This window comes from Hermetia illucens, chromosome 2 (assembly GCF_905115235.1).
Source record: "Hermetia illucens chromosome 2, iHerIll2.2.curated.20191125, whole genome shotgun sequence".
Classification (NCBI taxonomy): Eukaryota; Metazoa; Arthropoda; class Insecta; order Diptera; family Stratiomyidae; genus Hermetia; species Hermetia illucens.
In genome coordinates this window covers 109,044,910-109,162,560 of record NC_051850.1, presented here as the reverse complement: position 1 = coordinate 109,162,560, position 117,651 = coordinate 109,044,910, and the positions used below count along the sequence as shown (strand labels likewise).

At 38.5% G+C, this 117,651-nt stretch overlaps 1 protein-coding gene and 1 long non-coding RNA gene across 13 annotated transcripts; one reads left to right on the top strand and one right to left on the bottom strand.

Moving 5' to 3' along the window:
- The first annotated feature begins 10,580 nt into the window (after positions 1 to 10,580).
- LOC119647846 (proton-coupled amino acid transporter-like protein pathetic) lies at positions 10,581 to 116,711 on the top strand. Of its 8 annotated transcripts, none has more exons than XM_038049103.1 (10): positions 10,581 to 10,836; positions 53,858 to 53,910; positions 87,119 to 87,236; positions 101,380 to 101,466; positions 101,531 to 101,681; positions 114,537 to 114,743; positions 114,805 to 115,259; positions 115,321 to 115,464; positions 115,526 to 115,637; positions 115,731 to 116,711. In XM_038049103.1, exons 3-10 carry the CDS (start codon positions 87,163 to 87,165, stop codon positions 115,932 to 115,934), a joined length of 1,434 nt encoding a protein of 477 aa, XP_037905031.1. In that variant the 5' UTR covers positions 10,581 to 10,836; positions 53,858 to 53,910; positions 87,119 to 87,162; the 3' UTR covers positions 115,935 to 116,711. The 8 variants fall into 8 exon arrangements, with proteins under 8 accessions (XP_037905031.1, XP_037905033.1, XP_037905034.1 ...); XM_038049105.1 differs by lacking the exon at positions 10,581 to 10,836 and adding an exon at positions 38,412 to 38,562; XM_038049106.1 differs by lacking the exons at positions 10,581 to 10,836; positions 53,858 to 53,910 and adding an exon at positions 57,694 to 57,807.
- Positions 98,254 to 101,136, bottom strand: LOC119647847. 5 transcript variants are annotated; one of them, XR_005248948.1, is made up of 6 exons: positions 100,859 to 101,128; positions 99,882 to 99,935; positions 99,510 to 99,770; positions 98,686 to 98,965; positions 98,566 to 98,627; positions 98,254 to 98,487 (listed from the first exon to the last, which is right to left on the bottom strand). It is a non-coding gene; the product is annotated as an uncharacterized LOC119647847 (long non-coding RNA). The 5 variants fall into 5 exon arrangements; XR_005248950.1 differs by having other exon boundaries at positions 98,686 to 99,208; positions 99,882 to 101,136; XR_005248947.1 differs by having other exon boundaries at positions 99,510 to 99,829; positions 99,882 to 101,129.
- Positions 116,712 to 117,651: the final 940 nt, after the last annotated feature.

Here is a 117,651-nt window from a genome sequence, read left to right as displayed (position 1 = left end):
GCTTCACCCTATAACTGACAGCAACATTGTTATGTTCCGTGCTTCCAAGTGTTTTAACCAGACATTAAGTATTCTTCCCGGTGCCCCTACCAACCTTGCAAGAGTGCCGGACACAGTCCTAAAACATATGTGTTTCATTACTCTCCTCACAGAATCTACACGAAGTGTGCTTGGATATCCCTAGATTTCCCAAGCGGTAGTTTAGAACGCAATGGCCAGTAAGTATTGCTGTTATGATTCGGAGGCTCTTCTTGGTGAGGTTTAAACAATATTTTGAACACTTGGATTCATATTCCTCCATGAGCACCCTAGATTGTTCCTTCTGTTGTTCTTTTCGTTTTTCAATGTAGTATACGTTAACCCATTTCGGAGCCTGGGAATACCTGGTCTATGCAAAGGATCCATTTCCGAGAATTCCATACACGCTCTTTGGAATTCGTTCTGCGCCTCAGCGGAAACCTCAGTTGGACGATGGAGAAGAGTACTTTGGCGAGTACTGAGACTGTTGTCTGCAGTGCGGCGTGGTTATTGATGCCGTTGCCTCTGCCCCCGTCGACTCTCGGTCACCAGTTTCCGCGATGACCTCAAGTCGAACACGCTCTCTGATGATGGCCGGGATTGTATCGCTGCTAGTTATAAAGCAGCGCTGGTCTGCGACTCGCTGCACAGTCACGTGCGCGAATTGCGGGAAACGCTCGACGAACCTCTGGTGCAACAAGGGGCGGTAAGGTGTTGTATCCGCCCCCGCCGTTAATTCGTAACAGAAGCGGATGATGAAGAGGTTCATTTCCTCAGTCCACTTCATCCGCTGCCTGCGTGAACCTGCACAGATTGTGGCGAAACAGCTGCAGTAGCCGGAACAATGCTCCTGGTCGTCGTTGCGCCGAGACCTCGAACCGCTCCACGACTAGCGGTTTCGACGCCATTCTATCCATTACGGCAGCCAGAACCAGTCGCCAAGTCAGACGACTCCCGCCGGTTATCCGTACCGAACTTTTCTCAGCTGGATTTGTATTTTATACCTAACTGCCAGGTGTTGGGATAGCTTCCTCAGGGAGTAATCTGCATGACTGCAAAGTTCCTGCACTTTCCTCGCCTACCCCCTGAGACACTGCGGTCGCATACAGCCATTCAGACTGAAGCTATCCATCCCTCCTCCTTTCACAACCGGACTTGGGACCGGCTAGGGTAGAACTGTTGTTATTATATGAGTTCATACCGTTTTCTTGAAGCACAGTTTTGCACCAGCATAATGTTTGGGGTGTATTTTATGATATATTCATAGATAAGCATATATGATACAGATATGAATGTGGAATTGTCTAGCAATACGGTAAAAAGTAATAAATCGAAAAAATAATATCTTTTATGAAGACCGATGAAAAAAGTAACCTATGCTGCAAAATATTGTTATGGTTGAGAATCCCAATTGTCTTTAAATTTAAGGACTATAATCACGTCTGTGTAATAATAGTCTTCTAAACGTTACAAGAGAAAATAAAAGCTTACATACATATATAAAGTATATTTGAGTGCAGAGAAGTCAAACCATTCAATCAAAACCATTGAAATGCAATAAGGTTTTGTTTTCCGATTATTTAATAAGTGTGGGGGCATGAACCAGCTAAATGTATGTAGTTATTTAAAAATATAACCCAAAATCTGCCGCAGGTAGCAGAGTAATCCATTATAGCTTTCACCCAGAAAATTTCCCGCTTGGGAAGATAGACCATCACTATGTGTGCTTCTGATATATCATTCCCAGCCCATGTTGAAAGTTCCGTCCCCTACCATCCTGAATACGTAGTTTCCGCTTCCTCATTACAGGATGCACATGTATCAGAATTTTTATTCTGAAGATATGCCAAGCTAGTGAACTATGACTGGTCAGAATAACAATATTTCTCCAAGTCTTGCCCCAAGGGAAAAAACCCCTTTTCGTTTTTATTTGAGAGGTAGACTCCGCCTCCAGAACCCAGTTCTGTTTTTGAGCCATCGGTGTACAAGGCGTGAGTATGTCCTGACACGTATTCTTCTGGTTCATCCCAGTTTTCTCTTCGTTTCAAGATAACTTCATATTTTCTACCAAACAGCATTGCCAAAACTGGATTCAGTTCTCCCAATTACTCTTTCAATACTCTGTGCCCCCATGTCCATTGTTTCCCCATAGATCTAATCGAATTAGTCTATGAACTGCTCTCATTACAGTCCTTTGAATAAACAAATTCAAGCGATGCAAATTGAGTAATGCATTAAGAGTTGCGGTAGTACCCAGACACACAGCATAAGCGTACATCGGCCTAATAATAGCAACATATGCCCACATTACTACCTGAGGCCTAAGTCCCCAGGTCGAGGCAAAGGCCCGCCTACACAGCCCATAAGCTGTGATAGCTCGTTTCATTTTTATCTCTACATGTTTGTTCTAAAGAAGATGTCTAGAACAACTTCCAAATATTTTACTTCTTCCGAGAGTTGAAGGGTTGTATCCCTCATCTCCGCAAGGTAAAGACCATTCATTTTCCTCCTTTTTGTAAATAATACCATTGTGATTTTATTTGGATTTACTGAAAGTTCATGCCTGATGCATCAACTGTCAATTAAATCAACGGCGCGTTGTGTACTTCTACACACCGTTCAGAGAGCTTGAGCGTGTATTGGCAAATTTTGCAGTTCGCATAATAGTGAGTCGATCAACATACTCCAAAGAAGTGGCGATAACACATCCTTCAGGGCAGCCTTTCGTCGCTTCCGTTGTTAGGTAGCGACCAACACCCACTTCAGCACACAGCAATCTTTGTGTTAGCATATCGTAGATCCACTTAATTACAGTTTCATCAACACCATGCTCTCGGGTGCCATCACAAAGCTTCAAGAAGGACGCACAGTCCAGCGCCCCTTCAATGTCTACGAAAACCCCCATCGCGTATTTGCCATTCAGAGTTACATCCTCTATCTTTCAAACCAAAGAGTGAAAGATTCACAGGACTTTCCACGCCTTCTCTCGAATGTTATGCTCAACGAATTTCCCTAGACATTTCAGCGAAAATGATGTTAAAATGATTCGCCTGTAGTCCTCTTCTGCCTAGAGGACGGCACATAGACCGGAGCAAGATATCCTCGAAAAATATTTCTTAGAAGTCGCTCTAAATGCTCTATAACATCGCTTTGAAGTGATCAAATGATAGTATAGCAGCTCTCGCTTTTTTATTGGTAACAACCGCTCTCGCAGTGTCCCAATTCCCCTTGCAACACTTTCGTGTTGAAAGGTTTGCAGAAACTGCTAATTCTTTTCTTCCCACTTCTGAGACCTGTTCTCCTGGGTGGTGTACTTCCAAGAAAGTCTGCACAGATTCAACTTTGAAATTTGCGGAAGTACCATACGGTTTTCTAAGAGAGTTCAATCTGGCCGACTCATCTCTCTGTACAGCCTGGAAGTCTCCCTTTCACCTTCCAGTTCCTTACAGTAGGCTCTAAAAGAGTCCCGTTTCAAACGTTTTACGAGCCTCTCCGGTAGTTTAACCAGTATTCTGTCTGGTTGATTTACTGAGCCTTTGCAGTTCTCGGTTCCAATAAGACTAGCCTCTTCAAAGCACTCTAAAAGTGCGCGATTAGGAGTTTCCAATTGATCTTCTATCGCCAAAGGAGTCTTTAGTCTCCAAGGGAACTCCACTTTGTCGCCAAGAAAATAATTGAACTTTGTCTAATCCGTTTTCCTAGGATTCCGTCTTTGTATTACAGACGGTTCGCCTGCAATACTCAGACTAAATTCTAAGTAACGGTGATCTAGGAGTGAGACTTCATCTAGCACTTGCCAGTTTCTAATCAACTCTAACAACTTTGAAGCGCAGATTGTCAGATCAGTTACTTTATTTCTTTTTGACCCCACGAACGGAGGAGCACACTCTACGTTCGCGGTCACTAGACCAACTGAAGTGGTAAAATCAAACAGCATATCTCCTCTAGGATTGTATTTACTACTTTCCCAACAAATATGCTGAGCATTCGCATCACGAGCTATTCAGAGTCCAAGGTCACTTGATTCTACATACACTACCAGATCACTTAGTCTTTACGCCGGCGAGGACACAAAATCATAGGGTAAGTGAGCAGAGGTAACTATGACGTTTCCTTCTTCTGGTATTAAAAGTTGACCACAACAAGGTCCTGGGAAGAAAATTATCTCAGCATGGTTGACTCTAACAATTTTGACATCAGGACGTGGGCCATCGGTCTCGAGGATCTTTTATCGGAGAAGATCCTAGTCCCATTGACTGATCCAATACCATAGACTTTACTAAAAGGAATCCACAGCTCATGAACCAGCAGCAAGAGGCTTTGGCGTGCTACAGGTTAATTTGACTAACTCTTATTTTGTAGTGCAGTCTAATATGAACACCGCCGTTAACTGAAAAGTCTGATGCGTTCAGTGTGGATCTCACTGGGGTTACCGGCTTGTCCTCACCTTCCGTCGAAAGTTCGGCTTTCGTGCGTCCGATTTCTCTGGATATCACTTGGTGGTGTAGCTACGATCATGTCCTCATGTCCAAGAAGCTTTGCCTTCTTTCGCAGCGACTTCCGTTATTTTCGGCTGGGAACTCTCCCAGCTTCATGGTGTCCGGGCAATATAAATCTGTTTCCACATACGGGAATTAGACCAGTTACGTCCACACCACCAGCTTCCCTTTCTTCCGCTTTTTCTGGTAGAGTAGTCAAAACCTCTTTGACATGCGAGCCTGTACTCCCTTCTCCTTTGCGGCAGAAGTTTCCCTCTGTCGAGCCTTCCTCTGTCGTTTCTTGGAAGAGGTGGGCAACAGTGTCACCGACATTCCGCCGTAGTCAGGTATCCAGTTCCTCTGATTAAGGGAGCTGCTGTACTATCCTTTTTGGCTGACCGCGCCGTAGACACCGGGTGAAGGTTTTCAATTCACATTTTTCAATGGGACGAGGTCCTCATTATGTCTTGCTCCTCACGATTGAGCATTTGCTTCGAAATTACTTTCGGCAGTATGGCCAATCGAATGCTCCTTACCACATTAACATAACGGCGGATCTCCTGCCCCCCCCCTCCCCGGGATTTCCTATCCCCTCCTCCCTTCGGAATGGGTTGGTAGAGAGCAACCCCTTCTTGTCCTAAGCCTTCTTAAGGGGGTCATCCCGTGTGTCGGGTTGGAGAAATAGATTTTTTTTTGCATGAATTGTATCTATATATAGTGGAGAATATGTGGGCAAAGGGATTTTCCGATATTCCGAGTCCTTCAGAAATTACAGGGTTAAACAGGTAAGGAGTTTGCAGCCGCGGCTAGAGTACTCGATGAGAAAGAGCATCGAATTTTGTTTTACCTGTTAGTTTTTTACCTAAACCATATCAATTTGAACACAGGTATAAATATAAAAAGATAAAAAACCAATCAATTGTCTAAATTTATGTGCTGTTTGGAATAAAAAGGATAATCCAGTCTAGAGTGAGCACTGAAAGGCGTTCAAGCTATACTCAGTTATATTTTGTTGTAAGTATTGTGCTGTTTGTGTGTTCAGTGATTTGTTTAAATGGATCGTACGAAGGGAGATCGCTTTAACGTTCAACGTCATGCTCGCACTAAAAAACGAGTATTTCATGGGAATCGGTAGTTATCAGAGAAGAAAAAGGACTTCGCATCAACATCAGCAAAGAAACTTTTAGCGAGCATGAACATGGATGTTCCAATTGCGACAAGTTTTGTATATCGTATAATATATTGGATTTTGCTGGAGTTTTCTCCGGTATTTCTGGAAATTTCTGCAAATAATAAAATATACGTAGTAGTAAAAAAGAAATACGTAGGACATGTCGAGAAAAGAATAGGAACGCGGCTTAGAAATGCAAAGAAGAATCACAAAGGCATTGGTCGAAAAGGGGCTGGCAAACTTACTGATAAGGACCTCACTACAATTTTTGGGCTAGTTATTCGTTGACACCCAAATTCGATAGAAGGAATGAAGCAAGAAATTTGGGTAACTTTCTTCCATAAATGTTCTACAGACGAAAATCCTCAGCATCAAAATTGTCCAGCAGGCGAGGACAGTTGGTGCAAACGGCGCAAAGCGGAAGCTAAAGGAGAGCTGGATAGTTTTCACCACGAGAAGGCACTTTTGACTGAAGAAGTTCAAACAGTCATCAAACCAATCTATGAAGATTTGTCACGAAATGGTCTCTTGAACAGATGTTTAGGAGCAGAGACCCAGAATAACAATGAGTCGTTAAATGCATTGATCTAAACTTTCGCTCCTAAACACCTTCAATCTGGGGCCAAGGTCGTAGAAATAGCCACTTTTCTGGCTGTAATTATTTTCAATGAACAATTCAATGGCATTCTCAAAATCCTAGTGACAATGGGATGTCAAGTTGGTCACATATGGCAGGTTTATGCCGACCGCCGTAATGAAGCGCGAATTTGGCGGTCCGAACGACGATCGACTGACCTCGCTAAAAGAGCCACAATTGACACCAGAGAGCAACAAGTGCCTTACAATACTTTTTTGAAGATACGGAGGGTGCTCTCTATGGACCAGGTGTAGCAGATTAATGGTGAGCTAAAATTTTACTATTGATAATCACATTTAAATTTTCAAATGCGTTTTTCTCGAAACTGCATCTTGAAAATCGGCTGCCACCATAGCTCAAAATCTATCCAACCAAATTCTTTGAAATTTTCACTGCTTCTTTAATACATATTTCCACGGTCCGCAAACTAGGATAATTGCAATCGGAGGGGTAGTTTTTTTTTTATTCATAAAAAAAGCCGTAAAAAAACACCAAAATCCAAAAAATTAAGTTTAAAAGCCTACCAAAAATTTACCTTTTAATATTTTCTAATTATCCTAGTTTGCGGACTGTGGAATATTGTCCACATTAAAATGCCGTTTAGTTTTTTTCCCTCAGATGAACTCAGCGCCCTCCAGCGTGGCAGCAGAAAAACACCTTTTTTTGGAGATGGGTGCATAAATTACCACCTATTCCGAAAATTAGCTACGAAATCAAGCACATATACTAGAGATATCAATAAACATATGGTGAAAAAATCATGCTTCTATCTTTATCCAGTCGCCTTCACACGGGATGACCCCCTTAAGGACCTCTTCTGGTCCCAGGCCTTCCTGCAGATAGCGCAGATACCATTCACCATCTGCGACACTGTGGACCGTTTGCTTCCTGACCTCTGATAAGCTGACCTCAGACGACCTCGCTCGTCCCTGCTTTTGGAGCGGGGACCTTTGATAGTTTACCTAGTACAGGATGTGGCTATCACCACGCACTAACGGTCTTGGTAGACGAGCAGTTACCTTCTTGGAGAGCCACATATTAGCCCAAAAAAGAGATTTGAATTGCGCATCAGGCTATTCTGCAATCAACTGCAGGATCCCCCTCCCCGGTCGGTATGCTGGTCATTAACCGTCTCGTGTGGCCAATCGGAACTCCAAAATAAGAACCCAGAGCTCGAAATGCCCAACGGTTTTGTGAGCGCGGCGCTAAAAAGCATAGACTGAGATAAATTTGCTAAATAAATCGACAACAACCGACACTCAAGCAACAGAACCTTATTCAAATCAATTAAATGTTTGCTTGTCTGTCTGCTCGTCTGCCACACGAGCTTTAATGTGCTCAAGGTGTGGGACAGCTAATCAATGCCTGACGACTAGCAACGAGGCATTATCTGTCCTATACGTAAAAACGGGGTTATCACGCAGTGCAGCTATTATAGAATTATCATGTTGGTGAGTACCATCTATAAGATATTCTCCGCTATTTTGCTAGGCAGGACAGCCCCATACGACCAGAACATCATTGGCCCATACCAAAGAGGTTTCACTCCAGGCAAATCAGCAACAGATCAGATTTTCTCTCTGTGACAAGCGATGGAAAAACTGTTAGAATATGGCCGTCAGTTGCACCATCTTTTCATCGACTTTAAAGTCGCCTATGACTGCATAGCTAGGGTAAAACTGTACACGGCCATGAGAGAATTCCGTATGCCAATGAAATTGATAAGACTGACTAAGTTGACCCTGACCAATGTGCGAGGCAGATACAAGCAGCAGGATCACCATTGAGACCATTCAATATCAACAACGGTCTAAAACATCATATCATGCGTCCTCTTTAACCTGGCCCTGAAGAAAGTGATCCGTGATGGTAAGGTAAATGCGGGGGGGGGGGGGCGATCTTCTTTAAGTCCACCAAACTACTGGCCTATGCTGACGATATCGATATCATGGGAAGAACGACCCGAGACGTACAAACTGCCTTCATCCAGATCGAGCAGGTGACAATGAAAGCGAGACAAAGTAAATGGTGGGAACATCAGTACCAAAAACCAACCAACCAACTTTGAGACCGGTGATAATTTCTCCTGTCTAGGGTCGAAAATAACAACCGATAACAGCTACGACGGTGAAACGATGTAATCTACGCAAGGTTTGAGACCTTTCATTTGATACCCCACATGGCCACATTTTATGAGAAAAAAAATGTTGCACCCTCCTTTCACATGTATGGGGAGCCCCCCCTTAAACTTAACACAAAATGGCGTCAGTTGCTGCATGTAAAGGGAACGGCAGATCACATACTCCTACCAATTTTCGTGACAATCGGTTCAGCCGTTTCCGAATAAATCGGCTGTGACAGACAGACAGACGGACAGACAGACATCGAATCGATTCTAATAAGGTTTTGTTTCACACAAAACCTTAAAAACTGTTCCGCTCGAAATGTTTCACCATAGGGCCAAAGCTCTTATTGTACAAGACAATGATCTTATCAGTCCTCATGTATTCCTCGGAGATTTAGGTTCTCAAGAAAAAAAATTTTGGGAACACTTGGCCGCGTTCGAGAGAAGAATCCTTCGAAAAATTTTTCGCTCCCTATATGAAGATGGACGATTCCATAGTCAACATAACGACGAAATCTATAGCAATACCATGACCATCAGGTTGTGGATAAAGTCCGGCTCAATAGGTTACGGTGGACGGGTCACTTAATCCGTATGGATGAGGATGATCCCACCCGAAAAGTCTATAAGGGTAATATCTATGGTAGAAAAAGAAGGCGAGGCAGACCCTGTCTAAGATGGAACGATGGTGTAGGTCAGGACGCCAGACAGCTTTTAGGGATATCAAATTGGTGGACTTCGGCGCAAAATCGGGATGTCTGGAGTTCCTTATTAAGGCAGGCCTAGACCGGATACCGGTTGTTATGCCGTTGATGATGACGATGATGTGGTCTGTGAACCGCTACACGTGCGTGTCATCATTTTAGCATATATGCGAAAGGGAACACATTTTTTTGCACAGAATACGGTAATACGGTGGAATATTAAATCAAAGGGCTCAATTAGTATTATACATTCAGAAAATTTCTGATGTTGCCGGAAATATAGGGGAGTGAAAACTCAAAATGTGTGCCCAGAAAAGTGAAACAACTCTAGTTGTCAAAACCTAACCAACCGAGAAATCTGAAAAAGATCACAGTCCATCTATACAAAACCTAGGCCTCAAAATACATCCCATTATTACTCTGCTCAACTCAAGTAAAAAATAGCACCATCGTTTAAAAATTTACCTGAAAACCTCCGTTAGCTTCATTCTAGAAGTACAAAATTTGGCATCAGCAGCATGAGATAATATTTATTCTGGAGAGTTTGAGAGCAATCCAATTATTATTAACTAAGTTATAGAAAGTCAAAGTTTTGTATTGTAAATTGCATTCTATGTGTATAACCTCATCATCATATAAAGTGAGCTTATATGAGCGACGGAGTTGGAGCTTGGAGACATGTCGAGGAATATTTTGAATTTTTAGCTGTGTACGAGTGGAAAGACGTACATAGAAAATTTTCTCTCATAAGATGAACACGAAAACTTTATATCCGAAGTGTCCAGTTCCTGGTATTCCGGCTCGTTCCCATTAGCTAATGGTTCATTTTATACCTAACTGCTAAGTGAAGTGATAGTTTCCTTAGTGAGTAATGCGGGACCCTACGGATTGTTGCACTTTTGCCTTCTATCGCCTGAGACGTTGCGCTGGCCTACAGCCATTCAGACTGAAACTATCCATCTATCCACCTTTCGTAACCGGGCCTGAGAATTTATTATAATTTATTTATAATATTTCCTATCATTATAAATATTTGAATGAACTGGACTTTCACTACTATATGGCCGTCACTATTTTCTGCTCATGCTTGATGCAACTTAGCGGATCTTTCGGTTATAACGGATTTTCGTTAAAGCTGCCTTTCGCTCTCTAGCTAAGAGACTGAAAGCTTTCGTTGAACTCTCCAAAAGAGTATTTCAACAATGTTAACTTTTTGAAGTTCTCTTTAACTTGAATGCTTCTTCTTCTGATTCTTTGAAATGCTGTTCTAGAGTACAACATGCGCTTTTGATATATATGTATGAATATCTACATATAGACGGGCAACTTTCATATAATGCGTTTTCTCTGACATCACAAATTTTGGGTCTGAGCGCCATCTGAAGCTAAATGTGAGTAGTCTGGCGGCGGCACCGCTGTTAATGGTGCTTGGTTACATATGGACATACATAATATTTAGTTTTTGTTGGGGTTTGCTAAAGACACGACTAACTTATTGCTTTATTTTACGGTGAATAGACTTTACTAGGCGAGGTTATGTTTGGCTTTTTCTGACTGGGGCCACTAGTTCTTGGTATTCAAATCGAGCGCATGGAATACGTAATCTAATTAAATTATTCTGCGGTTTAGTTTCGATTAATTTCTGAGCGAAAATTACGGAAAGTGTGAAAGTCTTCAGTGAGTGGAACCGAGTGCTGCATAAGGTAGGGAACTCTTACATCAGTTGAGTTGTTCTAAGAAACATATTCCTTACTCAGTAATGAGCCAGACACGTGGGTTGGGCGCATCGATACCTTTCGCTTTTTCTGTAAGTTGCAACACTTCTTGGATTCCTCGGAGTTATTGAGATATGTATTTGTGGCTTTTTGGCAATGCTGTCGTCAGGAATGCAAATCTGAAGAAAATGTTTACTATTGTGGCAATCGATCGCTATCGGGTGCATTGGCCCTGACCCGTTTAGAAGTGGAATATGAATGTGCTCCGTGGAACTACGCGCGGAATTGAGCGATTCCCCGATAATTTATTCACATGCAAGGTGTTCGGTAATGAATGAATGGACGTAATAGGAGAAACGTGGCTGTAAATGTAATCAACTCCGTGACTCAAATGGATAAAAGGAATTACGAACTGACTGTACTTTCTGATAACAATATTTACATTCGGTCCGGGGTTAACTGGTAATTTGTAAAGAATACGAGTACTGTACGCTAACTTCTCCTTTACTTAACGTAACCTTACGTCGAGGTATAATAAAGGAAATTTATATTAATAAGGGTCGAAGCACATTAAGAGGTTTTCATAATTGACTTTACTGTTGAATAAATCGTAAGCTTAGCTATCTCAGAATAATATGCGAAAGTTTCAAAGTGAAATTCGCGTTCCTTTCGATTTTATGGGCATAGAACCGAGCGATTATCAGTTACAGTCTCAAGCTCCACCGCTGAGGAGGTAGTAGTTTTATGTCCTTACGAAATCTTGAAGTGCTATGTAAATAGTATATCTACAAAAAAACTTTGCATCGGTCCCATTTAGAAGTGGATTTGTATTTTTGGTAATTTTGTTTTGTTTGTAATTTAGAGTGAGAACAAAAATTTTGATATCCGTTAAGGAGCTTTTCAAACAATTCTGTTTTTAACAAACGTTTTTTTTCTCAAAATGATTTTGACACATTTGCGGGAACTCAAAAAGTAGCAAACCGACCATTATGAAATTTGGAGGTACAAAATTATGAAAGATATAAACCATGAACATTTGAGATGATATCATATTTTTGAAGGTGCTTTTTCGCATAATTAGTGAAAAAAAAAAACAAAAAATTATCCAAATTCAAACATTTTTTTAAGATTTGCAAAATGCAGCTGCATATTCTTAAAAAATAATTTTACAATGTAAAGTTAAAATCTTTTTGGTATCGGATATAAATTGGAGCGGCTATGCATCCCGCAATTGGAGAACTCTAGTTACGACCCTCAGCGGAACAATGTCGAGTACCTTTTTTATTTTTGCCTTAAATTTTTTACAAAATTGAAAGTTATTCGAAATATGACCAATTTAATGTCCAAATTTGAATCAATTCTAAAAATTTTTTCTAACATAAAAAAATCTCAAAAAAGTACGTAAAGGTAAGCCTTCTAATGCGGATTCCCCCTTAAGCTTCCCAGCTTAAAGCGAACTATGAAACAGGGTTCAGGTCTCAGTCGAGTGTAGTATACTCATATGTAACGCATTCATTCAAAAACCAATGTCTGCACTATTTGGTATTTCTGTTCAGGAATTTCTGACCATGTTCTGGTCCTTTTTAAAGGTTTTGTTTGTAGAACAAAACCTTATTAAAATCGGTTTACTGTCTGTCTGTCTGTCCGTCTGTCTGTCTGTCTGTCCGTCACACGCATTTTTCTCGGAGACGGTTATAGCGATTGGCACCAAATTTGGTAGAAAGGTGGGAACTGTGAACGCTCACGCATATAGTGAGTTAGTTACATCCTCTTACGACGAATTTAAGGGGGGGCCCCCATACATGCAAAAGGGGGGTATAAATTTTTTTTTCATCAAATATAGTCATGTGGGGTATCAAATTAAAGGTCTCGGTTAGTACTTTTTGAAGCCGGTATTAGTTTTGACTTTTGCTGAAAAGGTAGGGAGTGCGGGGGGTTGAAAGTGGTAATTTTTTTAACGAGCCCATTCTCAGGAACTATTCAACCGAAAATTCTGGAAAAAATCAGAGGGCTGCCACTATATGGTGCCTAGGCTCCGTAATACCCTCCATATCGATACCTGTTCAAATAAAGTTAATAATAGTATATTACTATAATTTTTAGTAATTGACAGGAAAACCCCCCTTGAATTCACCCTAGAATCACAATGTAGGCAACAGTATAGATCATGATCCTGCCAAATTTGGTGAAAATCGCACTATTACTAACAAAGTTATACTAGGTCAAATCTGCGCTCCTCTGCAAATTCAAGACTAGGAATGTCAATATCACTTGAAAGTGGGTATTTTCACATAATATATGCATATTTTACGTGCTACATGCTAATGGGACAAATGCACACCCAAATCTCTTTATAAAAGAAATACACAAAACCTTTCATACCTGAAGCGTCTAGCTTCCGGTTTCCCGACTTGTTTTTGTTTGCTTTTGAGATAATAAACGAAAACAATTGACAATTCATTAAGAAACGCAGAGTATTTATTTCATTACCATACGCATTCACTGCAGATAAGCAGAACAAAGTGTTTGTATATATAATAGAATGCAGAACTTGGGACTACGTTGATAATGGAAAGCATTCTGTCAGTGTTAATATTGATAGCAGCAAATGATTTAAAGGGCCCCCGCAGAACTCCTCTGCAAAATATGTTCATAAGATAAAAAATACAACATTTCGATTTAAATAGTTTAAAAAATAAGAATTTTACTATCAGCAATTCAAACAGCAATCAAATATCGAAAGTAGGATAGTAGAGTAGGAAGGTGGGCACTATTATTACATTTCTGGAAAGGCACGTCGGGGATTGAAAGCTAATACCTTCAAATATGTGATACTATGTGTTTTTCTTATATATGTACATAGCTTTGTGGATATTTATCGTAAGTAATTTGAAATATCTAAAAGTCGTAGTCGTGAGTATGTTTTTATTATTTTATAGGAAGGATTTGAAATTTGCATGTTTCTAGGATGCAAATTCCTATCTGTTTTAGTCATCCTATGCGGCAAGCAGTTGTGACGATTTTCGAACCATTACAAATGATAACGTCCTTGTACTAGGAGACATATTTGTGACTAACATAAACCTACGGAAAGTGTAGTGTTTTTAAAAGAATTTATCTGGTTTTAGATGAATCTATTCCAATCAAGTTTAAAACTCGAACACTGAAAGTTTTCTTCGCAAAGTATTCATTACTTGACTTCGGCAAGGTTAGGGCTGAACACAAAGCGCTTTTCGTTTAAATTTAACCCACGGCATATTTCTAGAAGGGACTACCTCTTGTAGCTACTTTCAATATCGCTACTCTCAGGACAAAGGCGAGACAGTGTCTGGTGAGTTGCCAGTATCCTGGTTTTGTATCAAGGCGTTCTTTATAAAGTACTTAGCAAAACATTTCCAGTTGTTATTCATACTTCCTCTTTCCATATATAAGAAGCACCCTAAAACTTAACATAAAAGCGTTTACTGTATGCATTTAATCCTGTATTTTATTTTTGCATGCTAAGTGGGTGGATCCATAATCCAGATCAGGCCGCAGCTCTTCCACAAGGTTGCCGACTAAAACTACCTTCTTCTGCAATTGAAGTCTCTACCCCGAAGCAGCTTTCGTATTACTTTGTGATATTTTATCGAAACATCCTCAATAATATGATGTTTCGGTGTTCCTCGGTTTGGGTTAATTTTTCCAATAATGCTGCTAATATTTTATGTTGCTTTTTTGGCATCCAAAATCTTTGTAACGACTAATGCGATTGGCTGATGACGAAATTGGACGTGAAGGTCCGCCCGTAAATACTGTAGCTCAACGGAAGTATCATCACGCGTTTGCTGCCCTCTGTGCTAGCCAGGCTCGGGAATGTGGAAGGAGGGGTGTGATTTTGAATATTTCAGTTCCCCTCACGCCATTAACGAAATTTTCGCGTGTGCTTGACTCGATACGGGAACGGGCCAAAGCCTGAAATACCGAAAAAGGGATGTGATGTTCAAATGGACGCGAATGCAGCGATTGAAAGGGCAGATCTACAACGAATCGCATCCTCAATCGACGTTTCTTCAGCCTCACATCTTCAGAAGGCGTGGGGTTTGCTATCCTCAGGCCTCAGAATTGGAGGAAGCCCTTTATTATTGTAAGTTCTCTCTTTCTCCAAAGCAGTTGAAAGCAAAGAAGGTTGGACACTAATGCATTTTGTATATATCATTACAAACGGCGCCCAACGTGGGCTCATTATTTATTAGATTCAGAGCAAGACGTTTCGGTGTGTTGGAATAGAGACAACAATTTGTTCCCCCCTAGCCTCCAAGTGGGTCACGCGCCTTTTCCTTGAAACTAAGTGCTTATAAACCTCATTATCGCTTCTCACCTTGTAGAGTTTCCTATCCTCTGCTTGGTAGCATACTTAAAGAGTGTGTCATTTCTTTTGTTCGTCTTGGGCATTATCGTCTCATTGGTGATGCTTTCCAGGAGGGCCTCGATCTACTGGTTTTAACGCCTATACGCTAAAAGGTATTGGAGATAAGGTGAAATGGTGGTGGCATGCGACGTTAGATGGAATAAGGTATACCATTACGTTCTCAAGGTTTCATTTTCACTTTGTTCTCGGGTTCTAAACGAGAAAAACCCAATTCTTGCGATACTTGTTTCATTTAATTTGGTTATGTTGCAGTCTACCACGGGAAGCAACTCGGCTGATGTTTGTCGATTTGATAATGCACGATGTACAGAAGTTTCCTACCACATGAGTGTAGAAAACTGTTGTAATTGGGATAGTTTCCTAATTTAGTCTACTACTATTTTTGCGTGAGTAGAGCAATAACAATGACGGTTCTAATTACCAGAAATGCCATTTCAGATATTTTGCCATGTGCTAGGGCTACTCTGAGTACGAATGTACTTTACTTCTGAAGTGATTCAACCAATATTTCACTGCTATAGAGTAGCACTGAGTTTCTATTTCTTGTTCTGTATAGGTCCTCTGACATTTGCTTCGGTTATTGCATATTTAATATGAGCCCAGATATTTAAGCTCCTCCTTTGTTACGCATGAGTTGTCTAATATTTACATTTCAATTTCTGACGGTACGCATCGCTTCGGAAGAAGGGGCGAATTACAAATCGTAGAGCTCCAGCTATGATTGAGTTCTTAGCATAGTTTAGCTTTGGCGTTGACCGTATTGTGCGCCGATATTATGGCTGCCATCACTTCTTTCAAATATAAGCTCACGATTTTTAACTTGACATCTTTAGCAAATATCTCGGGACTTCAAAAGTTTAAGATGAATCGCCTCCATAATGGCAGTTCATTTGAGGCTATTGAATGCGTTACAGAGGCCCATCGTTGCAACTAAGATCACATGTCTCGAGAAGTGGTTTCCACTAGCCAATATTGAGCTGCTTTCCAGAATGCTTGACCGAATTTTGAATGATTCCCGGTAGTTGCGGCTTGCGCATTTCTTCAAGCAGCTTGCAAACTATGTCCAGCATGCAGATAGCTGGGTGGAATCCCCTTTCTTTTTAATTTCTTTTTAATTCTTCTATTGAAGAATAGAGGCGCACGAAACATTACCTTAGTAGGTACTCGAACATCTTATGACTTTTTGAAAAAAGTGACATTACAGAGTAATATCAGAAACATCACCATCAAATATGAATACTCGGCAGCCGATATTACCAAATATTACTTATCACTAGAGTGGTTAGTCCTGTGTTTAACACATTCATAGCGTAAAAATACGGCAGCGCCAAACAGGTATCAATGAATGAATATACTCAGCAACTGTCGCCGCCACTAGTATTACGAAGAGTGATGATGTTGTGTAATGTAATATGATATCATTATTAATTAGAGAAGTAGTATGACCATCGCTTTTGCAATGCGATAATGTTAAGTAATGAGCATAACAGTAATGAGATGACGTTAGGTAAACCGATGATGTTAGTTGATGTTGTAATGTTTGGTAGTGTTTTGATAATCCGTAAAGATTCTGTTAATTTCTCATTTTTATTTTCAATAAAGCCGCCTTCAAGTTCTTCTTCGCTTGTTTGAACTCCTCCGAGTCAGTAATCGCCCAACTAGACGATTTCTGATGTCCCCCAATATAGAATTAGTTTTCTACAACTTGTTTAGCCTTAGACATTCCCGCTTTGCAGTATTGTATATGTCATTGTTGCCTTGAAATTTGCATGAAATGAATTCTGACACTTTTTTGAGTCTGCATGATGTACTAATGATCACTGATAGTAAAACCTTCTGAAAGCTGCTATTCTTCCTTAGGTTCACTAACGTGATATTCGGTTTTTATGTATTCATTCATTCTGTCTGGTTGCCATATCTAAAATACGTCTTTCTCTTGAATTTTCCGTTTCCATGCTTCATTCGACGGCCAAATCTCTTATCAGCAATTAAGTTCCCCTTCCTGCTTCGTCTTCGATGAGATGAAGTTCTCGTGAAAACTTCAATATTCTCAATGGTTTCAGACAACAGGTGATCAGCGTAAAATCAGCTTCTTGCACTGCTTTCTTTAGTTGTTGCAGGATTTCAAGGCTTAATTTTTTCTTCTACTCTAAAGTTTTGAAATAACCTGTCATTGGTTGCCTGATGAAACTGGCCTGTACAGCTTCGGCAGAATTTTGCTTTTCAGATTTTTTAAGACGTCGGCGTAACTATGTCCTCGTTCGTTGGATAAGCGCTGCTTCTGTTGTAATAGACCGCTTTCTCTCCTTAGGGGGTGGGGCTTTCCCCTTGCTTTTTCCGCTCTTATTTCTTTGGCTACCTTCCATGGCAGTAGACGCAGTAGTCTTTTAGGTCGCACAGGGTATGATCTTCCTGTTGAATACTGAAGCTGTTTTGGCGTACTTTGTATTGTTCTGTCTCTATTTTATCACATGATTTTCGTCAGTGGTAAACGATGTCAAAAAGCGCTTCAAACTTTGAAATAGTACATTTCATAGCTACATATGTACACTATACTGATGCGTTTCTATTTCATTGTTGCAGCCTTCATTTTCCGTAGGATTTGCATGTATTTGATTAGAGCATCCTCCTCTTCAAAAGCCAATTTCATCATTCACCCTTGTCGTGGGCAGTGCCTTACTTTGGGCGTTTCCGTCTTCCGCATCGAACGTGTTAAATATTTAAAATTAAGAAATTTGCATAATGTGACTTTCGTTTTTGCATCTGCTTAAGAATCGAGCCCCTGTGCTCAAACTGGAAGACATATGTAAATACAATCAAAATAGTTTCCGCCTGGAGGAACTGGTTTAACTTCGGAAGCGTAAGATTTCAGGTTATGGCGAAATTTTTTACATTTCAATTATTATAGATAGGAACAGTTTGGACTTTGCTTTTGAGAACAAGTTTCTTTGCCCGAATTTTTAATTCGTGATGATATAAAAATGCTCTTAAAACCATCATTATAGAAAGGTAGACCAATTTGAATTTGATTAAAAAGAGATAAAGGTCTATTTAAACGGGTTAAGAATCATCAATTATACATTTTCAAGGTCACATGGGAAATAAAAGGCCCATTTGTATACATATGTTATAGCTGTATGCAAAAAAACGCAGTGAAATTACACTTTTTTGGACTTATCACTGGTTAATCGAATATTATCTAAATTTCGTCATTCTCCATGTCAAGCATGCGATAAATGATGACTGATTGATTCCACCTGATGAACTTTGCATCCAAGTTTACACAAAACAAAGCATTGAACACATTCTAAGATATGTACATGAAAAGTATCTAAATATTGCGCCCAAAATTAAGTTATTTTGGTGTTAACTCTTTGTCTGACTAAGCATTTACAGTTGAACAATTTTATATCCCAAATATTTATACCCACATTGAAATTTCCTCAATTTGAAATTATCTACGGATTAGACTATTTGAATGCGGGAATTTAGAAATGAAATAGAGGAAAGTTTACCTTGTAGTTGGGAATATACGTTTTATTGGCGTTGAAGTTTATGCCTCGTGAGATTTGCAATTTAATGTTTGTGTTGAAAAGATGCCTTTGTAAATCGGTAATTTTTGGTACACTGCATCTCATATTGGTAGAAGCATCTGACTTTTAACGTTTATGGTGATTATTCTATCGAAAACAGGTCTGTACCGGTTGCTTCCTTATCAGTAAGTTCTGTTATTAATTGTGAGCGAGTTTTTAAGGGAGTCGTCCCGTGTGAAGGCCGTATTTTTGCCTTTCTTTGAAAAATTATTTTGGAGGACTGGATAAAGATGATTTTTTCACCATATGTTTATTGATGTCTCTAGTATATGTGGTCAATTTTTCAGCTTGATATGGTGTTTTTCAACTGTCACGCTGGAGGGCGCTGTGTTCATCACGTGATTTTTTCACCATATGTTTATTGATGTCTCTAGTATATGTGGTCAATTTTTCAGCTTGATATGGTGTTTTTCAACTGTCACGCTGGAGGGCGCTGTGTTCATCTGAGGAAAAAAACTAAATGGCATTTTAATGTGGACAATATTCCACGGTCCGCAAACCAGGATAATTAGAAAATATTAGAAGGTAAATTTTTGGTGGGCTTTTAAACTTAATTTTTTGGATTTTGGTGTTTTTTACGGCTTTTTTTTTGAATAAAAAAAAAACTACCTTTCCGATTGCAATTATCCTAGTTTGCGGACCGTAGAAATATGTATAAAAGAAGTCGTAAAAATTTCAAAGAATTTGGTTGGATAGATTTTGAGTTATGGTGGCAGCCGATTTTCAAGTTGCAGTTTCCAGAAAAACGCATTTGAAAATTTAAATGTGATTATCAATAGTAAAATTTTAACCTACCATTAATCTGCTATACCTGATCCATAGAGAGCATCCTCCGCTTCTTCAAAAAAGTCCTGCAAGGCCGATTGTTGCTCTCTGGTTTCAATTTTGGCTCCCTTAGCGAGGTCAGTCGATGGTCGTTCGGACCGCCAAATTCGCGCTTCATTACGGCGGTCGGCATAAACCTGACATATGTGACCAACTTGGCATCCCATTGTCACTAGGATTTTGAGAATGCCATTGAATCCTTCATTGAAAATAATTACAGCCAGAAAACTGGCTATTTATACGACCTTGACCCCAGAATGAAGGTGTTTACGAGCGAAAGTCCAGATCAATGCATTTAACGACTCATTGTTATTCTGGGTCTCTGCTCCTAAACCTCTGTTCAAGAGACCATCTCGTGACAAATCTTCATAGATTGGTTTGATGACTGTTTGAACTTCTTCAGTCAAAGGTTCCTTCTCGTGGTGGAAACTATCCAGTTCTTCTTTAGCTTCTGCTTTGCGCCATTTGCACCAACTGTCCTCGCCTGCTGGATAATTTTGATGCTGAGGATTTTCGTCTGTAGAACATTTATGGAAGAAAGTTACCCAAATTTCTTGCTTCATTCCTTCTATCGAATTTGCGTGTCGACGAATAACTAGCCCAAAAAATGTAGTGAGGTCGTTAATAACCTTATCAGTAAGTTTTCCAGCCCTTTTTCCACCAATGCCTTTGTTGGTCTTCTTTGCATTTCTAAGCCGCGTTCCCATTCTTTTCTCGACATGTCCTACGCATTCCTTTTTTACTACTACGTATATTTTATTATTTGCAGAAATTTGCAGAAATACCCGAGAAAACTCCAGCAAAATCCAATATACAATATACAAATCTTGTCGCATTGGAACATACATGATCATGCTTGCTAAAAGTTTCTTTGCTGATGTTGATGGGAAGTCCTTTTTCTTCTCTGATAAGTATCGATTCCCATGAAATACTCGTTTTTTAGTGCGAGCATAACGTTGAACATTAAAGCGATCTCCCTTCGTACGATCCATTTAAACAAATCACTGAACACACAAACAGCACAATACTTACAACAAAATATAACTGAGTATAGCTTGAAAGCTTATCAGTACTCACTCTAGATTGGATTATCCTTTTTAATCCAAACAGCAAATAAATTTAGACAATTGATTGGTATTCCATATTTTTATATTTATACCTGTGTTCGAATTTATAAGGCTCAGGTAAAAAACTAACAGGTAAAAAAAGATTCGATGCTCTTTCTCATCGAGTACTCTAGCCGCGGCTGCAAACTCCTTACCTTTTTAACACTGTCATTTCTGAACGACTCGGAATATCGGAAAATCCCTTTGCGCACATATTCTCCACTATATATAGATGCAATTCATGCAAAAAAAAATCGATTTCTCCAACCCGACACACGGGATGGCCCCCTTAAATTCCTTAAAACATCATCATTATCATCAACGGCGCAACAACCGGTATCCGGTCTAGGCCTGCCTTAATAAGGAAATCCAGACATCCCGGTTTTGCGCCGAGGTCCACAAATTCGATATCCCTAAAAGCTGTCTGGCGTCCTGGCTTACGCTATCGCTTCATCTTAGGCAGGGTCTGCCTCGTCTTCTTTTTCTACCATAGATATTGCCCTTATAGACTTTCCGGGCGGGATCATTCTTAAGTGACCCGCCCACCGTAACCTATTGAGCCGGATTTTGATCCACAACCGGACGGTCATGGTATCGCTCATAGATTTTGTCATTGTGTAGGCTACGGAATCATCCATCCTCATGTAGGGGGCTAAAAATTCTTCGGAGGTTTCTTCTCTCGGACGCGGTTAAGAGGTCGCAATTCTTCTTGCTAAGAACCCAAGTCTCCGAGGAATACATGAGGACTGGCAAGATCATTGTCTTGTACAGTCAGAGCTTTGACCCTATGGTGAGACGTTTCGAGCGGAACAGTCTTTGTAAGTTGAAATAGGCTCTGTTGGCTGACAACAACCGTGGGGGGATTTCATCATCATAGCTGTTATCGGTTGTGATTTTCGACTCTAGATAGGAGAAATTGTCAACGGTTTCAAAGTTGTATTCTCCTATCCTTATTCTTCCTGTTGGACCGGTGCGGTTTGATGTTGTTGGTTGGTTCGTCTTCGGTGCTGACGTTGCCACCATATATTTTGTCTGGCCTTCATTGATGTGCAGCCCAAGATCTCGCGCCGATTACCGCCTGCTCGATTTGGATGAAGGCAGTTTGTACGTCTCGGGCGGTTCTTCCCATGATGTCGATATCGTCAGCATAGGCCAGTAATTGAGTGCATCACGAATCACTTTCTCGAGGGTCAGGTTAAAGAGGACACATGATAGGACAAAATCCTGTTAAATCTATCCTATTAGACTTTCCTGGGGATCTTATTCACTGAAACCACTTCCTTTTTTCACATTTCCCTCAAGACTGCTAAACAGAGTTATCTTGCGGGGCTGAATCATCTTCAACTCCGGCTCGTTGTGATTCTCTCCTTTTTGGTATTCTTTTCAATCCTTCCAGTCTTATGTATATATAGCGCTTAATTTTTCCTAAACCGAACAACGTCTACGTCTACGCGCCATCGTTGCTAGTTTAACGAAATCTTTTCTGGGTCAGCCTTATCTCCCTGCGGATAGCTCGTCACATCTATTTTATTTGGTTTCAGACCTCTTTAGTCTTCCGCATTATTTCAGCATACATGAGGATCGACGATTCCGTAGCCTACACAATGACGAAATCTATGAGCGATACCATGACCGTCCGGTTGTGGATAAAATCCGACTCAATAGGTTACGGTGGGCGGGTCACTTAATCCCTATGGATGAGAATCATCCCACCCGGAAAGTCTATAAGGGCAATATCTATGGTAGAAAAAGAAGACGAGGCAGACCCTGCCTAAGATTGAGTGATGGCGTAGGTCAGGACGCCAGACAGCTTTTATGGATATCGAATTGGTGGACCTCGGCGCAAAACCGAGATGTCTGGAGTTCCTTATTAAGGCAGGCCTAGACCGGATATCGGTTGTTGCGCCGTTGATGATGATGATTATTTCAGCAATATTTCCTGATGTTAAGCGTCTTTTTACAACAGCGTTCTATCTTGTTGTTGGTGAAGTAACTATCGGGCAATGGAATCTAATATACTATGGTAGTGTGAAGAAGCATCGTAATCAGATAGATGCAGGGGTGCACAATAATTTCCATGTCTAATCACAAATTGGGTCACTTCTTGGTTCACTTGCTATACCAATATCATCCGCGACTATTCACAGAACGCAAGTTGTCGGGGATACTCTCGGTCCTTGTGTGAGTAATAGTACTACCGCCTTCCTAAAGGAAATTCGATGATAATGCGTACAACGTAACTTGGAGCTTGTAGTTTGTCCAAGTCATGAACGATATTTTTCCATTTTCCGCAGTTGAACGCATTCTTTACATGAAGGGTTATCATTGTCAGGTCGGATGATCTTGTATCACGTTTTCTTCTAGGCTGAGGGCACCTTCTACCCTTAAGACATCCTTCTTCCAACGAGTTAGATTGGGAGTTAGGCTTTTGTGTTTGGGGGGCATAGCATGCTCGCATACAATTTTTGAACGAACTATGAAAACTGCGCGTCTCAATAACAAATTATATCCGTTCTCTTGCATCGGTTTTTCGCTACGTATTTTTTTCAGAAAGAGAAAGGTCATACTACTCAAATATTTAGCGACATTTCCCCCACAGCAAGGCACCAAACCGCTGGCGAAACCAGGAAATCACGGCGTTGAGCTGGTCTTATATAACCATAGGGCAACAGGGAAGCCATAACAACCTTAGCTAGAAGAAGGATACCGGGACTCCAAAATATCCTTCGGTATCAAGTGGATGCAGACTTACTCCCCAATCTCTAAACAAAAATGATCTCCTGCAGACAACAAAAATGAGCTCCTGTAGAGTCCTCGCAAAGTCATTTCCCATTCTTTTATCAAGAAAAGCATGATATGCATATCTATAGTACATGCAAAAAGAAAACTTTGACTTTAATTCCAAAATTACGAATCTTTGAACTTGAATTTGCAACCGAACGTCATCCCATTTTGAGTCATCATGAAATAACAGAATTAGTTTGAAATGGATTTAATCGTGAACCAAAAAACGAAGCCGGAAGCTTATCAACAAAATTGTTTACACTTGAAGTGTAGATAATTTTCGATCTTATTAACTTTCCGGTACTACAATTTGATTAATCCATTCGAATTCCAAGCGTTTTTACAAATTGGTTCAATAAACTCATAGAAACTGGTTCTTCTGATTCTTTAATGTTGACTTAACTGAGAAAATCATATTAGGTAGTTCTCAGATGCGATCTTTGTTGTTGCATAAATCGTTAATTTAGCAATTCCAGAATAAACTGCAAAGCGATTATCGGGTACATGCTAAAGTTTGAATGCCCAGGATCTAGTCACTTTATGTCTTTCCGTAAGCTTGCAGCACTAAGTAAATAATGTATTTATAATTACTTGGTGTCAGCTCCTCTTACGAGTGCAATTGTATTTGTTGTAACTGTATTTTGTTCGTAAGTAAGACGAAGAATGTTTTCATATCCGAAATCTCAAAATGACGTTTCTCACATTTGCGGAATTTCTAACTCAAAAAGTAATAAACCGATTATTATGAAATTTTGGGATTTGATTCTTTACAAAATTGCGAAGAATATGGGTGGGAGTGGGTATTATTTTTTAAGGCAGTTTTTTTTTGCATAATTAGTGAAAAAAATGGTGCAAATTGAAATTTTTCGCTTCTGCAAAATTTTTATTTTCTATTATTTACACCTCGTTGAGGTTAATATTTTTAAAAATAAGTTAATAATTTAAAATTAAAACCCTTTCGCCAAAAAAAAAAAAAAATACTAACGGTTTCATCCAGGGCAGAGGCAACTGTTCAGATGCTGCCTCACCCTTACCCTGTGAGCAGCGTGGTCGAAAGCGAAAATACGACAAGGTTGCGAATTATGTTCAAGTTGAGCCGTCAATAGTTCGAGCCTAAGCTAGGCTAAAGTTGGGTTTTGGGGTATAGGGGATCCTAAGTCCACATCCAGATGATGTTGGACCGGATCAAATGGAGAGCAACTTACTCCCACTTTTTGTTTTTACATCAAAGCTGGAGTTGCTACACGTTCCGCAGTTGGAGAACTCTAGTTATGACCCTCAACTGACTAATGCAGCGTAACTTTGTTATTTTTGGCCTAAATTATTTCAAAAAGTTTTGGGAAGTCGTTCGAACTATGGCTAATATAATGTCAAAATTTGATTGAATTCGAATTAATTCTTCCTACTAAAAAAATTTTAAAAAGTACATGAAAATCGGCTCTCACCAAATTTGGTGGAAAGGTTTTTACATCATTTTACGTCGAATTTAAGGGGGATGTAAATTTCTTTTTCACCAAATGTAGTCATGTAGGATATCAAATGAAAGGTCTCGGTTAGTACTTTTCGAAGCCGGTCTTAGTTTTGGCATTTGTTGGAAAAGTGGGGAGTGCAGAGGGTCGAAAATGATGATTCCTTTCACGGACTCATTCTGAGAAACTACCGAATCGACAAAAAATCAGGTTGTCACTATATGGTACCTAGGCTCCGAAATACGCTCCTGTTCAAATAACGTTAACAATAGCATATTACTATAATTTTTATAACTGACTATAAACCCCCCTTAAGTTCATCCCAAAAGCATGAAGCAATATATGACATATAGCAATATAGGCAATAATATAGAACATTATCTTACCAAGTTTGGTGGAAATCACACTATTATTAACAAAGTTATAGTAGGTCAACATTGCCGCATCTGTGCAAATACTACCATATGAATGTCAATATAACGCGAAAGTGCATATTCTCATATAATACATGCCTTTATTATGTGCTAGGTACTAATGGGATAAATGTCCACTCAAAAGTTTTTATAAAAGAAATATACAAAACTTTTCATACTTGAAGCGTCTAGCTTCCAGTTTCCTGACTTAATCTTAAACTAGCCTAAACGTTTTAACGTTATTGGTAAGTTAAGGCTCATCCTTGATTATCCTGCCGAACTTACCCTAGTTAATCTATTTGTCGTTAGAAAATATGGATATCTCTTTTCGCATCGCTGCACGGAATACTTTCAAAAGCCTCTAAATTTCGGTCCAAAATATGCTTCTATATAAGTCAATTTAATAACTGATTGGGACGTGTTCAAATATTGATGAGGTGAAACCAGACCCTTTCGGTCTGAAATCAAATAAAACATTTGGTGATGGCATAATCTCCAGAAGCCTTCTGAAGTTAGAGGAAGTAGGCCCAATATATCTTTATAGTCAAATCTTGCAAATCACACGTAAACGAGGTAAACGACCTGGAATTAATTTGGGTCAAGTTAAAGAATTGGAGGAATTGCAGTCGGAAGCAATGAAGCCGAAACGGGCTCATTTTCTGGTGTGTCTGGTCGGACGGTTTCTTACGTGCGTCGTTTGCATGCTTTTATGAATCTAGAGATACATATAGATAGTGGGCGTTTAACTTCTCCGTGGAAGAAGGCTTTTTCGAGTAGTTAAAAGACTAGTGTCTTTTACAAACCCAACCAAGGTGGCCGTATACATATCTTAAGGGATTGTAAAAATATTGCAAATGTTCTTTTCCTCCTTTAGCCTTTGTTCTGTTCAGTAGCAGCGTTGGCTTGTTCAGATTCAATTAGCCATTTTTCCGGTTACAGACTTGGTTCGGTAGGAGTCGAGAGGTTCCGAACCTTCATCTACCGTATCAAGCCATTTTTGTTTCGGTCGACCTTTTTGTCGTTTTGATGGTCAGATTGATCTTAGCTAGTGAGTACTCGTCAGCCCGCATTACATGACCTTGCCGCCGAAGACATCCTTATTGCAATTTTTTTATAATGTCTTTAGTTCAGATGTGATCCAATGCGACATCTTTGTCCCCATTATCGCAAGATATACTTCAATGACTTCGGTAGTCGGTTAGCATTCAGAATTAGAGAAGGTGACAAAGCGGACTACTCTAGGGTATATTTTAGATTTGAGACATTCGCTGATGCAAGGAGATCGATTCTAGAAAATCACTTCATCCAAGTTCCGCTGAGGTGTAATGCAATTGTATAGTGTAGTTCACCATTGGCAGATCACTTTGGTATGAAATATTCAAGTCGTTTAGTTCTCAGCGGATCGTTGCCATTGATGCTGTCTGTTTCATTCGGTCGTTAAAAACTTTGCTTTACTTAGATTCGGTCGTAGACCCAGCTGAGTGAGACAATCATTCCACTTTTGGACATATGGCTCGAGATCAGCTTTGTTTAGAGACAATAGAGAAACATTATCTGCATAGAGCAGTTTGTAGGGCATTGGTCGTGGGTGTTCCGTGTGACATTAGTCGTGGGTGTTCCGTGTGACAGTGTCGCTGATAAAAACAAAGAGGAATAGCCAGAGGGTGTTTCCTTGAGGAACATCAACAAAAACACAAAGCGGTTTTAATATATCTGCTACACTTAAGCTTTACTTTTCAATTCACGCTAGAGCAATTTATCCTAGTACTCGAGTACTTCTGGCACTAGATGTTACCACAGTTAATACCAAATGAGTTTGTATGGAACACGGTCAAATGCCATCTCTAGGTCCAGTAATGTACTCAAAAGTGATCCTTTTCACGAAATTCCTCCATTAGTATTGTGTATTGCGCCAGCAGTTTCGCTGTTCTTGACAAATTCGCTTTGGTACACGACAGACCCTAAGGGTTCTGTATTCCACTTTGTGGATCGTATTTTAAGTTTGATTTCACAAATGTTTGCCTTTATCGAGAGTTGTGTTAATTGAATTGGTTACCCCAAAACCAAATATCCAGTCCCCGATGTCCGCCGATTCCACATTCCTAATAGCTGTCTGGCGTTCTGATCTAAGCCACATCTCCATCTCAGAGAAGGAAGAGGTGGATTTTATTCACGACCAGCCAGTTGTAGTATCGCTTATGAATTTCCATCCTCTTGTTGGGGGACAAGAATTCTTTGAGTGATTTTTCTCTACTAAGAATCCAAGTCTCTGAGGCATGCATGGGGACTGGCAAGATCATTGTCTTATTTAGGAAGAGCTTTGATCCTGTGCTGAGATTTTTCAAACGGAATAGTTTTTGTCAACTGAAGTAGGCCCTGCAATTATCCGCAGATTTCGTTCGCCATAGCTGTTTTCCTTTGTGATTTTCGACATTAAGTAGGAGGAATTATTAACGGCTTTGAAGTTGAATTCTCTCTATACTGTTTTCAATTGGCCATGGCTATCTGATGTTGTCGATCTGGATGAATGTGCATTTTGGGTTGTTCTTCCCATTATGTTAGTATCATTAGCATAGATCAGTAGTTAAGTGGACTTGAAGAGGGCGCGCCTCTCACATTTACATCATTATCACGAATCACTTTTTCCAAGGTCGGTTAAAAAGGTTTGATAATGGGGTATCCCTTGGTTTGCCCTTCTCCGCTAATTTGGTTGAAAATGGTCCAATCTGGAGAAAACCATATTTGTTTGTTGATGTATTTCCGTGGTGCCTTGCAGAAGTTATCCCTCTCCCCGTTGGTTCTCTTTCTTTGTCGGTGCCGACGTTGTAAAGACAATGCAGTTCGAGGTTTCCTTTGTGACTTCGTAACACAAAGGACTGGTTATTGCCAAATATAATAGATAGAATCAGTAAAACGGGTAAACTTTGATAAAGTTTTATTTTCTGTAAAATCAGAAAATGTACGAGGATAGACTAATTCATTCTGCGCATTTAGGAATAGTTGTATATGTTGTATTGTATTAAAATATCTATATGCATGTATGAGCACATATTCATTTCTATATAATATCATCATGTACATATTTGCAAATTATATTTAATTTCACCTGCTTGAAATGTATGTAAACGTAAGCACTGCTTAGTGATTCGTACAATGTTCTTAAATGCAATAAATGCAGGCAACGTCTGATCATTTTCAAAATGAAAACTATGTACTATTTGGCACGAGTAATTGTAGCAAGAGATTCCCCATGCAACGTGATTCTGATACGTAATACATTGCATTAGCTCTGATTGATAAATTATAAATAGATTCGCTAAAATAAGCAGGAGCAAGCCGAGAAATCAAGAGCATTGCTCTGCTTTCTTAAGATTTTGTAGATTGCCTTTGTATGAAAAATTTATTTCAATAATGGTAAAGAATTGAGATGGTTCAATTTTCTCAACCTTTTTCCATTTGATACTGCACTTGATGGGAATATTCATATTCTACTTATATTTCAATAAGATTAATTTCTTTTGGGATTCCTTTTTACACCTGGGTGTATTACAGTCATACATAGTAAACCAGCTAAATGTCGTTCAAGTCGCACCAAAGTCCACATGGAGTGTACCCTCCATCGCCCATGTGGATTTTTGTTGTCTTAGTTTTTTTTTCAGAAGTTAAAATTATGACTTTATTTTATTGTGTAGCATCTCCAAACGTACAAGCGGGCAGAATAAAACACTTATTTGGTGGTTCAACAAAACCCAAATAAATTGGCTAATCGATTTGGAATTCCTTAATCATAACATATGTATCTATTCAGTAGAGTTCTTGCGATTTGCACTTTCTCAGATAAAGTATTTACGGTTTTGTATGGATTCAGAAAATTATTGTCACTGCTGAATTAGTTAACATTTTCATTGCCTGTTGTTCACTTCAGTTCTCTCTTCCATGATTAATCAAATTATTATCCGGAAATGATATGACTCGAATTTTCAATGACTCAAAAGGATTTTGATAACATTACAAGAACAGACGAAGCGCAAATATTTTTTCACGCCTATATTTATAAAAAACATTATTATAAAGAATGACTAGGTCAATTATGAGTTTCGCAGTCACTGCCCCTGCATGTACATATTATTTGTAGTATGTTATCGTCTTCAATATTACGTAAAATCAAAAGAACTGATAAGAACAGTTTGTGACAACTTAGCTGAAACAGTTTTTGCTTACAACTTGATAGCATGACCTGATACACGTATGACATGGATGTATAGAGATACAATATTTTATTATAAAAAATATTTCACAAATACGCACGCAATATCATGAACTAATCAATTCAACCGGTGTTACATGATCGGTATTTCTCTTCGTTCCTTTCTGGGTTATAGGCCATCTACACACCCTCTGTCTTTCAACGTTTGGTGTAAAACAGAATGTTATTAAATGTAAGATCTGTTTCTCGGTCCGTAAGTTAGAGTGGAATTTTTACCCACTAAAGTCACCCTAAACTTAGCCTTCCCTACCACGCGGGACTATCTTCATCTTCTTCCTTTGCTTCGACCTTTGACAGGTTCAAAACTGTTGTCGCTTCGTCTTGATCGGTTGCGCCATTTTGTTCAGTAATGAGCTTGATCTAGATGGAGTCGAGAAGCTCTCAAATCAGCATCTAGCTCACAGAACAATGGAAGGCGACAGGATGATACTGCGGAAAATTTCGGACTTGAGACTTTTGAGCATCGACCACAAAGAACGCCACTTCATCCAAGTTGCATTGAAGTGTAAAGCAATTCCATAATATATGATAGTTCAACATTGACCGATATATTTAACTCGTCCAGTTCTTGGCAGGTCGCTGCCACTGACAGTGATAGTGCCTATTTCTTGGGGATTTGTCGTCAAAAATTAATTTTTATTCAGATTGAACTGTATTGCATGAGCTAATCATTTCACTTTTGGACAAGTTTCTTAAGATCAACTTTGTTGTGAGACGCTGGAAAACATCATCTGCATAGAGCAGTGTAGAATGCTGACATCCCGTGTGGCAGTGTCCATAACAACTCTCGACACTCCTCGTTGAGAGGGCGCTTCCTCGATGAAGTCGTTTTGATATGCCTGCCGCCATAAGATGTCACATCGTGGAGCTGAGTGAGCTCACTTTAGTTAGATTTCCTTTTTTCGTATGTGGTACTCGTAGTTGGTATCGTCCCACCTTTCCATTCACTTTTTTCTGATATCCGATTGCTTTCGCTCGAAAATCTCGGACAGTGGAAAAATAAGTTATCCTGCGGAGTTGTTGGTTTGGACAATCAGTTGTCTCATTTAGACTTGTAGAAAAAGTGGCGGTATCCTTCTTGCTCGGTGAGTTGAGTACAATTGATCCATGCTTTCTCATCAACCACTTTTTATAAAGTCTTTGTGTTCATCGACTTCACGCTATGTATATTACCTCACTTTCTAATAAATCAACAGGCATCATTCCTCCCTGAATGTGAAACACACCCTTAGTGGTGTTTTTCTGTGCACCGCACTTAGTTTGCTTGCGTTACATACGATATGTAGTGCCCTTCTCCAAACCGAAGGTGTATAAATAAAGTAGGAGCTTACCACCTGGCTTCAAACAGCCTATAAGTATAGCGGTCTAACGTTCGATGTCATTCGATATACATGCGTTTAATGTCATTCCATATATATGCGTTTAATAGTCGGCTTGGAGACAAAGATATAATTCTTGGTTTTGTTTTTAGTTGATCTATTTCATGCCTCCTTACGGTCAGGAATGCTGCAGTAAACGACGGAGTATATGACATTCTTTCCGTAGCTCGACAGTTTTCATCGACTACTATAGTTTTTCACGGTATCCTTTCAGTATCGTAGCCGCCGGCTATTATTGTCAGGTTCATACCAGAATTTATGACAGTCGAGGCTCTATCAGTTCTGAGTACTTCGACGAATCTTCCTAACATCACCGACATTCCACGCGCAGAGAGGCAACGGGATTGTGCACGCCGGGAGATAGTGTCCACTACCTCGAACAGCGTTGCCGCCGGTCTAGTGCTTCTTCACCTTTTCTTTTCTTCTTGTCCTTCTGCTATGTGTGCTCTGCACAAACTGGTTGAAGTCATCCAGGGACGCCTTCCTCCAACTGCTTTTCCCCAGTTCGCTTTACAAAGGACTAACTGTGCTCCTTTAGGTGTGTGGTGCTTTCAGCAGGGACTACAACTGCTTCCATTTTGGTGCCTTGTTCGCCTGTAGAAGAAAATGCGGTCCAGCAGCTCTTCCAATTCCGTTGGCTCCGTTTTTTTCTGAAGAAATGTTGCAGACTACTTACGATTTATAACTGTAGGGCATTTTTGGATAAACTTTTTCTGCTTAGTTCTAGCAATGACAGTCAATTTCTCTGTCACTAGCCCTAAATCTAAAGAAATCTGTTCAGTTTCAACGATATTCTCTGGGCTTCCCTCCAGAATAGCAGGACTGCGGAGTACCGGAGTTGTAGCCCCGGTAGTTCATAAGTTTTCTCTTATATTTGGCCATGCCCATCCTGGAGTCTTGCGGGTGCTTCTGCCATTGATGCCTTCTTCGGTGGGCACTTCTGGGAGTAACGCGTTTTTGTACTGCGCCAAAACGTAACAAGGTTTTTCTATTTTCCTACTATCTCCTCGTATGTCGAAGTATTTCGTGGTTCGAAAGTTCAGAGCTTTCATTTAAGAGGAGCGGTCATTTCTCTCCGTTCTGCTATATAAAGAAACCTTTAGTGCTGAATAACCTTAACTTGATGTTGGTGTTGAGGTGTTTGTGTTTACAGATTTTAGACGAAGGTGAGTCGACCGCTCTTAATGCGTGGCATCGACTTCGGTTTGTCGATTCGACTACAATTTATGGGATATCGGCAACCATATAAGTATTAGCTCGTTGGTCTGTGTTCCTCTATTTCTTCGAATCGCACCGTAAGCAAGGGATCGGGCCAAAATACTCAGGATCGGATGTTGGAAAAGCTCTCACCCCAACTGTTTGAAGAATGAAGCACGCATAACTGGTTCTGGAACTCATTGCCCGATCAGCGGTCATTTGGGTTGCCGTGGTCTTTCAATACCTGTTTAATATACATTACCGAATCAGTGTTCCGAAGGGATTGCCATCGATGTCGGCAGATAAGTGATGACGGCTCCGGGGATTCCCTGGTCATTCGCTCTTTATTCTTCATCGAAGAACTATCTCGAAGCTCAATGCTACTACCTAGCACGTGAGTAGATTTTCGACAAGGGGGCTATAACTTCTTTCCCGGGCTCATCGTGGTTCTTATGAATGACCCGTTAAGGATCGCAGATGAACCCTAAGGGGTAACCATATTCGATTTAGATGTGAAGTGCACGCTTTTAGGCCTAAGTCGAAATTGGACGGTTGCTCCACTAATCATCAGATGAATACGATTTGTCTAAATTAAGAACACTTAGGGGCCAAGATTGCATCCTTTCTCATAGTACCTCCCTTAAACTAGAAACTAAGGGATTTGATATAACTATGAAATATACAGATAAATTTATGCTTTTTTAAGCTGCTTCACAGTGCATTTTAAGTTACTCTTAACTTAACTTAAGTTAACTTAACTTATAACTTCTAATTAATCTCTGTTATTTATTGCTATGTCTTCTTAATTGTGTAGTTCAGCAGCCAGACACGAGACACGTAATTCCTTTTAGTACTACATATTAGGATACTTGAAGATCTTTAGGGTGTCCGTACAACTTTTGTTGTTCTTGTTCTTCAGCATTACCGAATATCAAGCCAAAGCTGAACAACCATTGTTTTGTCTAATAGTGTCATATTGATGATCAATCCATGTGTCTTGATTAATCTTCCTACTTCCTCAATATTCATAAGCAGAATGTTCTATTGAAGCTTCCACATTCCGCTGGCTTGTAGAAGTACTTCGTCATTTTCGCCCCTCAGATAAGTGTTAATAGTGGCCTGAATACCATATATTGTTCTCACCCCATATTTCTGATGCACTTTTCCTATTTTATGGGCAATACCTTTGATATATGATGCCTTACATGAGCTCGATTAAGAAGCGGTGATATTAACTGCGTAAACTGTTCTGCAATGGACCGGATGGTGCCAATGTGGTTCCCACAGAAGAATCCAGAGCGGAAACTAATTTGCTTTCTTCAGACCAACCATGCATTCCAGGATACTTTTAGTTAATATCTTTGCGAAGGCACGAAGCCCGAAATTACCCCTCCAGTTGCCGCTCCCAAAATTGGTGCCTTTCTTCGGAGTATTACTGATTATCCTTCTCTTCCCAATGAAGATTTACAGGATTGAATTCTGTCCGTATACGCATTTAATGGTGGTTTTCTATATAATCTAGAAAAGTGGATCTTCACCGGAGGTTATATGATACCGAATCAAGTTCTCCTTCAACATCTTCAGCTGCTCATCATCGTGGATGAGAAGGCAGCCTTTGCAAGCTCTGTCAAGTGATTTGTTGCTTCCCTCAGGAACGCAATTGCCGAATTGTTACGGCGTACGATCGGCTCCACTTCTCGTTGTTCTCACGGCAATGGAGCTGGGGCGCATCACCCTTACTACACTGGAAGCGGAAATCGAAGCTCTCAGCTCTTAACGTTTGTCATTCGCCACTACATTTCTCGGATATAGCCGAAGGCTTTCCCACAGCTATCCGGCAGCCAGGTGGGTGACAAGGAAGAAATCTGATTCTGACCGTTTGGAGCGATCAGTTGAGTACTTTGATTGAAATCAGTAACCAAGATATCGGCGAATTGAAGGTCCCGTCAACGAGGACGGAGGAAAGCTGTCACTACCAAGTATAGAAGAAACTGTCCGTGCAATCCATCGGTTTAAAAACCATAAGTCGAATTAGTTAAATATGGAGGCAATCTAATCTATTTTATCAAGCGGTTAATCAACTGATGCTCTGCTGTGGGATAGCGAATCAATGCGTGGCGACTGGCAACGAGGCATTATCTGTCCCATACATAAAAAGGAGTATATCATGGAGTGCTGCAATTATAGAGGTATCCCGTTGCTGAGTACCATTTATAAGATATTCTCGGCTATCTCGCTAGGTCGAATAGCTCTATGTATATGCTCAGAACATCATCAGCCCAGACCAAAGGGACTTCACTTCAAGCAAATCAGCAACAGATCAGATTTACCTCTGCAGCAAGCGGTGGAAAAACTGTTTGAGTATGGCCATCAGTTGCGCAATCTTTTCATCGAATTGAGGGCCGCCTATGATAGCATGCCCAGGGTGAAAGTCTACACAGTCACGAGAAAATTCAGTATTCTGCTAACAGAGCCTATTTCAGCTTACAAGAACTGTTCTACTCGAAACGCCTCACGATAGGGTTACAGCTCTTACTGTACAAGATCAAGGCCTTACCAGTCCTCATGTATTCCTCGAAAACTTGGACTTTTAGCAAGAAAAATTGTGAATTATTGGCGGCATTTGAAAGAAGAATTCTTCGAATAATGAATGGTTTCGTAGCCTCTTTAACGACGAAATTTATGAGAGATACCACGACCTCCTGGTTGTGGATAAAATCCGGCTCAATAGGCTGCGATAGGCGGGTTATTTAATTCGTATTAATGAGGATGATCCAGCCCAGAGAGTCTATAAGAGCAATATCTATGGTAGAAAACGAAGGCAAGGCAGACCCTGCCTGAGATGGAGCGATGACGTAGATCAGGGTTTCAATAATAAATCCATGGTTATTCAGCCTTTGGTGGCGATCACTGCTCTGGGGCAATTGAACGTGTTATCCCCTGAAGGGAGAACCATTTCGCCGAATTGGTAATATGGGCACGTATGTAGGTGTGCACTTTAAAGGCTGTTAGACGAAGCGAAAATGTTCTGGCCCGATATGTACCTTTGAAAAAAAAATTAATTGTTGTTAGTTCAACGGCTCAGGTAGGCTATCTAAAACGGATTATGATTGATTTCTAGAATGTGTGCACGCTCCTCGGTAACGGTATTGAGGGTCCTCAGAATGCTTGTTTCTCCAGCTTGCGCAAGAAATTCAACGATATAAGCTGGACATTCTGGGCATAAGTGAAGTCAGATGATGGGACCGCTCTTGCCACTCTAATGAAACTGTGTTTTCGTACTCTGGAAAGCCAAGCGGTTTTGGAGGGATTTTAATAGCTTCTGAAAGGCCCACTTCCTTGACCTGGGATCCGGTTTCTAACAGACTTCTGATTGCAAGATTCCGTTCCAGGCTAAGGAGTATCACAATTGTTGTATATACCAACGCAGCCTTCCGATATAGTGGAGAAAGATGCTTTCTACGAGCAATTATAGTACATATAGTAGAGAGGCTTACTGGATGATCTGAATGCAATGTGAGCTCTGACAACACTTTGCTCGGACATGTGATGGGGAAACACCGTCTTGGTGGTAGATGTGTGGATTTCTGCAACTTCCACCGCCTCATCATTGCTGGCAAATTGGTACAAATGGATCATCTGAGAAGTTCAGCGTAGTGTGCGCCGTAACAAGAGAACATTTGCTGAAAGCGGAAGATGCCGGAAATCACGATGCTTTCAGAAGTGTATGACGCATGACGGAAGAATTTGCATGTGATCGTAAATTTCTCGACGGTTCCGTAGAGGACGTCAACGGTCGACTTATCGAATAACGATGGCGAGCAACTGAAGAGGCGGAAAGAACACTTCACCACGGTTCTTAACGTTAAGGTTCCTCCTCATGAGGATGAAATGGCTAGTCATCAATGAATTAAATGGAGTGAAGCCGCTGGGCTTGTCAGTCTCCCCGCAGACTTGTTACTGCAAATTTGCTGTTTCCACGGAAATCTTGGGAATCGGAGACCTTTCCCAGAGAGTGGAAGAAGAGAATGATTGTTTTGAGTGTAGCGATTAGAGAAGTATCTGCGTGCTCCCTCCTGTTGCAAAAATAGTGTCTAAAATAATCTTGGAACGCATATGTTGAAAACTTGATCGACAAAGAGCAGGTTGGTTTCTGCTTCAGATCTTCCTGCGTTGGTCACATCGGCAACCTACGGATCATTTTGGTACAGCGTGCGGAGTTCAGATTTTCGCTTGATCGATTTCGAAAAAGCTTTCGATAGTGTAAACAGGGAGTGTATCTGTAGTGCTCTATGCAGGAGGCGCATTCTGAAGAAACTAATAGCTATTATCAGAGCGACATGTGTTGGCGCAAAATTTCACGTGCTACACCCAAGTATAATCTTGGAGGATTTTGAGTTCCAAAGCGGGGTCTGCCAGGGTTACATCTTGTTACCGATACTATTCCTTCTTCTTATCGCTAACTTTCTTCAAGCTGCCTTGTCCGCAGGACATAGAGATGTTTCATGAACTATTACGTCCTCCATCAAACACCGCGACTACGCTAATGACATTTGTTTGCTCTTTCACAGGGTCATAGACTTTTTCCAAATGGCTCTGGGTTTGGAAAGAGAGACAAGTAGAGTTGGACTTAAGATAAACACCAACAAAACCACAGTTCTCAGTCTGTCGAGTCATCGCACTCTTCCTATCTGCATTAATGAGCAGAGCATCGAAAGCGTTGATTAATTTGTACGGAGCGAGGTTTCTGTTTTTTTCAAGGTTTTTGTTGAACTGGATGTTGCCCGACACATTAGCAGCGCTAGTTCCGCACTGTCGAAAATCTGGAAATTCAGCTATCTCTATCTCAACATCAAGATCAAGTTGAGGCTGTTCTGTGCTAGTGTTCTTTCTGTGTTGGCATATGGAAGTAGTACATGGAAGGTGAACTCCACTCAAAGGCATTAAGCCTTCGTCAAAATCTGTCTGGGTCGTATCATCGAAATATGCTGGCTTGACACTATCTCAAACAAAAAACTTGTACGGCGCACATGCCTGGCACTCGTACGGTCTGTGGTCGGAAGAGAGACCTGGCGATGGGTAGGTTATACATTAAGGACAATTATATTGCTGGCTACGCCATGCAGTGGACTCTACCCTCCGAAAATGGCCGATAGGCGGGTCCTCCTAAGGGCACTTGGTGCAGCACGATAAAAAAGCAGTGCAGGCGTCCCAGAAAATCGTGGAGAGAGTTGAAGCGTATTTCAGGTAACCAGAAGCTGCCTTAGGATAATTTCATAAATTTTCCTTGGTTTATATCATAACTAGAAATATATATTAGTATGCAAATATTTTCCTCAATTTCCGATTCAAAAATGCAATGAAAATTAGTAGCATAAACAAAAAATGCAGATCCTTTGTAGATTTTGTGATAATCATCAGTTGACGACAAGATCGCAATATTAACCAGTGTGAAGAGAATGAATTTAACCTAGATTGGCACAGCTGGATTATCCACAAGTAGTTCTCGCCTGGTAAAGTGGTATTTCGAAGCAGGGTTATGTCATCCTAAACGTATTTTGATACTTACGAACTTCTCTGCTCTAAGGTTTCAAAATCCTTGAAACCATAATGCTCGCTTTTGCTATACAACCATAAACATTTGCAAAATTGATCAATAATTTCCTCATTTCCATGAAAAGACCCCCTGACTGTCATTAATATTCCAGCGAATGAACCTTAATCCATTCCTGGGAAAAAATAACCTCCCCAAAGTCCATCTATTGAAATCAAAGCTGATATAACACCAAACGGATTATGCAAGGCATCCATGTAACGCAATTCCGTACTTGGAGTTATCAAGTCTCTCCGTAATTACTGATAATCCATGAGCTCAAGTGCAATCACAATATTTTCATGGAAATGAATCAAACGGAAATGCAAAACGTAATCAAATTAATCAGATACGTAAATGATGTTGGCTGTAAATATGAATATTGGTAAATATCTCTTGCGTAATCTTCGACATATCCCATTAATGCCTCGTCTAAGTGAACGGATTAACTGATTAATTATATCTGACACATTAAGTGAAAAGGAGAGACAGTCGTGGTGCTGATCCTTTTTAATCCCGTAGGCGAAAGCTTGTTTAGTTTGCAGAAACAGTGGCCTTTTGCAAAGTGTTACAATTATTTTATCTTATCACCGTTTGTTGACCGAAAAGTGTATCTAATTTTGTATTATATATTGGATTCCCATGACTTGAGCCTACGTTGGAATTTTTGCAGTGCGGTGGGTGTATTCATTAAATGTGTTGACTTAAGCTTGTTAATAGTTACGTGCGTTGAACGTGGGAAGATTTTAGTTTTTTTCTGTGACGATTACTACTTACCCCATTAAGACTTAGAAGTGTCTGGCTTAATTGAAGATGAAATTGGCTATTAAAAAGTTTCAAATTTTTTAACTAAGAATGATCAATTCTTCAGCAATTTAAGGAAACTAAATAATTCTCGACCCTTGTAATTGTAAAATAGGTTCGTAGATGCTACTGTTTTTCAAATGAGGGAGACATTTTATTATAGTATTCACGTGTTCACACGTATACAGATAACCCAAAAAAATCAAATATTGGTTTGATATCTTTGCAATGTCATACCATCCGCATTTTTCTAGTTAAGAAACAGTAAATGATAACAAGCCGCAAATCGATCAATCCCAAGGCGATTTTTCTATTTAAAAACATAAGCTCTGATTACTGGAGCTATTTTTACTGCGGGTATTATTGATACCTTTTTATCAGTTTGCGATTGCAAAACGACGTCATTGCATGTTCCACCCAAATAGGTAAATACTTCCACATTGCCAGGTTTCCGGAACGTACGCAATTCACAGATGTTCCAAGCTGTCATAATTTGCCAATAAAATAGGTGTAAACACGTAGCATGTATATAGAGGCATACATTTAACCACGCATGTTCCATGTTTACCATTGCTTCGAATACTGGTTAATATCCAGCTCAGCGTAATTTGTCGTTGAATGATGATGATGCAGTAGGTTTCCAGCTGATATCACCATAAACAACACCCTGGAGCTTGCCACCGTCGTGCATTGCAGTTCCTACCACCTGTTTACCGATATTATTATGAATACAATAGGTCCCCACAAAATGCTGAAGCTCCTTTGATATGCACATCTGTAAATGCGGTAAACCATATTTGCACATTGATGTTATTCAATACTGCACAGAGAACTTATTCGGAAAAGCTCTATTATGTATCCTTTAATTCTAGTGTTTTATTCAAAAGACTAGTGTTTGAGACATCTGATGTTGACAAAGACTGGCGTCAATGGTAGTGTTAATACATTTTAACCTTGACATTGGATAAGGTGATGTTATTTGTGTTTTATTACATTTGCATTTTTTGTTGGTTCTGCTGATTTTCATTGCATTTCTGAATAGAAAATTGTGGAAAATAACTGCATTCTAATATATTTGGAGGCTAGCAGGCAATTATATAAATTCAGCAAAAGTTTTGAAATTATCTCAAGTCAGTCGAATTTATCTGCATATTATATAGTGATTGTAGTGTCAGCGGAAGTTGCAGCGATCCCAGAAGAACTATTGTGCCCCTTTAATGGTTATAGTGTACCTATTACCTATAGTATGTTGATCAAACCTATAATCGGCAGAAATTTTAAGATATTCGCTTGGCACCTAGTATGAAATATTTTCCAGGTGCCTTAAATTACTTTGCACACTACCCCAGAACAAGTATAGAAGTTTCGGCACTCCCCTCAGAATCTCTAGATGCTATTCGCAGATATTCCTAGTGTTCCCATGTGCGAATTTAGTTGCAATGGCTAGAGTGTCCCCACATCCTAAGCTTCTTCTTTGTTAGGTTTGAATAATCCTGTGAGCGATTGGGTTCATATCTCTAGCACCTTGAACTACTCCATTGCCGATAAGTTGAGTCCCTCAATCGATTGTCTTCGTTCCTCAGCATCATAGCCATAAAGCCCTCCGCGAATCTACAAAATGGTTGTCGCCCAAATAGCGACGTTCCTCCTCCTTTCCTAGCCACATCATCTGCTTCGTCATTACCTTTTAACTCAATATGGTATGGGACGCAGGATATCCAAACCTTATTAGGTGGAAGCCAAGCATATTCAATCTATGGAATTGTTTGCATGTCAGTTAAGATTTCACCTGTTTGAACCTAAGTGTTTTGATAGCCCCCGAACTGTATGGTTCTTTTAGAGGTTAAAGTTCTGCCTGAAATATATTAGTGTGCTTGCCTATTGGCTCAGAATACTTTTTTCTTGGCCGTCCTTCAACGGTGAGGGCCTCGTCAATGTACCAGGTAATCAGTTGCTGGTTTAAGCCATAGCTCACATTCTCATGCTATTCCATAGTATTAGCAATTCGGAGTACTGCCTATTGACAATATCAATCTACCTTTGATTTAGACAGCACCCCGCCTCGTTGAGGCCCGCGGACACTCCGATGATTGAAAAGAAGAATACCAAGTTTGGTTCTGTCTGCTCACATTACCGTCCCTGGCCTTAATATTGCAGTATATATCCAGAGTAGTATTTTCGGGCTACATTACCATTTTTCCCTCCCTATGGGCTTATAAATTATCAAAGCTTTTGCAGCGTTCTGAGCCCTGTTCTGAACATGTCTCTTCCAGTGTAGGTATTGGTTTAGTGTAATTCCTTTGTTTCTCGTTCAACTTTTATACTATTCAGTCTAACGGCTCTTAGGTGATCAAGTTTGCACTTTCTTGTGAATAGTACTATAGTGGCCTTGCCTTGGTTAATGCGCAACGTGGCTGTCCTGCAGTGGCTCAATCCAATTTGGATTCTATCACAAAGTGTGTTCTCAGATTATCCCTTACTGATTAATGCAACATAATATTTTTTTTTTTTTTTTTTTTTTTTTTTTTTAGTAGGGTAGGTGAATGCGTTTACGCACAGAGTGTTGGACTCCCGCAACAGCGCGCTGGCGGACTACCAACTAAACACCTCCCTGTCATCAGAGAACTAGCCTGGAACCGTTTGACACATTACTTCGGGCTGCAACATAATATTAACATTCAATAAAATGAACATCAGTTTTCTTGATGCAGTGTGGGGAAAGTGCTATCCACCCAGAGTGACTTAAATGGTTTAAAGTTTTTCACTGTCTGTCTTACTTTCGTTTCCGGGTATACTTATTTTGCTACTTTCGTTATTTTCCCTATATGGACCCATTAGTCGTCCATCCTGGGAGTGGTTTGTGCTGCAAAGTATAGCTAGCAATGGAATTGTCGCCCTGTCTCAATGTGTAATCTATCTACTGCCATTTCGACTTTCTGTTCTGTTCTTTGTTAAAAGATTTACGCGCTTGAATGTCAATGACAGTCAGTACTGTCTTTCGAAGGAAAGAACATTGCTCAGATATGTAAATTGTTTGGCGTCTTCGACGTTCCGTCAGGAAAAAGTCGGGAAACGTCTTATGTAAGAATATTTGGTTTCATTTATACAAAGCTTTAAGAATATATTCAAAGCACTCCTTCGCTACTCCTTGTAAAAGGTCACTAAGACGGATATGAATGTGTCGGCTAGTAACCTCCTGTCTCGGATAGCAACTCACCTCACGGTATCGCGTGTATCTCTCTTAGCGAATAACTACCGGATCATCTTCAGAACGAAATCGTATTTCGAGCCAATGTAGGAATGTTTAGAAGTCCTTATTAAATTATTTCTACACTGTTTATATGCACTAAATTCTTCGTATTAGAAGCGATGACGGTTTTACGGTTTCTCACCAGGGCAGAGGCAAATCGTCAGACGCTGCCTCACCTCTGCCCTTCGCAGATGTTAAATGCTCGTTTATATAATTCGCAGAACACGACATGACTACGAATTAACACTAACGAAAGCTAGGTTCATAGCAGGGCCATGCCCTCCTTTCTGGTGGATGTTCAAAATAATTTCCAGCTACGTGGTAGCTTCAAACAACTCCTCTTGCATTCGCAAATACGCTTCCCATGCGCCAGTCCATGCGTTCCAGTCATTTTACCCAAAGAAGACTATCCAGCTGTTGGTCTTCCCCACTGCATATGGTCCCTAAACTAAATGGCGAATGGCGCCCATGTGGGGATTACAGAAGGCTAAATGCACAGACTGTTCCTGACCGATATCCAATTCAACTCATCGACGACTTTGCGCATCACCTAGCGAATTGCCGCATCTTTTCGACCTCGGACTTACCCAAGGCTTATCATCAAATCCCTGTAGCTGTAGAAGACATTCCAAAGACGGTAATATGCACACCCTTTGGACTCTTCGAGTTCACCCGGATGACTCTCGAATTGTGCAATGCGGCGCAAACCTTTCAAAGTTTCATCCACTCGGTCCTGCGAAACCTCGGCTTCTGTTTCGTATATTTGGATGATGTTTTGGTCGCTTCTGGCTCAGAGTCTGAGCACTTAGCCCACCTCGAGAATACCGCCCGACTTAGACAAGGTGCAAGCGATTACAAGCTTCCCGCGTCCGAAAACTGTAAAGGATTTGCGGAGGTTCTTCGCCATGCTAAACTTCTATCGTCGTTTCCTGCCAAGGCCGTCCAACACCAGTCCGTTTTGAACGCGTACTTGTCTGGCTCCAAAACTAAGGAGACACGGGAGATAGTATGGTCTTCTACTTCCGCTAATGTAAGATTTCGAGATGTGTAGCAATTATAAACGTACATGAACGGATATGCCTTCTGTTTTTCCTAAAATACAGCCAGTGTCGAGGTAGCTCTTATACATATTACTGTATGGATTAGCTGGGCACTCCTGTTATTGAGGCCTTATTTTACATTGTACGTATGTACTTGGGATTCTTATCAGAGTTCTTGACATCTAAAAAAAAATGTAGTCTGAGATGTTAGAAAACCCAAAGTGAATCTTTGGTACTTGTAAAGGTTTTGTCTGGATACTACCATATACCTTGCTAAGGCTACCAATAGACTTTTGTAAGTATTGTAGTTTGAACTACTCGCCTAAGATAGTACAATTTTTTGCCCCTCTTTCTCTTCTAAGTCCTTGCACTGGAATAAGATCTCATGCGTGTATGGAGATAATGTTTTGCATTGCAAATGTGGCAGATAATCTAAAATCGGGCAGGTTATTTCTAATGCGGCTTACGTTTTTATAAAAGTTAAGTTCGCTGGGCCAATTGTGTTGACCCACGTGAACTTTGCAGTTTACACTTGTTAAAGGAATCAATCTATAAGCAGCAAAAAGAAAGTTGTATTTTTTAAAGATTGAAGTGGTGTTTTTTCTTTTTCATATCCCAATTGCGATAGCTTTAGACCATCCTTGACGAATTTCATTCATTTCCAAAGTTATGCATTTATCACTCTTTTATGATTTATTTTACCAAAGTAATTAATATTATGCGCCAAAACAGGTGAGAATTTCATATCTTGTTGCCTCGTTGAATAAGTGTTGCGAACTACTTGATGCCAGCAATTTTACCAACCAGGGTCAGGGGAAATAAACAAAATAAAAACTCTTCTATTATATTTAAGGAGATAATTTCACACTGATAGTGTGGTGAAAGATAATTGTTTTATTATCGGTCGCCTCCCACACTGGGTTTAATATTGTGAAAATGCATTCATTGCTAACGAGGAATGACAGTGCAATTTTTTCAGATTAAATAATGAGCTCATAGACGGTAATTGAAAAGGCAATTTAGAATTTCACCATTTTGACGTTACTCCGATGAACCAAAAGATTTCAACACATTCGCTCTAGAATAGATTTTACTTAATTTTTCTTGGAAATTTTGTTGCCACGTCACTTATTTACGCGTTTCCAGACCTACTAAAAATATCTTAGAAATCTGATGGTATAGCGAGTAATTTTCCAAAAGCTGGAACAATGGTGCATTGAGTAATTATGGGAAAGATTTGGTCATGTTCAAATCCATTTGTATATGTATGTGCAGAACCATTATATACCATTATACCAAAAACGATTACTTGTGCATATGTAGGTAAACTTGGAGAAACCACTGTACTGAGCATGCAATAAAAGCCAGAGTGACGAAATGAAAACCCAATTCGTTATCGATCTTATCGCACACCGGAAGTCGGGGAGTTCCTGAAACATTTCATATGTTTCCATAGGAAGTGAGTCATTATTGAAAATCGCTGGAGCGTCAGGGGGCCGTGTTTGGTTATATTTTACATACATTACAAACTATAATTAGCCGGCGTCATTTCGTGGCGTTTAATAATGAGGAAGTTTAATGATTCTCTAACAATATATTCAAAACAGAAAACGTGGACGTGAACTCTAATAATTGTCTGCTATGGTGGTTTATTAATTAGGGAGAACTGTTTGTTCAATTTGTTTGGAGGCGCAAAGACAGCCGGTTTAGGTTTGTATCTAACGCATAGACACTAAACATGCATGCTTCTATCAAATGGGTGGAAAATACAGGACAGAATATAAAAAGTATAATAGGAGAGGTAATTAACTAGTCACTTCAAAACAAGGGAACAAAGTCATATATGGTGTATTGCAATAAGCAGACTGACAAAAGGGTTAGAAAAATTTAAAGCATGTACATACATATGTTACTGAAGAAGTTAGAGAAGCGTGGTTAGGTAAAAACCTAATTGAGGATTGAGGATGTTCAAAACTTGGTTATTGTCAACAACAAAGGCAGAAATTAACAAAAAACCGCAAAAGTGATAAATTTCATCATTTAGCTCTGCCGGCTATCTTAAGCTCAAATGAAATACCCGTAGATAAACCAAAACATAACCAATCTTGCCTTGGACAAAAGCCGAACTATATTAGCAAAAGTGGAGGCGAATATCTCACGAACCGAATTGCCACAATGAAGAAAGCGAAAGCACATGGGGAATGGTAAATGTTAAATGCAGCGTTTAAATTTGTTGTTTTCTAGTTTACAATGGGTCACTGGTCTCCATCAGAAAGTAATTCTGTCATTGTAAGGATACCCTGGCCAATCTTTCTGCAAACTCCTACCACCCCTAGTTTCATAGCTCCATATTCCTTTCCATGGTGCTATAAACTTAAAATTATAAAATGGTTTATCGTCCCTTGGATTGTCTTTATAACACAAATGGACCTTTGGGAGAGGCTTCTTTTGTTATCGGCACAAAGTGTAAATTGTTGTTGATCTGGCTAATTTATACATTTATTCCAAATATTTTGGGGGGCTTACATACGCTTCACCGAAATCCACAATATTTATGAAAAACTTTACCGCCAGTCTTTTAAGACACGGAAGAAACGAGGAAGCGTCTGGAACACTAGAATAAATTTAATATAATCATTTCTTAGCCGGGATTAGGACAATGATCGCCTCTTATATTGGTATTCCGACCATCATCATTTTGTATCTAATGAGATTTCACTTTTCTGCTTTTCCCTGTTCTGGATGGTTATATGGATTTCTTATTGTTCTTCCTCAGCGCTGTGAATCTCAAAGCGATACAACCATTAACTTATTTTACCTAATAAACAGGTCGTAGAGAGTCTTTCCTTTACTGGTTAAAATTGTATCGCAAAAAATACATATGCTGTATTTCAGAAGCCAACTGTTCCCTTCATCAGTATGAGAAGAGATTGTTCTGAGTTGGCTCCTTACTTTTTCCTTGATTGAGATCTTTATTGATGAACGTATCCACCCAACTACTGGCCTATGCTGACGATATCGACATCATGGGAAGAACCACCCGAGACGTACAAACTGCCTTCATCCAGATCGAGCAGGTGGTGATTGGCGCGAGATCTTGGGCTGCACATCAATGAAGGCAAGACAAAATATATGGTGGCAACGTCAGCACCGAAGGCGAATCAACCAACAACATCAAACCGCACTGGTCAAACAGGAAGGATAAGGATAGGAGAATACAACTTTGAGACCGTTGACAATTTCTCCTATCTAGGGTCGAAAATCACAACAGATAACAGCTACGATGATGAAATCGGCGCACGGTTGTTGCCAGCCAACAGAGCCTATTTCAGCTTACAAAGACTGTTTCGCTCGAAACGTCTCACCATAGGGTCAAATCTCTTACTGTACAAGACTATGATCTTGCCAGTCCTCATGTATTCCTCGGAAACTTGGGTTCTTAGCAAGAAAAATTGCGAATTCTTGGCCGCGTTCGAGAGAAGAATCCTCCGAAGAATTTTTGCCCCCCTACATGAGGATGGACGATTCCGTAGCCTACACAATGACGAAATTTATGAGCGATACCATGACCGTCCGGTTGTGGATAAAATCCGACTCAATAGGTTACGGTGGGCGGGTCACTTAATCCGTACGGACGAGGTTGATCCCACCCGGAAAGTCTATAAGGGCAATATCTGTGGTAGAAAAAGAAGACGAGGCAGACCCTGCCTAAGATGGAGCGATGGCGTAGGTCAGGATGCCAGACAGCTTTTAAGGATATCGAATTGGTGGACGTCGGCGCAAAACCGGGATGTCTGGAGTTCCTTATTAAGGCAGGCCTGGACTGGATACCGGTTGTTGCGCCGTTGATGATGATGATGATTGATGAACGTCACACCAATGTCGAATCTGATCTTAATGGGTTTCCTGACCTCTTCCTCAAAAGTGGGGTTATGAACTACCGCCATCTCTCATTCCTCTTCGTGGGACATCGATCTACTTCTTCAAATTTTCTTGATTTTACAATCATCTTACCTCACAGCAAGAAGTGCCCTTCGTCTGCACCGATTTTTCTGAGACCCTTGATTCCGTCAATCTCTACTCAATTTCATTTCCTAAATTATTTCAGGGTCGAACGCCTTTTATCTAACCGTTCCTTTTTATATTTAGTCATCCCGTTTCTTCTCTTCTTCCTCTGAAGACCCTCAAGGAGGCTATTATACCTATTTTTGATTAATGGTCTTCCCTGTATCTTCACCTATCCGTGTTTACTTTACGCGGATAACGTTAAATTATTTGCCTCTGTTTTGTCTCCGTAGGATTGTGCTCTCTTATAATCCAAAGTAGATAGTCTGGTGTGATATTGCGCAGTAACTAAGATAACACTAAATGTCAGCAAATGCCTCTTGGTGGGCGACTACACTTGGTTCCTTTGACTCTGCCTTTTTTCTTAGTTTTATGTGTAAATTAAGCTTTCATACCCCTCCCGCTGTGGACAATATGTAATTAGAAATTCACTTTTCTGTACATTGTTCCTTAAATTAAATAAATAAACTTAACCCTCGTGCTTGATTCTGGTGATTCTGGCATTTTTCTAGTTATTAAAAATGGCGCCCAACGTGGGGTAATTTGGCCATCACTCGATTTTTCTTGTCATCACACTATATCGATTCAGTTCAGTAACGAAATCTGCCACCGATGGATATGGCCAACTGTTCCATAAATTGTTTCCAGTTTGATACGTAGCTTTACTCATTTGTACCTGTCCGCACCTACAACGAAACTCATGTCGTTTCACCAAAAAGTTTTCATAATGGTGACTAGATTGGTCGCGTGTTCACCAGGTGATACTGCTGTTGGCGTTTGAGGTTCTATCTGTCTTATGTCCTTATTATATTTTTTCTCATTTGTCTAAAGTGGTAACTGGAGTAGTACAACCGATAGGGCCTTTTGGCGTATAGATATAACGAACCTTATTCCCAGAAACTTCAGAGAAACCAACGCTTGTGAGGCATGAAAACCATAAGGTAAATGCGAACATTACAAGTCTTTTGAGGCATAATACCAAGCAGAGGAATGAAAACTCACTACTCTCTACAGGGTCTCCCGTTTATGATGGTACAAATTTTAATGGCGAATAGTATCACTTGTTTAAGGAAAATTTGTCCATTTAATTGATACGCTATCCTTTACCGCTACAGTGTTGTAGCATTTTTCGTGAATAGAGAATTTCCCACTCCCTCGATCATTGTATCCTAGATCTGATACCACTACATAAAATTTCTTATAAATGGATGTTTTCAATTGCAAAGGTCACCATCCTTTCGAAGAAATTTCAAAATTGATATGTTATCTGAATTTCAATATACATTATTGTAAATTTACTTTAAACTTACAAACCTGCTAAGTTGACAAAAGTTGCCTCATTATGTTAGCTTTCAAATGACAAAATAAAATAAAAATAATGGGCTTAATTACGCAAAATTCAGAAATATTATACATTAAAAGGGGGAACGCGTGGTCACTAAAAGGACCCATTTTTGTCAAGCAAGTGGTACTACCTATCATTAGAAGCGGGACACCCTATATAGTCGAGTAGCTTACAAATGAAAACAAGTCGGGAAACCGGAAGCTGGGCGCTTCAGGTATGAAAGGTTTTGTTTGCTTCTTCTGTGAGTATATTTGAGTGTAGAATCCCTTTTGTACGTAGCCCGTTACGTATATGCATTTAGCATGTCTGACTACCCACTTTAGTGTGATAATGATATTCAGTTGCAGTAAATTTACACGGTAAAGTCAACTTTGAGCTACTGTAACTTTGTTACTAATAGTATGATTTTGATCAAACTTGGGGATAATATGCTTCATATTATATTTTATACTACTGCCAGCTTTTATAAAACTAAACTTAAGGGGGGTTTTACTCAATTTCCCCAAAAATATGGTAATATACTATTATGAACTTAATTTGAGGAGAGAGGAGAATTTTTTGAGGCCTGGGCATCATATAGAAGCAGCTTCATGAATTTTTTCAGATTTTTCTGTTGGGTAGTTTACACTTACTTTTTACATGTATGGGATTCTGAGATTCTGAGTTCTAATAGATGCGGTTTTAGTTTAGTATGTAATACTATTCCGTTTCGATGCAGCGCGCAATGAACACAACTTTTATTTACTATAACTTTGCTAATTGTGGTAAGATTTCTACCGAACTTTGTGGAATTGTGTTCTGGGTCATTATTCCATTTTACAATTAACTAAAAAAAAACCAAATAGAATTTTCCCGTGACCCCTAGCTGAAAACTACTCTCTGCTTATTCTCAGTAATCATTCATTGAGCTCGGCTAATTAGAGTTTCAGTTTTAAGAAATCGTTTATTAATATGACGCAGTTCACTAGAGCTCCTTCAGTAACTTATGTAACACAGTGTAATGATTGTATGTAATGGATCATTTTTCAAAGGAAAATGAAGTGCTCGAGTGAAACTTTTAAGTTGCGACTCAGCTATCTGTGTTTTAGGGCAAATTTGGAGTTTAATATTGGTTCCACGAGTTCTGTCTCTTGTTGTCGTGTTTCTCCCCAGGCCACCTTTGTTTTCCTTATAAACATATAACTGTTATTCCTGATCAAGCCTGTTTCGAACATAGGAGAAAGTTGAAATTTCCCACGAAGTCACCGGCATCGTATGCTCCTCCACAGCCATATGGTTGGAGAGAGATTTCTATATTTGTGAGGTGAAACACTGGGAAAGGAGCAATATTCGAGAAGATAACAGATAAGGTGATTGAAAAATTCCGTCGTGGGGTGCTGGTCATGACCCGATATTGCCATTGAACTGCGAATATAAATTGTCCTGTGATTACGAAGCGGGACTGAACTCAAGGCAACTGTCTATATTCAGTCAATATGGTGGGGCAAGACCATCCTTCTATTCTATAACTTTGCCGATCTAACAAATCTAGTGAATATCAAAAAAGTGTTTGCTGACGCTTTCGGCCGTCACGTAAGCGGCAAATATGTCAGACGCTGTTTCACCTCTTTCCTTGCGGAGCAGCGTGACCGTAAGCGGCAACAATTGTTGCTGGCTCCGAATAAATAAATTCAAAAACCCGGCATTAGTGCGAATTATAACGACCGTAAACGACTGATTTGTAACATTAGCAGATCTGAGTCGAGACCTCTAACACCTCTATTTTTGTTTAGAACCGAGTGGACTGGAATTTTGAGGAGCTGCCTATTCGCTCTGTATAGTGTACGAACCATACTCTTGTGGAGAATGCCTAATTTAAAAAAAAATGTTTGCTGAGCGTTTCGTTCGGTAAGTCTGGCAAGTTTGTCTCTATCCTAATCCTGAAACCGTCAGTAAACACTTTTTTTAAATTAGGTATCCGCTTTAAAAAATGATCCTTGCACTAGAGAGAAGGAGGAAACAGAATACTCAATTCTAAACCAAAATAGAGTTGCTAATGAATATTCCAAATTGTTCATGAATAAGGATCAGTTCGTGAAAAATGTGTGCATTGGTTCCATTTGAGTAGAATTCCTGCATCACAGATTGCTTATACTGACATTATCAGCACATTTCGGTGGATGTGCGCAATTGCAAATCTCCTTTGGAGTTATACATAATTCCATCGGAATTTGTGCCAATATTTTCCACCCCTGTAGAATTAGCAACATTTAAATCTCTTTGTCGTGGTGATACAAGATTTTGTATGCATATTGGACCGAAGATACAGAATTAATCGGTTATTTCGTCCACAAACGAGAACTCGGCGTTTTGGATGGAAACTTTAAGGCAGATCCGCGAAACTCCTTAAAAAAGCGAGTAGAGTGGAATGGAGCATGTATTATTTTTTTACGGGGTGGGGTCATGTAAAGAATCAAATAGCAGGCCTTAAGGGGGTCATCCCGTGTGGAGGCCGTTTTTTTTCGGCTTTTTTTATAAATTTTTTGTGAAGAACTGGATAAGAGTACAAATACGAATTTTTCACCATAGATTCATTAATATCTTGAGCGTGCATTGTAATTTTTCCAATCCGATCGCATAGTTTGTTATTGAAATACAGAGCAATTTATATACCCATCTCCAGAAAAGGGTGTTTTTTCTGCTGCCACGCTAGAAGGCGCTGCGATCAACTTAAAGAAAAAAAATAAACGGTATTTTAACGTGCATACTTAACCACAGTCGGGAAACTAGGATTATTAAAAATATTAAAAGGTAAATTGTTGGTGCCGTGTTAAACTTTTTTTTTGTGAATTTTGGTGTTTTTTCACGGCTTTTTCAATGGATGAAAAAAAACTACTGAATAAATCGCAATTATCCTAGCTTGCGGACCGTAGAAACATGTTCTGAATAAGTCGTGAAAATTTGAAAGAATTTCGTGTGGCTGGTGGCAGCCGATTTTCAACATGCAGTTTCGAGAAAAACGCATTTAAAAAATTGAATGCGATTTTTAGCCATAAAACCTTAACTGGCCACTAATCTGGTTTCTTCCAGAAACACATGTACAGCCTTAGCTTCAATTCTTGTCCTTTTAGCGAAGTGATTCGAACGTCATTCGAACCGATAAAGGCGAGCTTTATTACGGCGACTGACATAAATCTGGCATGTGACTTATTACGTGTTTAACACTATAATTTCCGTAGGATTCCGAATATCAAAAAATCACCATATATTCTATACTATATCTAGATACAATTGACGCCAAAAAATCGATTCCGCCGATCCGATACACGGGATGACCCCCTTAATCAGTATTCTCGAAAATGGGTTTACTTTTAATATCGATTCAAACTTGTGTATGCAGGAAAAGGAGAGGTCATACTACAAAATATCAAAACCCTCGTTCGTAAAACCTATCGAGTCGGGAAACCTTAAAAATTGTGCTTTTATATATGATATCTAGCTTTCCATACATATTCCATTCAGATAATATACTCAAACGTAGTCAACGACAGTTTCTTGTCATATTGCTGGTCATTGTCATTCATTGGTAAACCCCCGTTAAAATGCTATTAGTATAAAATTTTCCAGCATTATTATTATGTAAGACGCGTTGATGAAAGTGGTAAATGCCGATATACCCTTATGTGAAATAAAGAAAATTTTGCTTGATCATTTTACAGAAGTTTTCACTTCCAATTTCTTTGCGCTGGATTCCTTTGGGTACATGCTTCTTCGTTTTACTGGAAAGCCCGTTCTACTGAACAGTAAAGCCAGCAACAGCAGGTTCCCACCTGTTCTAATACCTTGCCATTGCCACTAGCACTTATCTTTCACCTTATTTTATAGCAAATCTATACCTCAATCTTAATCTTCATTGAAAACTACCATTTGGGCAGAATTACTCGACGGGACCGCTCGTGATAAAAGCTTGGCAAGCGTGCGTAAATATTTTAGTTAAATTTCGTAATCAAAGCGTTGAGCGGTTTTCATTTCTGGTGATGAAGACTGCGAAACAATTCACATCAATCAGCAGTTTGAATTCGTCAGCCAGTTGCAAGAATAAATGCCCTCATGAGGATTTCAACTCTACAGCCAAGTGCATCTGAATTGGCGCCAATATGTATATCAATTTTCAGATACTATGATTGTAAATTCCTGACGCATTTTGGCGCTTTAATTACAAGCTTTTTAAATTAATCTATTTTTAACAACTACAGAATCCAATTGAGCAGTTTATCATTTCCTCAGAATGTGCTCACGTTTCGCACGTTCTGTTGCTATTTATGGTTGCAGTAATGTAATTTTTACTCGCTAGTGTAGTTGCCGGGCGGGCTAACTATTCTGAGAGAACATTCAAACATAACTTGTTCATTCTCTGCTGTCTTAAGAAAACTGACCTCTACATGTGCTGCGCATACGATCTGAGTTTTTACATGACGAGGGCTAGGTGTTACCGTGAAGGAATGAATAAAATCACATATTTGGCCTTAGTCGGCTTTGATTTCTATTGATGCCACCGAATTATAATATAAATTTTCAATCTAGCACCATTTAATGTTTATAGATTCGCACTTATCCAAAAAACAATGTCTAAAATATAAATAGATAGATTTAGTGAGAGTAAAAATATTTCCTTTTTGGCTAAAGGTCTTAATTTATATCTGCATACACCGTATTTCGGAAAACAGTTGTCCTCTTCCGTTCATACTGAAAGTTCAACAAGCCGGGAAACCGGAAGCTAGACGTTTCAAGTATGAAAGGTTCTGTTTTTTTCTCTGTAAGTACATTTGAGTGCGGAACTATCCCATTTGTACGTACTCTGTAATCTATATATATATATTTAACATGTCAAACTATTCACTTTAGTGAAAGAGAAAGGAAAAATGGAAAAGACAACTTTGATTTACTGTCAGTTTATTAGTAATGGTACGATTTCGAACTTGGGGATATCATGCTCCGTACTATTGTCTATATTATTGTAAATTTTTGTAATTGTAGAATAAGTTTAAGTCTAGTTTCCAGATTTCTCCAAAAACATAGTAATATACTATTATTAGCTTGATTTGAGTAGATGCGGATAGTATTTTGAGGCCCGGGTCTGTTAAAGAAATCATTACTTTCGACACCCCGCCTTTCCAACGGCTTCGAAAAGTACTAATCGATACCTTTCATTTAATACATGAATACATTTTTACACCTCCCTTTTGAATGTATGGGTCCCTCCTCCCCTTGAACTTAATATAGAATGATTATACATACTGCATATATAGGCGTTCACAGTTCCCACTTTCTCATCAAATTTCGTGTCAATTGGTTTGGCCGTTTCTGAGAAAAGCGCGTGTGACAGGCAAAACATTAAAAATTGACACGTCAACTGTGACTTCAATAAGAAAGCAAAATTTCAAATTGTGACTAATATACAACTTACATTTTGATATTTACTTTTCCAGGTGGTTAAATCATCGAAGTTGGCTTCCATAAACACAACAAATCAGTATTTCAGGTTAGTTTTTCAATATTTATTTATTTCTTCAAACCGAAATATTGTTTCTAATATGTAAATTTAAGAAGTCATAAGCCGCAATTTAAGAAGTCGTAAGTGCTTCTGCCGGATGGCTGAAGGGGTTAGGCTGTCGTAATTGAAGGTCGCGGTTCACTGGTGGCGGAGGGATTTCTTATCGTAACTGTATATCAAATACCAGTCGACTCAGCTGTAAATGAGTATTTAATTAAAACATTTTTATTTATTTTACAACTTATATTTACAATTATTATTTGAGTTTTAGATAAAATACAAATGAAGTCGACCAGTCCGGTCGATGGTTAACAACTTGATAATTATTCAATTATTCAATACTATGTCAAAATAATTGGCAAAGGCCTACTTCTCATTTTAATCGGCCTCGTGGCGAGTTCGAATATGCCACGGAGAGCATCGGTGGTGGCATCTGTCAGTCGAATTAACAACATTCCAAATCAATTTTGAATTTTGCTAACCCTGCTGCGCCATAAGTACCTGGGTCAAATCAGGGTAATAATCTCGGGCCAGCGCAATGCTGACCACATTGCCTCCTACAGTATACTGTACCGTTACGATCTTGAATGAAGTGCTTTAACACACTTCAAGACCCTGATCAAATATGGATTGTTACGCCCACGACTATTATTATTATTAAGCACTTCTGCAAGAAACTTAAGGAAATCGATGTCATTTTGTTCTTCAATTTCATCATATCAATTTTTTGAGAATGCACTTTCCGTTTTGTATTTGAAGTAAGACCTTATTACTTCATGCGAGGAGTCACATACAAATTTAGTGGGTGGTATGACATTTTCATGATTTTTTTTCGACTGCATAGTAAATTTTCATTGAAAAATTATTAGCAACATTGATTTTGTAGTACTTGTAAAAAGAAATTTAAGAAAAAGTATTTAAAAAGGCCTGCCGATGTTTCCTAGAAATGCATTTTTTGAGACTAATTTGCCTCGGTAATTCGATATTTCAAAAAATGTTCGTTAGTACATCATATTCTCTAGTCGCTAAACGAGGAATCAGTGTAAATTAAAATCTTTGGAAAAATGGTCCCAGTTTTAATAAAATCTTCAAACTTATAAACATCAGTTTGGTGCTGTGTATGAGTTGCAGTATAATGGGCGATCAAGGTTCGGTTTTGACGGTGCGATGGCTGAGGGGGTAGAGCTTTATCCTCTCCATCTCACTGCTCTGAATTCGAATCCCAGTCCTCATGTGTGTGTGTGTTCGTCTTGTGTTTGTCTCGGGAATAGGAAACATTAAGGTTCGGAAGTCTATAAACGCAGAAGCAGTGAGGTAACACGTTATAAATACCTATAAATTCGAACCTAATGCTCCGATCGCTATGAAATTCGTTGCGGATTTTCTTCAAATAATCTATTTAAAGAATATGATGTTTGGTATTTCAGCTCTACCATCCGTAAAATTACTTCATAGGACGTTCGTTCATAGGAAAAACAATTTGCGAACGTAATTCAATTGTGTTCTCATTGTAGGCTTCTGAGACTTCAAATAAGATGTTGGATGTGGTTTCTAAGACATTTTTATTTATCCCCTGGATGCAGCTCTTACCATTAACCTCCTCAGAGAATCCCTTCTTTTAGTCTTATTGTTCTAATATGCCACAACGAGACTCTAGCGTAAAATATACCCTGCAATAGCAGTGAAAATCCTCTCTCTCCTCATCACCATATATTCTGTAAATCTGAGTCGTGGGAATTGCCCTTCCTCTGTCCAGTTTCCATTGTCGTCAACATGATCAAGTTATGGAAAAATTTTTGGCCACAAGCATGTTATTTTTGGTGATCTTTATACTGCTCTTAAACTGGTGCACTGTGTTTGTGGAAAATCCTCTGAGTTTGCTCTTTATTCTTTGATTTGAAAGACAGAGAAAGCAACTCTGATGTGGTATTGCTGGAAAATGAAGCGGCTTTTGAGTGTATGCCTTTCCAAAAATTTTGTGATGCCGTCAGAAAGAATGATGTCGATGATACTTTAATTAAGTGGACTTGTGCTATGCTAGCGCAGAGATTGTCCTGTGCTGAAATGGGTGTACATATTTATGCGGCTATCTGTTGGTTGAAATCTTGGAACAAAATGTAGAAATATACAACCGTTTATTTGATTGGCGATTGATGCCTCAGACATGCATTTGCTCTGAAACCTAGAGAAAATTGGGACGAGTCAGAAAAAAACCAATTTTTTTAGTCTTTGCTAACCATTGCGAGTATCCGCCCAAACTCGGTGGAAAATAATAAAAAGGCAGCTTCATAAATCTACAGTAGGGTATGATTTGGTCTCGGAACAAGAGCAAAACTCCCTCTCCTATCTGAATTCATGACGGTGGAAGGTTGTGTCCTGCCTAGTAGTTTATTTCATCGTTGTCTCCTCTTCCCATAGAATAAACAGGAGAATTAACTCAAGTTATGCATATCTAAACTTCCATGGTTGGGTGATTTTATTGTTGAGATGCCTTTCTAGATTTTGGATAAAACATCAAAAATAAATGTCGTACTATTTATTACAATTCGCTACCCTGCGATAGAAACAATGCTATCCAGATGCCTTCTATGCTTTATACGGTAATGTTCACCCATCAGTTTGAGAACATTGCCTTTGGTGATGTATATCTTTAGTGCGATCTAGTTATAATTTTCGTTAATTTTTAAAAAGCGCTTATTCTACGGATAATCGATATGGTCACACAACACATAGGACCTTTTTTTGGACAGGTATATCTGCATAGGATACTGATAAAACTTGGAATTTTTGCTATGCTAGGAGCAGCTACCCAACAATATGACAGTTTTCCTTGGTGAGACGAATCATCGCTCTGCATCTACTGTTATTGTAGGGCGAAGTAATTCACAAGTGATACACCGATGTCTGATCTAATCAGTTCTTTCATGGTGTTGGATTTCCACAATATTCACAATGATCAATTTGATAAATGCATGCTGCATATTAACACATTTACATCACTACGTGTGTAGCTTTCTAGGATTTTCTACTCCGCACAGTTAGCAGAAATCCTGTACTAAAGCATTTCCTGGTTCGTAAAGTGCCGAAATAGCTTAGAGGGCAAAGGATGAATCTTACACCAACTAGGAACCCTTCTACGGCATGTATTCTGTATGTATCTTTGCTTCGACGCCTATTGGTAATGAAGCGAAATCTACAGAGTGCTATTCCCCATACCGAACACTAAGAAAGCGTTTTTCGGTATACAGTTCTGTACGGATTAATCGCAGTATCCTAATTGTGCTGAGGTTTTCCGATATATAGGTTTCAAAAACGGTGTCGGAGGAGGTTTGACCCAAAGGCAGGTAATATCTTGCTCCATTGATTGAATATTGGTACACAAAATATGTTTCTGTCGATTAACTCTAAATCTGTTGGAAGTACTTAGAAAGTGATATTTCCTGTCCATGTAACTCCTGTAACATAAAACAAATGTTAATTCCTATCTGAGAGGTAGTAAAAGTCAAGAGTAACAAAGAGGCCGTTGCCTAAAATGACAAATCAGCACTTGTGTCATTTCTTGTTGTATTTATTGTGCTATACCACCTTAGTTATTTTCTGTTGGAATGTAGCATTTTATTCTGTGTGTGAATTAGTTGGAAATAAGCAAAAAAGAAGAGAGTTATATTATTTAATTTACATCGAGAAATTAATGAGTTCAAGAAACAAATTTAATTTAAAGTGACTGAAATAGTTGTGTTTAATGAAGAATACTAAGCATCATAATTCCTGCAAGTAACATCTTCATGTCAGCGTTGCACTTATTTGACTTGTTATTGATGGAATATGTGAGGTGAATTAGCTAATATTTATGGTTTACTTTAAGGAGATCAAGAGGAAATATCAGTAAGCTTCTTTTTTTAATTATTGCTTTGTGATTCAGCCCAGTTTCTACTAACCAAATGATTGACACGGATGGTTGATGGACAATGCGCTAGTTGAGGGGGGGGGGGGGGAATATTAGCCTTTCGATCTCGTTATTCCGGAGTGGGAAAATGGGAAAAAATAACAATAAATAAAACTGTCCGAATGACTCCGCAAAGTAATGAACAGCAAAACTAATGTGCGCCGGCATTTCAATGTGATTGTGTATCAGACTAAAGCATTAAGCAATGCTTGAAAGTAGAGATATTGTGAAATTTGGTATCCTTCTTTGAAATTTTGGCGAGAGTTAAGTTACGATGAGTAAGCCCAAGTTTCAAAATGCGCTTTATAAATGGTTCACGGTTGTGTCCCTGCTGTTACTGCCATCTAAAGAAAATGTCCTTATTATAATATCCCTCAGTTAGCTACTTTTATTGAATATGTCAACGTTGAATCATCAAATTTTTAGTTCTAGCTCAACCTATTAACAATGGTGTAAATGTTACCTGATAATTTCAAATTTCCGGCTAGAACTTTTGCCAGTTAGTATCTGTTTCATTGTTCTACTCTTACATATATTTATACTGCGCATGTTTCATAAATGTGGATGCATTTTATGAAATTTGTTTACTCGCGTTGGCAATATCAAACCTGCAATATCGGAAACTTGGCACTTCGGATATGTACTTTTTTGTGGCTCCTTTATATAAAACAATGCGCGTAGCAATGAAGAAGGGAACAAGTGGTTCCCGAAATATCGGAATAGGAAAAACTATCAAACGATTTTAATACTTTAATGCGGGTTAAGCGAGGTGTTACAGTGACTAACTATTAATTTACAAATAGGAAAAAAATTCTCAGTCTATATGGAACTTCACTATATTGATATTGAAAAATAAATTTAATAGTTGTAGATTATGTGACATCTCGCGGGTTTTGTTAATAATTCTCGCACCAACAACTTCAACTTCTTTTAAGAAAGTTTTTGGTGAAGTTCCTAGTTATCTCATGAGAGAACTTTCTATCCATTTGTTTTTCTCAAAGTTTCCACTTACAACAAGCTGATCCTTCCACCATGAATCGTCCAGTTCTTCCGGGCATTGGCTTCCCGCATTTCAGCGAATCCAGTTGTTCTGGTCCTTCGATGCGACCTCTAATTTTGATAAAAATATCTCTGTGCTTTCTAAGCTTCCCAGTGGCCTTCGTTACTGAATTATACGTAGTAATACATTTTCAGATATTTGAGTTTTGTCCATTCTTTGTATGTGATCTTACTTTCTTAGACTTGTATTCATGGAGACTTCTGGCTCATCGTATATTTTATATGACTTATGACCTCCTAAGGCGGCGTTTTTCAGAGGGCTTTAATACGTTAGCAGAGGTGTGTATCGTGTTCACATCCGCAGCCTAGTATATGTCATATTAATAATTTGTAGATTTGATATTTTGGATGTGTGGATCTGGCCTTTTAGACCGTCAGAACTAAGTAAGAGCAAGCTGCATTTTTTAAGAATCTTTTTCCTCGTCTTTGTCATAATGGTAATTTCTATTAGATTTAGTTTTCAATGGATGTGCGCGATTCAAGAATAAAACACCCATTTATGAATCTGAATTTCACCCGATTCTTCACAAAATCATGGCCATATGATACCAATAAAATAACACTTACTTGTGCTTTTTTGTTAGTAGCAGAACAATGTCTGTGATAGAAATGGTTATGCACCATTCACATTTGTTCCATTCGTTATCCAGCGAACTTTGTCAACTAACGAAACATTCCTGATGTGGGTTGCGAGAGGCCTCAAATCTAAATTGCTAGGTTTGCGGATATTGGCCGCGTTCGCATTGCACGACATTATTTGTCTGATTGAATAGTATTTTTGACACTGAACCTCTCGATGGGTGCTCACTCCATCGTTGTGAATGCAATTTGTAGTTTTCCGCCAAACTCAGAGGTGAATTTTTTTTCAGTGTGTTTATTTTTCATGTTCTTGTGCAGTTTCTCTAGTGAAGGATCTTTCTGATACGCTGGAATGTTCTCTCAACTAAATATCCAGATATTCTCTGTGGGAACTTCAATTTCCTTTCAATTCTCGCTCTTATGGCATTCATGAATTCCTCCCTCGCCTAACAGCTCAACGTCCATCGCAATCATAATAACCGCCTTCTCAATCTAGTTTTTTCTAACATTTCTCGCTGTCGTTTCCAAATATGTATCTCCCAATAACTCCGAAATTTCAGCGATACTTACAAGCTGAATATTCTGAACCTAAACGAAGTAAGGAGATGGGACTCTGAGGAGTATTTCTCTTCCTCTTGCTATGATTGGCAATGTGCTTTTGTACCCTGGAAAGCTAAGTGGTAGCGGACGCGAATCTAGTGTCGGATTGTTATTGAGGCTACCGCAAGGCGCGCTCTCTTGACTTGGTACCCGGTTTCTGACAGACTTTTGACCGTAAAATTCTGGTCCTAGTCAAGTAGCATCACAATTGTACAGTGTTATTCGCCAACGGACACTTCTGATATAGTGCAGAAGAATGTTTTCTATGAGCAATTAGAAGCAGTTCAGGGGGATTTCTTAGAGGTGATTTCAATATTAGGATGGACTCTGACAAAAATGTTGTTTGATTGGGTGCTACGAAAGTCGTCAGCCACATCCCAAAGTGACGAAGTGCATCGACGAATGGAAGGGATCGACGCGCTTGCACTCCGATACCTTGCGAAATATGCAGTGAAAAGCCAGGCCAACAGAAGCTGTTGCAAAATGCTATGACTTCAGAATTGTATACCATATTTCGAAAGGGTTGGCTTTCATGTTTTGCAAACCTTTTCATGCTTCTCCTCCCGTACGGATCCTTTTTAAATAGTATGCGTAGTTTAGATCTTTGCTACACCTACTCTTCGTCGATTTCGAGAAGGCTTTCGACAGCATGACAGAAGGGGCATTCGGGAAAATCTAATTGCTATTATCAAATCAACTTAATTTGGCACAAAGTAGAATACGCTGCAATTGAAGTAAAATCTCAAATGAGTCCACCTAGGTTGCAGGTTGACGCCGACAATATTTCTCCTTGTTATCGGTGAAGTTCTTCATGCTGCTTTATTCGGAGGACGTGGAGGAGTTAAATGGACCATGACATCCTTCTTCAAACATCTCGACTAAGCTGATTATATCTACTTGCTGCCTCACTGAATCATGATCCTTGGCCAAATGACTCTGGATTTGGAAAGAGACTCAAGGTTCTCAGTGTGCGGGTTGTCGCATTCTCCTGATCTGCATTAATGGGTAGAAAGCGTCGATCAATTTGTATATCTAGGAAGGGCTATATGTTGCTCGGCGAATTAACAGCGCCAGGATAGTTTCCTGGCGCTAACTACAAGGGGTAGGACTTATAGCACAATGCTCGTGTAGGAGTATATTCTTGAAAGAAAACTAGAAACATGAAGCCAGTGGCACGAATGGCTAACTTGCGTATCAACATCGGTAAAAATAGCGGTGCTTATTTATTGGTCTTCTCTTAAGATATGAAACATCACAGCTACTCATCTCCTGTCATGCGAATACTACCCACTGTTCTGGAAATTCACTACAAAACAGCAACTTAGAAAGGAAATTCGCGTCGTGTTAGCTTTATTTATAGAACGATACTCTAGAGAAAGCAGTTTCGAGATAGAACCTGCATGCTGCATGCTTGAGAAAACCAGCAAACTTTTATACTGAAAATAATAAGTTTTAAAGTGGTATTGTTTTCAAATAGATATCTTTGTGAAAATTTATCTTATCAGAATTAATCCAAGAGACCGTTTTATCTTAAAAAAGTTTTTTTTCTTTCGAGAGATTTCAACCCCAACCGTTATACTTTGACCTCTCTCTTTTTTCTTTTATCTCAGCTGGCGACGTGTTCATACCTATCGTACTATTATTTTTACGGTCCACAGGGCCAATTCTGCGTCATGTGATTATCAAATAAATAAAGTTATGTAGAAATAATTCATTGTTTACGGAGCAATTTCCATAAATTATAGAAAGTGCTCACCCTATTAATTCTGATTTTGTGTTCATTACTAAAATTTACGTATACTTATTCCTATACTTTAATCACGTATTCTCAGTACAGACCTTTAATTATTGTGTGAGATAATAAAAGTTAGAAGCTCCGGAAGTCTTTGAAAGTAACATACATAGATTAGATTCGTGAACAGTAGATAAGATGATTGATTAGAGGAATTAATAACAAGTTATTTAATTCGCGATTTTGTTGATTGTTCTGAGTATAATATTTGAATAAATGGCAATTTCTCAGTGGTAGATTGTAACAAACACCCCGAAATATCCATATTTGCAATACATATGTATATCGAGTTTGTCTCCAATTAAAAAACGAGTTATTTGCTATATAAAAGTGAAAATCACAAAAATTTTATATTCGTGACTATGGCGTTATGGAAATGGTGGGAAGATAGCCGACTGTATTCTTCTGTCGATTTTAATAGCCTTGTTCGTCAAGAAATTTAATTTGGCGCCCAATGTGGGGCGTGATAATATTGATAAATGAAAAGATGTTTTGTTATATATGTTATATTGTTAACAATGCGGCGACCGAACTAGTTGAATGTGAACCTCCTTATCTCGTTACCCTGGGCACGAATCCCTTGGATATTTATGGTCGTCTTTGTGTTCTGCTGTTGTTGGCTGGTTACTTGCAAGTCGTCAACTGCGATGATAATGAAACTGAATTATCATACATTCTCCTTGGAAAATCAAATCGGAACAAACAAACGCCAACAATAGGAAAAACATCATTGGTGGATGTCCTTTACTCCACAAGGAAATGAACAGAACATATAAATCCAAGAACAGTTATTTTAGAAGATGTATGTATCTCTCTAGGTCAATGACTTTAATGTAGATAACTGAAAATTTGACAGCTCGAAGCGGTAACACTAACTTTCCGTAGTTTCTCTTACGTACATACATTCATACAATCTGTTTACATGTATATTCCATAAGCAGCTTCCATTCGCCCATGGATATTTTTACATTGCCAACTCACCACTGGACTCCTTGGAAAAGGAACCGCGTTTCCTTGCTGACGAAATTCCCAACGAATTTTACAATGACGACACATGCACTTTTCCTCTCCCTCCGAGGTAGCCGGCTGCCTGCAGCAACGTCTTAACATTTCTGACGAAACCTCTACGAGTTTTCAGTCATTCTTTCTTCAGACACTCCTCATTCCGAGCAAATCTGCTGAGGTGTTCAACACGAAATTGAATACCTGGCGGCCAGTGCAGTACGTTGGCATCTTATCGCGCTCTTCGAAATTCGGTGAGGTGCGCTCGCTTGTCGTACGGTTTTGAATTACGATCTTGTTCTGATAAGAAGTGATAGGTCTATAAATCAGTTTCACATAAAATTATCACTGGTAGAGACAATATCGGCATTCATTCAAGAGGTGTAATTGAAATAACTGGCGGCGTTTCGTGCGTGTAGTAATCAGTGGAGATTTACGCGAGTGGAAGAGGAATTGCAACGTGTCAATGCAGCTTTAGAATATTTTGTGATAGTTTAATTTTTGGATTGAAAAAGTGTAAGTTCCAATTATAATTTAAAAGGGAATCGACAAAGTTGGTGGTCTAAAGTATTTCTAATAAGCCCTTCACGGGTACTGCTTCTGTGTATACTTTAAGAACGTTGGGCATAAAGCAGCACTTTTGCATTAGAACTATGTCTCCAACAAGTTGATTATCCTGAAATGAAAGGATGTGCAAGTTTTGGTGCTTTGGCGAGCCCCACGTGGGCCACGTGGTCTTTTATGTACAGGCAAAAACCTTTGATCCATGTTCCCCAATATAAACCTCTGTGTTGAGTTATATTAACTGCGAACACTTAAACTATACAAGGAAGGGGATCCCCATTGAGATATTCTACATCAAAATACTTTTTTGCTCACTCAATTCGAGTATGGTTAGGGTGATTCAAAAATTCGCTTCTTCATCTGCAAAGTGGTATTTGCTGGTGGTAGGGTCCTCTGCAGCCGTACTTCATTGTACAGTACTTACTCAAGTTCACTGCACATTGTGCACATTATGATAAGTGTGTGGATTTATTGCTATCATTTGCATGTACGTTTTCTTGGGTTCATTCTAAGATACTTGCCGATATGAATGCCACATTTCTGGCGCATATTTCAAACAATTTCGGAAGGACATTGGCTAGACGTACCACAAACTCATGTTAATGCTTACCAATGGCCACTATTCGTTCCATTTGAGTGCTTTCCGTAATTGAGCCAAAGAACTTGGCAGTGAAATGCAATTAAAAGGGAATTGTTGCGCTTGAGAGAATTATCTTTGATGTAGAACGTATTCCTATCTGGTTCTCACCTTTTACCGGGCTAAGTAAGTGTTCCTATAATCACAATAACTTCAGCGGTTGTGCATGTTTCTTTTGTTCGTGTATTATAAATATAATAAAAAATAATAAACAATAAATCCCTTCAAATTTCTATTTGGTTTTCCGTTGAAAAAACTGAGGTACTTCAGTTTATGTGAATTTCGTATCTTAATTAAAAAGAAATACGAATTGAAAGAAATTGTCCAAGCTGAAAAATGTTAGGCTAGAGAGAGTAGATTACATTTTTGTAACTCTATTAATAGCTTTAACTTCTTAATAATAGCAGGATTCGCACCAAAGTTTGACATATCTTATGTTGAATATGCGTTCCTAAAGAAAATATTTCAGTTGATTTTAATTTTTTCGAAAAATACCTGATAGTTTCAAATTCATTTGATATGGATTCTTTGATGCCCTTATTAGACCTATCCTACACGGCCAGTATTTTCTGATGGGAAACTGATGGCTTCACCTGTATAAGTTTTATTTATATGGACCTAGAAATTCGATTGTATACTGTTTTTCACGATCCGTATCAACCAATATAAGTACTGGAGTATCAACCAATATGAGTTGACACCACGAGGATTATTTCACAAGTTCATAATTAAAACAGACAGAAAACAAATTTTCCTTTCAACCACTTTAGAAGATCAGTTAGTTATATATGTATGTATATGATTGCCGTTTACCCCTAAATGAGGCTTAGCAAATAAGTCACGCATATCATTGTCGGTTTCCTGAAATGTACTTCAGTTGCTTCCAGGAATTCCCCAGAAGCTTGCACTCTTCCTCTATCGTCCTAAGAGCTGTGCTACTTGAGCGCAATCCCCTCGTTGATGGTAGCGTGAATGAAGGACGATAGCACTAGGCTCTTAACACGTTGTGCGGTAACAAGTTCACTGCCATCGTAGCCAGAAGCAGCGCTCTCCAAATATACAGAACGATTCAAAACGGACTCCCTAATTTCAAACGCTTCGTATTCAAAGACTAAAATGAAAGATTAGCCAAACAGGTACATAAGGTTACTTGTGTTAGGACGTTTGAGTTTAAAAATGTTCCATTTGCACGTAGCTTGTAATTTGTATGAATTTAACATATCAGGCTACTCACTTTAGTGCGATATTGATACTTACTGTTTCGGTAGTATCATGTACAACATTGTGGCCTATATTATAACTCTAGGATAAATTTAATTTGTAAGGTTTTGTTTGCAAAACCAAACCTTATTTTATTCTAAGTTGCGGTCGCTAACGTAGTTTATCAGAGTCCGTCTTTTCGTATTATTTCTCTATTGAAGGGTTATGAAAATCAAAGTTTCTTTATAGAACGAATTATGAGCATATTAAAACGGTAATAATTTTTAAAATCACTTGTTGGGGTCATCTGAGGACCCCCTTGGTATATTAACATTAAGGGGTTCCTCTCAATTTCTGGAAAATGAAGTAATATACTTTATATTACAGAAAGTATGTTACTTTATTTTATGTGAGTACTTGAGTCAAATCAGGGTAATAATTATGGACGAGCACAATGCATATTGGTTCCTACAGGATACCGTAATCCTGTACTGTATTGCTATGGTCCTTAAATGAAGTGTTCCAATATACTATACATGATCCAATTGGATTATTAACTTATTATTGTTAAAGTAGTATACTATTATTAACCTTATTTAAGCAGATATGAATATGGGAGGTATTTCGATCCCTAGATATTATATACAGGTAGTTTCGTAACTTTCCCAGATTTTTTCGGTATAGTTTTTGAAAATGTCCAAGTCAAATAAGTGATCACTTTCCAGCCTCGCAATTCCTCCTCCTCCAGCTTAGGAAAGAATGATCGAAATCGATGTTACTCACTGCATGCATGGACGTTCACAATTCTAATCATTCCATAAAATTGCATGATAATGCGTGTGACAAACTGACAGACAATGAATTGAGTTCAATAAGGTTTTGTTTTACACACAAACGAAAAGAAAAAAGAAGTTATGCCAATTTATGTGAAATTTATTTTCTTAATCCAGTGACATAAAACGTCGACTGTCAAAGAAACTCAGTGTTTCTGGCATTCAACCGATTCAAACCCATATCCTCGATAGAGATATTCGCCTGCGATGCAAAGACTGTTGACAGTGATGCTCACATCTTTCTCTTAAAAAAGGTAAGGCCCGATAATAACCTTGACCGAGACTGCAAACTACACAGTAACCCGAGGGGAATGTAAGGATATTGCATGCCTCATTCTCTGGTTCTTAGTAGCGTAGTATTGCATGTTCTGTTTGTTAAGTTGGCCTCTATTCAATGATTATTCGTCGGAGAGACGTGCGGGGGATGTTCCTGGCTAGAGAATATCGACGCACCGATCTGTGTGGGCTCCATTGCAATTACACGCACGTTTTCGATAGTGTCCTTGGTTCTGGTAGACCTCGAATACCTGTGCATCACATTCATTGCTCTATCTATCTCTTATTTCGCAATTTATCATGGTTTTACGGTCGAGGGGCTTCTTATCGATGCTCGATGATTAAATGCACGTTGTCTCACTGTATATGGTATTATGAATACGAGCTATTTCTGTAGTTTGTAGCGTTAGTTTCATAACTCTAACCCATATTTGTCTTGCCCCACATTGAGTCCTTCGGTGCACTAATGAAAAGCCAAACTTCGCTTGGCTCCTTCTGCAACGCCAGAGCTATTTGGCCAAGATCCATGGCTTGGCGTGAGGAAATCTATGTCATATGTCAAAGATGACATCGGTAACGAGTAGAAAAGGTATCCTAGATATTCCCATGGCATCTTAAATTAAAGTCTCTTTGGAAAATGCACTGCGCTGCAACTACACTTGGTATGCAAGATGCCTCCTTGTGACCCAGTATGACTTCACTTTTTGCTTCTTTTCTAAATTCCTCCAAGATTTTATTCGGTTGAAGTATGTGACATCCGGCGCTGTCATATGTAGCTTTGATAATAGCTACTGGTCTCTCCGGATGCTATTAAAACCAGCCTCTGTCGGTTAAGCTTCTGAAGTATTTTTTTATGTGTTCAGGTAAGATTTGCGATAACAGAGCACGCAAAAATACCTTTCGAATTATCCTACTCAAGATAGGTTTCCATTTTCGGAAACTCGAAACGATCATCCTCTGCTTCCACTCTGTGGAAAAAATTTCCCCATGGAAAAGTTGCGTGTAGATATCATCAATGACAGCCGCTTTACTAAGCTTGAGTGCGTGATTAGTTTCTTTTTTTTATGGAGCAGTCCATATCTGCATGGTATTCTTGCCACATCAATCAGTCGAAAATTCACCTGATATTATAAAATTTAGAATCGTGGTGAAGTGTCCCTGCTAACTCTTCAGCTGCTAGTCGTCGTAGATGAAAAGCGAACCACTAACCTCCTTCACAGGATCATCGAAAGATTTGCGGCGACCTTTAACCTGCAACGATGGCGATATCATTGCCATAGGTGGCAGCTTCTGTTCCCCTCAGCTACGCAGTGGTTGAATTCCGTACGCTACACTGCACTTTTCGTACTTTTTCACGGTAAAGGAACTCCAATATTCTGCACTTATTATTCGCGCCCGCAGGAATATATCAGCCCCTTTCGTTTATCAATCTGTTTTCACGCTTCGCCATTCAGCTAGGTCACAATGTGTGTTCACTCCACAGTGGAGGATAGGGCATCGACACAATCTTTTTGTTATGTTATGTTTTTTTGTTGTTCCTTTATTTTTCGAGACTGTGATTTCATTATCATCACATATAACGCTGTGCAAGTGATAACCTATGAGCTTATCGACATTGGTAGGCTGACACTCTCTCCTTTCTTTTGTCAACCAACCTCCACGGTTGTACACTCAGCTAGCACTTAGAACGTCCTTTCTGGACGTGGCAAAGAACTCATCCGGGCCAGAGACAAAGGCATATTTAATGGGGCCCTAGTGTGGTTAATAGTCTCGGGTGGATTGTTAAAAATGCTATTCTATTCTGTTATGTCGTTTTCGTACTAAAAAGTCTTCCTACCTCTGGACGACAGTTATTGTCAGTGTCCACCTCGGCATACGGATTACCAATTACGATTAAAATATCATCTTTAGGAAGCTACACCTGAGCTGCATGTAGTTAGAAGAAGAAGTAATCCGTCCCTTTTATATCAGAAACTTGCATTGGTGCATATCACTACACAAATCTGGTGGCCCTTAATCTAGATCGCAATCTGCCAGTTAAACCTGACTCTCAGCTTATAAGAGTGCGATTTGCAGTTGACATCAGAAACAGTGCCTCTGCTATCACTAGATTTTCTCAGATCACAAAAGAATAGTTAGGCAAGAAAAATTGCTCTCCGGAGTCCTATCATATAATTTTGCGTAGGCTCAAAATGTCCATGCTTATATTGCCAGATTTCTCCGTCAAGCTGGAGGAAGTAAGTATTCTGGAGGCTCTCGACTTTTCTGTCGAGGATCGGGCTTACATTTCAGGAATCAATCATAAACCGTTTCCGGCAGCCAAAGGCTATAGCGATGAGGTCAGTTCCTATTCGGGTTGGTGTTTCGTTAGCAAGTTGTTTTCGAAATTTTCAAGTAGCTGGCCCAAAGATTTTAGTTTGTTTGAGTGCTTGAGTGCAACAAAGCAACTGTATATTTCGTAATAGTTTTTATGCTCAATTTCAGCACATGTTCCTGCTTCTATAAAAAGTTCCTAGGAAGGGTAACAAGCCAGTTGTTACTTGCTCGATTCATCATGCCGTGTACATTGTGTTCTACTCGAAACATTTTTAAATTTACTGTGGAACCAGACTTGTTGAAACACAGAAAAACCTCGAACTAATTAAAGCAGGCGGTTCCGGAGCGCTTTGGGTTTAACTTTAACTGACACCCATTCCTTTTTCCTACATTCTAATAATTTATAAAAGTGTGGTGTCGATCACTTTCATTTTTAAAGTTATGTGTAAAACAAAACCTTATTAAAATAGGCTTATTGTTTGTCTGTCACACACATTTTTTTTGCGAAAATTGTTGTAGCGATTGACACTATATTTGGTGGGAAGATGGGATCTGTGAACGCACATACACTGAGTTACATCATTCTACGTCGAACTTAAGGGAATCTCCATATATGCATTTTTCACCGAACATAGTCATGTGGGGTATCAAATGAAAGATCTCGATCAGCACTTTGTGATGCAGTTTTGACACTTGTTGGAAAGGTGGGGAGTGGCGGGGGCCGAAAGTCATCGTTTACGGACCTGTTCTCAGAAACAACCCAATCGAAAAATCTGAAAAAAATCAGGAGGCTGCCATAATATAATGCCTAGGTTCTTCATACCGATATCCGTTTAAATGAAGGTAATAATAGTTAATAATATATTAATATAATGTTTAGTAATTGGCTGCAAAACCCCCCTTAAATTCACCCTAAATCAATCAATGTGGGAATGTACGCTATAAAGTAGCTAAAACTACCAAGTTTGGTGGAAATCGCACTATTACTAACAAAGTTATAATAGGTCAAATTTGTCCCTTCTGTGCAAATCCATACATAATATATGCGTATATTACGTGCTATGTTCTAATGGGACAAATGTTCACTCAAATATTTTTATATAGGAAATACACAAAACCTTTCATATCTGTAGCGGCTAGGTTCCGGTTTCCTGACTTATTTAAAATAAAACTGAATGCCAGAAATCAACTTCAAGGGCATATGTATGGGGTCAAATTACAAAAACTATTTTTATGAATTTTCCCAGAAAATAGGCTATCCTGAAAAATTTTTTTTTTATGTCTTTTTTTGCGAAGGGATGTGAATGGCGATTTGAACACCACTTTTATTATGAATTGCAGAGGAGTAATAATAAATTATTTGCAACCAGCGTTTGTTTGAATTTTTTTATTTCAGTAAATACTTAACTTTATTCTATCTTTCTGGGGAAACTTAAGAATAAGTTTTTAAATCTTAGAAATTTACTTAAGATGTATTCCCCACTAGTGCTACTGAATACCTTGCCGACAAAGTAAAATTATAACGTGTCGCATGACGTGTTATTTGATTTTTTTATACGTTTTCCGGAAATTTCCGTTTCTTTAATTGACTGACACTAGGTTATTGAAGGAAGCGCCTGACTAAGCCCTGATGGTGGGAAATTAGTCCTTCTTTATACTCCTTTATCTGGAATGAGATGTCTCTTATTTTCGCCATTTTGAGGTATCCGTGCATTCTCATACACCAAGGTGGCTGCCCATAGTATCCTGGATTCCACTCTCTGTAGCAACTCCATGTTTGATGTGCACACTGAACCCCACAGTTGAATTCTGTATGCTCAGATTGGCATTGTCCTACCGCTTGTAATTGAGTCCTAGCTTGACTTGGTTTTACGTTTTGATGACATTTAGTTTTGAATTTAAGTTCTGTTATGCTGTAAACATTTTCAATCGTTATTCATGGAAGAATTGCTGTAGGTCTGAAAGTGAATTTCACAATTATCCGAAAAATCATAAAATAACAGTCAAATATTGATAAATTGCTGAATCACCCAAACTTGCACAATATAATATGTACTGGATAAGAGCCGAGCCTGTCTATTTCCAGTTCTCGTTTACAATTTAAGCGGTTCCAAGCAGCTTCAACCATCTAGATATGAATTTCTAAGAATATATAATTCAAGATTAAAAATTCAAATATCTTTACGGAATAAATGTATCTATTCTGCATAGGTCATTAATCTTCCAAAATACAAATAAAGCAGAGCAGAGAAGCAACAGGCCTAGAGTGCTTGATGATGGAAGCATTTCTATTAATCTTCTAACCAAATAAAAAAAATACTATCCGAAAAATTTGAAATGTATGTATCACGTGAAACTGGTTTGAAGCTTTTGAACTTTGAGCGGATTACGTATTTCTATGGCTAAAGTCTACATCACGGATTAGGGAGTTGTTTTTTTTAATCGTATCTAAAGAAAAAAAAAAACCTTTATGGAATATGTAATCATACTTTTTATCTTTTGTTTATTAAGAGTGGGAGATAGCATGATCTGGTTTTCAGTAAAAGTAGTGTAATTCCCTGCTCTCTCCAGACTAAATTTCATCAATGAAACGAATGGCGACCAGGCCGACCTATTTAGTGGGTACCGTCGTAGACACACGAGATATCAGCGTTTCTATTTCTGATAGTTTATCTGGGCCATTAAGAAATGAAATATAAACAGAATATTATTATGAAATTAAACAACAGACGCTAAGGCGCCAGCTAAGTCACTCACGGTGAAATGTGTTCGTTTGATATTTTCGCGCAGCTTTGAACCAGGTGCGTCGATAAAATCTTTTTAAGATGCGTGTGTGCTGCATTAGGAATACATACGTGATATTGATATCCGAATGTAATTAAAATATTTACAGAAAAACTCAGATGGGGAGAAATGAAAATAGGAACCTATTGCTTCTTGAATGCGCTAATTATACTACTAAAGCCGAATAAACATTCACGTATACTAGCACTTGGAATCTAAACTCAGCTAATTAAGATCAATACAAGATGAAATATAAACATGTTCTTTGGCATTGAATTCGGAAAATGAAAATAAGGGCCGGAAGACTATTTATAAGATGTGTTTATTTATGTTAGTATCATACAAATTCCTCAACATTTTCTGCCTTCTTTGTAAAAATTGCAATTCGTGCAAATTCAAGAAGCGACCTGCACCTGGAATTAAGCTCCAATTTCCCTAATCTGTCTCACATTATTTATATGGTGTGAACTTTGCCTGATTGGGGTTAGTATTCAGTTTCTTGGGGTTCCAAATTGAATTCTTCTTTAATTTCTTGTACCGGCTTCTAGTACAAAGGTAATGCTTTTATTTTAATTCACACAAACAACGAAATATACTTCATTGAAAGTAACGTCTTGGAAACGAGATTGTGTGGCCAAATTTCACTTTGTATATTTAAGGTTGGCATTAAATTTTTGAACGGTTTTGGTTTTAACATCTTGCTTCATTTAGAACACTGGGAGAGCTGACGGGGGTTTTAAAAAAATAGTTGATTTTGATAATATAGAAAGTCTTGCATTCAGTCCAAACCAGAATTTTCTCTCAACTATCCTGCCCATGTACGACACATTACCATGGAGTACGTCAAATTGATCGACATGCAATTAATTGTACAATATTGAGAAACAAAACTTCTGATCAAGAAGGCAAACCTAATAATGCTTGAAAGTTTTCGGTGAAGAGAAGGCCGTACATGTTTGAAGAGTCCTGCAAAGTATGCATTGCAAAGGAGATCAGCATTTCATTATGGGGTGGCAGAATTTTGAGTTGGCCTCTAAAGTTGGTAAACTGTCAGCTATCATTTTCGTATTAATTTTTTGTGTACAATGGAGTAAGTGAAGTGTGTAGTGATTGTTCTAGGTTTTGGCACAATTCGCCAAGGGGAACGAAATTGAGAAATCTCTAGCCACGATTGATAATTGTAGCTACCCCTTAACTTTTGTGACTTGTTGCGAGGAGGAAAAATGCTCTAGTACAGCATTGATAATGGACTCAGGGAATATTTGGTTTCTGAGAGTATTCCATAGAGCACTATTGTGGAACATCACATACAATGATGTACTTAGCCTCCAACTAGGCACAGTAGTGAGTGACGTGAATAATGAGTATCTGAAGTTGCACTCAGGTGAGGAAAGAAACTCACAGAACAGAAAACGGAAACAATACTCATCATTACAAATCGCTTTAGAAGAATTTTTTTTTCAGTAACTTTGAAAATAAGCTGATGTGCCGTTAAATTTTCAGCGACTGTTCATTATAAAGTATCCACCGACAATAAAACTGAGACAAGGAGTACGCCCGCAACAGGTGTGTAGTATACTTACGGGTTGTTGAGCCCTGAAGAAAGAAAGTAATTTCCCTGCACCGAAGCTTCCTCGCTAGTTCAGAATAAAAGCATCTAATGAAATAGCTTAAGCTAAAGAGGCAGAGGAACCTGAGTGATTTTCACCCTGTTCTTGGATTTTTTCTCCACGGCCCTCCTCATGACACTACGTATATTACATTAACTGTTACTGAAAGAACTCAAATTAGCCACCTCATAATTTTGAAATTGGAAATCCGAGATTCTAATTAGTTGAGTTTGATAACATTTTTTGAGGTTAAGCGTTTTAAGGAGTGGTCGGTTCTTAAATGGGGGCATGAAAAGATTTTTATTTTTCTTGTCTTTTTTAGATATTTGTAAAACAGATTCATACCATAGAACAGGGTTTCTGAAAATATTATTTACAACGTTACATTATATATATGTGATCGACGTATCAACGAACGTCTCAAATCTAAAATTTACCGCAATGTCGTCCGTCCAGTAGCTCTCTATGGTTGTGAGTGTTGGCCGACTATAAAAGACAATGAACGGCGTCTTGCGGTAATGGAGACGAAGATGTTACGTTGGACTAGTGGCGTCACAAGTTCAGATCACATCCGAAATGAGGATATCCGCGATCGTTATGGGGTTGCACCGATCGTGGAAAAGTTGCGAGTGAGGCGTCCTCACTCACGTCACACAATTCGTGCAAACGAGAATTCACTTACCAAGATTGGTCTGAACATCGAAGTCGATGGTAAACGACCAAAAGGCAGACCTAAACAACGGTGGTTTGATACGCTAGATGGGGATTTGATAGCCTCGAGATTGCACCCAGATCAGGCATTCGATAGAGTCCAATAGCGAAGCCGATCACGACGAGCCGACCCCGCTTGGGAACGTGACAATGACTGAAGAAAAAGAAGAAGACATTATATAACATTTTCTTTCTCTTTGTGAATTTGCTTTTATAGAATATGAGAACCTCATTAAAAAAGTCTCACTTACACCAACACAGTTTCCTTCAAAACTAGCGCGTTCTCGAGAAGTGCTTTGAAAACTAATGCACAATTGAATTTTTAATCATATATGGTTTGAATTTTCCCACAGAAGAGGAACACAAAATTTTTCATGCTCGAAGCACGCAGCTTAAATTTTTGTTTGTAAAACCTTGAGTTCATAATATAAGATGCATTTTTCTGAATTTTTGCTGACGTAACCCCTACGACTTCCCATAAATAAAGTTTAGTTTCTGAAACAGAACATCACAGCTTGTTCTTTTCTTATATTCAATCCATTCCAATGCATTTGCTCGCCACTGAGCAATAATTAAGCGCTGAAGGGTAATGATTTTTATAATTATCGGTCATTGTTTCTGACTTGGATGGTATACTGCAAATTCACACAAAACTTCGAAATAATCTGAAGACAATCGGTCTATGGGATGTGTTTCAGGATAACGAACCCCCACGGCAGAACTACTATAGGCAATTGCTGATACCACGATATTGACTGTCCTGGCTTCAAGCACTTTCAGTTTAATGACATTAACGGTAGAGTCAGATTGTCATTGTCCTTCAGTTCTATATATAATGTGCACGTTGAATGGTTACAATTGATTTACTTACGAAATGGCATATACAATAATCATCTGTAACTTTGGTCATTAAGCAATGTTGCTAAGGACACATCAAAATATTTCGTGGACTTAGCAGCGAATAAATTTTGGTTACTCTAATTCGGTTGAATGTATTTTAAAGTGGAATAAATTTATTCTGCAGCCTTTTGATGTTGAAGCTGTAATTAGTTGGCAATACCCTGTACCTTCTTATTAATGAACATGTTTAATTTCTCTTGTGGATGCTTCTTCCTCTTTGAGATTTTTCAGTTGAACGTATGGTCAACTGGCGATTAAGAGTTAACAATTAGACGAGGAAGACCCTACCTGAGATGGAACGATGGCCTAGGACAGGACGCCAGGCAGCTTTTATGGACATCGAATTGGCGGACCTCGGTGCAAAACCGGTATGACTGGAATTCTTTATTAAGGCAGGCATAGACTGGATTTCGGTTGTTGCACCGTTGATGATGAATTAGAAACCAACACACCCTATAGATGTCAATCACAAGAAACATACCATCTCGTGATATAACAATTTCGAGTTTAGGGAGCTCTGCCGCCAACTTATGAAAGAATCTTCGACTTTTGGGTGATTTTTTTGAGACTCGTTCCGCAATTCATATAAAGCATATGAAGAATGAAAGTTATGCCTTGTATAGTTTTGCCCCTTGCTCATTTCATCTTTCCAGAACGAAGGGACATAGTCTACTATTTTATGTAAATAATGTATTCCTATCTGAAAAATTACATTGAAGACATAGCGTGGATGTTGGTAATTGTTCCATTAATTGCTCTACATGTTGGTGATGATGTCGAACACTATATCTATTTAAAATTGGCAAACCCTTTACGCAAAATGATGGTTTGAAAGAAGAATTATGTAAGTGGCTCAAAAGGAAGGATTCCATAGTCATCATTCAATGGTTTAAGGCGAAGAATACTATTAGTTCTGTGTTCTCCTGAGGCCAGATCCAGTATAAACCGGTGCCGCTGGGTTGCTCATCTCTAAGTGTGATCTTCATTTCAATCAGTGTGCGAATGGGACCTCGGATTTGTTCCTACAGGGCAGAAATTCACATTAAGTCCGTAGGGCCTTAATAGTCAATAAATCATTCCTTTTTGCATCTCGATTAAAATACGTACCTGAATATATAGTATTTAATTTATTTAATTTAAAGTTAAGTTTTCAGATTTAATTGTTTGCGATGGGTACAATTGATTTTTGTAAGCACGTAGAAATTATTTTTCATTGGTTAAATACAGTTTTTAATTTATTTTAAAAAGTACAAAAAAATGTGCAGTCAAAAAAGGAAAATTAGACTATTTACTTGAGAAATTCTACTTTTTAGAAAACTCAAACTTTTCGTAATTATCGAGCTTTTCTTCGGTGGCTTTTGAAAAGAATGCCGATTTCTCACAGCTGAAACAATGGTTATGACATAGAAATAATAAAATTAAATGGGTAACGACAATTAGAAACAAAAATAATGAGAAAAGAACTACGCATCCATCATAATGCAAATTTGCGCAAAAAGCAAATGTCGCAAGTTTCAAAAATGTATATTTCTTATTTCTAGTTGCCAAAAATTTATTTTGTTTACATCAAAAGACACAACAAAAGTTTCAAGTTCATAAAAAAATAGTAGATAAGAAATTGCCCTTTTCCATTTTTGAAATAATAAGTCTCCTTACAACTGAACGAAAAGTATATTCGCACAATTTTTGGAGGAAAGAGTGCCGATTTATGTTTTTTTCCATTTATAATATTCTATGCGATTCCCGTTCGCGGTATCAGATCATTTAATTTTGTGTCGATGAATCAAAGTAGGCTGACCTTTGCTTTACTATTATAGAAAGTAAGATTATATAAATGCCTTACGTACGGGGTTTGGATCCACTGCTGCCATTTTAACTCAGCAATTTTTCACTGAGTGAGTAGCAGTACGAAGCCTAGCGTTGACTTAGTGGAATATGACGCAACCTCCATTCACCAGGAAGACCTCGAGTTTCGAGACGCTTTGGCGAGGCACAGTATAATTCCGTTGTTGAGGGTTAATTGAGTGGTAACTCCCAGCGAACAATCCCTCTAATCTCGCACCAAACTAGAATTTTGTTTGAGAATCGGGTCTGCCAGTGGATGACAGATTGAGGAATTCCTCGATTCTCAAACAAAATTCTAGCGTAACCTCGGCCGGATTAGGCCTGCATTTTACAAGGCAGTTTTTTCTTTATTATAATTTAAGCACATGTGTTGGTTTTATATTAATATAAGGTAGCAAATGCCAACCACTTCGGTCACGCTGCTCCCAAAGCAGAGGTGAGGCAGCATCTGATGAATTGCTTCTACCCTGGGGGAAACCGCAAGTCATACTCCACAAAATGGTTAATAGGTGCTGTTAGCATATTCGGTTACAAAGTTGAACTCATACAGTAGAGAATACCTTAGATGAATTTTATCTACTTCCATGTTGAAGTCGTCGCAGTTCATTCAAGACTGAGACTATATAGGGACCAATTACCTCTAGCTTAGCGGTCTTTTTCAATAGGGCTTCCCTCACTGTTTAACGGACCGTGCTAGCATGTAGTATAGGGTCGCTTTTAAGAGGGTGGCCATTACCATTATTTCGAGCTTCTTTTGTGAAATCCAATTATGTCAATATTCTCATCGTGCTCGCATATCTCATTCGAACTTGTTTCCTGATGATACAATTGGGGGTGCAAATTGAATGTATGTCCTCTGTTAAATAGCTCTTCAGCAATGTAAGGAGCTATTTCGACAATTTTTAATCTTGAATTAAGATGCTTTGGCGATAAATGACTGATTGTATTAAGTTGTCAATTATTTGAGGATGACCACCTAAACTATTATAAACCTGCTGTTCAAGCTAAAGACTTGAATTGTATTTTCAGATATCCCCGAGAAGATACCATGTTTCCCATCATATGTAAAAAAGCAAATTTATCGTATAAAAATTAAACATAGCATTTGAACTTTAGAGCGACGTTAAGTTGTTATTGTTGTTTGCACCGAATTACACCGAAAGTAGTTCTGAATTAGTAATGACTTCTCATTGAGGCTAGTCACAGAGACAACTAATTGTTGTTTGATCAATTTGCAAGAACGGCACAATTGAATGGCCAACGTGGAAGTCTTTTACACAAAATAATCAATGGATTAGGTGGGAAGTAGAGGACCCAGGAAATGAACCCAGGAATGGCATTAGCAAAAGACTAGAGAAACGAATGGGGACAATTCGATGTATGTCTTAGACAACTCTGAAACACACAGAGGAAACGAAGGATAACCTTCCGCAGCCCCGATCCCGTGAAGTTGGCCCCGTTCGATAGTCAAACGGGCGGACACTACTAGCAGTTACTCTATACTTTGTTATACAAATATGTATCTAAAGAAAACTGAGACGTAGTTAATCTTGAAGATCATGCATTACTATTTTCGACAGTCCTAGCAACTGATATAATTATTAATCAAGTTCGTCTTCCTACTAAATTCACCTGATATACACTCATTAGTGTATATTCGCAACAATTGAGGATTTCAGTGAATAACTCCAAATTCCCTACAAATCAACTACTAGAAAAACTGCATGGTAGCCTGATAAAATTAGAATCTTGTTATCTCTGCCTTTGCGTCATTGTACTCTTATTATTGTTGTCATCAACATCATCACAAGCGGAGTATAATAGGATTTCTCGATTCATATCCTGCGCCTTCACTTAATGGAATTTCTATTGAATTCTAATTGATCTAATTCGTAGAATTCATGCAACCTCATCCTGCGTTGTAATCCCCCACGAATTCAATTATCGACAGCTGAAACTTGGATATCACTTCCCACAATTAACGAAGCCACTATACTCGCTCTTGTTGACAATAAATGTAGTAATAATCAGAGACTGGATGTGATAAGGATGTTTTGCAACGCTTGAGTGGATCGCAACATTGCACCGTTTTGTATATGCAAAGGTTGGTTAAAAATACTCCTACACCCACTTGACTTGTACAAGGGAAAATGTTCCAGTGCGGACGTAGTGAGTGGAGAAATTCTACTTTCTTTATAACTGTAACAATTTAACACCATTTATGTGTAAATCCCTGGAGGCTCCGTAAAATAATTGCCCCTAATTAGGGATGTAGCACAATAAAACAAGCATATTTATCCACTTAACTAGGCTCAGATGTTTCACGCTATACAGTATTACTCACTTTCATGGATTAGTGGTAATCCAGGGGATTTTTCAGCCCTCATCGGATATCCGCAGGCAAACGGTTATACCAGGCTTCGCTTACAAGTATAAAATAATACACTTGATTTACTGTCCATATGACTATGTTAGTAATCGAAATGAAGAAGCCATAAATGCTATCTGGTCTGTGTCACTGTCCTTAAAACGGGCCAGAAAATCAATACTAGATACGACATGATGTCTAGCTAGTGCAATTGAAAGTTTTCAGCTTTAAGTTTGAGAATTTGTAGACGGCAATTTCGTAGCTAAAAGATTTTTTTAGAACGGAATCTAGTGTTTGCACGTGAATAAAAATAGCGTCGTTTAAAAAACCAGCCTAGTGAATTGAGCGCAAGTGGGCACGCACTTAGTGTGAAAACTTGAACGGCATATGCAAGTCGGTCTAACAAGAATTGTATAAATTGCGGTAGGAAAACCACGTTAAACGTGACAATGTAATACTTTAGTCCAGGAAGTACTACACCTTCCTCAGTGTGTGTGATAAAGATGTTTATGAAGTGATTATTGGTGTAGTAAATATATTTATCAGCTTATAGTAAATAATACAACGTTTTTCAATTTTTTGCTTGAAAGATAAATTGATCTATGATAAGATATAACCCACTTTATATAGAACTATTTCAAACTGAAACGACCAAGTTATTCGATCTGCAATTGGGCGGGGCTAATTTTATATTAAATGCATCATAGACCATCAACAACAGCTGGATGCAATCGATGGAGTGTTTAATTTTACGAAATCGTCTCAATTATTACTGGCATCATTAAATAAAATTAAATAATTAAGTGACTGCTGAGGAGCAACTGTGATTCTGATGTAATTTGCAATTCCTACAAATCTACATATCCGTTTCTTGGCTGTGTTCATAATCTGAAGTGAAAGGATATAATGCGTTCCTCCAGTATGGTCATCCCAATTATCTTTACAAGAAGTTCAGTAAACTAAACTCGTCAGTTGGGTTTGGAAGGCTAGATATAGGTCGAGGCAAGTTTCACTTTCGATCGCTGAGCGAATTGAGTGCGTTGGTTGAAACTGTGGGGGCTAGGCATTGCTACTGCTGCAGAGCTAAAAAGTACACCTACGTAGAGAGACTTTGCGTTTGTTCTGTTATTTTAAGGGGTCATTCGCTTATTTAGGGATTTTTTTTTTTAAGAACTGGATAAAGATACAAATGTATTTTTTTTCATCATTTATTAGGGTTTACAGAAAACCTTATTAGAATCGATTCGATGTCTGTCTGTCTGTCTCTGTCTTAGTTTGTCTTTTTTTTTCCAGGAGGTGGAAATCTTCAAAAGACACTGGGGTGAACACACCAGCATGTGGGATTTTTACCCACTAAAACCACCCTCGACTCCCTCCTTGCCCCGCCGAACCACCATAAGGTATTACATCACGGGGCGGAGTCAGCTCATTCTAGCTTAGTCACCTTTCTTCTATACGCGGCGCACGTGACCGCTTTTCTCCTCTCCTCTGCCTTTCGCAGTTTGGTTTGGATAGATGCGATCATGGAGTTGACCGCATCCCAACTTTCTTGATGTGCTAGCGCCAGATTTTCTGGTAACAGCACCTCTCCTAGAGTCTCCTCTAAATTCCTCCTTTCTTGCACAAATCTCGGATAATGGAAAAATACATGCTCTGGGTCCTCTGGGACTCCATCGCAATTTGATATCTGTTATTAGTTAAAAACTTAACTGGGCGAATTTACCAGGAATGAAACATTCCATTGAACTCATGGGGGGATACAAAGATTGTTTAAACCTAACTAAGAAGAGGCTCCGGATCATAGTAGTCACTGCTGGGAAAGCTAGGGATATCTACGGACGTCGTCTGTAGATTTTGTTAGGAGAGTGGTAAAAACTCCACACAGGATATATTTAGTCCGGTCCGACATCGAGTGTATGCGGACTTAGGACCCTTCTATCCTTAAACAAAATATCTGAACGGGCTGTGCATGACGACTACTGGTCTGGTGTTGGAGTTTTGGATATTGTCTGCGGAAAGCACTTCGAAATCCTTTTTGTTCTCTTACATGCTTTAATTAGTATCTATGCGCATGTTTATTTTTAAAATTATCTTTATGATAGTCGTATAGCCGATCTTATGTTCTATATCAGCTCTTCCTGATACGCTTTACGCCAATTCCAGTGTTCAATTACTGAGTCTTCAGAGCTCGAAAGGAGGGTTTCCTTACCGTTTCCCCTGTTTTTCCAAATCCTACTGTTTTCCATTTTGCATACTTAGAGGGCAGCTTCCATCAAATACCTTTCTCATGACAGTATTGATTGATGATTTGGATTACTTTTTGAATTTAGTTGATAAATTTGATGCGCTAGTATCCAGCATGATCTTTGACGAATTTCAAAACAGAATGGCTCAAGGTGGTTTCAACTGAATCCGAATATAAAAAGTGGGATAAGTCATCAATCAGTTCTGGATTACTCTCTTAATCAAGGATTGTTCGTCAGAATCGAAATTTGTTTTGTATTGGTTTGGCCAGTTATTTGTTAAGCTCCTTATGGCTGATTATCAAGGTCTTAGCTTTATCGGTGGAAAAAATCTATCTTATCAGATCCCTTTTTGCTGTGATAAGGATAGTTGAGTCCAGGGAGGACCTGGTTCCCGGAACTGGACCGCTCAGCCATCGCTATAATGCTCACACCTTTCATGTAGTTTGATTACTGCTGGGAAACCTGAAGCCATTTCCCTCCTAGTTTCCTATGGGATCCCTTACTAAGCTTCTTACCACAAAAATAGAGGTAATCAGAATGTTCATAGCCATTAAATCTTGGGCCTCTAATACGGTTCAATAATGATAAAATAAAAACTCGTCGCGCGATGGTCATCGTGGTTGACTGTTAGGCTCTAGAAATCATTGCGCCGGGTTCAAATCCTGGTGCAACATATTTGTTTGTGTTTTTCATTGTGCTGTCTCGATGCTGCAATAGCATTAAGTGTGATGATAATGAAAGCGCGAAATCTCAGTGAAGTGTAAATAGACAAGTAACAGAACAATATGAAAAAGAGACCGCGCTATTGTCTTATATTTCAGAAGGTAGTGTTTACGAGAAATAACAAAATAAGAAAATGATCCGCCCAATCTTTTAATAACCTTTTTATTTATTTATCAATCATTTATTTAAAGTAAAGTGTTTTTTACGATTATTTGTGAAGAAAACAAAAGCCCATCTCTATCTGCTTCCATATTTTCAAAACAAAAGTCTAAAATGTATTCAAATTACAAGTCAGCAATTCTGAATTCAGTTTGCCGACAAAATAATATCCGTTGGCTTGCCAATTCGCGTCCATTTCAAAATAATATATTTGCCTTGTGGATTGACAGATGATCCAAAGACCAAGGTGATCTGCCCGCAAAAATTGAAGCTCCACTGAATTGTCTTGTCGACACACTCTTGTACGCCTTTGCGCCAACGAGGCGCGAAAGTGGAAGAGAGGCGGTCCTTTTGGATACTACCTACAAATAAATAAATACCGTGGAAGCGTAAAACTTATGATCGAAGTGCATAGTGCAGCGATCGAGAGGGAAGTTCCATGATGGATCACAATCAAGACGCGTGGCCTTTGGGGTTCCTTCCCTTCCTTAACATTCTGAGGCCATAATAATAGAAGATGACCTTAGTAGGGCCGAATTGGCCAAAAACTAAGGCCACGCAGAAAAAACTGGCTGGTTATCGAGCCTGGCATCTAGAGGCGAGTAGTCATAATCCAGTTCCGGGGAATGTTAATATTTTCCAGTTTCATGGTCAATTTCACCAACTTTTTAGGTTTCCGGGAGCTCTGCATTCTTAGTATCCCCACATTGGGCGCCATTTGTGAGAACTTAATGGGGTTGGGCGACAGCCAAAGGGCTATTCTACCTGGTCGACTTCGACCACAACGTATGATTTTTGACCAACTCACAATCTACATCAAATCATTAAAATTATTCCGATTCAAAATCTTTTAATTGAAACTATTTAGGATATTATTAAAAATATTTCAATAAGATTATAACCTGGGATATTTCTTATTCTGTCCAGTTATTCCCATTTGTGAGAGCGTTCCATAATGTTCCATAATGTCCAGGGTGTCATTATGTTGTCATTCCTCATTTCATCTCAATAAACACTTACGTGACTACTTGATGAGCATGATCTTGCCAAGTTTGGTGGAAATCGCTCTTTTACTAACAAAGTTATAATAGGTCAAAGTTGTCGCTTCAGTGCAAATTCAAGACTTTGAATGTCAATATCACGTGAAAGTGGTTATTCTCACATAATATATGCATATATTACATGCTGGGTTCTAATAAATTTTATATAAGAAATACACAAAACCTTTCTTACCTGAAGCGTCCAGCGCGGTTTCCCGACTTGTTTCGTTTTCCCCAAGCTTTCTTTTCATTTGCCCTTTGTGTAAAAAGTATAGTAATAAAATATTGATTGCATGTATATGGTGGTGGAAAAATCCGACTATTGGAATTGAAGTTAACATCCATGTGCACAGTAAACTATTTTCCCTTCATTGGCGCTTATTCACGTAGCCAGTTTGTCTGGAAAATATGTTGATAAGATAAAAAATAAACTATTGAGTGCTACTAAACATCTCATAGCTTTTTCAAATTCCTTGGCTCCAAACAAAGCAATTAGCTAGAATATGTGAACTCGTTTGCATTTCAATTTATTATGATCATCGAATTTTCAAGTGGTCACGTGAAAATCGCCAAATCAATTCACATGTTCCATAGTATTGGGTGCACAAATAAGTTTTCATATCGGAAGTTTGTACATATAATGTAGTGGATGGTTTAATGGTTAGAGCGGCCGCGGTTCAAATCCCTCCCCTACCAGTGGACTTCATTGTGAATGAGTACTTGACTCAAATCAAATCAATAATGGCGATGGCAGACTCTCCCCGGAAGTGAGTGATAGCGTAGGCCAGGAGCGCAGATAGTTGTTGAAAATATCTGATTGTTGGCCTTCGGTGCAAAATCAGGATATTTGAAGTTTTTTATTCGGATGGGCCCGAACCGGGCACCGGTTGTTGTGGCGTTAATTATGATGATGTGTTTTAATATATTGAAAATTTGCTAGTGAAATCTTAATTTTTGGCTTCAACTGGCAATATCAGTTAGTAATGAATTATTATAGAAGCTACTTACTTACTCCCTTCATCAGCTTAGCTAGTAAATCTCTACTAAAAGCACTTACATACATTAGTAAATAAGTCATATTTCTAATATTCCTGAAATTATTATCCTAGCTCTCGTTAAGGATCACTGCAGATGACCATTTTAGTGAACCTTGATGAACAATCTCCCTCGTCGGGGTTTAGTAGTTTTTCCGGGCCTTTCGCAATTATTGTCAGACTCTCTCATTGATCCAATGTGTGAACCCTATTTACATGTCGTACTGGCTCTACGTTGTTTGCTTTTACAGAGTGTTTTTCTTCGATAATGTATGTGGCCACTGCTGACCTTACCATATTCGCTCCTCGTCTTTCGCCGTATTCCATACTTTTACGTGTTCTGGAAACCTCGTCGTAATAAGCCATTTAGTCTGTCCTATATTTATGCCGCACTTTTCTTCTTTCTTTAGTGTTTAGTTTTCTTCTTTCTTTTCGCTACCTAGTATCCTTTTAATTGTTATTTTTCTGCTGGTATCCACCACTTTTATGTTTAATTTTTCTATATTTATCGAACATAATATGTTGGATATCGTATGCTTATCCATTTTGTCTCTATCGTGCTCGTTCCAACAATCCTGTATGCTGGCTCCTCCATATTCGCTTCTGTTATTACCTAATTAATCTTTCAATCGTCGTCTTCCTATACCTGTCCCTCTTAGCTGTGGCGATGATGTACTTCTTTTCCTTGTGAAAACCTGCCTTGGTTAGTAGATAAATGTAGAGCCTATGTAACATTAAATTGCACGCCGCCATTTTCTGTGCTATGGTATGTGTTGAAGTCGCTCTTATCGCTCTCGAATTAGGTTCAAGAATGGTAGGTATTCACTTGCTTCAATTTGCAGGGTGGATTGAATTTTTATTAATTTAATTATTTTATGTAGGTTTTCATGCTTTTTCTCCAATCTGATGTTTTGCTGAATTGGCCAAGCCAGACTTCTAGATGGTACATTGATTATTTTACCGGTGTATTCCAGACACAGAACAGTACTTTAAGGTCGAAAGATATTAGTGTCTCATTTGCGTATATGTTGCCGGCATTCTGTGGTTTTTAATTACCTCAATTGTAGTCCTTACGGCTTGTTTCGTGTATATATCATATGCCTCAGCAGATTCACGGATTAACAATTTTGCAATATTATATGCTGGATAATTAAAGCCAGCGATTGGTTTTCTCATTTCGATACTCTGTTATGTAACATCGGATGATATCTGATCCTTGGTAGCGATGGAATTGGCATCCTTAGGTTAGTTATGTTCTTAAAGATATGGCTCACTTCTTTGAGAATCCACGTCCGCGTTTGATGGAATCGGACATTAGATCTTTTCGTAATTCAAAAAAGCCCACTTTATTCAATTTTGTAGTCACAGCCTTGGAGTGCTCAATTCTGTCCATTATAATGACGCTATTACCTTTGTCAACTTTGTCATAGTATGCTGGCTTTTCCTTAATTTGCGGACAATTTTCAAGTCTTCCCGATCGGAGTTGAGTCTTCGATGTTTTTCCCTCAGAGTGACTGTCGATTGCTCACTTCGGATTTCCTCTTTGTTCGCATTACAAAGTCATTTTGTCTCTGCTTCAATGTTGACTGCGGTTTCTTCTACTTATGTTGAAGGGCTTAGTGCCAATTACTTAAAACTGCCAATTATTTGGGGATGAATGCACTATCTCAGAATGACTCCTTGGAAAGTCCTAACCTAGAAAGAAGAATGGCAAGTGAGCGTCGTGCTCTATGCTCTTGGTGGAGGTCCATTCATCATCATCATCAGCAGCGCAACAACCGGTATCCGGTCTAGGCCTGCCTTAATAAGGACCTCCAGACACCCCGGTTTTGCGCCGAAATTCACCAATTCGGGCTGGACGTCCATTGCAGTCATATATTTGAACTTGCTAGGAAAGAGTTAACGGAATTAGAAGCGAATGAAAAAGGAAGAAGGAAAGAAAGTATAGATTCCTTTATTGTCTAAATGGTTGTTATTTCCAGTCATAAATTCTGTACTTCAAGAAACAACTCCTTCATTAGTTCAGCGCAGTGAAATTAGGGACAGTTTCCGAAATAAATATTTGGAACTTGAAATAAAAGAATTTTAGCTAATAAAGGAAAATTCTCTAAGAATTTTTGTAACCACTGGCTAAAATAACCTCCCCCTATGAAAGTTAATGTATGCAGATAAAAATATTGAAATCCCCAAGATCTTCCCCCGGAGGGAACAACTGGTTCCCGGAATTCGTTGCCTACCAAATTAAAAAATCTTCAGCGAAGAAATGAAACATTTTGCTTCAGATATACTCAAACACTTTGTCTTTTCTAGAGATCTGCGTTCTTCCAAAAAATTATGTATTATGTGTATGTAGTATGTTTCGAATTATGATCATTCTCTTGATAAAACTATTTGTTATTAAAAATTACATAAAACTTAATTGTACACCCAATATCTGCAAAAATCTGGTAACAATTGTTAACAATTATTAGCAACCAAATAGCTCAGAGGCTTGTCAGACATCTTATTCGGATCCAATCAAAGGCAGCGTCATCTGAGCAAATGCCGGCCTGTTGGGTGGCATTTTAATTGATAATACGATAGTTGATTGCATTTCAGTATTCGTAGTAATTTGAAATTCATTTAGAAGCGGCAAAGCAATTGGCTTTATGGAATTGCGTCTTAGGCGTTTGGATTTCGCTTAATTTCAAGCTTTTAATATTGAAACGACTCTTGCATTACATGTTGTACTACGAATAATAATCACGAGTGTTTCATGTAAATTTTATTTTCTCTGACGCGAAAATAGCGACTGGTCGTTTCGCAGTTCTCTGAGTATAAATGCAAATTTACGGGTCATAATCCACGAATTTGCATTTGCTGCAAAGGACCTAAAGATACATATACTGCTTAGAATTTGTCGTGTGAATGTATACAAAGTGAGCGAAATTGAAATGTTTGATGTTAATCAGTATCTTCTTTTCTCGTTTCAGATTATCTTATTATTAGCAAAAAGTATACGTAATACATCTTCAAAATGAATAACGGCGGCGGCGGCGATGGAGAATTGGACACGTTTATACCACGTGATGGAGTTAATGGAACCAAAAAGTAAGTCACTACAAATCAGTTCCGAATTTCTCGCTAATGCCCTTAATAATTACATTTTCCTGGGGAGGTCATTAGAATTGATTTGTTCCTGATAATTTTACAATCTATAAATATTGAGTGTTTGTTCTGCTTGAGATAAAACTGTCGCAGGTTTATCAATCACTGATTGCATTTGTTATCTCGTTCGTTCTCCTTTTTTCCGTGTATAATTTTTCTGTAACATCAGCATTCCATTAATTTAATGCAATGCAACATTGTCCCGAATGAAAATGATAGAAAATGGCTTCACCCTGTATTCCAAAAGTCATTTTGATGAATTGTGACCCATTTCGTTTGATATAATCTTCTGGCATTGCGACCTCAAATACTGCTAGTCTAAAGGTTGAAATTGGTGGGATTACTGGATGGTATCGACACCTTTAAATGAAATTTCAAATTTTGTATGGAAATGTATTAAGCAGGGGAATTTCTCTAAGCAACCTTTCTATGTTTATGTATGTTTCACTTCGCCCCTAATTTTGAATTTGTATCTACGGGATCCCTCGTTGTACGAAATTTGAGTATGAAGTGCGCAAATATGTAGTTTTATCCACAATATACAAAGGTGTTAAAACAGACAAATCTGCTATTCATTTGCAAATTTCTCATAGTTCTTTATTTCCTACGATATTTGGGTAGAAAAGGTTTAGAGGTAAAACTTTTAACGGAAACGTTAAAGCGAACGCAGTACGCAAATACCAAACAGTTGATGAAGCTGTTTTCGAATAGTTCAGTTTAGTGAGAAGAAGCAATCACCCTATATGCGGACCAATATTGAAGGAACAGGTACTGGAATTGTCCTGCTTTCAGAGCCTGCGTCGGTTGATCACAGCTGATTCAAAAATAGACTTGGGAATCCATGAAAAATATAGCCGGAGAAGGTGTAGCAATCAAGAAGCGGTAGATGACTGGATTAAAGGAGCTTTTTCAATATTGTGCTATATTTCGACTGCTGAGTGTTTTTACAAGTGCGTACCAAATGGCACTGCAAATTTAAAAGGAGAAAAATATACTAACTAAAAGCATAGCAAAGAAAGGCTAACTTTGTTGATTAGAGCCTTCATGGTTGAGTCAAAGAAATTGAAGAATTCTCGTTGGATGGGGACTGTTCGGGTAACAGTGATCGCTTTCTTTGCTTTCCGGTTCACATTTTTGTAAACTTTTCAGTTGGCCAGTGTTTCATCGACAAGAAACTTATGGTAGGGGCGTTTTTTCTTATGGATCTTTATTTAGACGTTGCCATTCCAATGCCAAGTATCTCCCTTGATGAACCGCTTACCAGGCTCCGTGAGCCCGAGAATTGAAAAGGTAACTTTGTGGAACTTTTTTTTTTAACTTGTTTCCACGCTTCCTCAATATTCGTAATTGTTAGCAATCGTGTAAGTGAGATTACTCCTTCTCCCTTCACAAAGTCGCCACTTTTTAGTTCACGGCGACCCAATGCGTTCCTCACGTTGTTCTTGATTCCCAAGGCGGCAATCAATAGTCGATTTTGAGATACGATAATCTCAAAAGTGACGACTTTGCAATTAGAGATAATGATAAAATGCCAGTGTCTTATGAGAATACAATCATTTTGCTTTTTACTATTCCTACAATAAAATGTGGAAGATAGAACAATCGTTTGATAAACCATGAATTGACAAGTGCAAAATCGATAATATGCTCGCCCCCTCATTATGTGCTTCAACTCCTTTTCCCCCATGGCGCCTGTTGCCGTTTGCTTCTTCAACTTCTATGTTGATTCTCATTACGAATGAACCAGGGAGCGTCTACTATGCTTCTAAGAACTTTATTTTGGAACGTTTCTATTTCCTTCAGTTTTGATTCTTTTGCACAGCCTCAGAGCTGGATGCCGTACGTCCATATAGGCCTTAGGATCTGCTTATAAATTAGCATCTTGTTATCGATAGTCAGCTAGGAATTCCTGCTCAACAGCCAGTATTACTGCCTGTATCTGACATTTAGCTCGTCCTTCTTTCTTAAGATGTGTGGTTTCCAGCTGAGCTTAGTATCGTCCATGATGGATAGGGGTGCTATTTTTAAGTCGCCTGTTGCATCTTCATTGTTAGCAGATCGATCTCCTCCTCGAGTTGATAAGCAATGTTGATTTGGTCATTTATGCAAGCGTTTTCTTGGATATGCTTTTTGAATACTGCCCACTTGTTTGCATATTAGTCCTTTCCGTTTCTCCTCACTTTTTCGCCGACCAACATCATAACAGGCGAGTGATCGGATATTATATTTTCATTGTTGACAACTTGGAGGTAGTCGTCTGAAATTCCCTTAGTTACGATGAAATCAATGACAGCGGGTATTTTTGTTACGTCAGTCGGCCAGTATGTGGCCTTACCGCTGGAGTGGAAATTGCACTATTGTGCTGTTCCTGTTTTTGTTGTTCGGACATTTTGAAAATTCATTCACATTTCATACAACGTGGATTTCGATTACAATACTCTTGGGATTGAAACCTTTGCACCTTTTGGACTGGGGTATTAGTTTACTGACGTTTCTCAGTGCTTCTATTTTGACGTTCATATTAGAAAAAAATCGTAAGTTGTGAATTTCGTTTGAGTCTTCACTATTGTTGCATGTAAGCATGAACAGTGGAATCTCGCTTATTGATTCTCCCTTTTCATTGATTTTTTTTTTTCTTTTTTCAATATATTCACAGCGTCTAGGATCTTAGAACCATTTCTCTTTAAGTGTCTTCTTCAAAGTCGTCTTTTTGACACGTTGCGTGGAGTCCCCTAGCCATAACCTTGGGAGGCCTGTTGTCTTGGTCTTTATACGTGTATCATTGGATTTTTTCCATGTTCATCTTTTTCGAGAGGGGCCATGTAGTGATTTGCGTTTACAGTATGTACTTTCCAAACATTGTTGCTTAGAGCAACTATTGTGTAGTCCTTTATCATGGCTGCTGCGGAGGTTTCACTTTCAATTTCGTGAGATTTTTCGCTTTATTGCATTTCGCTGGACTTTGTCTAATGATTTTCTTTGACGAGTCTGCCTTTCTTTTTTTCTTTCTTTCCTGCTTTAGTTCTTTAGTTTGCGAACTAAGTTGTAATGTAAGCTTTTCTAGCTTTAAAAAGATGTCAGACGATGACGGCTTTACGGTTTCTTACCAGGGAAGAGACAAATCGTCAGACGCTGCCTCACCTCTGCCCTGGAAGCAGTGTGACCGAAGTGGCTCGCAGATGTTAAGTGCTCCTTTTTATAATTCGCAGAACACAGCATGACTATGAATAATATTGAGCGCAAATGCGCCTTATTGGTCAGAGCTGAACATATTTTTTGAGAATTGTGGGGTCCTAAGTTCGCATAAACTTTCTAGCTTGTTGAGCTTTCCCCGCAGTTCCTCTTTTTTCATCCTGAGGTGTTTCGGAAGTTGGTCCTAAATTATGTATTTCAACTATTTTGTCACTTGAAAAGTCGTTCTATAAAGCTATTGTAGAGAATTGACAGTTTTCATATAATACATTGTTTTGTATGGAACTGACAGTTCTATCTAATTTACGTGCAGTTCTCCTTAGTTTCGGTCAAATAAGTTCTCTCAAAATACTCAGTGATTCACTGTTGCATATAATTATATAGCTGATAAACTTTCATCTTCAATTTTTCATGGGAATCAATACGTTATGCAGAATACACTAAATTAAATAATGCAGACATGCCTCTCTGTTTCGGCGGTTAAAACTGGTTGGTCACCGGGAGCCAATTTACAGTGAGAATAAAATCCTTCTTTAATCAATCGAGTTGTGTTTGCAAAAATGTGATTCACTTCAATTTGCCAATCAAATTTAATTTATTTTCCTAGTACATTGGCTTTTGCTAAGATATCGACCAATGTTCATTTACTGGAGCTTGTTACACATAATTGAATTCGGAGAAATGAAATATTTATATAGAGATGAAAGACCGCTGGACTTCTGATGTAATCTTCTCACAACATAAAGTCAGATAAATGAACCCATTGTTGATTTCCTAGCAAACTAGTATCACCAAACTGCTTATAGTCCGTACTCAAGCCGTCTACTTATTTAATTGGAATAATCAAAGCAACTCACTACAGACTGATTGAGTTGCTGGGTCAATTAAATTACCCGTGCTACCAAGTGTTCTCCCATGCCTCCTCTACGACATTTATAATTGTCTTAGGTTATCGTGATTTTTGCTTAGATTGAAAATAATATTCAAAAGCTACAGCAAGTTGAGCCGGATAATGTTACACTGCTTACATCATAGTTGGTCTTTTTCCGTCATTTTGCTAAAAAAGTACTCACTTATCCGCCACATTTAGAAAAAAACGTGTGACATTTTGGCATTGGAAACACAAAGTACATATGTATGTAATTGAAAGGCATTGAAAACAAGATAATGATTTTTTAGAAAGGCTTACGCTATTTTCACTTTTAATAAAGAAAATTCTAATGTGTTGCTTCGCTTGAGCAAAATATGTTACGAATGTACACGTCTTTCATGAAAAAATCTATTTAAATTTTGTGGGCTCGTCTTTGGTTTAAATATAATCAAAGCAGATAATTGCGTTGCACGAAATTAGCAAAATGCGGCAGTTCTGAGTAGGTTCAAGGTTTTTAGAATATTCAAAGTCTAATGAGCGACATTGTCTTTCATCTACAACGGAGATGGAGAAAGATATGCTGATTTGTGATGCCAACCTATCAATCATATAGGCAGGGCACTACGTATATGGAAAGTGGTGATTCGGGTTTCTGTGTTGAAATTTGAGATAATTCAATGATTATTGAACCATTGATCACAAATTTGCTTGTGACTCTGAATGGTTGTACATACTGCGATGGAATATATTGGGCATGAGAAAACTATCAGACACCCATTAGTTAGTCGTCATTATCTTCTTCTTCAACCTTTGTCCCGTTCACAAGTGTGGTCGGCTCGTCGTGATCGGTTTCGCCATTTGGCTCCATCGAATGCCTGATCGGGGTGCAATTTCGAGGCTTTTAAATCCCCACCCAGCTTGTCAAGCCACCGTTATTTAGGCCTGCCTTTTGATCATTTACCATCGACTTCGATGTTCAGACAAATCTTGGCAAGTGAACTCTCGTTAGCACGAATTGCGTGACCATACCATCGAAGACACCTTTCTCGCAACTTTTCCACAATCGATGCAACCCCATAACGATCGCGGATATCCTCATTTCGGATATGATCAAAACGTGTCACGCCACTAGTCCAACGTAACATCTTCGCCGTTCATTGTCTTTTATAGTTGGCCAACACTCAGAACCATAGAGAGCGACAGGACGGACGACATTGCAGTATACGGTCTAGGTCGGCCTGAATTAGGAAATCCTCGCTGCATCTGAGGCAGTCTGCCACGTCTTCTTTTTAAGGTTTTGTATAAAACGAAATCCATTCAATCTCTGTTTGCCCATCTGTCTGTCATATCTGATTCAATTGCAAAGAGATTGTTCTGAAATTTAGTGAAAATGTGTGGTCTGTGTGTCTCTTTATATGCAGCGAGTGGTATCGTTTTACGTTAGGTTTGAGCGAGCCTCCCCATATATGCGAAATGGGGAATTTACATTTTTTTCCATCAAATGTAGAGATATCAAATGAAAGAACTCGATTAATGCTTTTCGAAACTGATCATGTTTTTGATATTGGGTAAAATACAGGGGAGCGAGAACTCAAAATGTGTACTCCAAAAAGTGAAACAGTGAAAGTACATCTCCTTCCGATATGTGCACAAATAAAGTATATTAAATAAATAATGGTATATTACCATATTTTAGAAATTTGCCCGAAAATCCTCCTTGAGTTCATCCCAGAAGTACAAAATAGTAGCAGCAGCGACAATATAGGATATAATTCTGGAAAGTTTGAAATAATTTAACTACTATTAACAAAGTTATTGAAGGTCAAAATTTCGCATTTTACGTAGATTTATTGTCCCCTAGGAAGTGTATGACGTCCTTGCCATGTAGACTCAACTTGTGCGAACGGCGGGTTCCATGGGGACATTTTAGTTTTCCTTTCTTAGCTTTCTTTTAGTTATTTATATATCAGTATCAATTATTGGAGACAGCCATGTGCATGTATATATAGGTGCTAATGAAGTTTGCCGATAGTGTACAATAAGATGGATATGTGTATATATAAGTAATAGCGTTGTGTATGCTGCTGAGCACGGTGTAAAGTGGAAATATGTGGAGATGATGCGTTAGATCAATGTGGATGCAAACATACATATACAAATACATCACTATATAATAATTGGCAATGTTTATTTTGGATGAGCACAATCCAGTACATATTTATATCTTGAAGTTTGATAAAATATGAAGGAAAAACATGCACGGAGACATTACCACCATTATACCCGAAGTGCCGAGCTTCCGATATTCCGACTGTTTAATCTGTACCATTGTTAGGATAGAGGTCAGAGTGAAATTATGCGGTGTTTCCAACGATTAATTAATTGAAGTAATAAAAGCTTGTTGTTTCTTTTTCGTTGGTGTTCCCTTCAACAAAGTTTGCACTGATGAAGGGAACAAGTGGTTCCCGAAATATCGGTATTTGCAAGAATAAATACCCACACCAACGAGAAAGAAACAACAAGTTTTTATTACTTCAATTAGGATAGAGGTGTTTATTTTTTTGAAAGCTTTTCGAAAAGCTTGTATATCTCAGTATGTTTAATTTAAGTTGCAGTTGTTAATGGGTTTTTTGTTCTGTAGTAATATATCACCACCAAACAGTACATCGATCGGCATAATCGAAGATAATCAATTTTCTAACATATTGAACTGTTTTCCTTTTTCACCCCACTTTATCTAGATTTGACTGATTTTTTATCTCCGCCGTGATGCATTATGAATTAATGATAAAAGTTTTCTAGAATTCCGTCATAGCGGTTTTTCGGTATCTCAACAATTTATTATTGTCAATAAATGTACTGCTATATATTCACTGTACTATATTTAAATTCAATAATGAATAAATCGATTGGCAATTTTGAAGCGTTGCTTATATATTTGAATAATGTGGAAAACTCAGGCAAGCGATTTTTTCTCCGAATATAGTCACTGCTTGGGAATACACGGATATGAGTAGTTAAGAAGACGCAGGAGTTTTCAGTATCAGTCGAAAACTGAAAAATTGGTTAGTTATTTAATTTAATTTCAATTTTCGAATTGATAAGTACGCGGTCCTATCGAAATCGATTATTAAATACTTAGTAGCAAAATCGTAAAGAGAAAATAAAGCTTTAGAGTTGGAGTTGCCCTCCCCCCCCCCCCTCCCCACTTTTAAAAAAAAAATAAAATTTACGTAATTCTATTAAGGTTGCTCTACTGCGCCTCCCACCCACGGAGAGTCACCCCCATCATAACCGCCTTGGCTAGAACTGATGATCAATACCGAGAGAAGGAGAAAAAATCTATCTGATGTGAACTTGGACTTCGAACAAGTATTTATTGAGAAATGGGAGAAATCAATTATCGTTTTTAATTTTCTTAATCCCCGTCTTCTCTAGATTTTATATTAGCAACCTAATTAATTAGCTTGAGCAAAGCCAGATATTTGAAATATTGAAGAAGATGATAAGTAGTCGCCGAAATATACATATCTGTAATAAATGAAAATTTATTAAAGCGAAATAGCAACGGCATTTAGATTTTCTACTTCAAATGATTTCAGCCTATTTCCCCTAAATTGAAAAATACAATGATTATTAGCTCCCATCCCTTCAATCATTCCGGGAAATATCTCATCTGTTTCTGTGAACACCAACAATTGGGCAATTATTCACGTGCCTAAAATTAGAGAGAACTGAAATCGATACAACCATAAAATTGGAGCAATAGCTTTTAAGTAGTTTTAAACTGCGTTGGAGGATTCGTTTCCAGAAAAGATAGACCCCTGATTTGGGAGTTCCTGGTTCGCAAAGTTCCCACGATATTTTCAGTATTTGAAAAATAAAAAACTAATGATGTAGTTTCTTTTGAAAAGATAGCATCTTTCCTATCGATGCAAAGATACATCGAGCACTTCCTATCTATAATAGTTCATAAATATCTCCTAATACGTGGTAAACACCATTCGAGTTTAACTACGGCCTGAAGGCAATTTGCAAAATCCCAATATTGACCAGTCACATATTAAGAAAGTCAATGACATTAGTAACGTTGTTTTGTATTGTGTAAATCAACATGGATAAAATTACGAGTTTTTCGTTGAGGAATTCGCTATGGTTCGCACATTCTGCTCGTTTATGTGTACGAGTTGGCCGTCAATTAAAATTGTCTTCCGAGCTTCTATGATTGCCATAATTGCTTAAGTAGAGCGCTAAAGATAAGTAAGTCAATAGTACACATTTAATTATTTTATAAATTACTTTAATTGCGCCTTTGTACAATTCCGAGAAGGTTCGTGCCAAGTTTACTCCAAGCATCATTGGACTTTTGATTGGGCTAATCTTCAAATGGTGTCTTTGGCGTGTAAACTATGTAAGGCTCTAAGACTAGGCGGAGTTGAGATAAATAGAGTTATGTTTGCCGATGTAAGATTTAAGTTACGAGAAGTAATTGTATCCCATAATAAAGGTATGCTCGGGTGTAGGATCATTTAATTTTTTACTATTATTTCGACAAATAAGGAACATTAAGACAATAAATAAACATATGTTTGCGCCAAAATAGTAAATTCATCTGCTATTTTGATATAAGTATCAGTATATTTTTTTTTTGAATACTCCTTTGAGCTTTTAGATGGAGTGTTTTCAATATCTGTGTCAGGTTAAAGTTTAATAAATGTAAATCTTCCAGATATTTGTGCATAATTGATCTGCAGATCCAAATGTGAAAACTATGGAGAATATCCATAAATAGGATGCATGTGGTGCATTCTATCCGCTTATGAAATTTCACTGAATGACTTCCGGCGTCCCATATCCAATCCAACAGATTATCCAATCTTTTACCGAATTTGTTGAACGCGCCTGACATAACCTGTCTAAAGGAGTAGTAGTAGTGTCGATATGGGGGATATGTTCGGAATCTTTTATTAAAACTTGATAACAAAATCCACCTAACTGTTTCAAACATACTCTGATTATCCAGCGTAGCTAGCTATGGCAGTGCACTCACAATTTCAGTGCAAAAATCATAGTGAATAATCTCTTCTCTGGTATTCCAATTTCATTATATATCAAAATGAACAACCAGTTGATCGCTCAGGAAAAAGCTTCGCAAAATGTAAGAAATATCAGCAATTTCCTCGGGCTTATGGAACAGTATGAGTTCCCTCACTAGAATGCCTTTACATTTTATGCCGCACTGTCTATGTAAGCCTGTGTGGTATAATAAAACATAGGAACAACGACAGGAAACTTGAAACAAAATATTCTCGAGTACCTCTGTCTTTTGACAGCATATGGCACACCTAATCCTAAACTAATAAATTTTTTTATGACAGTGCGGTCATCGGAAGATACCAACATCTCAGACTCCATCCGCATACGAGAGGCATCTTCCAGGGTGGTTCGTTGGGTTCATTGGGTTGTTTATGGCACTGAAGCCCATTTCATGGCTACTGAATGATACCCTTTTCGCAATAAAATATGGACTGTGTGCGAAATGCGGCGAATACGAGCTACTAAGACTAAATTCCGAATGCATCATCCAAATTCTGCTGTGGAGTGGATGAATCTGTAACCTTGTAACATCGGAAGCAGGGTTCACATTATCGCAGAAGATTACCACCAAATCGACTCGCTACGCGCTTATTTTTACATCAAGGAGGAAGCCAGTCCTTTGCATATGGCTGTTTGTAAAACAGATTCCGGGCTGACTCCACTTTTTTTCAAGGATTGATCTTTCAATCCGGTGAGTGGGATGGAGTTAGACCAAGAGCGGATCAAAGAATGAATGTCGAAGGCAATGCACGATAAACATGTCAATTGCCTTTGGCAGCCATTTGTTGAACAGATCGCTATGGCGAGCACTTTACTGAGATGGAGGGATTTATGTGTGCCAATCAAGATGGTCTAGTCGCCACTCGGGCTTATGAAAAGCTCATAATGAAGGAGTGGATGGACAAAAATCACTTCAGAAAGTATGATTCGGCGTTAGAGACGTTGGACTATCTCATTTCTGGCTGCACTATTATGGTGCGGGTGGAATACACGAACAGGCATACTGTATGCAATGCGATCCATCAAAGCCTTCCGGTGTACCGATATGAGTCGCTGGTAGTACTTGATAGTTCTGCTTACAATATGTATTGCGACTGGCAAGTTTTAAACGCTCGCCATATACAATACAACAAGCCTAACGTGACAAGGAGCAACCTTGAATGGAAATACTTCGAGAGAATAGTGAACACTGATCCATTGGCTCGGGAAATCAAAAAAATTTAGCATCTCAAGAGGGTAGTTACATTTTCCAAAATATCGTCAGTTACAGGTATTGTGATTAAATCCCTTACGGGCTCTTTTGATGTCCTGGGATTTTCATTCTACATATGTGCTCCATACTGCGGGGTGCTCTTGGCAGATTCTCCCACGAACCTAGCACTATCGAAAACCCTATATACATACCTATTTTAAGTAGTTAGGATCATCCAAGCTTAAATGCTTGGCACTTGCGCTAGTATTAGCTAAAATTCCACATTTTTCGGGATTGTAATAGCTCGGAAATAAAAATTCGATCACCCTTCCCACAGGGCTCTAAAAGACAGTTTACACCAAAAGAAATTCATATATCTATCTCCAAATGCATCCATAGATATGTGAATAGCAAAAAAAGCTTGGAAAAAAAGGAAATACCTAATGTAATTAAAAATGTGTTCATAAAAAAGTAAAGAATGTACAGAGGCAAATGTTCCTATTAAGGTTACAAGAAGCGGTGGCCGAACATCAGTACAACAGTACATAAGCTCTAAATACTTTATATCTCTGAAAATAAATTGATCAACTGTAAACTTTAGTCGCCTTTATTAAGTAATACTATATGCACATTTTGTAAGACCCTATGATGTTTGCATAGTCTTGTTGCTTCAAATTAGTCATAAAATGAGAATGGGAAGAAATGATAATATCCGTTCACTTTCTTATTTGGTTTTTTCCATTATTTACTGTATTGGAAGGTTCTTCGGTGTAGTTAGTATCCTTGACCATGGTCTTATCACCGGGTTTCCAGTTTGCATATTTCACCATTGAACTGGAATGCTTGAAATAAACATAAAGTTTCGTTGACGCTGTGGCCAACAGGTAAGTCATTAACAGTGATCTGACGTAATCTCTTACCTGATGATATGTCAACGAGGAAAAGACCAAAGAATGGTTGGCCGATTTCTTCTTCTAAAATCCTATATGTACGAGAAATTGATGGAGACTTGTCCATAAGAAGTGGAATGTTCAATTTACCTAGTTGGCCCTGTTTATTACATCAATCGTGTGGAGCGACAACCAGAACTCTGAATTGTCCTTTGGCGACAGCAGAATCTTCGAATTATGAATCAATTTTCTGAATTTGCAGTATATTGCTAATTCATTTCTTCAAATGCAAGTGTTAGTACCCTTTTCGAATTCACTTAAGAAATAAAGTGTACTAACAGCGTCTTTGATAGTGAACGCAGCTCTCCGCTTGGGTGACAAAGCTTCCTTGCACATGTCGGTTTTTAAAAGTTTATTCTCACTCGTTTACCTGAACAAAAAAAAATCCTCCAACATTACTTTCCGCGATCAGGCCTCTCATGTAAACGTGCAACAATCGTCAACAATTTTCACAACAATTCTATACATTAACTCGTTGCCTGAGACATACCGCTAAAAATGCATTTGCTAGTCCGAGTCATATAACGCACAGAAAAACAACAAAAAAAGGTTAATGATCATTTTTGAATATTCGGAATTTGATGATATTTAAGTAGTTTTTATAGTCCGAAAACTTTAAAAGACGAAAGGGTTTTATGATTAAAATTTTAAAAGAGGATTAAAATGAGGATTAAATTAACATTCAAAATATGTCAACGTCTTTGCTGTAATATGCCGTCGGGATGGTAAGTTGAAATTTTGAATGATTAGAGGAGAAAAGGAAAAATGCTACGTACGAGCAAATGAATTTTCTCGACTGCTCGGCATAGGATAAAGGCGGAGCGAAATGATGGGCAGATTTCGATCCCCGGATACAACAGCATCTTATTTTGGACTCCCACAAAAACAAAGTACAAATAACGCAGAACAAATACCTGAAAATGATTTGTTTGATGTGTTTCTTGAATTGAGTTTCTCACTTCCAAAATGACATCTTTTCATAGCTAGTTTTTCTAAAATGCCTTTCTTCAGACAATCCTATAGTTGACTTGCTCGATCATAAGTTATAAGTTCAGGTACTATAAGGCTTTTTGTAAAAATGTATTTCCCATAGTATGACGTAAGCGATTGCAAGTAACCTAGTTAATCGGTCAAACTCAGCGTAATGATAGTGAAGAACTAAGAATTGCTGGATCCTATGTATGAAAATTGTATTTTTTTTTCATACTAAGATGTATTCCAATAAATATATTAACTAAACTGAACTACCTTTAGTTTCAAAATAACAGTTATTTTCTAAAATGTACCTTTGAGAGTTCTGGTGAATTGCTTCCGAGAAATACGAATAATTCTCACCATTACTGAAAACAAGGATAATAAAAAGTGAATTAAACGACTAGCCCCATTTGTTGTGGAAAAAAGGTCGTTTTCACGATGTTTTTTTTTCAAGAAAATTATGAAACCCTTTTAACGATCGTTATTATTTATATAAATTGAACTTTCAGTCTTTTTTTATTAGAAAGTCTTATAACGATATGTTGCAAATGGTCGAAAAAAAATGTATTTTTATTTGTATGTTTTGCGGTGACCAAAATTGTGGTGAACTGATCATTGTTCATCTTTGTCTGTTTGATCGAATGATCTAAAAATGTACATTTTTCACACAATTTTATAGAAAAACGCGTTTAAACTTTCAAATGCAGGTCGTTTACGGAACGGTTTCTTCTCTCTTTACGATCATATCACAGTAAATTTTATTCGGGCAACTTGCAATTTTAAAGACGTATTCTCAGATAGATATATTCAAAAAGGACAATAAAAGCAAATCGATGGGAGCATAAAATTGGAGCGTAAGTAAGCGCTTATCCCCCAGGCCTAGTCTTACTCATATTTTAACTCTCACTCTATCTACATATAAATGTTCAAATTTATTATATAACAATGGCTGGGCAGATCGCAGCACTTTTTGATGTGGCTGAAGCTGAAAAATTCGTCTACTGTCTGAACCCTTGTCATTAGAAAACACAGAACTCTCAAAAACCCTTGGTCACACTTCATACAACTTTGATATTGCATCATTCACTTATTTCACAGCAAGACCATCGCACAATATTGAATTACACATAAATTTAGTCTGTATATTTTGTAAACTGATATTACATCAACATGTACGGTATTTTCACGCAATATGGCTATTACTTTCATCAGGATATCAAATGCTTTCCCCAGTTCACTTATCATTGAATGATTATAGCCTACAAGCGCACAATTTGCTGGGACATACCACACTTATTACTTATTTTTTGCTATCAGAATACACCGTACGTTAGTGTAGTATCGAATTAAATTGCTGCTGGATGGAGTTCATCAAGCATTTGTATTAAGTATTCCAATTTACTGAAAAAGCACGAGTTCTCGGCCTGCAACAAGTAGAGTGTCAGCGAAATTGCAGTTGCTAATGTTTAGAAAGCGACCATAAATTATGATACTATGCTTATCGAAACAAAATAGCATGAGAGGGAAAAAGATGTCTGTTATGCAAAAACAATCACGGAAAGGCGTGAAAAGGGCTTTGAATGCTAATTGGGTCGGAATACCGTTTAGTATATTTCGAAATTTACAGGTGTAAAGTAGACTCCCCAGGAGCGTAGCGAGCCAGTAGCAATAATGTCGAAAAATCCCCAGGAAGTTGATTTTGGGTACGATGAACTTAGTGGTCATTTTAAAGCCGACAGAAATAAATTACCACCTTTGATCCTTAATTTAGACACAGTATGTAATTATTCTTCTTATCTTTATTTTTAGGTATCAAATCCAGCCTAGGAAAGATCTCGAACATGGCGACTCAGATTTTAACCCATTCACAGAAAGGAAGCTGGACCACCCCACAACGTGAGCCAATCAGTTTTTCCATTAAGGGTTAGTTAATTAAAACTTTCAATTTCCTCCCTAATAGGAATATGGAAACTCTTACACATCTGCTGAAAGCCTCCCTGGGAACTGGTATTCTAGCCATGCCTATAGCCTTCATGTATTCAGGGTTAGCCATTGGTATTATATCAACCATAGTTACTGCCTTCATATGCACACACTGCAGTTATGTGCTGGTAAGTAAAGTATTATATTCGCTTATGTAGTTAAATTCTGAAAACTTAAAGAAATTCTAGTTAAACTGAAGTGAATGTCAATGTCTTTGACAAAGATATGTTTATAATTCAAGCGTTTTATAATATTCAATCTCAACCAGTGCCAAGAAGTATGTACATTCGTATTGTGTGCCCATTTATGCATATGTGATAAAACGCCGAAAGAAAATTGACGTAAACATAGATATGACCTAATAATTTTTATCACAAATATTCCAAAAAAAAAAAACAAATGTAAATTTAGAGTGTGAAGAATTTGCTACAATTTATCTTATTCAATCATTTTTTAAAAGATGCTGACTCCCAGCTAAAGTTTGTTTCAAAGTGCTATCCAGTAATTTGGGGTATATTTAAGGAAACCTTCCTAGTTTTTTTCTTGGTCGAGGTATTTCTCTCTTCGATACGAAGAGATGGCTCGATTCAAGATTTCAAAAGATGACTTAAGAGGTCAGCGCGAGAAGCTTTGTTGAAAGAATATAGTATATACTAGTACTTTTCATCACAGAGATCTTGGATGTATTTTAAGAGGGTAAGAAAGATAGAGACTCTGTTCCTGTGTGCGGCATTTCGTCTGGGCCATAATGCATGTTTTGTATACTTCAGGAGCTGATTAAAATTAAATGTTGTCTTTATCACCATTTCCATATATCGGCCAGCTAAGCCTCAAGATTTTTGAAACTAAACTAAAAACCTCCAGGTCATCAACTATCCATAGTACTTGTTACCCGCTTCAGCAATTAAAAAAGCTTAAAAGATATATGGGACAGTAAGGGGATGGGTACCAATAAACTTTTGTAACTTCATTTTTTACTACAAATTTCCCTTCTCTGATTGCTGTGGTTACTACTATTATTACCCAAATCCTTTATGACTTGGGGATGGGTTCCCTTTCTTTTTGAAGGAATAACCCCTAATGAGTGACTATAATGGCAACCACGTATGGCTTTTGAGGGAACCGACCTATGGAAGACTACCGCAAACTTTTATTTATCTTATAAGAGTCTCCCTCAATTCGCTACACAACTCACTTGAAGTTTCAGTACACTTCATTATAGGCCTGTCCCTTCCTTCTTAACGGATCGACGGACGAGTCATTTTTGATCGCTAACAGTTATTGCAACCACACGTCCAATTCCTGCAATCGGTTTTGACAGTTTGCCAAACATAACTTTGTGTTATCAGTTTAACGGTGCCGTTTGCTCCTGGGATAAGTATTGTATGTAACTGTTTTTCGGAATGGGTGAGTGATGAACGATATCAGTGGATACATCACACCATATCTTGTAGCTAACACCCGGAACCTGGAATTGCTTCAGTCGAAACCCTGTGTTGCCTTGTTGTAGCATTTTGAATTTTTCGTTCGCGGACTGAGACGCTGAAAGCTTCGCGTAATTGATAATATACTGCAACTCCTCAAAGCGTGATAATACGTCCGCGACAACCGGATACGTGCTGGTATGATTAGATCGCTTTAACTTTGATTGGCAAGAGGCGTGAGACGAGGTATCCTGAGAAACTGAAAAATTAATTTGCTTTAGGAAAAAGGAATGAAGCATACTTCTTTAGTGGATCTGTAAAATAGAAGTTTATCTTTATTACAAATTAAGTTGGGTCTTGTAAAAAACGAGATGCTATTTTTAAATATTTACATAAAAATTAAAAAAATTGCTTCAGACAGACATTAAAAGAGGCAATTTTCGTAGGTCCATAAAAACTTTTATTAATGGAAAAAATATGAAAAAAAAACAGCAACAATACTGTCTCAAAATACATTTTATCCATTCACCCCTGAATTTTTTTCCTGAAAGTTTGTCGACAGTGACAACCAATGCGAGCGTTTTGACCAAATCCCTAAAATTTTGTAAGGTCGGGGGGAAGGGGGTCTTTGGAATAAAAGTATATTAGAGGACCACAGTTGCTATATTTTGAAAGAATCAAATAAAGAAAATCGTAAGAATAAAAAAGAAAATGATTAATAACTTTATTTATTTTTTTTAATTTAATTGTTTTTAAGGTTTTGTGTAAAACAGAACCTTATTAAAATCGATTCACTGTTTGTTTGTCTGTCACACGTAATTTTCTCCAAAACGGCTTAATCGATCCGTACGAAATTTGGTGGATAGATGGGAACTATGAAATCCCATGCATACAGCGGTTGATATTAATTTAGGTGAATTTAGGTGAAGTATAAAGGGGGGCTTCCCATACATGCAAAGGGGGTATTCAAAAATTTTTTCACCGGATATAGTCGTGTAGGGTATCAAATGAAAGATCTCGATTAGTACTTTCCGTAACTGGTATTAATTTTGTCGTAAATAGCAAAGCGCGCGAATAAGGAGTCAAAATGTACGCACTTAGAGTGAGACAGGATTCTTTTTGGGAACTACCCAACCCAAAAATCCGAAAAAAAATCAGGATGGTGCGCTTAGATGGAATCTAGGCCTCAAAATATGTCCCATTTCGATATATGCTCAAATAAACTTACTAATAATATATTACCAACTTCTAGAAATTTACTGAAAAGCCCCCTCCCTTAAATTCATCCTAGGACTACCAAATTTTACACTAGTGACATTTTGTATACACTTGGTAAATTTCATGGAAATCGGGCTATTAACGCCAAAGCTATAGCAGTTCAAACTTAGCAATTTCGCGCGAATTTATATATTGACATTCGCGTGAAATATTAAAGTCGTATTTTTGAAGAATTTACTTCTCCCCAGCCCTTTTTAAGGTTTTGTGTAAACACAAAATTTTATTAAAATCGGTTTACTGTCTGTCTCTCTGTCTGTCCGTCACACGCATTTTTCTTGGAGACGGTTATAACGATTGACACCAAATTTAGTAGAAAGGTGGGAACTGTGAACGCTCACGCATACAGTGAATTACATCCTTTTACGTCGAATTTAAGGGGGGTCCCCATACATGCAAAAGGAGGGTGTACAATTTTTTTTCATCAAATATAATCATGTGGAGTATCAAATTAAAGGTCTCGATTAGTACTTTTCGAGGCCGATCTTAGTTTTGACATTCGTTGGAAGGGTGGGGAGCGCGGGGGGTTGAAAGTGATCACTTCTTTAAGGGGGCCATTCTCAGAAACTACCGAATCGAAAAATCTGAAAAAAATCAGGAGGCTGCCACTATATGGTGCCTGGGCTCCGAAATACCTTCCATGCCGATATCTGTTTAAATAAAGTTAATAATAGTATATTACTACATTTTTTTCTAATTGGTTAGAAACCCCCTTAAGTTCATCCTAGTACCATGAAATTTTGCAGTGATACAGGCTATAATATAGAGCATGGTCTTACCAAGTTTGGTGGAAATTACACTATTACTAACAAAGTTATAATACCTCAAATTTGTTGCTTCTTTGAAAATTGAAGACTGTGAATGTCAATATCACCCGAAAGTGGATACTCTCACATAATATATGCATATATTACGTGCTACGTACTAAGAAATACACAAAATCTTTTGTACCTGAAGCGTCCAGCTTCCGGTTTCCCGACTTGTTTATATCTGATGTAGGTTAAATTCTTCGCATTTGCTAATAATATTAAACTCAGAGTGTGTACCGTATGAGGTTGACTATTATCAATACAGGGATTTCCATCAGATAATTTATTTAAATCGCTTTGTAAAAACTAAAGTGCAATGGAATTTTTAACTATGTGACACGGAGCTGTCATGCACTCGTGGCTCCTCACATCTTCTTTTTTTTCAGCCTTTGTCCCGGTCACAAGCGGGGTCGGCGCATCGTGATCGGTTTTGCCATTTTATTTTATCAAATGCCCGATCTGGATGTAAATCCTCATCCAGCCACCGTTGTTTCGACCGGCGTTTTGATCACTTAACATTAACTTCGATGTTCTGACCAATATTGGTAGGTGAATTCTCGTTAGCGCGAATAACGTGACCACACCATCCATAATGCCTCACTCGAGATAATGAAATCGCTCAGTTCTGGGCAGGTTACTGCCATTGACAGAACTGAGCGATTTAAATATCTCGAGTCAATGCTATCAGCCAATGGAGAACTGCGTTATGCTCCTGACAAAGGGAAACACAAAACCTTTTATACCTGAAGCGTCAAGCTTCCAGTTTCCCGACTTGTTTACTATTATTTAGTTATTATTTATTTAAATTAGAAGAGATAGATTTTTTTAAACATTTCCTATACTCAATGGAATAGAATCCATTAAAATACACATTTTGCTGAAATTATAAAAAACCGTGTAAGCTAGTGTAACCGTTGGTGCGACAATCGAACTGATTATTGTTATAATATTTTACTGAAATCAATTTAATATCTATTTGTTCGGCTGTCTGTCAGCCCCCGGCACACAATTCGCTGCCATGAATTCGTCCTGGCCTAATTGTCAACATCGATTGGAAAAGAGGAGCATTAGGCTTCAAAATATACACACTATGAAATGTAGCAAGCTTTGTTCCCAGAATCTATCCAATAAAAATAAATAACTGAAAAAATGCATGATGATGCGTCTGACAAAATTTAGCTCTCAAAATATATTCATCTCAAAATTACTGAAAATTCTCTGACAAGCCGTTGTTAAAGAGTCCCACCTTACCTTTAAAGCTTAAAAGCAAAAAAGTGACCCCTGAGCTTCCCATTTAATTAATTCAAAATTGTCGGCCATCCCAGTATAACTTTTGACTTCGTTAATCTATCGACTCTCAGATTTTTAGATCATCTTCAATTTATATTTATGAACCCAATGATACGGACATCCTCTGAAATCTTAAAAAAATCCGTCTGAAGTTATATTCGATAATAAGGAGGGAAGAAAGTGCGTAACGTTTATTTGCGTCAAGACTTAATTATGAAATCTACAAATTATTTAAAGAAAAGTGATAAAATCTGTCTACTTGTAAAGCCACGTTCATTTCTTAGGTTATTTTGTAGCGTGTAACAAAACGTGACTGATTTAAAAATTGCCGCTGATTACAATTCAAGTGCTATTGTGAAGATATGTGTAGCAAAATATTTGTGTGAACTTGACCTTAAGATTTATTATCAAATATGTCGTCTAAATACAAACACATTTCGTTTTTTGTACACTAATAACATATCTGGGGAAAATATTATGATAAAGTAACTTTTACTGCTTGTTTAATGGAAACATGAGGCTAATAAACATGATACATCTCTACCCAAAAAAATTGATTCGAATTTGATGTTTTATATACTTTTCCACGTTTTTGTCAGATTGTTTGATTATTTTGGCTACTCTGTTTCCGCATATACCGTAAGCTGGGATGATTTTGTGTTAAGTAACTTTGCCTTTCTGATGTATTTTGGTGAATATTTTCATGAATGATTTGGCTAAAGTTAGCGATTTTGTTTCCCACCATACATTCAACATTTCCCTTAACAAAAAAAAAGAATTCCGCTTTCTTTAACTACATTTTTCATTTTTAAATATACAAATCTAGATACATTAGGACCTAATCCAGAAAAGGGATAATCAAAAAACCCGGACATCATTCTGGCTTGACCTACTACACCCTATATGTTAAACTTATGCGATATGCGGGTAGTGAACGAGAGGGATTCTCCCAAAAAAAATTTTTGTTGGTTCTTTTAATTATGCGTCAACTAAGCCGAATTGTCTTTGTTGGGTAGAATTTAGAGCAGTTCAATATAATTTTCAATACTTTTCTGCAGTCTCTAATCAGAAAATATGTCACTTATCGTAAATAGGAAGAATTGAAGCTTCATATAATACGACTGACTGAAAATCATTCCAAAAATAAGTAATTTCTTTTTAAGGTTTTGTGTAAACACAAAGCCTTATTAAAATCGATTTACTGTCTGTCTGGCTGTCTGTCTGTCCGTCCCACGCATTTTTCTCGGAGATGACGGATTGACACCAAATTCGGTAGAAAAGTGGGAACTGTGAACGCTCACGCATACAGTGAATTACATCCTTTTACGTCGAATTTAAGGGGGGTCCCCATACATGCAAAAGGAGGGTGTAAAATTTTTTTCATCAAATATAGTCATGTGGGATGTCAAATTAGAGGTCACGATTAGTACTTTTCAAAGCCGATCTTAGTTTTGACATTCGTTGGAAGGGTGGGGAGCGCGGGGAGTTGAAAGTGATCACTTCTTTGAGGGGGCATTTTCAGAAACTACGAACCCGAAAAATCTGAACAAAATCAGGAGGCTGCCACTATCTGGTGCCTGGGCTCCAAAATACCTTCCATGCCGATATCTGTTTAAATAAAGTTAATAATAGTATATTACTACAATTTTTTATAATTGGTTAGAAACCCCTCCTTAGGTTCATCCTAGTAACATGAAATTTTGCAGTGATATAGGCTATAATATAGAGCATGATCTTACCAAGTTTGGTGGAAATCGCACTATTACTAACAAAGTTATAATACCTCAAATTTGTTGCTTCTTTGAAAATTGAAGACTGTGAATGTCAATATCACCCGAAAGTGGATACTCTCACATAATATATGGATGTATTACGTGCTACGTTCTAAAAAATACATAAAACCTTTCGTACCTGAAGCGTCCAGCTTCCGGTTTCCCGACTTGCTTTGGAATTGGATAATATCCTCCTTTTAAGTTAACGAATGATAAAAAGCATCATCATAATCAACGGCGTAGCAATCAGTGTCTGGTCTAGGCTTGCCTTAATAAGGAACTCCTAATTTTATCCCAAAATCCACCAATTCGATATCCCTAACAATTGTTCTCTGGTTGTGGTATTGGTGAGAAATTCCTGTAAGGGGCAAAACATCCCTTGGAGGACTCTTCTCTTGAGTATGGCTAAGAGGTAGCAACCTTTCTTGCTAAAACCCCAAGTCTTCGAGGAATCTATGAGGACTGGCAATATCGTTGTCTGGTACAGTAAAAACTTTGACTTTGAATAGGGACAAACTGTACATTTCGCATTGTTCTTCCGTAATATCATCAGCAAAGGCTAGTAAATAGGTGGATTTGTAGAGGATGGTGCGTCTTACATTTCCATGATCGTCGCGTATGACTTTTTCCTAAGGCAGCTTAAAAAGGATGCATGCCTATCTTTTTATTTTACACCACTGTTCATAATCAAAGTTCTGAAGAGTGATCCAGAAGCGAAAAAGATACGATACTAACAAATGTGACAAAAAGATATTAAATAGTACTTTTATAGGAGCGTTCTCAGGTTCACGCAAAAAGAATAGATTTTCATCTCTTTTGTTTTTGTATTTTGTGTCATGTCCATGTATCCCGTATAATGTGACTATTAATATTGTTGGTACACTGCGAAAAATGGTTCTATGAAAGAGGAGGTTGAAGAACTCACTCATGAAAGCACCAAAAGGTTTGCCGATTAGAGAGGCATATGGAGTTGGCATAAACATTATACAATAGCAATTTTGGAAGAGAAGCGGTAACTGTGTTATACCTTTGATGATACGATGCATTTATTGAAACAGTTACTTTGCTTTTGCGATCTCACGAAAATTTTGGTCTATTTCGATCATTTTATCATTAATAAAACGTGTTGTTGCCAAATATTAACTTCGCCTCCTTTTGTGTTGAAAAGTACTGCCTATTTAACCAAAAAAGTACTAAAAATTGGGGAAAAGTACTGAGGTTCTAAATTTGATGCTTTTGGCACTAAAAAGTCAACACTGATCCTGATGCTTTTATCTATTTCCGCACATTGGCTATCATAGGCGATCTTGAGATCGATCAGAAAATGATGCAACTGATGGTTATTTTCCCAAATTTATTCCATCGCTTGGCGTAGAAAAAAAACTGATGTCTTAGAGTTTTCCTGGAATCTCTTTGATTTGGGCCCTTGTTGTTCTGGACTTATGGGTGTATCAATAAAATGAAAAATCTCTTGGTACTCAGCGATTTAGTAGCTCTGTAACTACTGCATTCAGTGATGTCTTCATTTTAAGGTTTTGTTTGCAAAACAAAACCTTATCAAAATCGGTTCAGTGTCTGTCTCTCTGTCTGTTACACGCACTTTTCTCTGAAACGGCTATATCGATTGGCACAAAATTTGGTGAGAAGGTGGGAACTGCGAACGTCCAGACATGTAGTGAGTAACATCTTTTCACGTTGGGACTAATGGGGGTGTACATTTTTTTCTCAATACAATACAATACAAGTGGAATAGTTCTGCACTCAAATATACTCACGGAAGAAACAAACAAAACTTTTCATTCCTGAAGCGCCGAGCCTGCGGTTTTCCGACTTGTTTGTGTTTGGGGCACATAATGCCTCGTTGCCGGTCAACAAGCGCTGATTCGCTGTCCCAAATCTTGATCAAAAGTCCCAAAAGTTGATGAAGCATTTGATGTAGTTAACCGCTTCGATATTTGTGCAGTTCGGCTGCAATTTCATCGGCTCCAAGCGACCTATGATTTTATAGCGATGCTAATCACCTCCATCCTATAACATGGAGTAAGAAAGTTGGTAATGGCCTCAACTAGCTTAATTACCTTTCTTTTTCAGCACAGTAATCTACTCCCTAGAAGCCACCTAGTTACTAGTGGACTAAGAGCACTCGGTAGAAAACACAGTTTATGCACATGAGATACAGGTCCAATGTTACAGATATATGCAAATTAATACATTGAGTTGATCAAAAAAGGCCCTTACTGAATTTGTGCCGCTCGGCTATCAATCTCATCTGGTAATGTCCAAAATTCTTAAGTCGATGAATTACACGGACTATTTCTTCTCGAGTTTGCAGAACTTATGGTTCTCGTGGGCTTTGTTGCTCTGTCTGTGAAGCTACTTCTCCGCTCATCAGAGCTCATGGTAAGTCTCTACCCGCATCTTTTGAGTTTGCTGTATCACCCCGGGATTTATTCCGCCTTTAAGTAGAACTTCTCCAACTCTGTGGTTTTTTTTTGTAGGGGATGAACGTTAATGAGGGTCGTGTTTCGAAATTTACCTCGCAAGCGCGGAGTGCCTAACCATTTGTTTATGTTTTCAAAGGCGATAACGGGGAGTTTCGATAATACATGGTGTAGTAGCTTTTCTCTAGGAAACTGTTCGCTGTCCAGCACATCTCTTGCAACGTAGTGACATCAGTCTTATAATGAGCACAGCGTATTGGTTAGGTGTTGAGAATTTCATATTCTGTACAGAGAGTGCACGTTCTATTAATGACAAAATGAGCAATCATCTGTCGTTGCGTTATCAGGTTTCTTCACTTCGCCTGATCATCTTTATGAATAAATCTACGGTTAATACAAAAGGATAATTCTTTTTTTCCACTTTTAATGGAAGTCTTTAGTATAATTGTAGTATTGTCTACGAATCTTATAAGCTGAACATTTTGGAAAAGTATATACAAGGAACAGCAGAGAAAGTAGAACTGATCCTTGTGGGACTCCTGGCTCAACATTACCAATCTACAGAAGCCTATTATTAATGTAGTACTATTTATAGCATCAACATTTTCTTTAATGAGTTTATAAGGCAAACCCTTAAGTAAATCCCTGTCAAAAGCTTCTTTAATGTCCGGAGATACCAAAGTCTTAGATTGTTTTACCGTGGATGACGCAGTAATTTTTGGGAGTTTGTCTAAATTCAAATTTGGCAGCAATAGCGTGTAAGCATAATTGCAAGTTAGAGATTATGACAACCATATACTTCTATCTCCCTTCCCGCTCTTGGAATTCCGCCCCGGAAGGGATCACCCCTTCCGCGCTCTTTACGGATCTAGTGTGAGTGTGGGGGCAGCCGTACAACCAGCAGCTGCAGTGCAGGCAGCATTAGCTAATTCTTCTATCAAAAGTTGGGAACTAGCTTCCAATAATGGAGCCTTAATGCTGCTAGAATCCAAACTTGTCCTGTCAGAACCAAACAAACATACTTCAAAGTTTATTTTGTCGAAAAATAGGAAAACATGTAAAAGTATTGTGGGCATGCCGTGTAGTCATAATTCACTATAAGTTTTATAAAAATAGTTCCTTTCTTTACTATAGTTTTTTTTTTAAAATAAAACGATTAAAAGGAGAAGTTTCCAGTTTAGCTATAGAATTATATTTAGTTAAAAGTAGCAAACACGTGTTTCGGACACAACATCTGTCCTTCTTCAGTGTTAATCAAGGCGCCACTAGTCTAACGCAACACCTTCATCCCCATTACCGCAAGAGGCCGCCGTTGCCCTTTTTAGTCGGCCAACATTCACAAAAATAGGGGGTGACAGGGCGGACGACACTGCAGTAAATTTTAGGTTTGAGACGTTCGTTGATACGTCGATCCAAGTCGTGCCAATGCGTGAAGCAATTTCATTTCAAGCAGTTATCCATTGGCTGATAGCATTGACCCGAGATCTTTAATTCGCTTAGTTTTGCGCAGATCTCTGCCGCTGACAGTGATGGTGCCTGTTTCATGTGTATCGATTCACAAAAATTCGATTTTATCCAGATTCTGAGTCTACGCTGGACGTTGGTTGTCCCGTGTGATAGTGTTCATAACAAGGAGAATGAGAAATGGGGACGGTCATGGTATTGCTCATAGATTTCGTCGTTATCTAAGCTACGGAATCGTCTATCCTCATGTAGGGGGCCAAAAATTCTTCGGAGGATTCTTCTCTCGAACGCGGCCAAGAGTTCGCAATTTTTGTTGCTAAGAACCCAAGTCTCCGAGGAATACATGAGGACTGGCAAGATCATTGTCTTGTACAGTAGAAGCTTTGACCCTATGATGAGAGGTTTCAAGCGGAACAGTTTTTGTAAGCTGAAATAGGCTCCGTTGGCTGAGAACAACCGTGGGCGGATTTCATCGTCGTAGCTGTTGTATGCTTTTGAAGTATGAATCGCCCGTAGATTTCATCTACTTTTGTTGTCCTTTGTAAGAGTTGTGCCTAATTCGTGTCGTGTGTCGACTTGTTCGAAGTTGCAATCATTTAGTGTCGCGTTGATTGACGTCTTATCTTCTTCTTACGCCAACCTTTTTCGTTAAGCTTCACCAAGGTTCGTGCTCTCATTCCACTGTGCCAGGATAATTATATCCTTCGCACAAGTCGTTATCTGGGATGATTTGTGCAGTAGCGTACCATTCAGATCTGTTGTAATCTGGAACATAGGTGTACTCCAGAGCGATGTTAAATAATGTTACGGCCAACCCATAACCTTGCTTCGATCCAGACCCTTTGCGAAAATATCTTGTTCGTTGGTTTTGTATCTTTATTTGAGTATCAGACTGATTGATTGTCATTCCGATGAGTTTTGTCAGTTTCGTTGGAATTTTAAATTCAGATAATACATTGTACAGTACCGATTGATGGATAATGTCATATGCCTGTTCGAAGTCAACGACAATTTGATGGACACCAATGTTATATTCATTAACACTTCTCCAATATCTGCTTCCACGTTGAAATTGAAATAGTGTTTCCTGTCTTTAGTAGCTCTGTAGGTTTTCCATCCACACCCGGCGCTGTATTGTTTCTGACCGTTTTAAGTGCATCCTTGACTTCTTCCAGTGTATGTGGTGAGACAGGGCCTATACGATCTCTGCTCCTTCGATATGCGGGCAGTGGTTGTGGTGTTGAGTAGTTCATCGAAATATTGGGTCCATCGATTTTTTATCTGCTTTATGTCTCCAACAAGATTGCTCGTTGCTTCCCTGCAAAATATGGGCTTGTGCTGGAATCTTCTTGTCGTTCATCTCATCAAGTTGTCAGTGGTACGTCTTAATTGTATGTATTTGTCTCATTTGGTTCTCATGGGCCGCTCCTAATTTTCTTGTATGCTGCCTTCTTTTCATTGGTGGCCTACTGCCACTCTTCATCATAACATTGTAGCCGTTTTGATTACCTTTTCTCGGTAACTCCACTTGATATCAATGCTGAGGTTGGTTCTGATAGTCGGGGTGAGCCTTATTATTTGCTATGCGGCGGTGATATCTTGCTCTGTGGACATTATGGTCACTATCGCAAGTTAGCGCCGCGGTGTAAGCGTACGTCAAGAATAATATGTTTCCCAATCAGGACGTGGTCAATACGGTTAGCTTCCTTTACATTTACATTGATTGGTCAAATGTTGAAAAATTTAGTTGTTCACTTGTGCAACTGTTTTCGTAAAATCAACAGAAACCGAACTTTTCTTCCTGTTTCTGTATGGATGTTTTTTTTTGTATGGATGACGGATTGTAGAATAAATACCTTCAGGCAAATATTGATTAAGATTCTCTTAATGTAGCGATTGGATCAGGTATGGTGAAGTTATTCCATGCTTTTTTATCATTTTCACCCACCACAAATTGTACTGAGGATGGTTACTGTCAGGTTCCAATCCGAAAGTGTGTTATGGTCGGAACGTCAGTATTGGTGACCGTTCCAAGGATCTCACGCTCCAGGTAAAACTGTGACTGCAGTGGGAAGGACAAAGGAAGCAGAATTGGGCCCACCCTTAAAGCAGGAATTTATTTGAGTTCCTCAAAACATCGTTTATCTAGTTTCCTGTTCGTAGCTAGGGCAAGGAGAAGTCCCTGAAAGCTTCTCTCTGCTCTACGAAATAAAGTGTCCTCGTTTGCGTCCTGCCACAAATGAAGCTAACACAATCTCAGAATGCATGCAAGGATACCTTCAACGCTCCGTTGATAAGAGAGGGCCTTCTTTCAATTGATTATATTTTTTGGAAATTGGAACAAATACTTTTACCCACTTGTTCTAGAATTGAGCAAGGTATTCTAGATATAACTTATATAAAAGTAGTCTTGAGAAAGGGCATATGCTGTGTCATTTATTAAGCCAATTTCTAAGAGCTATAATACTTTTCCACAACTAACGTATATTCCACATTTTTTGATTTCAGGTGAAATGTGCTCACACATTGTATTACCGAACGAGGCGGACAAAGATGAGTTTTGCCGAAGTGGCTGAAGTTGCATTTTTAAATGGTCCCAAGTGGGGAAGAAAATTCGCAGCGCTTGCGAAACATTCTATCCAATGGGGTTTATTCATCACATACTTCGGTACCTGCTCCGTGTATACTGTAATTATTGCTACAAATTTCCAGCAGGTAAGCTCTATAGTACAATCCCATTTTTGCGTTATCTCATTTTATTTTTTTTTTCATTCAGGTATTTGAGCATTACAGTGGATACGAAATTGAACTGCGACTGCTGATTGCCTCGCTACTGATTCCGCTTATCCTGTTGTCTTGGGTCCCTAACCTCAAGTATTTAGCTCCTGTTTCTATGATTGCCAACGTGTTCATGGGTGTGGGATTGGGAATTACATTCTACTATTTGGTCATCGACTTACCAGCGATCGAGACTAGGCCTTTGGTTGGATCAATTTGGACGCAGGCGTCATTCTTCGCTATAACGATTTTCGCTATGGAAGCAATTGGAGTTGTTATGCCACTGGAGAACCAAATGAAGACACCACAAAGTTTTGTGGGAATCTGTGGAGTACTGAATCAAGGCATGTCTGGAGTGACACTTATCTACATGCTCCTAGGATTTTTGGGTTATTTAAGATATGGTGCTGAGACCCAAGGCAGTATTACATTGAATTTACCGATTGAGGAGATGTAAGTTACGGTGATACTGCAAGCTTCATTTAATTGATTGAATTTTATTTCAAACTTCCAGTCCTGCTCAGGTTGTGAAAATCCTTATTGGTTTGGCTGTGTATTGTACGTTCGGGCTGCAATTCTACGTATGCTTAGAGATTGGATGGGATTCAATCAAAGACAGATTTGTGAAAAGGCCCGTTCTGGTCAACTACGTTATGAGGTTTGTTATTATTTAAGAGAACCAAGTCATTCAATGTATTTTAAACTTCTTAAAATTTCAGAACCGTCCTTGTTACCGCCGCTACACTATTGGCTGTAGCTGTACCAACAATTTCGCCGTTCATTGGTCTCATAGGCGCATTTTGCTTCTCAATACTTGGCCTTCTCATTCCCGTAAGTAATTAAAATACTTGATTAATTCAGTATACATGTAACCAACGTTTAAATGAAACTTTTTGGAAATAATTTGTCATTTTCACTTCCTAGGTCCTTATTGAAACTGTCACCTACTGGGACCGCGGCTTTGGAAAAATGAACTGGGTCATTTGGAAGAACGTTGTCATCACCTTCTTCGGCATTATAGCCTTAGTGTTCGGCTCAAAATCAGCAATTGAGGAAATCATCGCACTTTATTTACCGTCAACGGAGCCTCTCTTAACAGGAAATCAAACCGTCCTTGCGACTCCATAGATTTTAATTTAACATGTCTCATTTCGTGGTTTTTATTTTAATAGATTTCAAAATTCCATTCTATTTAATTCTATCGTTTGGTTTTTTGAATATTTTGAGGTACGATTTACGTAAATCACTCAAGTGCGGGACACAAGCGAAAATATAACTTTTCAGGAAAAAGTTATTCAAATTCTACAAAAACTTATAGTTAACATATTTCTGCTTAGGCATTTAATGTACGCAAACTTTTTTGATAAAAAAGTGTTCCTAAACGGTAACTCGATTGTTGGTCAAGTTATCTTTTTTACCTAAAATGTAGAGTTTTTTCAAGAATTGTGTACATTCACTTACTGAGTAGCTGAATGGGTCATAGAAAATTCTCCGGGAATTTTCGCCACTTCATACGCTACTTCTTAATTTCAACATAAAACTTGTAATGATATTAATAATCATAGGAAAACGATGATATCCGATAATTTATCTAGAACATACCCGAGGAAATCTCTGCCTATTTAATTCTTTTTATATACCATTAATAGATTAATAGAAAGGTGTATCGCGGAAAAGCAACAGAACTTCTTTGTAAACCAATGATAAGTGCCTAACGAAACTTATTATTTCTAAGGGTAACAACTGAATATTTAAACATTAAAAGTAGGCAATATTAGTTAAAAAGACATTTACCTTGCTTTGTTTTATCTTTCGGCATGTGAAGAAGATTTTTTATATGAAGTAGTAATTTTTGTAGCTAGTTCTTTAGTATAATTACGAAAAATATATTTTTATTCAAAAGAAGCTTTAAATAGAAACATTCTTTTCGAATTTAACAATAAGGCTCAGATATTTCAAGTTCTTACCAACTAAAGATGTATTTCCTTTCCTTAAGGGTTATGCCATCATTTTTTTTCTTAAAATATTATCTGAACTTGGAGTTGTTGATTTGATTGTGGATCTACATAGTAACTTGGTAGGAAGGCGTTATTAATAATTTGAAGATAATAACGGCACACTAGAACGGAAATTAGTCAACATTGCACTCGTTCGTGATTGCTACCTTGGTTTGGCTTTAATGCGCATTCATAGTTGAGGTAACTAACACCCGGCTCCTAGATATAATTATATATATATAATAGATAAGGGCTGACAACTCTACACGGAAAACTGATGTTACGAAGCCACGAAAGGAGCCTCGGACAGGATGGATCTTACAACGACGAACCCGGCAACGACAACGGATTAATGATTTGCGCATTTTCTCATGAAACGTGCGCTCCCTGTACACACCGAATGTTGCTGAGCAGCTAACCGATACGCTGTCCCAATATAAGGCTGTTGTAACAGCGTTGCAAGAGATGCGACGAACAGGGACCGGTTTCCTGGAAAAGATCCACTACACCATATATTATAGCGGCCATCCAGTAAACCATGTGTTCGGAGTAGGTTTCTTGATCAGCCAAAAAATGAAACCTGCTGTTATCGACTTTGAAAATATAAGGGAAAGGCTATGCACTCTGGGTTTGCGAGGCAAGTTTAGAAATATAAGCCTCATAAACGTTCACGCCGCTACAGAGGAGACTGCAAAGTCGGAGAAGGATACCTTCTATGAGGCAGTTGAGCGGATCCTCGAAGCCTGTCCCAAGTATGATATCAAAATCATACTTGGAGATTTCAACAGTCAAGTAGGGACGGAGCCCGCATTCAAGCGATACGTCGGCTCCTATAGCTTACATAGGGA

Bases quoted from the DNA above. Each gene is read 5' to 3' on its own strand.
- LOC119647846 (XM_038049103.1), top strand. From the start codon at position 87,163: ATGAATAACGGCGGCGGCGGCGATGGAGAATTGGACACGTTTATACCA. The intron at 101,467-101,530 runs GTGAGCCAATCA...CCTCCCTAATAG, and splicing joins AAGCTGGACCACCCCACAAC to GAATATGGAAACTCTTACAC. The intron at 115,465-115,525 runs GTTTGTTATTAT...TTAAAATTTCAG, and splicing joins CTGGTCAACTACGTTATGAG to AACCGTCCTTGTTACCGCCG.